The sequence below is a fragment of the Hippopotamus amphibius genome, chromosome 13 (genome assembly GCF_030028045.1).
Source record: "Hippopotamus amphibius kiboko isolate mHipAmp2 chromosome 13, mHipAmp2.hap2, whole genome shotgun sequence".
Taxonomy (NCBI): Eukaryota; Metazoa; Chordata; class Mammalia; order Artiodactyla; family Hippopotamidae; genus Hippopotamus; species Hippopotamus amphibius.
Window position 1 is genome coordinate 37,600,282 of NC_080198.1, and position 136,616 is coordinate 37,736,897.

At 50.1% G+C, this 136,616-nt stretch overlaps 8 protein-coding genes across 26 annotated transcripts in view; 6 read left to right on the top strand and 2 right to left on the bottom strand.

Annotated features, from left to right (window-relative positions):
- The first annotated feature begins 627 nt into the window (after positions 1-627).
- MST1R (macrophage stimulating 1 receptor) lies at positions 628-13,053 on the top strand. 3 transcript variants are annotated; one of them, XM_057704741.1, is made up of 20 exons: positions 628-1,872; positions 4,767-4,955; positions 5,030-5,158; positions 5,332-5,502; positions 5,817-5,977; positions 6,332-6,497; positions 6,611-6,747; positions 7,146-7,307; positions 7,403-7,496; positions 7,630-7,842; positions 7,944-8,090; positions 8,171-8,333; positions 8,499-8,600; positions 8,676-8,882; positions 9,160-9,240; positions 9,392-9,573; positions 9,686-9,795; positions 10,058-10,223; positions 10,611-10,747; positions 12,520-13,053. In XM_057704741.1, the coding sequence occupies exons 1-20, from the start codon at positions 628-630 to the stop codon at positions 12,773-12,775; spliced, it is 4,218 nt and encodes a 1,405-aa protein (XP_057560724.1). In that variant the 3' UTR covers positions 12,776-13,053. The 3 variants fall into 3 exon arrangements, with proteins under 3 accessions (XP_057560724.1, XP_057560723.1, XP_057560721.1); XM_057704740.1 differs by having other exon boundaries at positions 8,679-8,882; XM_057704738.1 differs by having other exon boundaries at positions 7,633-7,842.
- A 143-nt stretch (positions 13,054-13,196) lies between these two features.
- CAMKV (CaM kinase like vesicle associated) lies at positions 13,197-39,810 on the top strand. Of its 3 annotated transcripts, none has more exons than XM_057704742.1 (11): positions 28,214-28,349; positions 35,356-35,464; positions 35,575-35,706; positions 35,900-35,974; positions 36,189-36,327; positions 36,471-36,591; positions 36,747-36,822; positions 36,921-37,057; positions 37,216-37,294; positions 37,522-37,609; positions 37,906-39,810. In XM_057704742.1, exons 2-11 carry the CDS (start codon positions 35,370-35,372, stop codon positions 38,476-38,478), a joined length of 1,515 nt encoding a protein of 504 aa, XP_057560725.1. In that variant the 5' UTR covers positions 28,214-28,349; positions 35,356-35,369; the 3' UTR covers positions 38,479-39,810. The 3 variants fall into 3 exon arrangements, 2 of the variants coding, with proteins under 2 accessions (XP_057560725.1, XP_057560726.1); XM_057704743.1 differs by having other exon boundaries at positions 37,216-37,291; XR_009048686.1 differs by lacking the exons at positions 28,214-28,349; positions 35,900-35,974; positions 36,189-36,327; ... (4 more) ...; positions 37,522-37,609; positions 37,906-39,810 and adding an exon at positions 13,197-24,853 and having other exon boundaries at positions 35,575-35,698.
- Positions 39,811-41,241: 1,431 nt separating this feature from the next.
- TRAIP (TRAF interacting protein) lies at positions 41,242-72,873 on the top strand. Of its 2 annotated transcripts, none has more exons than XM_057706687.1 (15): positions 41,242-41,433; positions 46,984-47,041; positions 47,531-47,614; positions 49,604-49,643; positions 50,245-50,372; positions 51,582-51,676; positions 52,152-52,265; positions 53,026-53,113; positions 53,846-53,935; positions 54,380-54,468; positions 66,526-66,681; positions 68,514-68,562; positions 68,836-68,985; positions 69,097-69,147; positions 69,364-72,873. In XM_057706687.1, exons 1-15 carry the CDS (start codon positions 41,336-41,338, stop codon positions 69,487-69,489), a joined length of 1,416 nt encoding a protein of 471 aa, XP_057562670.1. In that variant the 5' UTR covers positions 41,242-41,335; the 3' UTR covers positions 69,490-72,873. The 2 variants fall into 2 exon arrangements, with proteins under 2 accessions (XP_057562670.1, XP_057562671.1); XM_057706688.1 differs by having other exon boundaries at positions 51,585-51,676.
- LOC130835038 (small nuclear ribonucleoprotein G-like) lies at positions 41,445-42,581 on the bottom strand. The gene is made up of 2 exons (XM_057706260.1): positions 42,285-42,581; positions 41,445-41,531 (listed from the first exon to the last, which is right to left on the bottom strand). Exons 1-2 carry the CDS (start codon positions 42,579-42,581, stop codon positions 41,445-41,447), a joined length of 384 nt encoding a protein of 127 aa, XP_057562243.1.
- A 927-nt stretch (positions 72,874-73,800) lies between the features above and the next one.
- UBA7 (ubiquitin like modifier activating enzyme 7) lies at positions 73,801-82,600 on the top strand. Of its 5 annotated transcripts, none has more exons than XM_057706538.1 (24): positions 73,801-74,026; positions 74,111-74,279; positions 74,374-74,508; positions 74,618-74,724; positions 75,031-75,121; positions 75,208-75,343; positions 75,543-75,640; positions 75,734-75,880; positions 76,301-76,480; positions 76,662-76,769; positions 76,926-77,006; positions 77,084-77,239; positions 77,333-77,498; positions 77,577-77,782; positions 77,878-77,942; positions 78,034-78,208; positions 78,283-78,360; positions 78,610-78,793; positions 79,307-79,389; positions 79,674-79,766; positions 79,858-80,049; positions 81,647-81,739; positions 81,814-81,914; positions 82,388-82,600. In XM_057706538.1, the coding sequence occupies exons 1-24, from the start codon at positions 73,971-73,973 to the stop codon at positions 82,515-82,517; spliced, it is 3,030 nt and encodes a 1,009-aa protein (XP_057562521.1). In that variant the 5' UTR covers positions 73,801-73,970; the 3' UTR covers positions 82,518-82,600. The 5 variants fall into 5 exon arrangements, with proteins under 5 accessions (XP_057562521.1, XP_057562522.1, XP_057562524.1 ...); XM_057706539.1 differs by having other exon boundaries at positions 78,328-78,360; XM_057706541.1 differs by lacking the exon at positions 74,111-74,279 and having other exon boundaries at positions 73,801-74,110; positions 74,374-74,473.
- Positions 82,601-82,776: 176 nt separating this feature from the next.
- On the bottom strand, positions 82,777-85,023 carry INKA1 (inka box actin regulator 1). Its single transcript, XM_057706544.1, has 2 exons — positions 84,360-85,023; positions 82,777-83,618 (listed from the first exon to the last, which is right to left on the bottom strand). The coding sequence occupies exons 1-2, from the start codon at positions 84,564-84,566 to the stop codon at positions 82,818-82,820; spliced, it is 1,008 nt and encodes a 335-aa protein (XP_057562527.1). The 5' UTR covers positions 84,567-85,023; the 3' UTR covers positions 82,777-82,817.
- A 3,062-nt stretch (positions 85,024-88,085) lies between these two features.
- On the top strand, positions 88,086-95,462 carry CDHR4 (cadherin related family member 4). The gene is made up of 19 exons (XM_057706410.1): positions 88,086-88,139; positions 88,494-88,678; positions 88,803-88,965; positions 89,045-89,127; positions 89,768-89,878; positions 90,532-90,635; positions 90,830-90,966; positions 91,247-91,430; positions 91,527-91,680; positions 91,927-92,020; positions 92,330-92,533; positions 92,614-92,753; positions 92,991-93,141; positions 93,228-93,448; positions 93,689-93,831; positions 94,305-94,361; positions 94,463-94,550; positions 94,776-94,806; positions 95,314-95,462. Exons 1-19 carry the CDS (start codon positions 88,094-88,096, stop codon positions 95,367-95,369), a joined length of 2,352 nt encoding a protein of 783 aa, XP_057562393.1. The 5' UTR covers positions 88,086-88,093; the 3' UTR covers positions 95,370-95,462.
- Positions 95,463-97,326: 1,864 nt separating this feature from the next.
- Positions 97,327-136,616, top strand: part of IP6K1 (inositol hexakisphosphate kinase 1) — a 61,256-nt gene continuing 21,966 nt past the window's right edge. The window contains exons 1-3 of one of the 10 annotated variants that reach the window (XM_057704822.1): positions 97,366-97,867; positions 98,503-98,723; positions 99,601-99,753. The gene's annotated coding sequence lies outside the window, so the exon portion shown is untranslated. Of the gene's footprint in view, positions 97,868-97,895; positions 98,724-99,600; positions 99,754-107,508; positions 107,526-125,166; positions 128,610-131,920; positions 131,938-136,616 lie in introns of those variants that run through there. The other 9 variants (XM_057704824.1, XM_057704826.1, XM_057704825.1 and 6 more) reach the window with 9 other exon arrangements.

Genomic DNA, 136,616 nt, shown 5'->3' on the forward strand with positions numbered 1-136,616 from the left:
GAACGTCTGAGGAAGTTGCTGTATCCTGGGGCCAAGAGAAGAAATAGGCCAGGTGGTCCTCAAATAGGCTGGGGGCAACCCCCGCCCCCACTTCCACCCAGTCGGTCGTAGGGGGCGGGACGGTAGGACAGCTCAGATCTACTTAACCTCTCTCCAGGCCTCTCCAAGCACACCCGCCCACAGGCCCCTGAGAAAAAGGGGCCCAAGCGTAGGTGTAGGACCCAGGCATCCGAGGGCGGGGACAGTCGAACAGGCAGAGGGGCCGGGCTAGGCCAGGCACGTCGCAGGCCCGCCCACAGCTCCGCCCCCACACCTTGGCCCCGCCCGCCCCTCCCTAGGCGCTCGGACCGACTTTACTCCCAGCACCGGCTGGGAGCGGCTGCTGGGGCAACAGGTGAGGCGGCCTCTTCACCTGCGTGTGTGCCCGCTCGCGCCAGGTGCTCAGACCAGAGGGCAGGAGAGGGCGCTGGGCATTTCAGGGGTCCCGGTGGGGTCGGCTGCCCCAGGGCTCCCAGGACCAGGGCTCCCAGGACCGGCGCTCGCCGCTGGTCCCGATCCAGACTTCCAGTCGGCTCCCAGCCAGGCCCGGGCCAGCAGGAACCTCCGCGGGGCCCCATCTGGGCCTCGATGGAGCTCCGCCCGCTGCCGTTGCAGCCCTTCCTGTTAGCACTGCTGCTGCTGCCGCCGCTGCCGCCGGCGGTGCCCGAGACGGCTGGATCCTGGCAGTGCCCGCGCATCCCCTATGCTGCGTCCCGCGACTTTGCCGTGGAGTACTTGGTGCCCAGCTTCTCGGCCGGCGGTCCGGTACAGGCCCTGGAAACCTACGAGGGCGTCAGGGAAGGGAGTGCCGTGTTCGTGGCCACACGCAATCGCCTGCATGTGCTTGGGCCTGATCTGCAGCCAGTTGAGAGCCTGGCCACTGGCCCTGCTGGGGCCCCTGGCTGCCAGACGTGTGCAGCCTGTGGCCCAGGACCCCACGGCCCACCGGGAGACACAGATGCGCAGGTTCTGGTGCTGGAGCCAGTGCTGCCCGCACTGATCAGCTGTGGCTCCAGCCTTCATGGCCGCTGCTTCCTGCATGAGCTAGAGCCCCACGGGACAGTCCTGCACCTGGCGCCGCCAGTGTGCCTTTTCTCGGCGCAGGGCAATTGGCCGGAGGACTGTCCCGACTGTGTGGCCAGCCCTCTGGGCACCGTCGTGACCGTGGTTGAGCAGGGCCATGCCTCCTACTTCTATGTGGCATCCTCACTGGACTTGGCGGTGGCCGCCAGCTTCAGCCCACGCTCAGTGTCCATCCGGCGCCTCAAGGCCGATGCCTCAGGATTTGCACCAGGCTTCGCATCGCTGTCAGTGCTGCCTGAGCACCTCGCTTCCTACCGCATCGAATACGTGTACAGTTTCCGCTCAGGAGCCTTTGTCTATTTCCTGACTGTGCAGCCGGCCAAGGTGGCAGACGTTCCTGGCGCCTTACACACGCGCCTGGCACGGCTCAGCGCTGTCGAGACTGACCTGGGCGACTACCGTGAGCTGGTCCTGGACTGCCGTTTTGCGCCTAAACGCCGGCGACGCGGGGCCCATGAGGGTGGGCAGCCCTACCCGGTGCTGCGGGCAGCCCACACTGCTCCAGTGGGCAGCCGACTGGCCACTGAGCTGAGCATCGCCGAGGGCCAGGAAGTGCTGTTTGGGGTCTTCTCGGCTAGCAGGGACAGCGGCCCAGGTGGGGATCCCAACTCTGTTGTCTGTGCCTTCCCCATCGACCTGCTGGACACTCTCATCGAGCAGGGAGTGGAGCGCTGTTGTGAGCCGCCCGTCCACCCCGGCCTCCGGCGAGGCCTTGACTTCTTCCAGTTGCCCAGTTTTTGCCCCCACCTGGTGAGCAGAAAGAAGGGGCCCTCACTTGTGAGCGGTGTGCACATACTTACTTTCCAGCACTGAGAGGGTATGGGAGGGGGAGGGCAGTTGGTGAGAAGTTTTCTCTTCCACTCAGTTTCTTAGGGGGTGGTGTGAAGCAATCAGCTAAACAAAGGCCACACTCGATGCTCGTCTCTGGCCAGGCTATACCCTGTTGCTACACCATTTTGTTCTTTCACCCTCTCACCCATCATGGCCCCTTGCTTTTTTAGGTAATTTCCCTGATTACATGAAAATTGGATTGCATCATAACTGTCTCTCTGCCAGGCATGCTTCCAGATTCTGGCTAGAATGATGGTTGTCCCTTTCTACATGCCCACCCCATATACCCTTAGGGACACACAAAAAAGCAGCCCCCCCCCCCACACACCCACACCCACACAGGCAGATATTCACAAATTCACCAAGACTCACATCTACTCACCAATACAGTTTCGCTTTCCTTGTGGGAATACTTGTTTTGCTCTGCTTTCCCAAGAGGGTGGGGCAGGAGTTGTCAAAGAATGCCCCCCTCCACCCCTGTTCCAGAGAGCCTTCTGGGCCTTGGAAGTTGGGGGCTTGTCAGGGAACCCGCATGCCTTGGGCTTTACTCACCCACTCATCCCTGATTGTCCTCCGTGGGGTAATTGGGGGAGGATTCAGGACATAGGGGAAAGGCGGCTCGGCTCTAGTAGATTCCAGGAGGCTCACCCCAGTCTTGTGCAAGCAACTGTAAACATCTGGGGGTGAGTAAAGGCCTAGGAGGGGCTGGTTGAAAGTGGTTCACCATGCAGGAATCCCAGCCTTTTTTTCACCATAGTTGGGATCCTTCTCATCCCAGGCAGGAGGTCTCCCAGCCCATGCTGAACTAGGTGCTCCTTCTGGCAGACCCTACCAAAGTTCTCTCCAGCCATGGTTTCAGGAAGCTGGAGTAGAGATTAAGAGAGGGTTCCTTAAAATGCTTCCCGGAGGACAAACCCTAAAACTGATCCCTTGAAGCCATTGAAACAGTCCCACCCTACATTACAAGAGATTAAACCTAGGAAATGGGGTGAACAAATTGGACAAGTAGCCTCTCAGGGAGCTAACGCACAGTCACTGCTCTCTGAATCTTTGGCTGCCCTTTGGCTCTGGCCCTGCTGTGGCATTCTTCACTGACTCCTTTCACTCTAATTGATACCCCAAATGTGGGAGGAGAATTTACACACAATGAAGGGTGGGGGATCTTTGGCCTTCCTCTTTCTGCTGACTCCATCAGGGTTGAGGATGCCCTAGGGATTGGAATCCCTAGTCTGGGTCTGGGCAGCCCTGACTGCCCTCCTCTCCTTCTCTCCAGGGAGTCAGAACCTCTCCCTGACTTGGCTAGTAGTCAGGGGATCAGAAGACACCCAGCACAGCTTGGCAGTGCAAGGCTCCAAAAGGACTAATCTCAAGCCCTGCCCAGAGGCTGGCCAGGTCCCCAGGCAGTGTGTGAACCAGCCTGTACAGTGTTTGTGCAGTGGCTGGGCACACAGCCTCCAGGAGGAAAGCCACTGTGTGCTCATCGTGGCTGCCCTCACAAAGCCTGAGGAGCTCAGAGCGGGTACCTGCCCTGCATGGGTTCAGATAGGGTTTGAGTCTGGCAGAGTCACCTTTCTCTATGGGGCATTGGACACTTAAGTGTTTTCAGGAGGCAGGGGCCCCTAGACAAGCCAGGGAACCCAGACGTAAGGCCCTGAAGCCCAGGGGCAAACAGGCAGGGGTGTGGCTCTGACAAGGGTAGGGCCTCTTTTCCACCCCACAGCCCCACCTGTTCCTGAGTCATACTAGAAACACCTGGCTGGCTTCCTGCTAGGGCCAGAACTTTTACTTCCCTCCAGTGAGGACAGAGTTTCAGTCCCCACCCACCCACACTATAGAGGCAGTGTCTGGAGTTTCAGGGCCCAGCTCTACACTGAGGTCTTGCTCCCAAGACTTACAATCAGCGCTGAGCTCTCAGGACTGGGTTTAGCATACTTAGTCTCTTGGGGGCCTCCCATCAGCCTTGAGGAGTAACATTAGGGCTGGCAAGGGAGAGCCCCAAGCTACTAGGGCTACAGAGCCCTGCCTGAACGCTGCACCCAGCTCCAATACGCTGCATCCATACCCTCACTGCCCTCCCAAAAGCTTCCACAGCCCTGCCCTGGGGCACTGAGTATTCTCCAAACACCCTCCTCCTAAGAGCAGGGGAGAAATCAGTGTCTCCTGGCACCCAGGCCTTCAGGCCTTGGTTTATCCCTCCTGTACCCGGAAGGAGGTGCAGGTAGCAGCTGGAGGTGCAGGGAGACCTTTGGCGTCTTGGGGAGAAGGACGATGTTACCAACCCCGTCCTGGCCAATTAACCTCAGAGTTCAGCCCTGTAAGCAAGTGGAGAGACAAGCCTACAGAGGGGACAGGGTTTGTTGAAGTGCAGGACAGGACCAGCAGGGGGCAGGAGAGGACTCTGGTCAGGAACTCAGACTTCTGACCTGGCTCCTCTTCTGACGGGCGATAAGGCCTTTGACAGGTGAGCAAATCTCTCTAAGCCAGTATCCTTATCTGTAAAATGGGGGTGATAAGAGAACCCACTCTACAGCGTTATGAGGACAGAATGGGGTTGCGTTGGTAAGACTCAGTAACTCATTATCAGAATGGCTGTGGCAGGGTAGGGGAGGCCAGCCTTCCAGCCTTGGCCTTCTTCCCTGGCCTTGCTACATCCAAGAGCCCCATTGAGGGGGGTGGGGTAACTGGCAGGACTGGGGCCTTCTCCAACCAGGCCAGGTGAGGGGTGGGAGTTTAGGCTGCTGTGGTCACTGACAGAAGCCCCAAGGGATCAGTGCATGGAGCTGAGCCCTGACTACTTGCCTGACCTTCCCCAGCCTGGACCGGTGGCCCCCAGCCCCAAAACCAGCTGCCGCCACTTCCCTCTGCTGGTCAGCAGCAGCCTCTCACGTGTGGATCTATTCAACGGGCTGTTAGGACCAGTGCAGGTCACTGCACTGCATGTGACACGTCTCGACAATGTCACAGTGGCCCACATGGGCACAGCTGATGGGCGCATCCTGCAGGTAGGTCCCTCATCTCCACGGCCCCTTGTCCCTGGATCCCTGTCCCCAGTTTGCTCACAGCCTACCTGTCCCAGGTGGAGCTGGCCAGGTCTCTCAACTACTTGCTGTACGTGTCCAACTTCTCACTGGGCAGCAATGGGCAGCCCGTGCATCGGGATGTCAGTCGCCTTGGGGACCACCTGATCTTTGCCTCTGGGGACCAGGTAAGGTGGGCAGGGTGGGGCCTGGGCCTGGGCTGTTGGGAGCACAGCCTCCCCATCGAATCCAGGGAGGCATTGACACACAGGTCTCACTACCCTGATTTACAGTGGGACCAGAGGGTCTAATGGGCTTAGTCTCCCCCTTCAGCCACCCCTGAGCCACTTGTCTGTCCAAGGTCTTCCAGGTACCTATCCGGGGCCCTGGCTGCCGCCACTTCCTCACCTGTGGACGTTGCCTGCGGGCACAGCGTTTCATGGGCTGTGGATGGTGTGGGGGCATGTGTGGCCGGCAGAAGGAGTGTCCTGGCTCCTGGCAACAGGACCATTGCCCACCTGAGCTTACTGAGGTATGGCTTTTCTGGCAGGGCACAGGTAAGGGTAGGACAAACTGGGCCTGGGGCAGGGGTCAGCAGGTCTTAACCATAATCATCCTCAGGCCGGGGATGTCCTCAGTACCTACAAGGAGGGCATTCTTGGCAGAGGGGATGGCGCGTGCAAAGACTTAGAGGCAGAAAAGTACTGAGTGAGGACCAGCAAATGGCCTAGAGTGACTGGAGTGTGGGGCGGGCAAAGAGGGTGGCAGAAAACTTAGGGGAAAGCAGACAGGGCTGAGAGTCCCGACCTATAAACGGACTCAAGCTGTCTCCTCCGCCACCTTCAGTTCAGCCCCCGCAGTGGACCCCTAAGGGGCAGGACAAGGCTGACCCTGTGTGGCTCCAACTTCTACCTGCGCCCTCCTGGTCTGGTGCCTGAGGGCACCCATCAGGTCACTGTGGGTCAAAGTCCCTGCCGACTGCTGCCCAAAGGCGACTCAAACCTCAGGTATGACCTGGTTCCTGCCCTTTCTATCCCTGATGGGGGTAACCAAGCAGCGCCTTCCCTGTGAGACCTTGTCCTCTGCTTGTATGGGGCAAGGAGGTATGGGGCAAGCTGCATAGCTCTGGTTCCTTTTGTCTGGGGAGACATCTCCATCTCTTCCTGAGCCTACATATGCCCTACCTGTCTGTTGCGTCATGGCAAAGCTAGTCCCTGCCCCGCCAGATCCTGCCGACCCTGGATGAAGGCGTGGGTAGAGAGATGCTATCTTTAAGCTCAGAGGAGACCTGTGATTTGTGGTGGGCATGCAACCAGGCCTGTGTGACCCCTGGCTGATCTTGAGTTCCCCTGATGTCCCAGCCAAGTGCCCCGGAAGGACTTTGTAGAGGAGCTTGAGTGTGAACTGGAGCCCTTGGGCACGCAGGTAGCCGGGCCTGCCAACATCAGCCTCACTGTGACCCACATGCCACTGGGCAAGCAATTCCGGGTAGATGGCACCTCCATGCTGCAAGGCTTCTCTTTCATGGTGAGGCCACCTTGTGTTGTCTGTGCCCTTGGCTAACTGGGCAGTTCAGAAAGGGAAGGGTTTGGAGTGGAGGGCCTCCTACTTCAAGCTAAGCCACCTCCATGCACTCTTAGGAGCCAGTGCTGACAGCAGTACAACCCCTCTTTGGCCCACGAGCAGGGGGTACCTGCCTCACCCTTGAAGGCCAAGGCCTGTCTATTGGCACCAGCCGGGCTGTGCTGGTCAATGGGACTGAGTGCCTCCTGAAACGGTAAGTGCCAGTGGGAAGGGGGATGGGAAGCCACAGGGTCCCACAGAGGGGAGCCCTCCCCAGGGTGGGGCAGGGGGAGGAGGGCTCAGTCACTCAGTGTAGGGAAGAGGTACAGAAAGAAGGGTCTGTTGCTCCCTCCAGCCCAGAGGTGGTTTGGGATGGCAAGAGAGCCATTACAGAGACCATGGGCTCCAGCCAAGGCTGTGGGGAACCTGTTCCCTCCCTGACTTCTTGGAGGCCTTACTGGGACCACCCCATCTTCAGACAGACCCATGGAGTATGAGCAAGTTGGGGAGATGACCAACAGAGGAACTGGAAGGGGTCAGCAGGCCCCTGCAGGAGTCGGGCCTGGCCGTCACATGGAGGGTGCCCCTGAGCCCAATCCCCCTGTTCTGCAGGGTCAGCGAGGGGCAACTTTTATGTACCACGCCTCCCGGGGCTGCTACTGCCAGCGTTCCCATTCGCCTGCAGGTGGGGGGCGCCGAAGTACCAGGCTCCTGGAACTTCCACTACCAGGAAGACCCCATCATGCTGGGCATCAGCCCCAACTGTGGCTACACGTAAGTGCCACCTCCTTGCCCACTCGGGTCTCCTGAGAATGAGGGATCCAGCCTTGAAGGGCACCCCATGCCCACCACCCTACTCTCCTCCACAGTGGCTCCCGTGTCACCATCCACGGCCAGCATCTGACTTCAGTGTGGCACCTTCTGCTATCATTCCATGATGGGCTCAGGGCAGTGGAGAACAGGGTGAGCGGGCGCTGGCCAGGAGGGAGGAAGACCACACCAGTCCTCTGAGTTCCAGCCCCAGCCGACGCTGGGCTGCGGGGGCTGGGGTGGCCGTAGGTAGGATTCCAAGCTAACCATTCTCACGTGGGCCCAGCAGTGTGAGGGGCAGCTCCCGGAGCAGCACTGGTGCCGCCTGCCTGAATACGTGGTCCGAGGACCCCAGGGGTGGGTGACGGGGAACCTGACTGCCCAGGGGGATGGAGCTGCTGGCTTCACACTGCCTGGCTTTCGCTTCCTGCCTCCACCCCATCCACCCAGCATGGACCTGGTCCCACTGAAGCCTGAGGAGCATGCCATTAAGTTTGAGGTAAGTGTGGGAGATAGGGAGCAGGGACAGTGGAGGGTTAGGGCTGCAGCCTGCCCAAAGGAAATGGAGGCAATGGCCAGCCCTCCTGACTGTCTCTGCAGTACATTGGGCTGGGCGCTGTGGCTGATTGTGTGGATGTGAATGTGACCGTGGGTGGTGAGAGCTGCCAGCATGAGCTGCGGGGGGATGTGATCATCTGCCCCCTGCCTCCCTCCCTGCAACTTGGCAAGGATGGTGCTCCACTGCAGGTAGGCAGCTCAGTTGGCCCTCTACAGGAGACATGGGTTGAGGACCTACAGGCTGGGCCTGAGCTGCCACCTGCCCCCAGGTCTGCGTGGATGGTGGGTGTTACATCCTGGGCAGGGTAGTACGGCCAGGTGCGGAAGGGGTCCCACAGAACACACTCATCGGTATCCTACTGGCCCTGCTCCTGCTTGTGGCTGTACTGGCTGCCATACTGGTCTTCAGTTACCACCGGAGGAAACAGCTAGGTGAGCTCTCCACTCCCATCCTGACCCTCACCCCTAAACTCTGACATCTCCAAGTCCCTGTATCCTCTCTCTGCCCAGGCCTTGGGGGTCTGCCTCCACCTCCTGGGTAGGGGTCAGCCCCTAGGAGCTTGGGGTGGCTGGCTACCAGGAACCATTTTTCCACAGTCCTTTCTCCGAACCTGGGTGACTTGGCATCCCTGGACCAGACCACTGGAGCCATGCCTCTGCCTCTGCTCCGCTCAGGCTCTGACTATAGAGATGGCCTTGGTGAGATGGTTGAGGTGCTGGAAGCGGGGGCCATACTCTCTGCTCCACCAGGCCCTCATTCCCTCTCTTCCTCAGCAGCCCCTGTCATTGATGGCCAGGATTCCACCGCTCGGGTCCACAGAGCATCCTTCTCAGGCAGCGGGGATGGGTCCCACGTCCCACTGCTGCGGAAGGAGTCCATCCAGCTTGGGGACCTGAACGCTGCACTCCTGGCCGAGGTCAAGGATGTACTGGTTCCCCATGAGCGGGTGGTCACCCACAGTGATCGAGTCATTGGCAAAGGTATGGGGGCCAGGCCAGGTGGGGTTGGGGCTCAAGGGACAGTTGGGTAGGACTCCGAGCCTCTTTTTGCTCATCTGTGAAATAGGAATTCTGTCTTCAGTGGAGGCTGGTGCAGATCAAGTGGGCATGGGAGGGCTGCAGCCTCTGCCATCATGAGGCTGCTGCTTGTCTTTCATGTCAGGTTGGCCAGTTGGGGCTCTGAAGTCAGGTTGCCGGTGGGAGGGTGTGGTGTGAGCCTTGGGCCCTGGGACCCCTCTCACCGTCTCTCCCTCATCAGGCCATTTTGGAGTTGTCTACCATGGAGAATACACAGACGAGGCCCAGAATCAGATCCACTGTGCCATCAAGTCACTGAGTCGTAAGTGGAGCAGAGGCTGGGAGGATCCTCGTGCCTGCTGTGCTACCACCTCGCTGAGTGATCCTGAGCGAGAGACCTTTCTTCTCCATTTCCCCATCTGACCCTTGTGAAGGGGCTCCCTGCCCCGGGTCTGACTCCAGCCTCTCTGCAGGCATCACAGAGGTGCAGGAGGTGGAGGCCTTCCTGCGCGAGGGGCTGCTCATGAGCCGTCTGCACCACCCAAATGTGCTGGCTCTCATTGGTATCGTGCTACCACCTGAAGGGCTGCCACGCGTGCTGCTGCCCTATATGCGCCATGGAGACCTGCTTCAATTCATCCGCTCACCCCAGCGGGTCAGTGCTCAGCTGGCCCTGGGTTGGGGGGGAGCGCGGCGCAAGGAGGCTTGGGCAGCAGCTGGGAATGGAGCTGCTCTGCCCTCGCCTACTGACCCATCTGCACCCCCAGAACCCCACAGTGAAAGACCTCATCAGCTTCGGCCTGCAGGTGGCCCGCGGCATGGAGTACCTGGCAGAGCAGAAGTTTGTACACCGGGACCTGGCTGCTCGGAACTGCATGTGAGCGGACAGAGTGAGGTTGGGGTGAAGCCATGGGGCAGAGCACCAGGGCATGCAGCTAAAGGTGCCTCAGGGAAGGCCCACGCTCACGTCCTTGCTGTGAAGCCCTGGGCATGTCCTTCCCTCTCTGGGCCTCAGTTTTCCTGTCTTCCCAGTGCAGGCTTGGGTCAGACACAGTGGCTCAGAAACACTGTGAGGGCCTGAAACAGGTGGGTTCAGGGCCTGGTGAGGGCCAGTCCTGAGTGTGAGTCTCCCCTCCCAGGCTGGATGAGTCGTTCACAGTCAAGGTGGCTGACTTCGGTCTGGCCCGCGATGTCTTGGACAAGGAGTACTACAGTGTCCAGCAGCACCGCCACGCTCGCCTACCTGTCAAGTGGATGGCACTAGAGAGCCTGCAGACCTACAGGTTCACCACCAAGTCTGATGTGGTGAGGCCCCACCTACCCCAGAGCCCACACAGCCTCAGAGAACACTCGGCCTTGCCCATTCAGCTCCGGATGTTGGGCACAGGGATGTGGGCAGTCCCCACAGCCCATTTGCCCACCTCTGGGCAGGTGTCAGAGCAAGAGGAGGCTGTGAACTCATTGGCACCTCACAGACCCTCGGGCCCTGCCCAGCCCCAACTCTGGGCAGGCTCAGGTGGTGCGTGGGGACAGAGGGAAGATATCTATGAGGTATTGAGGAATGGGCTCTGACTGGGGGGTCGAGCCCTTCATTTCCAGCTAGAGGGCTCTGGGAGGTAGAGGACCTGGGGGGCTCACTCATCCCCAAATTTGGGGTGAGAATTGAGTGCCTTCACCTGTCCCCTCCCACAGTGGTCGTTTGGTGTGCTGTTATGGGAGCTGCTGACACGGGGTGCCCCACCGTACCCCCACATTGACCCTTTCGACCTCACTCACTTCCTGGCCCAGGGTCGGCGCCTGCCGCAGCCTGAGTATTGTCCGGATTCTCTGTGAGTATGTAGAGATGGCAATGGGGAGGGAACTGGGCCCCAGACACAAGGAGGGGAGGAGGGGGCCGGAGACAGAGTTCTTGCGTGGCTCTCTGACTGCTTCTCTGGTTAACCTAGAAAGAGACCCTCTCTGGGCCTCAGTTTCCTCATCTGTGCACTGGTTCTACCACCATTCAGGGCTTGGTGCTGGAAGGAGATGACGGTTGCCATGGTAACAGCACTCCCAACTCAGAGTCTGGGTTGAGGCCAGTGATTTGATTTCCCAGCACTCCTCTTCCCCCCACCCCCACCAAGGGGGGCTGTTTTCCATCTCCTCCACTTACTTAACCTCAAGGAACAGTTCCATTAGCTCCCACACTAGCCCCTTCCATGTCTCCAGATCAGATTTCTTTTTTTCATTGGATGTAGTTTCAGATTCCCTGCTCTCAGAGTCATGGCGGCAGCTGTGTTTCATCAGTGCCTGTCGGGTGGTTCAGCTTCATAAGCAGCACGCATGCCTTAGCTGTGCTGAGGTCTTTGAGGTTAGAACAGTAAGAACCAGGTCACAGGTAAAGGTGGTTGATGATTCCTGTCTCACTCAGCTTGTGCCCCAGAAGGGTATGAGTAACCCTTCCTCACAGCCTTGCCTGCCTTGGTTTTGTTTTTTATTATTTATCTCACTAATGCATCTGGTTCAAAGTAAGGGAAGTTAACTTCACTGCCTATCTGCCTCTGGGTCAGGCTCCCTGAAACAGACTCTGAGATGGAGATTTACATGCAGGGGGTTTATTGGTAGGTTGGGGGTGAGGGAAGCAGGGCTAGCTAGGGGGAGAAGTTGGGCTGTGATGCAGATGCAACAGAGGCAGTCCATCCCCTGGGGACCTCTGGAATTGGGATGGCCCTTCAAAGTTTTCTGAAATTGAGACCAAGGGGCCCAGGTCTTTGCACCAGACATCAATCAGTCACTGCTTACAGCTGTCCCTAAGAAAGGAGTGTGAACTTGGAGGAGGCATTTCTTTTCTGCCTGGGGCAATTCCTAGAGGGGGCCTCAGCCAAGAGCCATCAGCAGTCACAGGGACAGTGAAGGCGGGAAACTGTGTGGCATACCACAGCATCCTCTATACCAGGGGAAGTCTCTTCTCTCTGGGCTTCAGTTTCCTCATCTGTAAAGTGGGAATGATAACAGTACCACCCTCAGAGGTCTGAGAATTATAGGCAATTACTGCATGTAGGGCATTTCTAGTATCATTTAAGGCAGGGATGACATTTCCAAGATAAAGAGGCATGTATTAGGACCCACCAGACAAACCCAGAGAAACTCTGCTTGGGATCCATGGTGCCATGAGCTGCCCCACACATCTCATGGGTTTTAATCCCCATTTCACCAGACCTGGGCTTCCTTCCTGGAAGACATGTGATGATAACCATGGTAGCTTATGAGCTGGGCCCTAAGCTGAGAACTTCACAGGGATCCTCTCACTTTATGTCCCAATAGCTCTGTGATCAGAGAAGGATCCAGAGGCACAGAGAGGTTAAGGAGCTTGCTCAAGATCACATAGCCCAGGTCACAGGACACAGGAGTCTAGCCTCTCAACCCCTGAGGCAGTTTGACCTCTGCCAGGGTGGGAAGGCAATCACGAGAAGAGCTTCCCCTAATCGGGTGATGCGAGGCACCAGGCCCTGTCACCTGCTCTCATCCCATGTGGCCTGCCAGGGGGCTATTAGCAGGCGGATAGCCCAGAATCTCTGGGTGGGGGTGTGCCGTGCCCCTGATGTTTTCCTCTACCTGGTAGGTACGTGGTGATGCAGCGCTGCTGGGCTGCGGACCCTGCAGCACGACCCACCTTCGGAGAGCTAGCAGGGGACGTGGAACACTTGGTGGCCGTGCTGCGAGGGGACCACTACGTGCAGCTGCCCGTGGCCTACGTGAACGTGGGCCTTGGTACCTCTGATAAGGCAAACATGCCCTTGGAACAATCACCATCCCCATCAGTGCGCAGGAGCACAGAGCGGCCCCGGCCCCTCTCAGAACCACTGAGGCCCACGTAACCTCAACCCCAGGCAGGCCTCAGGGGTTGGACCTGCATAGTGGTGGAAATTAACCTCAAGCTGCCTCTGGGCTAGGCTCCGCCATCCCTACCCCTTAACCTTCAGGGACACCGGAGGGCTGCAAGGCACATTGGTCTCTCACTCCCCAAGGGGAGCCAGTGCAGGGATCCTTGATGCAGTATTTATGGAGTGTCTGCTGAGTGACTGACTGCTGAGCACAGGAGACTCAGTGGTGACCACTGGCCCTTAAATCAGTAAATGAACAAGTGAATATTTAAGGACGAGTTGTGGTAAACGCTATGGAAGAAAAAGACAGGCTGCTTTGAGGGAATGGAGGACAGCCTTAGATAGATGAATGGAGAGGTAAGGGAAACCACCCCAGGAGGTGACATTTTTGCTGAGACTTTGTCAGTTGGGAACTGTGCAAGAAGCGGTCGGGGGGAAGAAAGTCTTTGGCAAAGTGAACAGCACATGCAAAGACCCTGAGGCTGGAAAGGGGTTTGGTCAGCAAGAAGGCTCCAGAGAACAGGAAGGGGAGGCCAGGCTCAAACCCAGGTTACAGGGTCCTGGGGACTTTTGGATGGAACCAAGAGGGTTGGGTTGAATACCCAGTACCCAGACATGCAGCAGCCAGGATGGCTTCTCCTGTTGCCCAGTCTGCCTGTTTCATACCCCAGGCCCGAGCCCCACTCCAGGGCTCCCTGCTCCCCCTGCAGCCTTCCCCTACCTCCACCTACCCCCCAACTGTTAAGGCATGGAGACTTGCTCCCCTCCCCCCCAACCCTGCCAGCTTTGCTCTTGCAGCCTTGAGAGAGATGAGCCAGCAGCAAGGCCTCAGCTCCACACTTTCAAGGCACCAGCCTCGAGGTGCAGACTGCTCAGGCTATTTATACTCGTCAAGGCCACTGCACAATAGCCACTAGAGGGGCAGGCTTCACCGGAGAAGGAGAACAGCCTTGTGCTACCCCTCCCCCGTGCCCTCAATGCTGGGGGGCAGCTGGATCCTGCTGGTGTAGATAATTGGGTACCAGGGTAACAGGCCCAGGACATGCACTGTGGTGGTTCCTTCTCTTGCTCAGGCCCCCCATGGCCTCTGTCTCATCAGTTGGGAGGCCCTGGCTCACCCTAAGGGGAGTAGGCTCCCTCCCCTTTGAGTCCCCAGCCCTTTGCCCTGTCATGCATGGAATCCTGGGTTTGGGCAAGAGCTCCCTGGTAAGCAGAGTAGGGGTCTCCTTGGGACTGGAGCTGCTTGTTTTCTACCCATCTGCTGCCCACTCTGTCACCTCAGGCCAGAGGGAGGCCCAGATATGGGGACCCAAAGGACTCTGAGGACAGACGGGTAAAGCTTAAAAGGAGACTCTTATGCTCAAGTGCAAGCACCTGAAGATCAGGGCCCTATGAGCTGGAGGGGGAGAGAGATGGACTCGGTCTGCTGTTTAGAACTGCCCTGCCGACGCTCGTGAGTGCAGGCACAGGGGAGGTTGTAGCCTTGCGTGCTCTGCCAGGGACCCCTGGGCTCTCTCCCACTGTGTCACCCCTGAGGCTGGGAGAGAGGTGAGTGGAATGTCCTGGAGCACTCCCACAGCTGTGGTCCCCATACCAGTTGGAAAGGACTGTCTCCATCCCTCCACCTTGTAGTCCTTGTGCCCTAATCTCATCCTTGGAATCTAAGGGTCACCCAGGGCTTGGAGCTGGGTGAGGAGTGAGAAGAAGGCTCAGAGGCTTCCCTGAAGCTGGACTGAGGCTCCTTCCCCACTGGCCTCTGCAGCTTATGGACTGTGAGCTTCTCTGTTCATAAGAGAGGGACTCAGAGAGGAAGGGGGTCTCTGGATGGGAGGGAAGCTTAGCAAGGAGAGGAGTCCCAGAGAAAGGAGACGGAAGAAGCTCAGGGGATGTCCGTTTTCCCGTGCAGCCAGAATGTGGGGCTTTGGGCCTGTTTCTGGGCCAAGGGCCTCCAGGGCCAGAATTCTCCATGGAGGGGACACAGTTCAGCAGGTGCTTGGCGCAGCTGAAGCCCCTCTCCCTGATGCTGCAGGCCCCAAGCTCTGAACTCTTTTTCTCAGAGGCACTTGATAGTCTTAAGTCCATCTGGAGTGCCGGGAGCTGGAACGACTTCAGGGTTTCCAGTTCCTGACTGGGGGCCGCCAGGAAGGAGAGGAAGGCAGGGTTAGTTCTAGGCCCCCTGATGGGCTAGGGGGACCAGGAGTTCTCTGAGTGGTTTCCAGGACTAGCAAAGGCTGCACTGCCTTTCCCTTGGGGGAGGCCCGAATAGTGGCCAGACCAAGGGGATGGTTGCTGGTGGTCCTGGTGAGCCTGGGCCTGCCACTAGGGTGAGATGGCATGAGCACAGGTCTCGCCCAGGGCTTTGGGAGTCCAGCCTTCCCACCATGAGCTGTGGAGAGCAGGTGTCAGCTCCTCTCTTCATCTCCCTCCATCACAGCCCAGTGGGGCTGGGGGCCAGCAGGTGCCAATAAAGGCTGGAGGAAGGCCAGGATGGGAGCTGGGGCTGAAGAAGCAGCAGATGACTCACGCCCTCCTGACTGCCCACTGGTGTCACTGTTGTCTGGCACCCGGAGGGCAGGCATGGGGTAGACCAACCTGCTCTGATGGGGAACCATGACTCTGGTCTGAGATTCCCCTTATGCCAAAGACTCAGCCTTTCAGAGAAGTTCCTCAGGGATCCAAAGGCTCTCTAGGAGTCACACCTGAGGGCTCCAGGCACAGCCCCATTTCAAACCCTGAGACCTATCTGGGACAGTGGCTTCATCAGTCACTCCCTTGGTGCAGCCCATGAGGTCCCAGATCCACCTCTGGTGCCCTTTCATGAATTAACTCCCTACACCTGTAGGAGAGAGCAGGACCCCCCCCAGTGCCAGGTGGGGTTGGGGGACATGGGCCTTGCTAGGAGTGCCTGAGGCTCAGGAAGGCCCAGGATGCATCTCTCACACTTATGGTCTCTGCCTGGAGAGAAGCAGCCTTGGGAATCGGTAGCTGAGTGCTGATCCGGGATCTGCCGGGCCCTGATTAAAAACACATTTTACTCCACACTGGGCTGGAGAACTCTCCTCTGTGAGACCCCAGGAACCAAGCATCGCTTCACCCAGAGCCTCCGCTCTGCCCGTGTGAGGGTCCAACCAGCTCAGAGGTGGAGCTGCTCTGGCCTGGAGGGTGGGGGATGAGTGATGAACCACCCCCAGAATTCCCCATTGGGCCCAGGGAGGCCAGCTGAGCCTCAGTCTCTCCCTCCATTCTTTTGGAGTTTGTTCCAGTCGCGGTTTTTAACTCAATTAGTCTAGATGCCAAGAGAACCTAGGACCAGCTCCTGCCCCTCCACGGCTCCCCATTCCCCCACAGTTTCTGCTCCACCCATCTGGTAGCCCTAATCTTGGAAGGGAAGCAGAGGCACTAGTGGTCCTGACAGCCAACCTTTGCTAGGCAGGTGGCAGGAGGGCCCTCGTAGTTGGCCCTCACCAGTCTCACTGTTGCTCTGTGGGAGCTTGGGAGGCCAGGCCCATGATGGTTCCTATTTTGAGCTTAGGTGGCCAGAGTTGAGGGAGGTTGCCGACTCCCTGGGGCTCAGTATGGGCAGAGGCTGAGGGAGCACGAGGGCCAGGGGCATCCTTGCCGTCTCTCCAGTCTGTTCCCTTTCTTGTTGGTTTAGCCACTTACACACTTGTGGTCAGTCTTGGACTGGGCACTTGGAATCTGGGAATGCATCAGGGAAGGCAGGGGACCCAAAAGCAGCTGGTGGCCAAGATCACAGGATTCCATCAGCTTGGAAGCCAGAGCTCCCTCCCTCATGCCACAAGCCGCACCCCCCTGCCACTCTGTGAAGCCTGGACCATGGAGACTTAGAGGCCCCCAGAGGATCAGCTCCACCCCTGGGCTCCATGGTAGTGACAGCTTCAGCCAGGCATCCGTCCTTCTGACATGTCCCTCCAAGCTGGGGTGCACTCTCTTCAAAGGTGGAAAGGAATTCTTTGGACTGCCCCAGTCATTCTGCCCACATGGGCTCCTGTCCTGTTCTCTCTGACCCACCCATCTGTTCTTAAAGTCGCCCCCACCCTCCACTGGGCCCAGGTTCCTCAGGGACCCTGAGGGAGGGCAGCTCTCCTCACATGCCCTTCGCAGGTGTGGTTGAATGTCTGTTCTTGCCAGGCATGAAGTCCTGCGTGTTTCTGGCAGCAAGGACTCCTTCCCCATCCCCCGAGTCCTCCCCGCTGCTAGCTCCTGGATGAGGCGCTGCTCCCGGGGAGGGTGAGGAGCACAGCACAGCCCGTAAACCAGCTGTGGACAGCAGTCAGGGTGCCTGTGCTGTTGTCCTCCTGGCTGGTGCGGCTGGCCATCTTTCACGCAGAGTTACGTAAGCTTGAGTCAATTGGAGCTCAGAGCCGTTCATTGTGGGCTATTTTTAAGCTATAACACATCACAGCAGAGGGGTCAATGCACCATGGCTTGCAGGGAAGGTTGTTTAAACATCTGTTATTTAAATTTCCCTGTGCCTTAGAGCTCAAAACCACGTCCTCCTGCACTCTTGGGTTCTGCCTTTCACATCCCAGGTGAGGACTGGATTATCACCCCTCACCCTGTCTCAGCTTCCTCTAGGACTGGGGTTTTCTGCACTGTGCCTGCCTTTCTTTGGGGTGAGGCAGCGGGGCAGGGAGAAGGTGCCAGCTCCTCCAAACATGGGGCTGCCTCCATGGGATGGGTGCCCTCTGGCCAGGAGGGACTTCCAGGGAAGCAGGAAGTTAGAGTTCACAGGGAGGAGAGGAAAACACAGAGTGCTAGGTATAGAGCTGAGAGCCGAAGGGTTCGCCTTCCTCCTGGGGGGCTTTGGTTTCCCATCAGAACCCAGAGAGGGTTGATCACAAGGTCTTTTTGGGTCTCTTCAGAAACCTGCCTTTGCCTGGGCTGTGCTCCTACCTGGAGTGCCCACCCTCCACACACCTACGTGCTACCCATGTGCAGCCTCTGGGACAGGGGGCTGGTGTCTGAGCCCCTGGACAGTAGGCAGGGATGAGCCTCTGGGGAAACAGGCATTGCTTTTCACTTCTATGATCAAGTGGTTGGCTGCGCTGGGAGCTCTTTAAGGCTCCTTTTGATCCTAGATTTTTGGACATGTCCAGAGTCTTCCACAGTACAGGGAGGGGAAGGCAGGTAGACTGGAAGAGTGCAGGGCCAGGGACTTGACAGAGCTGACTCCTGAGAACATAACCGAGCCCAAAATACATCTGTGTTGGAGAATCAGGTCTGGGAGACTTGGCTGGTCACAGGGTGGAATCGAGCCCTCTGTGCCTCTCCTCCTGATGGCCTTCCTGCCCACCATCCTCAAGTCCTCCTAGGTAGGAGGATTCCAGCCTGATCCACTGGGCAGGAGGGTTTCTCAGAGTTTCCCATCTCCTGAAGTCTGACCCTCTCCACAGGGTTTGGGGCCTTCACCGGAGCCTGCCTGCCTGAAGGTCAGGTGAAGTGTGAAGGGAGGCAGTGCTGGAACCTGCCCTCACAGAGGAGCCTCTGTATGGCCTTGCCATCAGACTGAGCTCCTTCCTGTTGCTTCTTGGCCCCTCCATCCCAGACAGCCCTCAGCCTGGGGAATGGGCTCAGCCTGGGGGAGGGGCTCTCCAGGTTGCCATGGTAACATGTTGGCCCTCCTCACTTTCCAGAATCAGAAATAGAATTGGATGCCCTTCTTCCTGGTGAGAGACTATTTAAAAACATGTTGGGGGAGGGGTACAGGGGCAATGTCCCTGCCTGATCCCTGGGGGCTGGGTAGAAGGGACCCAGCCTGGGAGCCTCTCTAACTGCCCTGCTGCCCCTCCCTGCAGCTGGATGAAGCGATGGGCTTCAGCCAGCCGAGAATTCTGAGTACAAAGGATTCAGCCTGGTCCCACAGGGTATGTAACTAGCCCCTACTCAGCACTACCAGCTTCTTGGGAGGCACTGGCTTAGTGCCCCCCAGGAAAACACCCCCTCCCAGGCCTGAGCCATCTGCTGTTGGGAGGAGGAACAGGGCCATGTGGGATACAGCTTGGGTGAGGGCTTGGGGCTGCAGCACTCGGAAGGGAGGCATGTTGGCTCCCCTCTAGTCGGGTCCATGCCCACGTGACCCTGGGCCTGGCACCCAGTAGTGGCACCGTAAGCTCCTAAAGTGTGGGTCCAGAGTCTGATGGCCTAGCTTCAGATTCTAGCTCTACAGCACACTAGCTGCAACCTCTGTGAATTCTCTTTCCTCCCTGTGCCTTGATTTCTTCATTTGTAAAATAAGGATGACAGCGCCCGGCTCTCGCTGAATCGCTGTGGGGCTGGAACAGTGCTCAGAACTGCCTGGCACACAGGAAGGGCCCAGCCAGTAAGCAGTCACTGTTCTCATTGCTATCAGCGGGGTTTGCTTCCCACGTGGGAAAAGGCTTCTCCTCTCTCCACACTGCCTTCTTTGGTCTTTCCTCCGTGGGCCGCACCGTTCTCAGGTTGGTTGTTCCTGGGGACTCCAGCCCTGAAAGGGAGGGTTATGCCTCACTTCCGCAGGAGGCAGGGGGATGGCTCAGTGGTCAGACAGGCAGGGACTTTCCGGGCCTCCCTCCATGCCTCTCCAGCCCTCCCGCAAGCACAAGAGGCTGCTACTAGCATCTCTGTCATGGAGAAAAGCAAAACAAAATTAAGAAACAGTTTGCTTGGGGCCAGAGATGAATGAAGTTAATCGTGTTTGGCAGGTCTGTGTGTGCGCGTGCACACGCGCTCAGGCTGCAGACCCTTGAGCTCTGCCCCCTTCCTGGGCCCTACATGTGTGGTGAGCAGCAGGGTCCAGACACATCAGTCCCCGTTCTTCACTGGAGGCAGCGTCTGGGGCAGGGGGAGGGGGCCCGGGGGCCTGAGACATGGCTGAGTCAGGTTGTGCCCGGTGCCGAGTCCGGAAGGCGCAGATGAAGCCCAGCGCTAGCCTTGGTCCCTGGTCGCATCGCTTCACACCCCACGGCCAACCGTAAGCACTCTTTTTAACTTCTGTGAAAACACAGCGCTTCAGAGGACAAGACTACAGCTTCATTCTCCATAAACCTGTTTCCTGGGTAGAAAGACTGAGGCCAGAAAGGATAGTCCTGGAGGACAGAGGGAGGAGGCCCCGAGCTCATAGCTGGGGGAGGGAGGAAGGTCTGACCCTGCCCCAGTCAGAACCTCCACACTCAGGCCTGTGGCCATGGCTGCTTCCCCAAACTAGGCCTGTCCTCTGTGGCTGCAGGGCACATCGGGGCCTGGGCTGCTGGTCCAGGCACATCCTGCTCCTCCCTGACCCTCTGTTTGCCCATCTATGAACTGGAGGGTGCAGCCACCCACCTGGTCAAATAGCTTGCTTTCCTGTGTGCTCTCCAAGTCCAGTCCTTTGTCCAACTTGTCCCCACTGTGTACCCAGTTCTGTACCCACCATACCCCTGCTGGGTAGCCAGCCCTGTGCCCACTGTGAGGACAGACCCCTTAACCACTGTGTCCCTACTGTTCCCCATCCCATAATTGCTACTTGGCTGGCCCAGTGTGCACTGTGGCCTAGCCCTATGCCAGTGTTCTGCCCCTCTTCTGGCCAAGGTGAAGTTGACACAACGTGACAAAAGCTAGAACATTCTGACTTGAGGGTTCTGAGCAGAGGCCCCACCCCTGCCTGTGTCATCCCCATCCCCACCCCCGTGGGATACGGGTCCTGGGCCTCAAGGACGTGTGGCTCTGGGGAGGGGGCTCTGTGTAGAGCAGGCAGAGGAAAACCATCTGGAGCAGAAAGACTGCCAAGGAGCTGCTGTCCCTGGAGCAGGAGCTGGGGAACATGCGGGAGGGGAGTTAGAGCCTGGGCCTGGGCCCCTCACCCACTTCTGCCTCTCAGGACTGAGTGGTGAAGGGGCTCTGGCCCCCACAAAGGCCTCGTGCCACACACTTGGAACTGCATCCCTGGGTCAGGGCTTAAGTCTCAAGTTGCCACGTGGGAAATGGGGAGAAAGAGGCAAGTCTGGCATCTGAGGTAGATTGGGAGCCCAGGGGCTTCCTCCGTATCTCCCCTGCCTACCTTTTCCCCTTGGCCTTATACACGCCCTCGCCTCTAGGAGCACTGCCCTCGCTCAAGGGCTGGCCTGGGCAGAGTGGTCACCTGGCTGGCAAGGAGAGAGGAGGCCAGTCTAGGGATGACTTCACTGGGGCCTTTCTGTCCCCCAAGATTCCCTGGGCAGGCCCCCATTCCTCGGGGGGGTGGGGCCCCTGGTTTCCCACACTCTCTCACCCTCCCCCAGGTCACTGGGGGCTGTGATGTGTGCGGTTGCCATGGCAATGAAGTGGGGGCAGGGCACCTAGGGCATGGAGCAGGACTATGGAAGTCACCAAGAAAGTGGGGGGCCCTGATCCATCGGGCCCTCAGGGCCACCCCTCAGTTGGCAGCCAGCAGGTGGGGGGTGGCCTTAGAGGGTCCCAGGGACCATGGACAAACTCAGGATCTGTATACTCAAGGCAGGGGCTGTCATTGTCCACCAAGGCCATCTCTGAAGGGGCCTATGGCACAGCCTCCCAGGCCCACACCCATGAGCCCAGTCACCAGCAGCTCCGGGACCCTGCTGAGGTTAGCTCCCAGTGTGGCTCTGAGAGGGCCTCCCAGGATTCCCTGAGACTCCCCTCCACTAGCTCGTTTCCAAGCTCTAACGTGGGAGCCCAAACACATCTCGTCATGGAGAACAGGAGCCTGGCCCTACCGGTGTGCAGGCGCAATGACGGCACCAGTGACATGGCCCAGCACAGACTCTGCTGTTCCCGGCTTCAGGTGCAGATGGCGGGGGAGGGCAAGACTCCAGCTAAAGTCCTAGTAGGCTGGGGCAGAGGCCCCTGCAGCCCTGGCCAGATAGCCTCATTGGGCATTAGGAAGAGCCGGTGGCTACCGTATTTTCTTTCAGGGGAGGATGGCTCAGCTGCAGCCCAAAGTCCTCTTCTGGCTCCAACCCAAGATCAGGGCCAGGGCAAGTGCCCCTGTCCAGCTCAAACTCCTCCAACTCCAACTCCAGCTCGGGCAAATACTCCAGCTCTGGATACAATCTCAACATCAGCAGCAGTTGAATCTTACACCTGCAACCTTGACCATGTGACCAACACAAATGCCATCACCAAGGGCCTGTCCCCAGACCTCTTGCCCAGGAAATGTGACAACCAATGGTCAGCCCAGTCCAGTTCTTCCAAAGGGGTCACATCCTGCCAGGACAAAGTGAATTTCCATTCTCAGGATGAGCCTCCCACCCCAGCACTCACTCCAAGAGAGTCCCCAGACCAGGCCCAGGAGCTCAAGTTTGCCCGAAGCCTGGTTTTACCAAGGCAGCCCGAGAACCAAGTGGAGAAGCCCCTGACCTCCAGGTTGGGCAGCCCCAAACCAGACTCAGGGCCCCCTGAAACCCCCAAGCCCCAGAGGGGTAACCAGGAGATCTACAGCGCTCAGCCAGGTCAGCAGCCCTTCAATGTTTGCAACAACACCTGCTCCAACATGCTGCCGTCTGCCCACCAAGTAACTTGCCACAACCCACCCCAAGTACAGCCTCCTAGGGAAACCATGCAGATACCCCCTCCCAGTGCCCCTACCTGCCAGCTCCAGGATGCCGTGGAAGACCGTGTGCTGGTGTTTGATATGGCCACCGGCAACACCAGGATGGGGCTCCTGTGCCATGACCCCATGGGCTCACGGGCAGTGCTGGTGGGCCTCATGCCCAGCCACCCATCCATCTATGCCTCTGAAAATACACTGTCCACCTGGCCGTTGGCCATGCCCATCCTCTCCCCTGACAGCAATCGCTCCAGCTTCTGGTCCACCACGCCCATGGTGTCCAGCCCCGTGCCCTCCAGCCTTTCATCTGGAAGCTATCGAGAAGTGGCCCTGGTTCCCAAAGAGGCCAGGCTCAACCTGGAGTCACAAGGCTCCCCTGGTACTGAGACACCCATCAGGATGGGGATGCTCACTGGGCCTGTTCCACTGGGGATGCCCCTCCAATTTGGAGAGAGGATACTGAGCCATGCCCATGATCCTGGCTGGTCTGACGCTGAAAAAAATGAAGCTAGTCACACCATCTGGATGCTGGATGCCTCTGGGATGCAGGACACCTCTATGGTCCAGGACAAGAAACTGCAGTGGATGAACTCAGAGCAGACCCCAGAGCCTGTACCTCCAGCCAAAAACCAGGAGGTGCTCAGACTCCTGCTCCAGGAGAATACAGGCAGCCACAATCAGAAAGAGGTCGTTATTGCTCACCCTGACAACGCTCAGGTCCAAGGTGCTGGGCAGGCCCCCCTCGGCGGTCAGCCCCCACTAGCTGAGCAGCATCCCCTTTCCAGACAGCGCCCTTCAACTGGTCAGCCTCCCTCTGCAGAGCAGTGTCCCCTTACTGGGCAGACCCACTTTTCCGGACAGCCACCCTTAGCTGAGCAGACCCCCTCCACCAAGCAGCCGCCTCTTCCTGGTCGGGCCCCTCTCACTGGATCCCCTATTGCCAGGCAGCGTTCTCTCACTAGGCAGCCTCCCTTTCCCCAAGAACCCCCCATCGCCAATGAGCCCACTCTCTCAAGAGGTCCCCTGACCACTAGGGAGGCTGGTCAGGCCTCCACCCTGGGCCAGGGAGGTGAGCCATTAGGCCCGCCTACCCATGCGGAGGTACTTCGGGTGACCCCGGCCCCTGAGGAGACCTGTGTCTATGTAAACAGAGAAAAGGTTGGTGTCAGCACTGGTCAAAGCTCCAGCTCGCATGGGCTCTCGTCCTGGCAACCTAGCAGCTCCCCCGGAGGGCAGGAGGAGCAGCTTTCCCTGATCACATTCACCACACCTGGCCCCGGCTGCAAGGTCTTGCCCATGGCCAGAGTGGGCACTGAGGCCCAGGGTCCCCGGTTCGAGCTGACAGCTGAGGACATTACACACTCGCCAGTGGCCGCACACCTTGGCCTTCTTCGAGGGGCCTGCTATGAGCTGGTGCCCACCATGGATGTTCTGTCAGTGCAGTCGCCAGTGCTCTGCCGCCACTTACTGGGCCCCTACCAGGACATGGCAGCCGTGGTGATTGACACAGGCACGGGCTTCACCAAATGTGGACTGGCTGGAGAGGACCATGTCCTCAGTGTGCTGCCCTCACGTGTCCAGCTGCTGCAGCACCCAGTCCAGGGCCAGCCCAGGTATGCGGTGCCTGAGAACCGAGAGGGCTCCTACTCGGTGCTGAATCGAGGCGTGGTCTCCGACTGGGATGCACTGGAGGTGCTGTGGCAGCACCTGTTCTACTGTAGGCTGGGTGTGCAACCCGAGGAGCTGGCTGTGCTTGTGGCGGACTCACCCACCTCACCGCGCACCAACCGAGAAAAGGTGGCTGAAATACTCTTTGAACGTTTCCACGTGCCAGCCATGCAGACAGTGCATCAGGCCCTGCTGGCGCTCTATGCTTACGGGCGCACCACTGGGCTGGTGCTGGGCAGTGGCCATGGCACCTCCTACGTGGCGCCCATCGTCACCGGGGATCTGGCCCCATTTGACACCTACCGGCTGGATGTGGCGGGTGCCGACCTCACTGAATACCTGGCTCAGCTGTTGTTGGCAGGCAGCCAATCACTGCTCAAGGCAGGGCTGGTCAACCAGATTAAAGAGGCCTGCTGCTACGTGGCCAAGGACATGACAGCTGAGATGGCCCGTGCCCAGGCCCGGGTGGACTTTGTGCTTCCAGACAAGCAGGTCATCACACTGGGCTCTGAGCGCTTCCGCTGCCCCGAGGCCCTCTTCCAGCCCAATCTGCTAGGCCTCAATCAGCCGGGCCTTCCACAGCTAGCCCTCCTAAGTATCAGCCGGCTGGAGGCCAAGCAGCAGGAGCAGCTGCTGGCCAATGTGGTGCTGGACGGTGGCAGCACCCTGTTGAGTGGCTTCCCTGAGCGCCTGAGGCAGGAGCTGGGCCCCGGCGCCACCGTGCTGGGCTCTCCGCACCGTGCTGTTGCTGCTTGGCTCGGAGGCTCCATCATGGCGTCCCGGGACTCCTTCCGGAGGCTGTGGCTCAGCCGCCGTGAGTACGAGGAGGAGGGCCCCTGGGCCATCTACAAGTACCACCTGTGAGCACATAAAAGTTCGCTCTGGTTCTGCTTACTTTGACCACTGTGGCATATTTTAGGCACAGGGTGGTGGAGGGAAGGGCTGGGGTCCAGGCATGGGGTCAGGGATGGGGGCCTTGGCACTCCCAAGCCACATCCTACCTCTGCACACTGGAATTCCATGGGCCTTGGCAACCCTGTCCTTTCCAGAGAGCCCCAGAGCCCCTTGGCTGGCATTGGCCCTGGTCTACCCTGACCTTTACTGCACCCCAAGGGCAACCACAGAGAGTGGCTGCTGTGGGTTTTGCCCTGTTGCCCTGACGACAAGCTCAATTACCCTTGATTGCCAGCTGGTTGCCATGACAATTTCAAACATAATGTAATAACCCACACAGCCTGGAGTGAGTCATGAAGGGTGGGGGGACAGCCCCCTCCCCTAGCTCCAGAAGAAAAGACTGCTTGCCTCTCCCCATGTTGGGCCCTCTACGGGGGGGCTGAGGCCAACAATATTGACAACAGCCGAACAGTTCCACAGATGGCTGGGGGGCCTGGAAAATGTGTTGCCCCCAAGGGAGGGTCCCTGTCAGAGTCTGGGCTTCTTGGGGGAGCTGGCCTGATAATGCAGATACCTCCTAAAGTCTGAGCGTTGGCTGGAGCTCTATGCTGGGTTGGCAGGGCTTCTGTCAGCCAGTCAGAATATGGAGGTATAGGAGTGCTGGCCTTTGGGGCCATGGGCAGGAAATCAGGGTAGAGGGGCCGATGAGTCCTGGATCCTGGGCAGGAGATATATTCTGAGTGAGGGCTGAGGCTCTGGCGTGCTTTGTAGTCTGTGGACATGAAGACTCACACCTTATCCTGCCTCTCTGACTATCTAGCTCTGGTGGGAGCCAGAACTGTCAACTTTGGTTTCCCTTCACCTCCTCCCCCTCCCAACTTGTGCAGCCCCCTCCCACAGGGTGGCCAGGATACAGGCCTCGTCAGGAGATCCTCATAGATGCCTCATATGGGGCAATGCCAACGGCAACTGCCCTGCTTTTGTCCCAAACACCACCCTGTGTTAAAGGGCCTCCCTCTGTCCCTCTGGCCAGGAGGGTGGCTAGAAGCCACGGCCCCTGACCTTGTCTGGCTCTGAATCGTGGCGGTAAGAAAAGAGGTCCATGTCTTCCATGGCCTGGAATAGCTGAGAGGAGGCATTCAGCTGGCGTTGCTACTTCCTGACTGGAGGGCAGCTGGAGGTTGAAGCCAAGACATTAAAGCCCTAGCCTGCCTGTGCCCCTCAAGCCATGCCCCTGTCCCAACACTGGGTTCTCGTCTTTAGCTTGCCCTCTCCACAAAGGGCAAAGACCTGGCTATCCCCACACACACCTGAGAGTGAGGGGCTGCCCTTTGTGGAGAGACTAGAAATGGCCAATGATGTAGGGTCATCACAGCCCCCACCCACCCCTGGGCATGGTCCGCCCTCTTCCCGTGTCCAGCTTTCACACCCTGAGTCAGCCCCTACGATCCTGAGGCCTGTTTCAGGCAGGAAGGGGACCAGTGGCTCTAGGGACTAGCTAGCTACAGTGTCCATGTGCACATGCAAGCAAGCACGCCTGGGTGCACACAGAATGCAAACACATGTGCCCCTGGGCACTGCTGCACACACAGTGCTGTTGCCATCTCCCTTGGCGTAAGAGCACACACACAGAGACATAATCACACGTGTGCACATACACCCTGCCACGTGCTCACCCACAGGCACATGGAGTGTGCACGGGACCAAGAAGAAGTGGAGCACTGCCAGCAGCAGGCGGGGCTCTAGTGAGCCACCTCTTCCCCTGCCTCTAAATCCCCCACGTTCCAGCTTCTCCGTGGCCCAGCTTCTCCGTGCCTGGACAGCCATGATCTTCAGGAAAGGCAGCAAATATGTGTGACACATGTGCCATGGATCAGATGCACCATACAGCTCAGAGAACCATTGTTTCAATGACAGTGGGCAGACAGCAGGAAGGACTGAGTGCCAGGCCATTCGTTCATTCTGCAGACATGAACGGAGCATACTGAGATGAGACACAGGCTCTGCCCTGCAGATGCCCAGCTTGCCAGGAGATTCCTACATAGTGGTGGAGTTGGTGCCGTGATTGAGACCACCCAGAGCCCAGGGAGCTCAGAGGTGGCACCCGCCTGGCCTGGAAGCAGTGTCCAAACCAGGGAAGAGATGAAGGGCTCCTCAATACCCCACCCGGAGAAAGATGTTGAGGGGTCCTGTTTGAGCAGTCATCTGCCAGGCTAAATTTCCAGCCCCAGCCCCAGATCCAAGTTCCTCACTTGGGCAGTCACTCCTATCAGCCCCTATGGGGAACCATCCAGGAGAGCCTCATTCAACATGGCCAAGGATTTGGAGATGACCGCACCCAGAATGGGGTCAGAAGGCTCACTGAGAGGGTTCGGGTGGGGTGGAGCCCAGATTCAGGCACAGAGAAGCCTAAGTCTGGCCTTCAGATACTGGCCTCAAGGCTTATGAGGGGGGTGGGGCGCGCATTTATTTAGTCCATATGCCTCAGTGACAAGGGACAGGGAAACGGCCAAGGACTTCCTCCAGAGCCTCTTCCCGGCAATTCTCAGCCTCCTCCAGTCAGGCGCTGGGTCTGGTGGGGCGCCTTTGTGCTGTAGTTCTCCTGGATCCCTATATCCCAGCCCAGGCCACCAGCGGTGATGCTGCTCAGGAAGTGATCAAGGGTGATTAAATCGAAAGAAAGCAGAGTCTACATTCTGTCATAGATAACTTTTAGAGCTTGAGAAATTCAGTGCCACACAGGAGGGGGCAGGCTGGGCCAGCCACCCTGGCTGGACCTTGTAGGAGGGGAGGGTGGGTAGGAGACTCTGCCTTCAAGGTCTGGAGCCCTCACTTGCACAGACACGCCGCCGTGTATTTACTAGCTAGGGGAGGCCAGTCTGTTGCGTGGCTTGCCCTAGGGACTGTACACTTGGTTCTTCTAAGTGGGTTCCGCTCTTTGGGTCAGATTTTGGAAGCTGGGGCAGAGCGGCAGTGCCCTGGGGACCACTACCCTCCAAGACATTCCTGTGTAGCTCCAGGACTCAGGCTTTCCCCACACCTTCTAGTCCGCACCCTCTACAGTGGGCCTAGGAAGGCCCCTACGGTCTCTGTGGCCCGGTCAGTCCAAGGGCCTAAGGGAGCCTTTGAAAGCCTGGCCGGGGCTAGACAGGCCAGTGCTCACCGCCCCTGCTGCCACCCCTCATCAGCCCCGCTTCGAGTGGGATGCTGGGCTCGGGCTCCTCCAGGGTCGGGGCGGAGCCGGTTGACGGAGGCCCCGCCCCCACCCCGCCCCCGGCCCGCGGTGCGAATCCGGTGCCGGCGAGCGGCGGGAGATGCTGGAGGTTCGCGAGCCGAAGTGGCTGCAGCTGGCGCCGCGTCCGCCCCGCGTGCCCGGAGCGGATTCTGCCCGCCGCCCCCGGAGCCCTCGGCGTCCCACTGAATCCGCGATCTCTTTCTGCCTGTGACCGACCAGCGCTGCAGGTGCGGGGTGAGCCGGGAGGGGGTGGCGCCCCCGGAACGCACGCTGTGGGTTCTTAGGGGATTGGGTCTTTGGCTCGAGGTTCGGGTAGCCCAATGCGCGGGGGCGCTGCAAAGGCTTGGGGGCGCTGCAAAGGCTTGGGGTCCCGGCGGGGGCAGAACACACGGGCTCTGCAGATCCAGGGCTCGGCGTGCGGGCTTGGGCTAAAGTTCCCTGTCACCTCAGACGGCTCGGGGGTCCCAAGGGAAGACTGGCCTGGTCCCAAGTCCAGGCCAATCTCCCCTCGTTGTCTCCCATCCCACCCCCATCTCGCTGGGCTCCTAATTGTGAAAACATTAACCCTCCAACATTCGTGGTGCCCCACTGGGGTAGGGGCCGAGGGCTCAAGCCATCCCTCTTGACTCCCAGAGCCGCCTCCAGACCCTCCCAGCTGTCCCTGGGCCCCCTCCCTCCCGCTAAGCAGTCACTAATTTCCATGACAACGAGAGTTCTTTCTGGGCGACAACCTGAAGGGGGCTGGGCGGGGCTGCCTCGGGGTGGGGGAGGAGGCTCAAGCCCCTGGGGGCCAGCAGCCCCCTAGCCAAGATCCAGCGTCCAAAGCCTTAACTCGAAGGCCCGCCGGGGGTCCAAGGCACCAACCCATCGCTGCGCGGTGGGGGTGGGGGACGCACATGTTTCTGCTGGGAGGTGCGGGGCTTGGTGCTCACACGTGTGCCTCCCGCATGTGTGTCGCTGTGCCAGCGGGGGCGAGTCAGCAGCACTGGGGAAGGGGGTCAGGGTGGCAGCACGATGGGGAGCAGGGCCTCGGGCGGGCAGGGTGAACAATGAGCGAGAGAGTTGCTGCCTTCCCCAGCCTGTAGTGTCTGGCGGAGACCCTAGGCGCTCCCAGCCCCCCATAGCTCTGCCAAACTGCTTTTGTCCGCACCCCCTAGGCAGAGCCTGCTTCACCAGGTTCCCTCCTAGGGAGCAGGGCTCTCTGTCCCTCACCAAAAGCTCAGTCTGCAGCAGTCTAGCCCCTGTCCTGTCACCCTCCTCCACGGCCCATGCTTTGAGCTCCCCCAACACCCCCGGAACGCCCGTGGAGACCTGGTGCCCTTCCTGCCTCCCCCCCCCCCCGCCGCCCCCAGTTGATTCCTGCCAGCTTTAGGCACCTGCTGGGCCCCAGTCTCCTCAACTGGGAAATTGGTGTCTCCACTCCCCTCAGTGTCAGGCTGGGCCCTGGGGTGGAGCAGAGGTCTCGCTCCCTTTCTTTTACAGCATTTGGTGTGGGCCCCCAGGGGCCGTAGGCTGCCTTTCCCATATCAGCTGCTGGCCCTGCTCTCCAGCCCTTGTCCTAGCAGGTGGTCAGTCCTTGCCCTGGGAGAACGCCACAGACTCAGTGATCTCCATCTAGGGAAACTGAGGCAGAGTGGGGGGATGCTGTGCAGTTGTTATCCTGTCTCTATCTAGGTTGCTCAGGGTGCTGTTTCTGGCCCTCAGAGAGGATCCATTGTCGGGGAGGGGGACGGCCGTGGCAGGGAATTAGGCTGAGCTGCAAGAGAGGCCCTGGGGACCCAAAGCCTCTAGAGGACAGCAGATGGGGGCGGGGGTGGCTGGGGAGTCTAGGCAGAGCTGGGTCAGCTGAGAGGAGGGGCTGTAAAGGGAAGCAGCCAGGGCTCCAAGCTTCATTTGCATCCCCCACCCCTGTGCCTTCAACATGTTGGACCTGCCTTACCTAAGCTGCCATGATGACAGGGAGAGGGGCTGAGGAACTGTTCTGACTGAGGGCACCACAATAGCTGGCCTCTTCCCCAGAGCTATGGCTGTCCCGCACCAAGTTCAGTGCCTGTCTTGGGGCATACAGGAGGGGTCCGTCTCAAAGGTCCAGGCATCAGGGGCAGCTCCTGATCAAGGTGTGCAGAGCACATGGTCAAGGAGGCCTTAGGGCTCGGCTGGGCATCCATAGGCCCCTTCAAAACCCCCGGCCAGTTTCTCTCCTGTGTCCTTGTGCCTGCATCCTTTTTACTGTGTTGACTCTTCACTCCCCTTTCATCGCAGGTTCTGCCTTTGTCTCTCTGTGTCCCTGCCCCTCTCTTTTCTAAAGTCTCTCAGTTAAGGGGACCAGGGTCACAGAACCCATGGGGAAGGAATCAGGACAACGTCTCAGGGAATTCTTGGAGAAGGGGTTTGAATAACACCTCTCCCCTCCCTTCCCCTCCCCTCCCCTTTTTAAAAAACTTCCGTCACCATAGCAACCCTTTACTCTGGGGCCATCCCTGAATTTCCTCTCATCCACTCACAGGGAAGCAGGGCCCCCAGTGGATTTTCCTAAAGGGGCTCAAAGATTGAGACCCCAGGTGCCTGGAAGGGGCGAGTTGGCTCTTGGCTCTGCCTGCATATTGAAGGCTGAACTTTCTGGAGGCAGCACTGGATTGTATGCCCACCCCTGAGACTGGAGAGCACCCCTGTCCTCTGCATGTGCCCTTATTAGATGGGAGGGAGTCAGCAGCAGGAACTATGGACCATGATTTAGCTAGAGCCTGAGGCGCAGCCAGGGCAGCCCCGTGCCCAGTTACCTAAAGCAGTTGGATGGTGGGCAAGAAACTTGACTCTTCCTCCTGACGTAGACCTGAGAGTGAGGTCTCTATTTCTGCCCATCCTACATCCTATGCGTGAGGTCTCGGCTGTGGGCTGGGCAGAGCTTGGGCCTAGGCATGTCTATTACAGCAGGAAACCCAGCCCCAGTCCCTGAGAGAGGAGAGCAGGGAAGGGGAGGGCGTGCCTGCAGGCTGGTGTTCACAGCTGCCACTAAATCGGGAGGTGTTGCCCACAGTTGTTGGGAGGCAGCTGGAGGCCTCCTGGGCCCTTCCTGGCCGCCCTAGGTTTACTGCAAGGTTTGGAGCCCCACGTGGCAGACGACCAGAGTGGCAGGAAGCTCCTGTTTATGGCTGTGAACGATGGGGCTTGAACAAGGCTGACCCCAGTAGAGGAGGGGCCAGGACTCTCTGTGGGACCCCTGGGCCTCTGGAGCTGACCTCTGTCCCGTTCGAGCTTCCGCTTGGGCCAGACTTGTCTGAGGCTGCAGTAGGGCCCCTAGGGGACCCTTTGTTACTAAGGCACCAACAGGCAGAGGCTCCATCAGGGCTGCCTGAGGGGTCAGACCTGAGGAGCAGACAGTAGTCTGGGAATGCTTGGCCCTCGGGCTCCCTTAGAGGCTCCCCCAGGCTCTGCACTTCCCCCAAGCTCCCTTTGGACCGCCCCCTGTGCGCACCAGTCAGTTTCTCTGCAGAGAATGGAGGCAACCATGTCTCTAGGGAAACGGCAGCTGTGGGACTTCTGTGCCCTCCCATGTCTCAGTGTGGACTTAAGGACGAGCCCAGGTCCTGTGTCTCTGGGAGGGGAGCTCTCTATGTTGGATGTTGCGTCTGGGTTGTCCAGGCCATGGGGGTGAGAAATGCACACACTCTTTCTGCCTGGCCTTCTACTGTTTTTGAAGCTGTCCCTTAGCTGCTCCTCCCAGCTTTGGGGCCAGGGCCCCCCTTGTTGCAAGCAGGTGCCAGGGGCTTGGTATGCATACCGGCAGCCTCCTAGGCAGCAGCAGTGGGTAGCAGATGGTAGAGTGGATGGGGGTGGAGGGGACCAAGATGCTGATCCGGAAGCAGGGCCCCCCCTTTCTCCTCTTTGCCCTGGGGCCAGGTTGGGGGTGGAGGCAAGTGAGTGCAGTTAGATTGGTGAGGAGAGGCAGTGGCTGGCTGAGATCAGGGCAGCCATGGGAGGGGGGAGGCAGATCTGTCTCTGCCCCTGCCACGAGGCTTCAGGACGTGGCTCCAGGCTGATGTCACCGAGCAGAGGCCCGGATTTCTGTGGTAGAGACAGACCCCTGAGACCAGCCCTGGGTTCCTGTGGATATGAGTGCATATGCATGGCCAAAAGCTGGGCCAAGATCAGGGACAGGCATATACAATACCTCCCACGCTGCGAGGCTGAGCAGAGAGCTGTTGGCGTGGGGTGGGGGGAGGCGGAGGTTGTGGAAGTTATCTCAGCGAAGGGCCGTCTTGAGCTTGGAGCTTCAGGATTGTTGCAGACAATCAATGGCACAAATAACCTTATAATGTCAGAAATCACAATGAAAAGAAGAGATTAAGCCCTGGTCTCAGCACCCAGCTCCTGTGGAGGCTGCTCCACAGGGAGGCCAGGGTGGGCAGAGCCCTTGCCAGTGCCCACACTTCCTGCCATTGAGTGGACACAGTTGAGCTGGCGAGTCACCTGTTGTTGGTTGTTTAGGTAGTTGCTGATTTTTTTAATGTTATAAATAACTCTGCCATGACAAATAGGATCCTGATGGCAGCTTTGGGGGAAGGGCATTCCTGCCAGAGGGAATGGTATAAGCAGAGCAGCAGAGCTGGGACACAGGTCCCTCCCGGCCCTCGTGGGAGACCTGTAGGCTGAGGTACCACCCTCCCACCCAGTACATGCCCCTTGGATTGCAGCCTGGGAAGGGAATCGTTGCACGTAAGAGCCATTGAGGGCACTGATGCAAGCCCCCTCCCCCGGATTGTTAGGGCATAGACACGGGTGGCCGGCAGTGGTGGGTGGCCATGCCTCTGCTCTCAGCTGTGAGAGTGGGATTCTAGCCACATGCTCCTTCCCGGCAGATGCAGGAGCAGGGCTGTGACCGTGGCGGTAAAGATACGCAGTCGGGGATGATCTTCAAAGCTTCTCGTTTGCCTCTGCAGTGCCTCACAAGATGGCTTAAGCCCTGGCTTGAATCACGCTGATGAAATGCGTTTGTATTCCCTGAGCCCAAAGAACCTGGATGAGGGAATAAGGGAATTTGTTCCCTAAGGTGGAGGGCAAATTTGAGGGAGAAATTTCAGGACGGGGCACCCTGGGAAGAGCGTAGCCTTCGCCTGGGAGGTAGCGGGCAGCAGCCAGGGCTGGCCAGGGGGCTTGTATGGGTCCTGGCCTTTGACCCTGGCAGCGTCCCTCTGACCAAGCTGCTTCCTCTGGTGGTGGCTTCCCCTCTTCTCCATTGCCCTGTGGCTGAGAGTCACTTCAGGTAGGGAGGCATCTAGGTAGCCAAGGCCCTCTGCACAGCAAGTGCTAACAGAGGTGGAGGGAGACTGTGCCCCATTAGCAGAGGCAGAGCAGCTTGAATGCAGCTTCAGTGTGAAGTATGTCATCACCCCAGTGTCACACCAACCAGGCATGAGGAGGGCCGACTCTGGGTCAGGGCTGGAAGGGTCCAGACATTGTCACCAGTTCCCCTCCTGAAGTTTACCTCTGAGCAAGGGCCATGAGTGCCTTTTCCTTTGGGTGCTGGAGCCAGTCCACTCAGCACCACAGGTGAGGACTGGGCGAACAGGGTTGCAGACCCATGGGGTGCCACGCTCCAGGTGCCAGAGTGCCTGGAATCTATTGCAGTCAGCTGCATGTGGTCATCCTTGTGCCCGGAATAGCCACCCCTAGCCAGGGACCTCTCCCCTGGACCGGATGGCTCCCGTCTCCTGTGGGCCCTGGCAGTGAGGCACTAGGCAGGCCTGTCTTGCTTTTCCGCACCATTACCCCTGCATGCCTCCTGGCAAATCCTTTCCCTCTAAGGCCCAGCCCCAACGCTGCTTGTTCCTCAAAGCCTTTCTTCACTTCTCTACCCAGATGGGGTTTATCCCTCTGAGGAATGCCCCAAGCACTGTGCCTGAAGGCAATATTTATTAAATCAGTAAAAGTAATCACAGTACAAATCTTAACAGAAAATTAATAAACAATAGATATAAATCTGCCCCTCTGACACCCAATTCTTTCCCCCCAAAGAGTTTGTGAGGGTACATAGGTATGTAAACTTTAAAAAATTTACTGCAGTGTAGCACCCTTTACCCACCATTCTATCCCCTGCTTTTTCTCAGAGACTGTCTTATAGCAGCACATTTTGATTCTTTTTAATAGCTAGCAGGTATTCTTCAGTATGGATGGCCATAATTTTTATTAACATTTTTTATTGTGGTATATAAGATCTAGGAATGTGCCCAATACATGCATGTACATTTTTACAAATTATTATAAAGTCGAAAGCCTATTAAATCACCACTCAGGCTCAGAAATAGGTCCTCCAGAATCTCCCCCAATCACAACCTCTCTGTTTCTCTTAGAAAGACTCATGGTGTTTATTTCCTAGAGTTTTTTTTTATAGTTTTACTAGTATGTCTGTATCCTTAAGCAATATAGGTTAGTTCTGCCTGTTTTGAACTTTGTATCAATAGAATCATGCTATATGTATTTGGTGTTTTTTTTCATTCAAAAAAATGTGTTGGTGAAATTGACCATGTGGTAGGGTAGAGCTGTAGCTCCTCATGTCCATTGTTGTGTAACAATATTCCATTGTGTGACTCTACCACAATACATCCTGCTGCTGATGGGTATGTGGGCTGTCTCCAGTTTGGGGCAATTCTGAATATTGCAGCCATGAGCATTCTTGTACAAGTGTCCTGCTGCACAACTGTACATGTTTCTGTAGGGCATATATTTAGCAGTGCAATTGCTGGTTCATAGGGTATGTTCGACTTCAGCAGTTTTATCAAACTATTTTGCAAAGGGGAGCCTTGTCCTTCACCAGCAGTGTTTGTTTCTCCATATCTTTGCCAAACTTGGCATCTTCAGACTTGCAGAGATGACTCTCTGATGGTTGGGTAGTTACAGACCCCTTCATCTGTGAAATAACCGAAATTTAAATAAATCATTTGATAAATCTTCTTTTGATTATTTATAATGCAAAATGATTCCCAGATATGTCGGTTTAATATATTTTTTCATAAGCAGGGGCTTGTTGTAGTTTGGGCAGCCAAGCTGAGTGGCTGGCGGTATGGCCAGAAAAGCAGCGGTTGGATCCAATCCTGACCACCCTCTAGCTCTTTCTGGTGTAGACTCTGCCTCCGGCTTGGTCTGAGCCGGGTTGGGGTCTCCCAAAGGCAGCCTCTATGTTGTGGGGAGAAGGGGGCAGTGTTATAGCTGAACCAGATCCCATCCTGCCCGCAGCTCAGAGCCTGGCGATGCCGTTTGGGTGTGTGACTCTGGGCGACAAGAAGAACTATAACCAGCCATCGGAGGTGACTGACAGATATGATTTGGGACAGGTCATCAAGACGTGAGTGCTGGGTCTGCTGGGCAAGGGTGGGTGGGCAAGGGCTGGGGAAAGGGGAGTGGAGTGCAGCCCACGCTGAGGCCAGGGCTGAGTGGAGTGCCTGATGGCTGCAGTGAGGAGTTCTGTGAGATCTTCCGGGCCAAGGACAAGACAACAGGCAAGCTGCACACCTGCAAGAAATTCCAGAAGCGGGATGGCCGCAAGGTGCGGAAGGCAGCCAAGAACGAGATAGGCATCCTCAAGATGTGAGTATGAGGCCCAGAGGTGGGGTGGGGTGGGGTGGGGGTAGGGGAGGTAGCAGGGAAGGACTTCGAGGGCCAATGGCCTCAAGCAGTACCAGCCTCTGGCCAGTTAGTCTGCTGTGGCCCACAGTGGCAACCAGGGCCTCTCTTAGGGGTTCACCCAGCCCTAACTATTGGCTCTTCTCTCTGCTGCCAGGGTGAAGCATCCCAACATCCTCCAATTGGTGGATGTGTTCGTGACCCGCAAGGAGTACTTTATCTTCCTGGAGCTGTGAGTGTGGGTCTGGGGTTCCAGGATTCCTCATTCCCCCCAGTCTTTATCTGCTCCGCCCTCTGCAGCCAGGGAAAGCCCTCCTTCTGGACCCTTTGGGTCCCACGCCCCTGTGCCTTGCCCAGCCAGCTGCCTGGTGTAGGCAGCCTGCCCACGTGCTCCTGCCCTACCCCCAATCCTGCCCACGCCGGGCTCAGGGGCTGGTGTCCCTCAGGGCCACGGGGAGGGAGGTGTTTGACTGGATCCTGGACCAGGGCTACTACTCGGAGCGAGACACGAGCAACGTGGTGCGGCAGGTCCTGGAGGCGGTGGCCTACCTGCACTCACTCAAGATCGTGCACAGGAACCTCAAGGTGAGGCCAGCAACCAGGTCAAAGGGTCAGTTGGCAGCCGGCCTGGGGCTAGGGTGGGCAGCACCTCAGGGCCATGGTCCAGCCTCTGAGGGTTTCATGGTGTCTTCCTCTGCCCACCCACATGCCATTCCTGGTTGGAGCAGCTGGAGAACCTGGTTTACTACAACCGGCTGAAGAACTCAAAGATCGTCATCAGTGACTTTCACCTGGCTAAGCTAGAGAATGGCCTCATCAAGGAACCCTGTGGGACCCCCGAGTACCTGGGCAAGCAGGGAGTGGGCAGGGCAGGGTGGGACACAGCCTTCAGGGAGTGGCTCTGTGTAGCGGGGGAGGAAGCCCCTATTCGAGCAAATGGATGTGAGTGGTACAAGGCCCGGCCAGGCCTGGTATTGACCAGCAGATGTTGACACTGTTTGCAGCCCCGGAGGTGGTAGGCCGGCAGCGGTATGGACGCCCTGTGGACTGCTGGGCCATCGGAGTCATCATGTACATCCTGTGAGTGGATGAGCTGGCCAACAGGTTGGCAGCCAGGTGGGGTGGTGGTCTGTGTCCATGGCCTTCCTGAGTGACCTTGCCCTTGGGCCCCCATGCAGGCTTTCAGGGAATCCACCTTTCTATGAGGAGGTGGAGGAAGATGACTATGAGAACCACGACAAGAATCTCTTCCGCAAGATCCTGGCTGGCGACTATGAGTTTGACTCTCCATACTGGGATGACATTTCGCAGGCTGGTGAGGAGGCGCTCAGCATGAGGGTAGTAAAGGGTTGATGTGGGGGACTGCTCTCGGCCTTCTCTGCTGGACTCCGATCCTTTCCCTGAGCCCATTCATCACCTCTAGACAGTGAGATGGGGTGCCCATGCCTAGCCTCTCCCTGGCTTTGTCCCCAGCCAAAGACCTGGTCACAAGGCTGATGGAGGTAGAGCAAGACCAGCGGATCACCGCAGAAGAGGCCATCTCTCATGAGTGGTGAGCAGGGCCCAGGGAGGATGGGAGGAGAGGCCAGGGTCCTTTGGCCTCTGTCCTCCTCACACCTAGCAGCCTCCATCCTCGAGGCCTCAAATTGGGGTTCGGGGGGCACCGAGAGCTCAGGCCAGCCCAGAGGGCCTGCCTGGTAATCCCTGGATCTTAAAAGGAAAGGGCTGGGCACAGTCTCTATGAGGCCATACCCGCTCAGATCCAGACTCCCTTTCCAGGATTTCTGGCAATGCTGCTTCTGATAAGAATATTAAGGATGGTGTCTGTGCCCAGATTGAAAAGAACTTTGCCAGGGCTAAGTGGAAGGTAAGGCTTGGATGGCTCCCTTTCCTGGCTTGATTCCAAGTGCTCCTTCTGGCACCACAGTTTCTTGCCTGCATCACACCCCTTCAGCCACACATAAGCTTATCTTCTGCTGTCAGGTGTAGCTGTAGCCACTACTACTGCTTTAGACAGGTGTGCTGAGCAGCTGGGTCCCTAGCCCTGGGGTGGTCAGAGGTAGCCAGGGCACCGTGGAATGGTCTGGGTGTGGCCTTTGTGAAGGAATGGATCCAGCTTCCGAAAGCCTCGCTCTGAGCCTCTTTCCACTGTGCTTCTTTCAGAAGGCTGTCCGAGTGACCACCCTCATGAAACGGCTCAGGGCACCAGAGCAGTCCAGCACGGCTGCAGCCCAGTCTGCCCCAGCCACAGACAATGCCACCCCTGGGGCTGCAGGTGGGGCCACAGCTGTAAGTGGAGCTGCCCCAGCCCTTGGGGGCAGTGCCACCCCAGCCACAGCGGGTGATGCTACAAAGAGCGATAATGGAGCCCCTGCAGACCGTAGTGCCACCCCAGCCACAGACGGCAGTACCACTCCAGCCACTGATGGGAGCGTCACCCCAGCCACTGATGGGAGCATCACCCCAGCCACTGATGGGAGCGTAACTCCAGCCACCGACAGAAGTGTTACTCCAGCCACTGATGGGAGAGCCACACCAGCCGTGGAAGAGAGCACCGTGCCCATGACCCAAAGCAGTGCCACACCGGCCACCAGGGCTGCTGCCACCCCTGAGCCGGCTTTGGCCCAGCCGGACAGCACAGCCCCAGGGGGCGCAACAGGCCAGGCTCCACCCTCTAGTAAAGGGGAAGAGGCTGCTGGCTCTGCCCAGGAGTCTCGGAGGGAGGAGACCAGCTGAGTGGGCAGGCTGTGGCGGGTGGGGGATGGGCAGGAGGGTGGGAGAATGGATGAGGGGCTTCTCACTGTACATAGAGTCACTGGCATGATGCCCTCGCTCCCCCCCCGCCCCTGCCTCCCAGCATGGGGCATGTCTGGGGGCCACAGGAGAGCAGTGTCATCTCCTGTGTGTATGTGCGTGAGTGGTGGGCAGGCCAGAGGCAGGACCAGCCCCAGCCCCTGCATGGATTCCTTGTGGCTTTTCTGTCTTTTGCTAGCTTCATCAGTTTCTGTTTCTTGTGGGATGCTGCTCTAGGGATACTCAGGAGGTCCCTGCTCCCCTTCCCCTTCCCTTTTTGCCTCACAATTCCCCCAGGCAGGCCCTGCAGGTCCCATCCTCTCCCAGGCCCTAAATTGGGTGGCCTTGCCCTGAGAGCTGGTCCTCCAGCGAGGCCCTGTCAGCGGTCTTAGGCTCCTGCACATGAAGGTATGTGCCTGTGGTGTGTGGGCTGCTCTAGGAGTGGAAACAGGCTGGTATAGAGAATGCTATCATCTCGGGCAGTATGCTTTACGACAAGACTGGTCACATGGCTGAGGGCACTGCTTGGTAGCCATGGGGGTCAAGAGAATGAGTTGGAGGGTAGAAACTTCCATCTTTGTCCCTGGGAAGCTTCTCCCAAGACTCTTGTTCTATTTCCTGCCCTCCTGGGTCCTGCAGTGGGTTACCCTGTGCCCTGAACTTCATGAGCCTGTAAGGGGAAGGAGGAGAAATTAGACTGTGGCAATGAGATCTGGGAGGGCAGAGTGTAGGCCCAGCACCTCGTGTACCAGCCTAGCTGGGTCCTTACCCTGGGCCAAACAAGGAGGGCTGCCCCTGGCTCTTCCCAGGTGGGCTCCCTCAGGCTCAGTCCACAGTCCTCTCTATCCCAGGGGGCCTGCTGCATGGCAGTGTCCAATAGTCTGATTTGGGGGTTTGCCCTTCATAGGGGCAAATTTTCTGCTCTCTCAATTCAACAACAAAATAGAGAGGAAACCCCTCTATATCTATGACCCACTTCCCCTTCTATCAAGGCTTAGAGAGAGGCCCAGGTGCCTCTGAGCCATGCTGAGTTGCTTTTGCTGGAATGAGGGAGTGGAATAAAGCTCCCCAGTTTCCTAATGGAGGCTCCTGGCAGGTGCCCTTTGTCAGACCCCACTACAGCCTGGGCAGGCAGCCACACTGGTCCCAGCCCTCGCTTGGCACTTGGGGGTAGTCCTGCCCTTCTCCCTGCATGCCCGTGGGTCTGCTCTGGTGTATGAAGGTCGGTGGGCGGTGTACCTGCTGAACCTGGCAAATAAATGTCACTCTGCCAAAGCCTCTGGCCACCCTCTCGCCTTTGCTTCCTCTATATTACTGGGGAGGGGCCCTGGCAGTGGGGAGGGGAAGGCTGGGAGTAGGTTCACAGGTGGTGGTCTGTGCTCAGTGCCATGTGGATTGCTTGGGCTGAGAGTACAGATCATCTTTGCCACAGGTGTTCCTTGATGGTGGTGGTGGGGTCCTCTGGACTGTAGAAATCCATGTGGGTGGTGGGTCCCCTGCTGGGCTTGTGCCAAGGAATAACCTCTGGGCTCCTGTTGAACAAGGAGCCCTTATCTTGACTTAGGTATAGACCTGGAACCCACAAAGGGCCATCCACCATAAGGAGAGACCTTTTACACATGGCCAAAGTGAACTTCCCTGGATTGGGGAGTGGATGCAGGATGGGCATTACACAAAGATTCTATCCTGCCCTTTGTGTTGATTCCTCTGTCCTGTAAACAACACCTTTGCTTTCCATGTAGGCCCCAAGGACGTCACTCTGGGTCTACTTAAGGTGGAACAGATCAGCTTTATATTAGGGGGCTCTGTATAAGGTTTCTTTCTAGGGAGAGGGGAGTAACACTGCTAAAAATAGTTAATCATGAAAACTCCTAGGAATACTTGTTCCAGCCCAGATTGGCGCAGGTGAACTCACCAGGGATGCTGCCCTTTCCCAGAGAGGACCCCAAAGATTACTTCTCTTATGTGGGAATAAGGAAAAGGTTTGTTAGTCACTCATCTATGAAGCACCTGGGCCTCCAAAATTCCAACCCTACTGCAGTCCCGAAGCAAAACTGATCCTCCTGAGAGCTAGGAGCTAAAGTCACGATACTGGCCCTGCCACCTCTAAACGTAGGGATCATCAAGCCTTGCTTACATAGAGCCAGGGTGAGTGTGAGGTGTCTGGACCTGTGTCCATCTTTCTAGGGCCACTCAGAGCCGAAGGCTGAGAGGGTGGAGCACTCCTATTGGTCTGGGAACTATGGGCTTCCACCATATGGTCGAGCACTGCCAGAGCCCAGGGGACCCGCTATCCATCGGGACCACAGTCCCATTCCCCTACGGCCGCGGTCTTTTCGACTCTCCCGAAGTGCAGAGAAGGCTGCGCTGAGAGAACAAGCTGAGAAGCCCGTGCCCAGCGCACCCAGCACCAGCTCTGGCTTGGGACCTTAACGCCCTGTCTTGCCCCAGAAAGGGGCCCGGCCGGCAGCCCAGCTGCTCTTCCTGCCAATCCAACGCTGCGCTCCCGCGGTACCGGCGGTCTTCCCGCGAGCCGCCTAAGAAATTCCGCCGACAGTTTCAGGCCCGCGCTCCACCCCCAGAATTCTTTACGGCTGCCCGGCCGTTAAGCCCCGCCCCTGAGGATTCGTCCAATCCGGACCCAGCCTTCAGTCCGCGCCTTCACGTCCCGTGTTGCCACTTCCGATCCGCTCCCGGAAGTTGGGCTGTGGAGCCAAATTTGAAGCAGGCAGAGGCACGGCTACGAAGCTGGACCCGTCGCGTTTTCCTTGGCTACCTTGGCCACTTGAGACCAGTCATCATGCCTATCCGTGCTCTGTGTACCATTTGCTCTGACTTCTTCGATCACTCTCGCGACGTGGCCGCCATTCACTGCGGCCACACCTTCCACTTGCAGTGGTGAGTGACAGCTATGTTGGAGTTGGGCTGTCGCCCCTCGTATGGATACAGGACTGTGGGGTGTCGGGCCTCCGGGCGACCCGAACCCGGAGCCCAGACTGGTGATGAGGACGGCATTAGACGGAGTCCCACGAGAGTTCCTGACCTGGGCAGAGGCGGGTTATGGCAGGCTTCTCGGAGGAGGTGACAGCTGAGCTGAGGCCGGGGATACAGTGTTGGTTTAATGAAGGCAGAGTAGGGATTTCTTTGGTCGACTTGCAAAGAGATGTCATTTAAAAATTATTAGCCCTGGTAGAAATGAGCTTTCACCGATTAGCGAGCACTTTTGTTTCTTCGAGACCTGGTAGACTACTGGCTGCCCGACTTGTGGTTTGCTAGATGGTTTGGAATGATTCTGTCCAGAGTCGTCTCGTTGGTCAGACACTCCAATGTATACACTGACCCCAGCAAACCCAAGTTAATATCAAAGGGCAAGGAGGTGCTTTCTAATCAAGTCATTCTGCTGACCCTTAGGACCATTCTGTTGAGTGTTCAGCTGGTGGGGAGATTTCCCTAGCAGCTGTGAACAGGCTGATTCCGAGTTCCTTTTTCAGTTGTGGTGAAATATGTGCAACATAAAATTAACCATTTTTTCATTTTCCTTTTTTTTTTTACTATACACTTGTTAGTAAAAAATATATAACATTTAACGTTTTAACCTTTTTTTAACTTTTGCAAAAGTTTACTTAACAAAAAAGTTCAGTATGGAAATGTACACAACCTGATTTTTATATCATAGTAAAACAGGTCCTTTGGAAGGGGGACATGTGGAAGCAATTGATTTCTCCGGTGAACACAGCCATTGTTTGTACTTGTTCCAAGACTTCTAACATGATAATACTATTTCCCCATATTACCACCATTTCAATATTGCTCTGTTGCCCAGTAGTTGCCATCTCCACACATCTATCTATCACAAGATTCGTAAAAGGATTAAATTCCTGCAGTATTCTTTGGATATGTCTGCCACCGTTTAATTTCAATGATAACTTCATAAAATTTTTAAGTTTATTAGAAGAGTGTTTATTCAGTGAGCGCAAAGATGCCTTCCATTTTACCCATTTTTTAATGGTGGCATTAAGAAGTACATTCACAGCTTGTGTAACCATAACCACTATATATTTCCAAAACATTTCCATCATTCCAAATAGAGCACTGTATCCATTAAACAATAACTTTCCATTCCCCTCTTCCCACAGCCTGTAGAAACCTCTACTTTCTCTCTGCTAGAATTTTTCTATTCTTGGTACCTCATATAAGTGGAATCGTACAACATTTGGTTCTTTCGAGTCTGGCTTATTTCACTAAGTGTAATGTTTTCAAGGTTCACCCATTTTGTAGCATGTTTCAGAATTTCATTCCTTTTTATGACTAGGTAATTAATGGCATTGTATAAAAATACCACATTTTGTTTATCCCTTCATCTGTTAATAGACATTGGGTTGTTTCCGTGTTTTGACTACTCTGGGTAATATTACTATGAACATTGGTATACAAGTGTCTGTTCAAGTTCCTGCTTTTATTTCTTTTGGGTTATCCCCAGAGGTGGAACAGCTGGATCGTATGGTAATTCTATGTTTAATTTTTTGAGAAGCTGCCTTACTGTTTTCCACATCAGCTGCACCATTTTACATTCCCACCATCAATGCACAAAGGTTGTAATTTCTTCACATCCTTACTGAAACTTGTTATTTTCGGTTTTGTTTTGTTTATAATAGCCATTCTAATAGATGTCTTCTCTTTTATTACACAATAAATCAGTTTCCCTCTTAGCACTGCTTTTGCTATATTACACAGTTTGGTATGCCGTTTTCTTTTTCATTAACCTCACAGTATTTTCTAATTTCCCTTGTGATTTCTTCTTTGACCCATTGGTTGTCTGAGTGTGTTGTTTAATTTCCACACATTTGTGAATTTTCCTTTTTTCTTCTGTTATTGATTTTTAGTTTCATTCTATTTTGATCAGAAAAGATCCTTTGTGTGATTTCAGTCTCTTAAGATTTATTAAGCTTGTTTTAGGGCCCAACATATGGCCTATCCTAGAGAATGTTCCACATGCACTTGAGAAAAACGTGTGTTCTGTTGTTGTTGGTGGGAGTATATGTCTGTTAGGTCTAGTTGGTTTAAAGTGTTGTTCAAGTCCTGTATTTCCATATTGATCATCAATCTGATTGTTCTAGCCATTGTTGAAAATGAAAGGGTATTAATATCTCCAACTTTTATTATACAACTTTCAGTTTAAGTCATTCTTTGCCTCCTGTAAACTTTTTTGACTTAAAGTCTATTTTGTCTCACAATAATGTAGTTACCTCAATTCTCTTTTTGTTACTATTTTTATTCTGCTTGAGATTCATTAGGTTTCTTTAACCTGTGGAACAATTTCTTTAATCAGTTCTGGGAGCTTATCAGCCATTATCTCTTCATGTGTTGCCTCTATTCCATTATCTCTTTTCTTTTTATATTAGTTTCTCATTTCTGCTGTAACAAATTACCACTAACTTAGTGGCTTAAAACAACACAAATTTATTATTTTATAATTCTGGAGGTCAGAAGTACACAATTGCTTGGTTGAAATCAAGATGGAAGTGGGGCTGTGCCTTCTTTGGCTCATGGCCCCTTTCTCCATCTTCAGAGTCAACAGTATTACATCTTCAAATCTCTCTGTATGACTCCGATACTCCTGTCTTACTTATAAGGACCCTTGTGATTATATGGGACACACCTGGATAACCTCCCCATCCCCTTACCTTAATCACATATGCAAAATTACTCTTGTCATATAAGGTAACATATTCACAGGTTTTGGAAATTAGGACATAGACTTCTTGAGGGAAGGGCATTATTCTACCTAACACTTTCTTTCTGGAAAGTATATGTATTATATGCATGTTAGACCTTCTAATGTATATGTATTATATATATACATGTAATATCCTAATTGTATGTATGCCAGACCTTCTCACAGTATCTTTTATATCACTTATCATTTCCTGTGTATTTTCCATCTTTCTAATTCTCAGTGTTTCCTCTGACCTATCTTTCAATATACTAATTCTTCAACTGTGTCTAAACATCCACTGAATTCTTAATTTTGGCCGTTTTTTCAGTTTTAGAATTTCTGATTGGTTCTTATTAAATTTTGATATGTCACCTTTTATTTTCGAATGCTCTGCTGATATTTTCAATCTTAATTTTTATTTATTCAGCATAATGTGTTTATTATGGTCTGTGACAATTCCAATATCTTAAGTCTTTGTGGATATGTTCTGGTTTGCACTATGTAGTGCTTTTTTCCTTGTGTAACTGTTTACTTAAAAAAAAATAAATTTATTTACTTGTTTATTTGTTGGCTGTGTTGGGTCTTTGTTGATGTGCGCAGGCTTTCTCTAGTTGTGGTGCGTGGGCTTCTCATTGTGGTGGCTTCTCTTGTGGAGCACAGGTTCTAGGCGCATGGGCTTCAGTAGTTGTGGCGCATGGGCTTAGTTGCTCCGTGGCATGTGGGATCTTCCCACACCAGGGATTGAACCCGTGTCCCCTGCATTGGCAGGCAGATTCTTAATCACTGTGCCACCAGGGAAACCCCTGTTTACTTTAAAATTTTTTTATTGAAATATATTACAGAAAGTACAAATATAAGTGTGTAACTTGAAGAATTTTCACAAACTGAACACACCCATGCAACCAGAATTCAGAACAAGAAACTAGACATCAGCACTCCAGAAATCTCCTCCTGAGACAGGCTGGGACCTGGGACTCTCTTCCAGAGTGCTTGTCATTGCACCTAGACAAAGGGCTCCTCAAGCAACAGAATACAAAGAAACTATAAGGGGCTAAAAATAACTACATGCATGTGCAGCTGGGGCAAATTATGAACAAAAAGATACAAAAAGGCCAAAACCCAGCTGTCACTTCTGAGGCGCTCAGAGCAAAAGCAGGGTCTGCAAAGGAGGGCACTGCGCATGATCCCTGCGCACAGGATCCCTGCGCACAGCGCCACCAAAGGGGTGGACAGGACCACCTAAGCCACCCCTGTGGCTCAGCCTGCCCATCTGTCCCCTACACCACTCACCCCATTCAAGGAACTAGCTCCACCCCCGCCCCCCACCTACCTCCAGCCAGCAAGCAAGGGCACCTGTTGCTTATTTCTGCTCCCTCTTGGTGCAGCACAAGTCCCAATAAAGCCTTCCCCGAATTACCTCTCTGGCCTCATATCAGTTTCTATTGATTAAAGGGATTAAACAGTCCAAGACAGGACTTCCCTGGTGGTCCAGTGGGGTAAGACTGTGCACCCTCAATGCAGGGGGCCTGGGTTCAGTCCCTGGCCAGGGAACTAGATCCCGCATGCATGCTGCAACTATGAGTTTGCATGCCGCAGCTAAAGATCCTGCATGCCTCAACTAAGAGCCGGCACAGCATAGATAGATAGATAGGTAGATAGGTAGATAGATGATAGATAGATAGATAGATAGATAGATAGATAGATAGATAGATAGATATTAAAAAAAAAAAAAAAGAGTCCAAGGGCCCAGGTCAGTGCACTCTTCCAGTTACTCCCACCAGCCTGCCTTTCCCCCATGTGTAAGGATAGCCACCTGTCTTGACTTCCAGCAACATAGATGAGTTTTGCTTACTTTTTTGCTTTATGTAAATGGAGTTATACACAATATACCTCTTCTTGTATCTGGTTTCTCTTCCTCAATGTTATATTTATGTAATTAATCTTAATTTGTTCTCAGTTGTAGATTGATTTGTTCTCAGTGCTATGTAGTATTCCATTGTGCATGGTTAGCTTTGTATTATATGTATTTGAAAAATTATTTATAGAAAAAAAATTGAGGCCTAGGATTATGGTATCGTGTTCTGAAAGGACTCTGTTTCTCCCTAGTCCCTGGGGGTGGGATTGTCTACTAGCAGGAGATTGTTTTTATTTTTGTTTTACGGTGCTGCACAGCTTGTGGGATCTTAGTTCCCTGACCAAGGATTGAACCCGGGCCCTTGGCTAAAGCACGGAGTTCTAACCACTGGACTGCCAGGGAATTCCCTAGTAGGAGACTGTTTTAATGAAAGTTTAAAGCAGATAGATGGTGCCTAGCTGGGCTGTGTTTTGCTTTTACTGCTACTTGCTTTTACCTCTAGTTTACCCTTACTTTGAAAGTGTACCCCTTTGGAGTTCCACCTTATATGGGGGTATTATAATCCCTATTTCTGAGGGACCCTGGCTTTGACTGTTGCCCCCCAGTCAAAACCTAGAAAGCTGAAAAAAGTGCATCTCTGGGGTAGGGAAATCCAAGCCAACAGGGCCAAAAAAAGGGCCAGTTGGTTGGAGTGCTTGTACCAGTCAGGCCTTGTGGGATATACCATCACTGCCTGTGGTGCTGCTCTCCTGGGTAGGCAGGCATTGGGTCGAGGAGGAGCAGGACAGACGCTGTTATGGTCAGGGTGACTACCTGACCTGTATGTCTCTCCTCCAAGCCTGGGCTCACCAGCCTGTTTTTCTGTTTCTCATTCTAGCCTAATTCAGTGGTTCGAGACAGCACCAAGTCGGACCTGCCCGCAGTGCCGAATCCAGGTGAGCGTAGTGGGGTGGAAACACCTCAGCTAAAGACAGCTCCTTGCCAAGGAGCAGGAATGAGGAAAGATCTCTGAAGCTAAGCAATATCTTTGACATATCTGGACCCTCATTGTTTAAGGCTGGTTGAGCTTTACTTGTGCTTTTGAGAAGCTCGGGAGGCCTGCTTATGCCCAAGGGTTGCTGGCGGATGGACTCTTCACCTGGGTAGATTTGGTCTCCTTCCCTGCCTTTTCCCTGCAATGCCCAGCACCTAGAGTTGGGGTGTCTTTTGAGCAGTTACCACTTGAGTTTGCAGTGACATGACTTCAGTAACCACCAAGCTAGTGACACAGGCTTGGGGCACCTACAGGGTTGCAGAGGTCATCTCACTCCAAGGGATGTGTGTGAAAAATTAGACCTCAGATGGGCTTGGGTGCATGTACACCCCTGTCCTCCTTGCCAATGACCCAGCTGTGCAGTCATACTGTATCTTGTTCTCTCATTCAGGTTGGCAAAAGAACCATTATCAATAAGCTCTTCTTTGACTTTGCCCAGGAGGAGGAGAGTGTCTTAGATGCAGAATTCTTAAAGGTACCTAGAATTTATCTCATTCTACTGAACCCCAAGCCCTCTGAGAGTTCACCTTCTGCTCCTACCCAGAGAGGGTACGTAGAGTATGGAGATGGAGTTCTGGAGGTGAGACTTGGTAGAGATTTCAAGGCAGAGGCAGTGAGAGCAGAGGACAAGTGATGATGCTACAGTCATTGGAGAAATATGCTGTTAGGGAGGAAGGCAGCCACTTGACTGTGAGCCCTCCCCTGGGGATTTCAGAGCAATTCTGACCATAGTTCAGAGTGCGTCTCCTGAAGTCCCCTCACCTTGCAAAGGATCTACAACCATCTTTTCCAGTCCTCAGCCAGGGAAGATGTGTAAACCCACTGTTCACAAACCTGCCTGTGCCTGAAAACTGCCTGGAGAACTTGGTATATATCCAGGTGCTTGAGTCTTTCCCAGAGCAGGAATGGAGAACAGAGCTCCAGGAATCAAGATATGCAGTCAGGATAGAAATCCTGCAGGGGAGGATGGGTGGATTCCCTCCTACACTTCTACTGCTTCCCCTCCAAGTCCAAGATTTAGCTTTCTTTGTGCACAAAGGGATTGGATTGGCAGAAACCTCTCAAGGAAGTGGGATTGGGATTCCCAGGTGAACCTGGACTTTGAGGGTTAATTTGCTGGGCATGTGTCACATCAGGATTCATTTGGCCCTGGCCTCAGGGTGCTGTGATGTCCTTGGAAGCTCACTGCTTCAAGAACATGGAGCTTTTGTTCTTAAAGCTAACATGTTCATTGTCATGGTAACTGCTCCCAGTTTTAAGCCATGTCCTCCCTGTGATAAAGGCAACAAAGGCAGCTTCATTACTTTCCGGCTTTCTAAGCCAGATCTAGGAGACAGGGAGGCAAAATCTTGAGTAGTTTAGAGCAAGGGCTTGGAAGGCACCCTGCTTGGGTGTGGAAGGAGCCAGGGGACTAGTGGTAGCTTTGGGCTGGCAGCTGTTCTCAGGCAGCCCGTGTGTGCCCTTCTCTACCCACCGCTTCCACCCTAGATGTCCACCCTATTTGACCAGCTCAGCTACCAACAGCTCTTGCCTCAGAGTCCTGGGTAGAGAGTTTGACAACAAGGGCTTATCCATGCACTGGGGCTAGGCCTTAGTATTGGTCACCCATGATATTCCATGTCTTGGGTTGACCTGGGAAGCATAAACTAGAGGAGGATTTGTCTGGATTGCATCCAGCTACCACCATGGACCGTAGGCCAAGCCTTTCAGGTCTGCTGAGCCTGGTTTTCCTGATTATGGAGTAGGCACGTCTGTCGCCCACAGGGGTGTTGAATGTATGGGACTCCTGAATGGAAGCTGGGCTCAGTTCTGCTCCAGCCTCTCAGTGGTTCTGGAATACATGCACATGCTTTGAGAAGCTCATTTGACCCTCACAACAATCTGGTTAGAGCCTAGTGCAGGTGAGGTTTCATCCAGGAGTGCAAAGTTGTCCCGGCTCACCTACCTATTGGATTCTGGGGCTGGAAGATTCATGGTAGACAGAGCCAGCTTAGAACTTGGAGAGGGGTAGACCATGAAGCAGGCAGGACCCAGGGTGGAAGGAAGCACTGGTGGCCCAAGGTGCTTGGCCATCCCAGTTCTGTGTCCCCAGTGAGCAAAGCTAACGGCAGGGAGGGTAAGGGCCAGCACAGGTCCAAGGAAGCGAAGGAAGCCTCTGCCATGAGACTAATGGCACAGGCCCAGTCTTTTGCCCCACTTATGCCTCTTTTCCTGTCCGGGGCTCTTGTACCTGAGATTATTTTCATCCATTTTACCTATTTTTTAAAAAGGCACACAGAGGTAAAGCAAGATTTCTCTCTTCATTGTTGACGTAGCTTGGCCTTGAGGTGCAGCAGGGTTCATGCATCCCTGGGCCCATAGGCCTCCTTGTCCCCTTCTGGGGCTCCCCACAAGCCTTATGGAAGGCTGAGTGGCAGCCGGCTCTGATGCCTTCTTGCTGCTTATTGTGGGTATTGCCTTGCAGAATGAACTGGATAATACCAGAGCCCTCCTTTCCCAGAAAGGTGAGTTCCCAAGGGGCCCTGGGAAGCCCCTGACTTGGGTGCTGGAGGGGGAGGCCCTGGGAGGAAGGCCTCCAACCTTCTGACAGAGCCAGGGGCTCTCCCTGCTTTGTATGTCCAAGAGTCTTATCAGCCCTTGTGACTGGCAGGAAAGGAAAGAAAAGGAAGGTGACTGAAGCTGTCCACCTAGATCAGGCAAACCTCTTCTCTGTCTGAGGCTGCTTGCCTAGGAGCCAGGCTGGGAAGGGGCTATCTGATAGGACAGAGTATTTGTAGATGAGAGTTCCACTGCCAAATTTGACAGGAACCTGCTTGAGCTCTGGGATGATGAGTTCGCTATACCCACAGGGGCAGGGAGCAGTGAAATCTTTACTCAAGTAGTTCCAAGCAGCAGGAAGAAGGTCTCATCTCCTGATTGAAGAGACTGGCTGGGCGCCCCTGGTTTGGCACCTGCCAGAGAGAGAAGCGGGCCACCCAACTTTCTGGCCTGACACTTGTTCCTCACCTGGCTCTGGGGTGGTGTGCTGGAGCCCAAGGGCCCAGGTTCTCATACTGCAGGGTGGACGAGCCTCTCCTCTCCCTCCATCCCGTACCCTTGCTCCAGAAAAGGAAAAGCGAGACAGCCAGCTCATCATTGACACTCTGCGGGACACGCTAGAAGAGCGCAACGCCACTGTGGAATCCCTGCAGAAGGCCTTAGACAAGGCAGAGATGCTGTGCTGCACCCTCAAGGTGGGTCCCCAGGCCTTGTAGGCACAGATTGGTGGGGAGATACAGTCTTAGACCTGGGCTTACCACTCTGAGCTTGTCTTTTGGTTCTCCCTTGGTCAATACCTTTGTTTGTGCAGTTGTAAAACGGAGGCAAATCCCATCTTCCCCAGGCCTCCCATGCTGTACCTGTCTGGCCCATGAGAAAAGGGTCATATTGCCTGTGCCTATGGATTTTTGTGAGGCCTGCCCAGTGCTTCATGGAGGGGCTGCTCAGCCAAGACCTCAGTGAGGCTGGGCCATGTTTCCAGAAGTGGTTTGTACTCCACCAACGAAGCCAGCCTGAAGAACCTTCCATTAGCACTCTAGTCCTTGGCTGGGCTGCTCTCTGGAGCCAGATCAAATAGCATCCCAGGGAGGAGCAGGGGGCCTTTGAAGTTGGCTGTGCTGAGCTGACCGGGCAGATCAAAGCCTGCAGAGCAAGCGGCTCTAGACCCAAATGAATTTTGTATCAGCCTGGGTTGCTGAGCCTCTTGCTCTCCAAGGGGCATGAGGTGATTCATCTGAATCTACAATTGATATTCTGGCCTCGTAGGAAGGAGCAGTCCTTGCTGGATGCCATTTGAAAGGGAAAGGGAGCCATCCTTGTGAAGAGATAGAGCCCCGGGGTGTTCACTGTTTCTGCCTCTGCTTGGTGGCTGGCCTGGATCATGTGGCCTGGCCAGTGGGAAAGAAGGAGTGAACCAGCACCTGGCTGCAGAGTAGGAGTCCGCTGGCACTCCCAGGCCAGAGATGCAGCGACCAGGCACTGAGGGCGGCCTGGCCACTGCCCCTGGCTCAGCTATCCTACCCTGGCGGCAGTCCATAGATCTAGATGGTAGAGAGCGCAGCCTGTATTTGTGCTTTAGGCTTCTTCAGCCTCCAGCACAGCAGGCCACAGGGCCATGGCAGCCCCCAACAGGCCTGTAGATGCTGAGAATGGGCTGTGCCTATGGTAAGACATATCTCAGCAGGAAGTGCGCAGGGAGGTGAGGAAGCAGCTGGCCTAGAGCCTCTAAGCAGAAAAAGTACAAGCCAGAGTGGGACCCAGGAGCCTTACCTGCTGGGGGTTAGAGTACATGCTCATCAGCATTTTCAGAAGACAGCTCTAGGGTAGAGTTCTCCCAACATCTTTAGCCTTGGCCCCTGGGAACCTCCAAGCAGCAGATATGTAGGGGTACGTTTGCTCTTCAGAAGCAGATGAAGTACTTGGAACAGCAGCAGGATGAAACCAAACAAGCACGGGAGGAGGCCCGCCGACTCCGGAGCAAGATGAAGACCATGGAGCGGTGAGCTGTGAGCTGGGGCCTGCCCTGTGCCCTTGCACCTATGGCCCCTGGGGCCACAGCTCTCAGGACCGCAGCAGGGGTTGGCTCATCTCTGTAGCTCAACTCTCCTCAGGCCAGCTGGTTATGGGCACGGGTCTTACTCAGCCTCTAGAGGCTCCTCTACTTTCCCTGGGAGCTCTTGCCACACTCCTCCCTGTCGCCAGTGGCAGATGACCTGGCAGGGCTTTTATTCTAAGCCTCTCTCTGGGGATCCCTGACCTGAGGCCCTCTGTCAACACCCCTTCTTCCTCAGCAGCATCCCTGCAGCTGTGCTTAGCTCTGCTGTGGGGCCTTGCTTTGGGTAGACCTGCCTGCTAAAGCATCCTAGCAGCTCAGGCTGTCACCATAGCAACGGCAGCAAAGGGAGGCAGAGCTGCACTGGGTCCCTACCCATCAGCCTCCAGATTTTAAATGCCGTGGGCCGGGTGTTTTTCAGGATTGAGCTCCTACTCCAGAGCCAGCGACCTGAGGTGGAGGAGATGATCCGAGACATGGGTGTGGGACAGTCAGCGGTGGAGCAGTTGGCTGTGTACTGCGTGTCCCTCAAGAAGTGTGTACTCTGGCCCCTCTGTCCAAGCCCAGGAGCTAAGCCATGGCACCCCAGCCATGCCTCTCCATCTGTTGCCCATCTCTTGTAAAGCAGAGCAGGTGGAGTTAAGAGGCAGGCTCTGGAGCCATGCTGCTTCAGTTTGAACACTCACCCCACCTCTCACCTTGTGGCCGGGAGCCAGTTTCTTATCTTCTCTGATCATCAGCTTCCTGAACAGAGATAATAGTAACTTGCCTCACAGCGTTATTAAGAGAATTGAGTGTGAATTATAAGCATTATTTCTAAAGCCGTTGGCACAGCTTTCTGAGCTATGAGCCCCATCGTGATGTCTGGAGCTTCTTTCCCATCAGCACCGTTACTGACCCTGCCTGGCTTGCATCAGAAACTCCGCTCAGATGTTCACTACCATGGGTGTGGGCTTGGGGAAAGGGCACCACTTGGCTGACAGGCATGGAGGATCCCAGCTGCCTCGTGTTGGGCCAGGTGGTGTAGGGGGCCTCCTGGTGGGGCCAGGGCTTCCTGCACACCCTGTCAAATTGTCAGTGCCTGCTGTCAGGCAGGGAACAGAGACTCATCAACTCTCCTTGTGTTGGGTGCAGGACCCTCCACAGCACCACTTGGTCCCCGCTGAGCTCAGGTGTCAGAGTAGAAATGAGAAGGGCTGAGGGCTTGGGCTGGGCTTTGTGTTTGGTTGGTGCTGTGGCTCAGTCTGACCAGCAGCTGTCTGGTGCTGACGTCTCTTTCTGTGGCCCCTTTGTAGAGAGTACGAGAATCTAAAAGAGGCATGGAAGGCCTCAGGAGAGCTAGCTGACAGACTGAAGAAAGACTTGTTTTCTTCCAGAAGCAAGGTAACATAGTGGGGAGCCGAGGGTGCGGGGAGAGGTGGTTATCCTTTCGTCATGCTCTTTTGTGTCTCCTAAGCAAAGCCATGGGGCTGCTGGGTGACTCACAGCGACTGGTTTCTGGTCCTTACTGGGCATTGGCTCTGGCCACGTGGCTTGTCCCCTTAGTGGGGCAGATCAGGCAGGTATCCCCCCAGCATCTGCACACTTCTGTTCCCCTCTGCTCTTCTGGGTACCTGTCAGCTGGCTGGAGCACACAGGTCCCAAATGTGACAGCTTCAGGGGCCTGTGTTTTGTTCCAGGCCCAGAGTAGAAGGTCTCTTGTTTTGGGGGTTTTTTTGTTTTGTTTCTGGGCCACATTGCTTGGCTTACGGGATTTCAGTTCTCTGACCAGAGACTGAACCTGGGTCATGGCAGCGAAAGCCTGAAATCCTAAGTACTAGGCCAGCAAGAGACACCCAGTAGAAGACATCTTGGAACCTGATTGAGTCAGCACAGCTGCTTTTATTTCTGGGCATGGTGTGTCCATGGGCAAGGGTATGGGAAGCAGCCCTTGCTCCTGGACAGCTCCAGATGGACATGGCCAGACTAAGGTCCAGCCCCATGGAGCTAAGGTCTCACAGCTGTGTCCCCAGCTCTTCTGGGCCCCGGACTACCACGAGCTGGTGTATCAGCAGGTGGGGGCAGGGTACACGGCCACCCATTGGTTCGTCTTTTTCTCCTTACGTTTTCTTGTAGTTGCAGACAGTCTACTCTGAATTGGACCAGGCCAAGTTGGAGCTGAGGTCGGCCCAGAAGGACTTACAGAGTGCCGACAAGGAAATCGCGGTGAGTGACATCTCTGGCCAGCCGGGAATGAGGGGTAGCTTATGTGCCCTCTAAGAGCAGAGCTGGCCAGTTCTGCCCGCGAACCTTGCACCAGTCAGTGGTGGTGGCCATGGGCTCCCTGCATCCTCCTGGGTCAGGGTGGGTCAGGATATGTACCTTGGCCCTTGGTCTGGAGCCTGGGCCTCCTCAGCAGAAGACAGAGAGCACCTGGGTCTTCCTCACCGTCTGTCCTATACCTACATCCTTGAGATCACCAGAGGAGGGGCGCCACCAGAGAGGGGTCCTGAGGTCGGGTGGTCCTGGCCTCCTGGGCCTGATACTGGGTTTCGGGCTTTGTTTTGTTCCCAGTGGGCTTGCCCTTTGTGTGTGGTGCTCATGTCCTTGGCAGTCGCTCTGGACTTGGTGCCTCGGCATCTCTTTCACACTCCTCTTTCCTTCCCCAAGAGCCTGAGAAAAAAGCTAACGATGCTGCAGGAAACCCTGAACCTGCCACCAGTGGACAGTGAGACTGTCAACCGCCTGGTTTTAGAGAGGTTTGTTGACCCTCTGGGGTGGTACAAGGACTACAAGCTGGAGGAGCTTCCTGCTAAGGGTGTCCTCACTCCTCCTGGCTTTGTGGGGGTGGGTGGCCCATGTGGGCCCGAAGGCTGTGGACCCCCTGCCCTGAGAGACAGCCAAGATTTAGCTGGAAAGCAGCTCTGAGGTAGATTCTGGGCTCTGACAAGGTGAGGCTAGGGGAGGCCAGGAAGGACCTAGGGCTGGTCAGAGAAAGGGCGGGAGCACCAACTCGGGGCATCCTGTTCACGGAATGGCTCGCCTAATGTATCTGTCTGCCCCAGGTTCTGAAACAAACACGAAACCACGCATCAAAATACTGGAACTCTCTGGTCCCAGGAATGTGCACATTAAAGCTGCCAGCAGAGGGAGCCAAGAGGCAGAGGGATGGGTGTCCTGCCTGTATGGACACCCATTCCTCCTCCTGAGTGTTTCACAGAAGCCAGTGGGCACAGAGGGTCCTCAGGGCAATCTCCTGCCTAGCTGCCCTGCTGATGGTCCAGACAGAAAACACAGCCCAGCGGCCCAGCCACTTTTTTTTTTTCCTGCTCCACGTGGCATGTAGGATCTTACTTCCCCAACCAGGAACTGAACCCGTGCCCCCTGCATTGGGAGAGCACAGTCTTAACCACTGGACTGCTGGGGAAGTCCCCGGCCACTTTTATTTGAGCCAGTTTTCTTTTCTATTTTTTTTAAATTTATTTATTTTTAAACTAGTTATTTATTTAGGCTGCACTAGGTCCTTGTTGCAACGTGCAGTATCTTTAGTTGCGGCATGTGGGATCTAGTTCCTTGACCAGGGATCGAACCCAGGCCCCCTGCCTTGGGAACGCGGAGTCTTACCCACCGGACCGCCAGGGAAGTCCCTTTAAGCCACTTTTCAATGTTGGAGTACCATTATGCTCCTTCTTGCCTCCATCTGCTCAGTTGCTAGAGCCTGCCCATCTAACTTCTGTGGTGCCTTCCTACCCTTTCCCTGCTACCACCTCCACATGAGGCTTGTGACCCATCCCCCACTCCTCCCCTGTGTCCGGCATAGCAGCCCCTGGGCGTCATGCCACTCCCTTGTCAAACACCTCCCAGGACCCTTTGCACTGGCCTCAGGCACTCAGGGAGCTGGCCTTGTGGGCCGCGGTGGATCTTCAGGCTTCGGCCAAATCACACTGCCCATTGCAGCAGAGCACCCCTTGCCTTCCTGCTCCTTTGCTCTCCTGTGCTTCTGCTCTTCTCCACACTGAAGGGTCAGCTGCCCTGCAGAGCCTTCTGTAGTCTCCTCAGCAGAAATAAGCTCACTGTCCTCTGAACAAGTAGTGCTTCTTATTCAGATGCTGTCAGGTGCCAGCGCCCACCCTTTTGGAGGCTGGTCCACCCAATGTGTACTCACCCGGCTATGAGTAAATCGGGAGTCGCCTCTTAATCTGTGTCCCTCACCATCAGCTTCCTCACACACACGCTCCTTTCCCCACACCCTAGTACCCGGTCTGTGTCTGCAGGGGGCAGTGAATGCATATAAGCCAGTTCCCTCTCATTCTCCTACCTTTAATTCTTCAATCTTTCTCTTTCCTTTCATACCTCAGGTCTCTTTACAGAGCCAGAGCTGCCTGCCTGCCCCAGTTTAGGTCAGACAGGGAGATGGCTGTGGGAGTGTGATGGGCACATGACTCTGTGAGGTCCAGCCTGTGGCTGATTTTGACAAACTAAGCTCCGTTTCTGGTCACTCCTCTCTACTCTACCCTCAGAGCCCATCGGCCTGGCCACCTGGGAACCCCAGGTAACATGAAGTCTTTGTTGGGAGCTTGGCAGGTATAGTACCCACCCTCAGGGAGCTGTTAGTCTCAGTGACCATCTCATGCGGACAAACCTTTAGAACCCAACCTGGGTCAAGGCAGGAAGTAAAAATCCTTGTTTTAGGATATCATTCAAGGCTGCTGTCTGCACGCTTCCTGTGGTGCTCCCTCCACCTTCCATTCCATGGGCCTTGGTGTTTCCATGCACTTGTCATCTGTGTCTGGCGTCCACAGTAAGGGGAAGCACAAGCACACAGGCTTCCTCTAGGTGCCCGGGGACCTTGCACTCCTGCTTTTGCTTACTTTCTTTACCACTCCAGTCTGCTCGGAAGCCTAGACTCCTACGACAGGTCTTCATTGAGTGCCTGTTGGATACCAGGCCCACCCTGTCCTCTGGGAGCTTATGTTCCAGTGGAATAGACAAGCTTGGTGGTTAGATGGCCAAGCCCTGAGCCCACTATGGGGTTTGGTCTGTGGTTCCCACTTGGGAGTGAGGCCACTTCATCCAAGAAAGTCTTGTGCCAGGGCCTGCAGCCCACCTTGGTATAGGGAGGACTTCTCTGGTCTCCCTTGTCTTTCAAGCCAGCAGAATACCACATCTGTACAAAGCTGGGCTGGGCTTCCCATCAAGTTGCGTGCTGGATGACCTCATTCTCTTTCCTCTCCAATATTTTTCTGGGCGTAAAAATTAGGATGGCAGGTCTGTGCGTTTAGTATTAGCCCTTCTTTTAACTAGGCATAGTCTGTTCTAAATTCAGTGTCCTCTCTTAGGGCCCCAAGCTCTCAAAAATAGCTGTTGAATCCTCAGTAGTAGCTTTGCCCCATCTTCTTTGTGCTCTGATGGCAAGACCCTCAAAATTGCAGGTCCCCTCAGAAACCCTGCCTCTGCCTTTCTCATGGCAGCTGATGGATTGCTGTGTGGCTCTAGAAGAAGTCTTAGGCTTTCTTGATATATTGCAGTGTATAGGCACATCCCTTCAACCAACATTCAGGTCTAAAGGAAGAACATTCCAGGCAGAGAGAATGGCAAGTGTGAAGGCCCTGAGGCAGGACTGAGCTGGGTGTGTTTGGGAGAGTGGGGCCAGTGGCTGGTGGGCCAAATCTCTGCAGGGTTTTACAGGCCAGCCTTGGAGTGCAGATTTTATCTTAAGGACAATGGAAGCTGTTGGGATACTTGAGGAAGATTGATCTGGTGGGATGGGACTAATGCATGCCTCTGACTTTCATCACCTATTGATGGTACCTTGAACCTGCACTCCAGCCTGGGGGGTACCAGCCTGATGGGTGTCCTCTTAGATCGCTCCTCTGCTACAGATGACGATCCCATGAGACAGTCAAAGTTTTGTAGGGGTCAGTTGGGAGTTTGATTTTAGGTGTTTCTTGATACTTTAGTGTCATTGTATAACTTCAAAATATGACTCCCTGGAATGCCTTGGAGATACATCCAGTTTGGCTCACAGAGATCCATGTTATTCCTCCTGCCACCTAGTGTGTGTGAAGCACAGAGGCCATGTTCACTCAGGCATCCCCCTCTCAGTGGATATCCCTGGCGGTTCCAGTTTTCCAAGTTGACAGCACCATAGGGAGCACCCAGGGTTGCAGGGGAGAGGTGAGATGGCAAAGCAGGCACCCTGGGATTTCCCCAGCTCTCTCCTGGGTTGGAGCCACTGTTCCTTACATTTTATGTCTTACTCTTTTCTTTATTTACTTCCTTGCTTTGTTAAAGTTCACCTTGAAATAATTACCAAGGAAAGGAGCTGGGCCGTATGGCAGAATACCTCTATGCTGCTTTTAGCTTAGGTTGCCAAGTTGCATTCCAGATGAAAGTTAGCCTCCCTTAGAACCCTGAAGACCCTACTTTCCAGTTGTCTAAAATCCAGTGTTGCCACTGAGAAATTGATGCCCATCTGATTCTTGGCTCTTTTGTAGTGAACCTCTTGTTCCTCTTGGGACAGTTTTAGGCTGCTTCCTTTGCCCTTGGGCTTCTGTGACTTCCCTCGATGTGTCTAAATGAGAGTCTTTTCCCTTCATCTTAAAGTCTATTTTATGTGATATGAGTATCGCTATTCCAGCTTTCTTTTGATTTCCATTTACATGGAATATCTTTTTCCATCCCCCCTTCATCTTGATGGACCCTTGTTGGGTCCTTTCAGTGTAAACATGTGAGTCTCCCTTCAGCTCTAGGAACTTTTTTTTCTCTCTCTTGCTCCGTTTTTTGTTCTCCTCTCTGATCAGATCTTCATTCAAAATTAGCTGTCCAAAATGGGAACTTTCTTGTGTTATCCTTTTGAGAATCTGCTGCAGTCAAATTTCTCTGGCCTCTCTATGTGGACCACCTGCAGGTCTAATATCTGACCTGGGTTGGTCCTTTGTCTTTTTGTTCTCGTGCTCTACATTCTGCAAGATTTTCTTAAATTTTCTTTAGAATTTAATTTTTATGATTTTTTTACTTCATCCATCTTTTTTTTTTGGGCTGCATTGGTCTTTGTTGCTGTGCACAGGCTTTCTCTAGTTGCAGCAAGTGGTCGCTACTCTTCGTTGAGGTGCATGGGCTTCTCATTGCGGTGGCTTCTCTTGTTGTGGAGCATGGGCTCTAGGCATGCGGGCTTCAGCAGTTGTGGCGCGTGGACTCAGTAGTTATGACTCAGGCTAAGTTGCTCCGCGGCTTCCTCCACAAGAGGGCAGACAGCAGTATCAAGCAGTATCAATAGTATTTTGTCTTGTGGAAGTGAAAACCACAGCCACAGAAAGATAGAGAAAATGAAAAAGCAGAGGACTTTGTACCAGATGAAGGGACAGGATAAAACCCCAGAAAAACAACTAAATGAAGAGGAGGTAGGCACCCTTCCAGAAAAAGAATTAGAATAATGATAGTGAAGATGATCCAAGACTTTGAAAAAAGAATGGATGCAAAGATTGAAAAGTTTACCAAAGACCTAGAAGAATTAAAGAGCAAACAAATATATTTAGAGTGTACAATTTGGTATCCCAGTCTCCCAATTCATTCCCCCCCAACCCTGCCAGCTTTCCCCACTTGGTGTCCATATGTTTGTTCTCTACATCTGTGTCTCTATTTCTGCCTTGCAAACCAGTTGATTTGTACCATTTTTCTATAGTCCACATATATGTGTTAATATACAATATTTGTTTTTCTGACTCACTTCACTCTGTATGACAGTCTCTAGGTCCATCCATGTCTCTACAGATGTCCCAGTTTCATTGCTTTTTACAGCTGAGTAATATTCCATTGTATGTGTGTACCACATCTTCTTTATCCATTCATCTGTTGATAGACATTTAGGCTGCTTCCATGTCTTGGCTATTGTAAATAGTGCTGCAGTGAGCATTGGAGTGCATGTGTCTTTTTGAATTATGGTGTTCTCTGGGTATATGCCCAGGAGTGGGATTGCTGGGTCATGTGGTAGTTCTATTTTTAGTTTTGCAAGGAACCTCCATACTGTTCTCCATAGTGGCTATATCAATTTACATTCCCACCAGCAGTGCAAGAGCGTTCCCTTTTCTCCACACCCTCTCCAGCATTTACTGTTGGTAGATTTTCTGATGATGCCCATTTTGACCGGTGTGAGGTGATACCTCATTGTAGTTTTGATTTGCATTTCTGTAATAATCAGTGATGTTGAGCAGCTTTTCATGTGCCTCTTGGCCATCCATATGTCTTCTTTGGAGAAATGCCTATTTAGGTCTTCTGCCCATTTTTGGATTGGGTTGTTTGTTTTTTTGATATTGAGCTGGATGAACTTTTTATATATTTTGGAGATTAATCCTTTGTCTGTTGATTCGTTTGCAAATATTTTCTCCCATTCTGAGGGTTGTCTTTTCATCTTGCTTATAGTTTCCTTTGCTGTGCAGAAGCTTTGAAGTTTCATTAGGTCCCACTTATTTATTTTTGTTTTTATTTCCATTATTCTAGAGAGTGGATCATAAAAGATCTTGCTGTTATTTACGTCAAAAAGTGTTCTTCCTATGTTTTCCTCCAGGAGTTTTATAGTGTCTGGCCTTACATTTAGGTCTTTAATCCATTTTGAGTTTATTTTTGTGTATGGTGTTAGGAAGTGTTCTGATTTCATTCTTTTACATGTAGCTGACCAATTTTCCCAGCACCACTTACTGAAGAGGCTGCCTTTTCTCCGTTGTATATCCTTGCCTCCTTTGTCATAGGTTAGTTAACCATAATTTATCTCTGGGCTTTCTATCCTGTTCCATTGATCTATATTTCTGTTTTTGTGCCAGTACCATACTGTCTTGATCATTGTAGCCTTGTAGTATAGCTTGAAGTCAGGAAGCCTGATTCCACCAACCTCGTCTTTCTTTCTCAAGATTGCTTTGGCTATTCAGGGTCTTTTGCGTTTCCATACAAATCGTAAAATTTCTTGTTCTAGTTCTGTGAAAAATGCCATTGGTAATTTGATCAAGATTGCATTGAATCTGTAAATTGCTTTGGGTAGTATAGTCATGTTCACAATGTTGATTCTTCCAATCCAAGAACATGGTATGTCCCTCCATCTGTTTGTGTTGTCTTTGATTTCTTTCATTAGTGTCTTATAGTTTTCTGAGTACAGGTCTTTTACCTCCTTGGTTAGGTTTATTCCTAGGTATTTTATTCTTTTTGTTGCAATGGTGAATGGGATTGTTTCCTTAATTTCTCTTTCTGATCTTTCATTGTGTTAGTGTATAGAAATGCAAGAGATTTCTGTGTGCTCATTTTGTATCCTGCAACTTTACCAAATTCATTGATTAGCTCAAGTAGTTTCCTGGTGGCATCTTTAGAATTTTCTATGTATAGTATCATGTCATCTGCAAACAGTGACAGTCTTACTTCTTCTTTTCCAATATGGATTCCTTTCATTTCTTTTTCTTCTCTGATTGCTGTGGCAAGGACTTCCAAAACTGTGTTGAATGGTGGTGGCGAGAGTGGCCATCCTTGTCTTGTTCCTGATCTTAGAGGGAATTCTTCCAGTTTTTCACCATTGAGAATGATGTTTGCTATGGGTTTGTCATATATGGCCTTTATTATGTTGAGGTAGATTCCCTCTCTGCCCACCTTCTGGAGAGTTTTTCTCATAAATGGGTGTTGAATTTTGTCAAAAGCTTTTTCTTCATCTATTGAGATGATCATGTGGTTTTTATCCTTCAGTTTGTTAATATGGTGTATCACATTGATTGATTTGCATATATTGAAGAATCCTTGCATTCCTGTGATAAACCCCACATAATCGTGGTGTATGATCCCTTTAATGTGTTGTTGGATTCTGCTGGCTAGTATTTTGTTGAGGATTTTTGCATCTAAATTCATCAGTGATATTGGTCTGTAATTTTCTTTTTTTGTAGTATCTTTGTGTGGTTTTGGTATCAGGGTGATGGTGGCCTCATAAAATGAGTTTGGGAGTGTTCCTTCCTCTACAATTTTTTGGAAGAATTTGAGAAGGATGGGTGTTAGCTCTTCTCTAAATGTTTGATAAAATTCACCTGTGAATCCATCTGGTCCTGGACTTTTGTTTGTTGGGAGATTTTTTTTTTTTTTTTTTTGGCCCACGGGCTTAGTTGCTCCGTGGCATGTGGGATCTTCCTGGAGCAGGGATCAAACCCATGTCCTCTGCATTGGCAGGCAGATTCTTAACCACTGCGCCACCTAGGAAGCCCTGTTGGGAGATTTTTAATCACAGTTTCAATTTCATTACTTGTGATCAGTCTGTTCATATTTTCTATTTCTTCCTGATTCAGTCTTGGAAGGTTATACCTTTCTAAGAATCTGTCCATTTCATCCAGGTTGTCCATTTTATTGGCATATAGTTGCTTGTAGTAGTCTCTTATGGTGCTTTTTATTTCTGTGGTGTCTGTTGTAACTTCCCCTGTTTTATTTCTGATTTTATTTATTTGAGTCCTCTCCCTCTTTTTCTTGATGAGTCTTGCTAGAGGTTTATCGATTTTATTTATCTTCTCAAAGAACCAGCTTTTAGTTTTATTGATTTTTGCTATTGTTTTCTTTGTCTCTATTTCATTTATTTCTGTTCTGATCTTTATGATTTCTCTGTCTACTAACTTTGGGTGTTGTTTGCTCTTCTTTCTCTAGTTTCTTTAGGTGTAAGGTTAGATTGTTTATTTGGGATTTTTCTTGTTTCTTGAGGTAGGATTGTATTGCTATAAACTTCCCACTTAGAACTGCCTTTGCTGCATCCCATAGGTTTTGGATTGCTGTGTTTTCATTGTCATTTGTCTCTAGGTATTTTTTGATTTCCTCTTTGATTTCTTCAGTGACTTCTTGGTTGTTTAGTAGCGTATTGTTTAGCTTCCATGTGTTTGTGTTTTTTACAGTTTTTTTCCTGTAATTGATTTCTAATCTCATCACATTGTGGTCAGAAAAGATGCTTGATACAATTTCAATTCCTTGAATTTACCAAGGCTTGATTTATGACCCAAAATGTGATCTATCCTGGAGAATGTTCCATGTGCACTTGAGAAGAATGTGGAATCTGCTGTTTTGGGTTGTAATGTCCTATAGATATCTATTAAATCACGCTGATTTATTGTGTCATTTAAAGCTTGTGTTTCCTTATTAATTTTCTGTGTGGATGATCTGTCCATTGGTGTAAGTGGGTTGTTAAAGTCCCCCACTATGATTGTGTTACTGTCAATTTCCTCTTTCATAGTTGTTAGCATTTGCCTTATGTATGGAGGTGCTCCTATATTGGGTGCATATATATTTATAATTGTTATCTCTTCTTCTTGGATTGATCCCTCGATCTTTATGTAGTGTCCTTGTCTCTTGTAACATTTTTTATTTTAAAGTCTATTTTATCTGATATGAGTATCGCTACTCCAGCTTTCTTTTGATTTCCATTTGCATGAAATATCTTTTTCCATCCCCTCACTTCCAGTTTGTGTGTGTCCCTAGGTCTGAAGTGAGTCTTTTGTAGACAGCATATATATGAGTCTTGTTTTTGTATCCATTTAGCCAGTCTGTGTCTTTTGGTTGGTGCATCTAGTCCATTTACATTCAAGGTAATTATCAATATGTATGTTCCTATTACCATTTTCTTAATTGTTTTGTTTATGTTTTTCTTCTCTTATGTTTCCCACTTAGAGAAGTTCCTTTAGCATTTGTTGTAGGGCTGATTTGGTGGTGCTGAATTCTCTTAGCTGTTGCTTGTCTGTAAAGCTTTTGATTTCTCCATTGAATCTGAATGAGATCCTTGCTGGGTAGAGTATTCTTGGTTGTAGGTTCTTCCCTTTCATCGCTTTCAATATATCGTGCCACTCCCTTCTGGCTTGCAGAGTTTCTGCTGAGAAATCAGCCGTTAACCTTATGGGAGTTCCCTTGCATGTTATTTGTTGTTTTTCCCTTGTTGCTTTTAATAACTTTTCTCTGTCTTTAATTTTTGTCAGTTTGACTACTATACGTCTTGGCGTGTTTCTCCTTGGATTTATCCTGCCTGGGACTCTCTGCACTTCCTGGACTTGGGTAGCTATTTCCTTTCGCATGTTAGGGAAGTTTTCAACTATAATCTCTTCCAGTATTTTCTCAGGTCCTTTCTCTCTCTCTTCTCCTTCTGGGACCCCTATAATGCGAATGTTGGTGCATTTCATGTTGTGCCAGAGATCTCTTAGGCTGTCTTCAATTCTTTTCATTCTTTTTTCTTTATTCTTTTCTGCATCAGTGATTATCACCATTCTGTCTTCCAGCTCACTTAATCGCCCTTCTGCCTCAGTTAATCTGCTATTGGTTCCTTCTAGTGTATTTTTCATTTCAGTTATTGTGTTGCATACCTTTGTTTGGTTGTTCTTTAATTCTTCTAGCTCTTTGATAAATTTTTCTTGCAACTTTTCGATCTTTGCATCCAGTCTTTTTTCAAAGTCCTGGATCATCTTCACTATCATTATTCTGAATTCTTTTTCTGGAAGGGTGCCTACCTCCCCTTCATTTAGTTGTTTTTCCAGCATTTTATCTTGTCCCTTCATCTGTTACAAAGCCTTTTGCCTTTTCATTTTATCTGTCTTTCTGTGGCTGTGTTTTTCAGTTCCACAAGATGAAATACTGCTGATACTGCTTGATTCTGCTGTCTGCCCTCTTGTGGAGGAAGCTATCTAGTAGGCTTGTGGGTGCTTCCTGATGGGAGGGACTGATGGTGGGTAGGGCTGGGTTGGCGGAGCTCAGTGAAACTTTAATCTGCTTGCCTGCCAATGGGTGGGGCTGTGTTCCCACCTTGCTGGTGGGTTGGCCTGAGGCTACTCAGCACTGGAGCTTATAGGCTCTTTGGTGGGGCTAATGGTGGACTCTGGGAGGGCTCACACCAATGAGCACTTCCCAGAACCCTTGCCGCCAGTGCCCCCCATCTCCTTGGTGAGCCACAGCTGCCCTCCACTTCCACAGGCACCCCTCCAACACCATCAGGTAGGTCTGGTTCAGTCTCCTATGGGGTCACTGCTCCTTCCCCCTGGGTCCTGGTGAGCACACTTTTTTGTGTGCCCTCCAAGAATGGAGTCTCTTTTTCCCCCAGTCCTGTGGAAGTTCTGCAATCAAATCCCACTGGCTTTCAAAGTCTGATTCTCTGGGGCTTCCTTCTCCCGTTGCTGGACCCTCAGGTTAGGAAGCCTGATGTGAGGCTCAGAACCCTCACTGTAGTGGGTGGACTTCTGCAGTATAACTGTTCTCCAGCTTGTGAGTCACCCACCCAGCATTTATGGGATTTGATTTTAACACGACTGCCGTCTCATTGTGGCTTCTCCTTTGTCTCTGGATGTGGGGTGTTTTTTTTGGTGAGTTCCAGTGTGTTTCTGTTGATGATTGTTCAGCAGTTAGTTGTAATTCCAGTGCTCTTGCAAGAGGGAATGAGCGCATGTCCTCCTACTCCGCCATCTTGATTCTGTCTCCCTCATTGTAGTTTTGATTTGCATTTCCCTAATGATTAATGATACTGGGAGTCTTTTCATGTCTTTAATGGCCATTTATTTGTTTTTTGTTTTTTTTTCTTTTTTCTTTTTTTTTTTCCTCTTTTGGCTATGCTGCACAGCTTGTGGGGATCTCAGTTCCGGGACCAAGGATTGAACCTGGGCCACTGTAGTGAAAGCCCAGAATCCTAACAACTAAGCCATCAGGGAATTCCCCTTTATTGGCCATTTATAAATCATCTTAGGAGGAATGTCTGTTCAAGTGCTTTACCTATTTTCGATTGGGTTATTTGCTTTTTCATTGTTGGCTTTTAGAAGTTCTCTATATATTCTGAATTTTAATTCCTTATCAGATATATGATTTGTAAATATTTTCTCCCATTCCGTGAATTGCCTTTTAATATTTTTTTGTGGGGGGGTGGGGTGCTGCTTTGGGTCTTTGTTGCTCTACATGGGCTTTCTCTAGTTGCAGCGAACGGGGGCTACTCTTCGTTGCAGTGCATGGGCTTCTCATTGCTGTGGCTTCTCTGGTTGCGCAGCACGGGCTCTAGGCGTGCAGGCTTTAGCAGTTGTGGCACGTGGGCTCTAGAGCACAGGGTCAGTAGTTGTGGCGCACAGGCTTAGTTGCTCCTCAGCATGTGGGATCTTCCCAGACCAGGGATCAGACGCATGTCCCCTGTATTGGCAGGCGGATTCTTAACCACTGTGCCACCAGAGAAGTCCCTGGATTCCGTTTTGACTCTGTTGATAGTATCCTTTGATGCACAAAATTTAAAATTATTGTGAAGTCTAATTTTTCTGTTTTTTCTTTTATTGACTATTTATACATAGAGTTTTGTATTACTTTTTAACTTTAACATGTGAGCATTTTCCCATGTTATTAAGTTTACTCTCTAGAAACGCTCCTTTAATGTGTGTATCATATTCAAGCTATGAAAGTGCCAGCGCCCTAGGGGACTCTTTTTAACAGTTTCTAATATTGTGCCATTTGCCATGATACGTAGCACTGGAAGGGACATCCCTCTACCTGAGTCTGCAGTCACCTCTCTGACAGGATCCTTGCACTGCATTCTAAGGAATGAGGCTACATGAACAAAAGGCCTTTTGTTTGTACGTTTGGCTTTTGTATGAGTTTTTGCTTGCTTCCTTCCAGACTTCCACTGTGTGAAGGACTAAGCCAAGTGTTTTTTTCTGTAGAAATTAGGACTTCCTTGTAGGATGGCTCTAAACCAGGTGTGGGCTCCAGGCCCATGGAGCTGAGCCATCTCTGACACTTGAGGGGCTGTTGTCCTTCTGGGCTGCCACTGTGGTCTTGAGTAACCAGGCCATCTCTGCTTATAGCCCAGCTCCTGTGGAGATGCTGAACCTGAAGCTTCGCCGGCCAGCCTCCGGTGATGATATTGACCTCAATGCTACCTTTAATGTGGACACTCCCCCAGCCCAGCCCTCCAGCACCCAGCATGGCCGTGCCAAGAGGCTCTTCTCAGTGAAGGCACAGTAAGTGGTAGTCCCTGGCCCTTCCACAGCCTGGAGGGAGGATGGCTAAGAGATCTCTGCAGGTCCTGCCCTAATAGCTATAAGTGGCTGACAGGGCAGTGAGGGTCACCTGGGCTTGGTCATGGCTTTGGTTCAAGCCACTTTTTCTTCCCTCTCCTGAGTACTCTGTACAAAGCTCTTCTCTTGCTTGTCTCATTAATCTTCACTGTCACCCTTCAAGCAAAGTTTGAGATGTGCATTAGAGAGAACACGTGGGTTCCAGGAAAGGCAGGTCTGGGCTGATGCTGTTGGGAGGCGGGGTACTCCCAGTACCTTGAATGCCTGCTCACTAGAGTCCTGAGTCAGGGACTCTAAACTTCCTCTTACACTGTGTGTCCCACAGGCTTGAGGCAGGACCATATCAGACCATGGAGCCCAGAGCCCTACCACCTAAGGAGGTAGCCCACAGGGGCAGGCATGAAAAGCTGTGAGGAGCTGCAATGGGATGGGTGGACCCTGCACTAGGAGTGCAGTGGGACTGGGAATGGGGAAACTATCTCCTTGGTCAGGCAGGCCAGTGTAGTTCATCATGGAGAAGGAGCTACTCCCATATATCCGTGTAGGTATATGCTGCTCAGGAATGGAGTCAGGAGCTGAGCAAGTTTTTTCTCAGTCAGAGACTTTGGACATGAGAGAAAGAAATTGAGATGTTAACCAGTGGAGGTGGAGGAGGCCCAGGTAGAGGACAAAAGGGAAAGCCAGCTGGATTATCCACCCCTCCCCAGCCTCAGGGGCAGAGGCACCAATGCTATATAGGACCAGGCCTGGTAGCAGTGAGAAACAAACCCAGGGCATGTGGGCTGCAGTCAGGGTGCCTATCAGTGCCTGCTTGACACTCTGGCTTCCATCTTGTTGCCTCTTTAGCTATAAAGGTTGAAAGTGGGCATCTGGGGCCTGCAGGCTGCCACACCTTTTAGAGACATTTCTACCATCTTCAGTGCCTGCGAGGCGGGGTGAAGGAGCCCAGCCTCCCCAGAACCAGACTTGCAAGTGGAGCAAGAGGAGATTCTTCCCATGGTCATCATGTGGCATCACCACAGGCTGTGGGGGCAGGAACAGAGGGGTTCATTGTCAGCAGGCCCTGGTCCTGCTCCTGTCCTTATGGCTTTGAGAATCCACAGTGTCAGCCTTAGGTCACCATTCTCCTATCCATCTGGGAAGATATGAGGAGAGGGTATCCAGCTGCTAGGGTCCCCAGGAGTTAGATGGAGACACTGTGTCCAGCTCTGGAGCTAGGAGTGGGAGGCCAGGGCCTGGGGCCCTGATCTGTTTTGCCCCAGACCCTGCCTGCACAGATTATCTAGGGAGATGGCCTAACCCTGTGTTCTGAGAGCACTTTATGGGCTCTCTAACTTACTGAGGGTCCTGTAGAGGTGGTAGCCCCTCTCTGGGCAGATAGGGCTAGGCCTGAACTCACTGTCAGGGTATGACTGGCCTTCCTTCTGTGGGTAGTGAATCAGTTGGGCTCCCCAGCCCCACATACAGCCCAGGATGTGGTGAGGTGACTGAGAGCCCACCATTCCAGTGGTGAGCATTCCAATAGAATTGATTTGGCCTTGAGTGGAAGCCACAAGATTGGAATATGGCCCAACCTCCCCTGCCTCCACCACTCTGGTGTCTGTGGCTGTCCAGCTGTTCACAGACCTGCTCTTGGGGTGGGGATTACTGAGGTCCCTTGCCCAGCACGCAGCCATGCTACGCGGTGGCTCCCCAAGGGGCATGTGGTGAACATGGTTCACCTTCCTCTTTTGTTTTGCTCACCTGCCTCTTGTCTTCATGTCTCGCTTTTGCAGTTCTCCTGTTCAGGACATACCCAAGAAGATTCCCAAAGGCCCCAAGCAGGTAAGGCTTCTCAGAAGAAGTTCAGGCAATCACCCTGCAACCCTGGCCAGGACTGAGTATGAATCTGGTCTTCTTAGAGGTCAGGGTCTTGCCAGAGCCCTCTCACTCCTGGAGGACTGAAGCACTTTGGAGCCACCCTAGGAACTTTACTCACTGTCCTTCCTGTCCTCTGGTGAGGCATCAGAGATCCTGATCCTATTCAAACACCCCTCCCACCCTCCTCATTTGCTACCATCTGGCTCATCAAGCCCGGCTCTGGGGTCTCCCCTGCAGGAGTCCCAGCTCTCGCTGGGTGGCCAGCGCTGTCTGGGAGAGCTTGATGAGGAGCTAGCTGGTGCCTTCCCTGTCTTCATCCGGAATGCTGTCCTGGGCCAGAAACAGACCAAGAGGGCCAGGGCAGAGCCCTATCGCAGCACAGATGCAGTGAGTGTGGTTTGCCACAGGTGGCAAGTGCCAGCCTTCTCTGGGGTGGGGCTGGGTGGCCAGCCCCCTAGCCCAGTAGCCTGGCCCACTCACCTCTTCCTTCTGCTTTAGGTAAGGACAGGCTTCGATGGACTTGGAGGCCGGACAAAATTCATCCAGCCTGTATCCTTGTTCTGTGGCACTGGGCTGAGCTGAGCTATGGTGCTCATACCATCCCTCACCTGTACCCCCAGACCCCAGCCTACCGGTGGCTGCAGCCCAAGGTGTGCAGAACCAGACCTTGCTCAGTGTAGCAGGGCTGCCCACCGCCAAGTCTGAGCCTTTCCTGCCCTGCATTCCAATCCCCTCTTTAGGCCTCTTCCTTGACATTTCCCTCAGACTGACACGACCATGATCCGCCCACTGCCCGTTAAACCCAAGTCCAAGGCCAGGGCTAAGCAGAGACTGGGGCCCAGGACAGCGCTCCCTCCCTCCCAGGCCAAGCTGGACACCTTCCTGTGGTAGTAAGAACAGTGAGCCTGATCAGTGGCCAGATATATGCCTCTGACTTGTAAGCCGAGGACTGGTGACTGGCTCAGCAGAGGGTTTGGGGGGCATGGCCCCTCTGCTAAGACCAGCCCTAAGGACAATGATAAGCAAGAAGATGGGAGTGAAGGTGAGGCCCAGAAACTGTGCTTTTCCTGCACACACATGCTGCCCTACCCCCATCACACTGGGTCTCCCGTTGGAAGCTGATGTGATCAGCTCACCGTTCCTGCCGTCAGGGCTTGTTCCTTGTTCCAGGCTCCCATTTATAGCCATGATCAGATGTGGCTGGGCTGCTTCTGGTCCTCTAGACCAGGCTCTTTTGTTGACTGTAAGGACCAAAGTGCTTGAGGCTTCTCAAGCAGCCTCAGCCTGCCCAAGCTTCTGTCTGCCTCTGACTTGCTGTTGGCATGGCCTGGACTAAGCACATTGGGGAATGGGGCATGGTGGTAGAGAGAGGAGGCGGTGGGGGGTAAGATTTCTACGTGAAATAAAAAAGATAAGAGTCTTTTCTTCCTGGCTCTGGGAGTGTAAATTTGCACTCACTTTGGAAAACTGTCTGGCATGATTTTCTAAAGTGGGACCCTCACCTAGACCCAGACCCAGAAGTTTTACCCTTAGGCATGTGCTCTCTCATAGGGCACAGGGAGACTCTAACAAGAATGAGATCACTGCGGCAGGCGCCGGCGGCGGCTGGTGGAGTGGGAGGGAGAATGACATCACCTCAGCTTTGTCCATAGTCTCTAACCTGGGCACAGTACAAAGGCCATAAGCAGGAAAGCGAATGGGTGTACTAGGGTCTAGACACACAGGGAACTCACAGCAAGCACAACAAATGACCAGTGACAACCCCCTCTTCTCCACCTTTCAACTCTGCCAGCCAAATTGCTAGCCTCTGTGTCTTAGCTTCAAAAGTACTTTCTCCCAGAAGACTTCCCTTTTAATTCCTAGATAAGGACCCCTAAACTTCCCTGTCTCACTACTGAATGGGAATTCACCTGTTTCTGCAGGTCCCAGCATGGACCTGCCACAGGAGGGAATGCTTCAGGCTGAGAGTACCCAGCTGCTCTCCAGCAGGTGTGGCGGAGCCTGGGGCTTCTTGGGGAGGAAGTGACACTCTTGGTTATGGGAGTTGGACCCCTCTAGTGCTGCCTTGAGCCAAGGACAGTTAGTGAGGGGAAGTGCAGCATCAAGTTGAGGGTGCAGTGGCTGGCTGATAGCTTTCTTATAGATCAGTAATGAACAATTAAAATTAAAAACCCAAATACCATTTACATTAGCACCAAAAAAGAAGAAAAAAGAAAACAAATTTTTTAGGTATAAATCTAACAAAATATGTACAAGATCTCTGTGAGGGAAAACTACAAAACTCTGGGTCTGTACATACAATGGAATATTATTCAGCTTTTAAAAAAAAATCTGAAACATGCTACAACATAGACAAATCTTGAAGACATTAAGCTAAGCAAAATAATCCAGGCACAAATGACAAATACTGTATGATTCCATTTATATGACATAGCTAGAGTAGTCAAATTCATAGAGACAGAAAGTAGAATGGTTGTTGCCAAGGGTGGGAAGGAGGGAATAGGAAGTTACTGTTTAACATGTTGAGAGTTTCAGTTTGGGAAGATGAAGTTCTGGAGATGAATGGTGGTGATAGTGGCATAACAATATGAATGTCTTTAATGCTACTGAACCGTACATTTAAAAATGTTAAAATGGTAAATTTAATCTTATATTTTATCACAATAAAAAAAAAAGGGCTGAAATTCTGATACATGCTACAACCTAGATGAATGTTGAAAAGATATGCTAGGTGAAATAAACCAGACACAAAAGGGCAAATATTTTATGATTCCACCTCCATTAGATACCTGGAGTAGGCAAAGCCATAGAGACAAAGAAGAATAGGAACTCCCAGGAAAGAGGGTATCGGAAGGTTATTGAAGAGTTGTTATTCAATGGACACAGTATTTCTCTTTGGGTGAAAGAAAAAGTTCTGGAAATAGTGGTGATGGTTACACAACATTGTGAATGTATTTACAGCCACCAAACTGTACCTTTAAAAAATGGTTAAAACCACAATTAAAAAAAAATCCATCTACTATTTTAATGAGTGAAAAAAATCAGGAATGGATGTTGAATTTCATCAAATGCCTTTTGGTGTCTTTTGAAGATACCACTTATTTCAGAATCTGGCCCTAGTTTCTGTACCTAGTACACATGACACATCCAATAAATGTTTATTGAATGAAAAAAACCACACACACAATTACCTATCACTTTACACTCACTAGGATGGATATAATTTGAAAAAAAAAAAAAGGAAAAACCAGTTTGGCCATGTTGTGGGGAGATAGAAACTTCTGTACATTGCTAGTGGAAAATAGTTTGTTGGTCTATCAAAAAATTAAATATAGAATTACCATATGACCCAACAATTCTACTCCTAGGGATGTACCCCAAAAAATTGAAAACAAGTACTCAAGTACTTGTTCAAGAATGATCATAGTAGCACTATTCATAATACCTGAAAGGTGTAAACACTCAAAGTTGGGACTTCCCTGGTGGTGCAGGGGTTAAGAATCTGCCTGTCAATGCAAGGGACACAGGTTCGAGCCCTGGTCTGGGAAAATCCCACATGCTGCAGAGCAGCTAAGCCCATGCGCCACAACTGCTGAGCCCACAGGCCACAACTACTGAAGCCTGCGTGCCTAGAGCCCGTGTTCCACCACAAGAGAAGCCACTGCAATGAGAAGCCCGTGCACTACAACGAAGAGTAGCCCCCTCTGCCGCAACTAGAGAAAGCCCGCGCACAGTAACGAAGACCCAACACAGCCAGAAAATAAAAATAAGTAAATAAACAAATAAATTAAAAAACAACCTCAAAGTCAACAGATGACTGGATAACAAATTGTGATATATACCTCTGATGGAATATTATTTGGCCATAAGGAATGATGTACTGATACATGCTACAATTTGGGTTAACCTCAAAAAGCTGTTAAATGAAAGAAAACAGATGCCAAAGGTCACATTTTTGTATGATTCCTTTTATATGAAATATCCAGACTAGGCAAATCGCTAGCAACAGAAAACATATAAGTGTTTGCCAGAGGTGGGATGGGGGAATGGGTAGTGAATGGGTACTTACCATGGTTGTGGTGTTTTTCAGTGGGTGATGAAATTTTGAAATTAGAGATGGTGGTTGCACAACATTGTCAATACATTAAATGTCACTAAATTGTATACTTTAAAATGGCTCTTTTAATGTTGTATGGATTTTACCTCCATTTTTAAAAAAGAATTTATGAATGAATTTATGAATTGGGAGACTGGGATACCAAATTGTATGCTCTAAATATATGCAGTTTATTGGATATTAAAAAATAAATAAAAATGATAAAAAATAAAAATTAAAAAAAATTTACGATAGCATCTGGTTTAGCTATTGCGGAGTTTTGTGGGGAGCTGTGGTCCATCCTCTAGAGAACTGGCCCCAAGTCCCCAAGAAGGCAGGAGACATCTGTGGGTGAAGGGTACACAGGACCTCTCTTTCCTATTTTTGCAATTTCCTCTGAGTCTATAATTATTTCAAAATAAAGTTTAAGTGACAAATAAGGACACTTATCATGGCTGCCCCATGCCTCCCACTCTCAGGGATGGCACTCAGAGACTCACAACCTTTTCTGAGTCCTGGGACTCATCAGTGAGTCACTCATCACCTAGGGCTGCCAACTGTCCTGGCCAAGCAGCTGCGGGCAGAGGGAATCCCTGATCCCTGAGGAGATGGCTCAGGGGCATGCAGGCACTCCCAAAGATACTGGGCTCCATCCCAAATCTGTGGTTCAAGCCCTGGATGTGGGACAGTGTAATCCATAAGCTCTCCCAGCCTCTGGGATGTGACTGGCTCTGCCCTCTAGGGTCTCCAAGTTTCTGTGTGTGGGGACAGGAGGCCAGGTGAGTCCTCAGGACAAGGGAGTTTCCACAGTACTTCGTGGGCAGAAAGCCCATCCAAGCAGGGGTTCCTAAGGGGGATAGGGGTGTGAGGTTCGGAACATCTAGGGAGCTACGTGTGACCACATGGATCCCTCCCATGGCCCTGCCCCCTTCCCCAAGAAAAATATCTGCTCTCCCACAGAGGGAACAGATCCAGGAATTCTGTCCTACCTTGCCAGTGCCCTAGGGCTGCCAGAATTCTGCCAGGCTGGGCTGTGCTGAACAGGCTGGAGGCAGGACCAGGAGCCTGCTCAGTCTAGTTTCACTTTCACTTTTGCTTTCCCCGAAATGACAGAGGAGCCAGGAAGAAGGCTGTGGCCAGCAGCGTCCCTCACTCCTTAGCCTTAGTGCCTGTTTGCACTGGCCACAGCTGGGCACTGGCTTCTGCTGGCACTGCCTCCCACACAGAGACCCTGTCTGTGAGCACTGCAGCCTGTTATCCAGCCCCAGGCCTCAGAATGGATGTTCTGGAGACCTCCAAGTCACTGGATGAAGAGCTGTACTCGCGGCAGCTGTGAGGCCCAAGGTGGGGAGGAGGGCAGGGTGGCCTTCTGACTTCTGATCTCCAATTGCCTGCCCTCTTACATCCTACCCACAGGTATGTGCTGGGCTTATCTGCCATGCAGAGGATTCAGAGAGCCAAGGTGCTGCTGTTAGGCCTGCAGGGCCTGGGGGCTGAGGTGGCCAAAAACCTGGTCCTGATGGGCGTGGGCAGCCTTACTCTTCATGATCCCCACCCTGCTTGCTGGTCTGACCTGTCTGCCCAGGTGAGGGTCCTGGGGGCTATGGGTTTCCAGACCAGGGTGGGGGTAGGGCCCAAGAGAAGACTCCTTGCTAAAGCCAGACTGGGTCCCTCTTCAGTTTTTCCTTTCAGAGCAGGACTTGGGAAGGAGCAGGGCTGAGGCATCTCAAGAACTTCTGGCTAAGATCAATGGAGCTGTTCAAGTGTGCGTCCACACAGGTGACATCACTGAGGACCTGCTGCAGGACTTCCAGGTGCCCTCCCAGCCCTACTCTCCAGGCCAGCCCAGTGTCTCCCTCCAGCCCTTAGCAGTAGGGTGGGCTCGAAGCAGTTCTGGCCCTGCTGATCATGAGGTCCACCCAGGTGGTGGTGCTGACTGCCTCGGAGCTGGAGGAGCAGCTGAAGGTGGGCACCTTCTGCCACAAGCACGGAGTCTGCTTTCTGGTGGCTGACACCCGAGGCCTTGTGGGGTGAGATGGCTTGCCTAGCCTGCCACATCACGGGCAGCATCCGGTCCCAGTGCTGTCCCCAGCTCCCGGCTTGCTCCAGAGCCCCTCTACCCAACCCCAGGCCTGTCCCAGCATCCCCTCTTGATCACAGTCCTCAGTCCCATTCGTCTGCTTCATCCAGTAAATCCTTCAAACTCCAGCTTCCAAGCCTCTTCCAGCATTCTTTGCCCAATTCCTCTGGGCTTGCCCTAGTGTCTGTCACCTTTCACCACAACAGTGGCAGTTAACTACTGAGCCATCTCAGTGACCCCTACCAACCCACCACAGGCAGTTGTTCTGTGACTTTGGTGAGGACTTTACTGTGGAGGACCCTACAGAGGCAGAACCCCTGACGGCTGCCATCCAGCACATCTCCCAGGTGGGTGCTAATGTGGGGGCAGAGGAGCTGCCAGAGCCTGTGGGAAACAGGGGCAGGCAGCCCTGAGCAAGCCACCTCTTATCCAGGGCTCCCCTGGCATCCTCACTCTGAGAGAAGAGGCTGATGCCCAGCACTTCAAGACGGGGGATCTGGTGACTTTCTCAGGCATTGAGGGCATGGTGGAACTCAACGGCTGTGCTCCTCGGCCTCTCCACGTGCAGAGTTAAGTCAACCCCACTCCAACTCCAGGCTCAGTGCCCAGGCCCCCATCGGGGGTAGACACAGCCTGGTCCTTGGAGATAACTTCTGCCTCCTCCTTCCTCAGGATGGCACAATGTTGAGAACATGATGCAAGACAGGATGGGGTGTGGGGAACTACTCAGGTTCAGAGGTCATAATGACTAGGCTCGATCTCCCCCAGGGAACAGGACCTTGGAGATTGGGGACACAACAACTTTCTCTCGTTACTTGCGTGGTGGGGCTATCACTAAGGTCAAGAGACCCAAGACTGTGAGCCATGTGAGTTCGAGTGAATCTGAGGTTGGGGAGCGTGGGCGCCTCAAGGGGCCAGCAGTGTTCTGGACCTGACCCTGAACCAAGTGCCCCCTGCAGGAGCCCCTGGTCTCAGCCCTGCTCCAGCCCCGTGTGGTGGCCCAGAATACCCAGGAAGTTCACCGTGCCCGCTGCCTGCATCAGGCCTTCCGTGCACTGCACAAGTTCCAGCATCTCCATGGCCGCCCTCCTAAGCCCTGGCATCCTGTGAGTGGCCCCGATGCCCCTCCCCCCAGCCTCTGTCTTAATGGGGCCTCCCCCACCAGGAGGCAGCAATGACTATCTTACAGATTCAAGTTTGAATCCAGAAGCAGTTTCCCACGCATATAAATGAGATGATAAACACTATCTCTAGACCAGAGGCTGGGCCCATGAAAGGGCTAAGCACGAAGCCTGGGGACCCACGCTACTCCTAACCCCTAAGATCTGGCCTGGAAGCTGCCCCCAGGTTGGGGAAGCCTCCAGGGCCGTTGTCTGGCACCAGGCATCCTTTAGTGGGGACTTCCCACCCAGGCTGCTGCTTCCTCTTCTGTGAAACAGAAACAGGGTGGATGGCTGCCTGAAGGATTCAAATGGGGAATGGCGCTCAGGCTGGTGCTGCTTTACCCACGGAGTTCTACCTGATAGGTTGATGCAGAGATGGTGGTGGACCTGGCCCAGGCCCTGGAACCACTGAAGGGGACAGAAGGGCCTTTGGAAGAGCAGCTGGATAAGGCTCTGGTGCGGACAGTTGCCCTGAGCAGTGCTGGTGTCTTGAGCCCCATGGCAGCCATGCTGGGTGCAGTGGCTGCCCAGGAAGTGCTGAAGGTAGGCGGAGGCAGAGGCAGGGCGGGGCTGGGAAGGGTGCAGAGGTCAGTGTGGATGCCACAGGGTGCCCAACACCAGACAGTGGCTCTGGGGGCTTCACCAGCCTGGGTGCAGCCCTCAGCCAGGGTCTGAGGGGATTAAAAGGTGGCCAGAGTCCCCAAACTCAAGTGCTGATTTCTAGGCAGTCTCCAAGAAGTTTATGCCCCTGGACCAGTGGCTGTACTTTGATGCCCTTGATTGCCTTCCAGAAGATGGGGAGCCCTTTCCCAATCCTGAGGACTGTGCACTGGTAAGAACCTGGGGTAGGGGTGCAAGCCTTATCCAAACTCAGGACTGAGGGAAAAGAAGAAGAATGATCCCGAGATCCTGACCTGGAAAACTGGGTGCTAGAGGGAGATGCAGCACAGGCCAGTGGCCATCACTGACCCCTGTCTGTGTCCCCTAGACAGACTGCCGCTATGACGGGCAAATCGCAGTGTTTGGGGCCAGTTTTCAGGAGAAGCTGAGGCACCAGCGTTACCTCCTGGTGAGCTATGTGGTGAGGTTGGGGGTGTGTGGAAGGGCAAGGCCTGGCCCTCTGCCTAAGGTTGCTCCTGCCAGCAGGTGGGTGCTGGTGCTATCGGCTGCGAGCTGCTCAAAGGCTTTGCCCTAGTGGGCCTGGGGGCCGGGGGCAGTGGGGGCGTGACTGTTGCTGACATGGACCACGTGGAGCGCTCCAACCTCAGCCGGCAGTTCCTCTTCAGGCCCCAGGACATTGGTGTGAGTGCTGACCCCTCCCCACATCTGTGTCCTGGACTGTCATCCCACCGTGCGCCCCTCCCCCCACCCAACGCCTTCCCGCTTTCTTCTCAGAGGCCAAAGGCAGAGGTGGCTGCAGAGGCCGCTCGCCGCCTGAACTCAGACTTGCAGGTGACCCCGCTCACCCACCAGCTGGATCCCACTACAGAGCACATCTATGGGGACAAATTCTTCTCCAGTGTGGATGGCGTGGCTGCTGCCCTGGACAGTTTCCAGGCCCGTGAGTGCTCAACCCTGGAACTCGCCCCCCGTCCGAGTCTGTGCCAGCTCCACTTCTGACTCTCTGCCCCCTTGCCAGGGAGCTATGTGGCCGCTCGCTGCACCCATTATTTGAAGCCCCTACTGGAGGCGGGCACAGAGGGCACCCGGGGCAGTGCTTCTGTGTTCATACCGCGTGTGACTGAGGGCTACAGAGCCGTCGCCTCTGCTGCGGCTTCTGAGGATGCCTCCTACCCTGTCTGCACCATACGGCACTTCCCCAGCACAGCCGAGCACACCTTGCAGGTGGGAAGAACCCCAGAGACATACCCACCCGGCTCAGTCCTCGGCTGCAGACCTGTTTGCTAACTGGCACCTCATGGTTCCTCCCTCCCCAACAGTGGGCCCGGAATGAGTTTGAAGGACTTTTCTATCTGTCTGCCGAGACCATCAACCGCCACCGACAGTAAGGCCACCAACAAGGATGAATGGGAGTCCCGGCTCCCTAACACCAAGAGGCTTAGGGCCTAGCCTCAAACTTTCTCCTCTGTCCACAGGGCACTCACACCTCAGGCGGGCTTGGATGAGCCACACCTGCTGCAGGTGGTGCTGGGTGTCCTGAGAGAGCGTCCACAGACCTGGCGAGACTGTGTGCTGTGGGCCCTTGGCCAGTGGCAACTGTGCTTCCATGACGGCATCACACAGCTGCTGAGACACTTCCCATCTAACAAAGTGGGTGGCTAGGGGTCAGGAGGTGAAGGGCCCCGGGTGACCCGATTGAGTCCAGCAGCCTCTATTTTCCCTAGTTGCTGGAGGATGGTTCAACTTCTTTCTGGTCGCCTCCCAAACAGTGTCCCCAGCCCTTGGAGTTTGACGCCAGCCAAGTGAGTGTGGTCCCTTGGCGGCACTGAGATGGGAATGTGGCCCCTCAGAGTGGAGGTGGGCACCTCTATATTTTGTAGCGATGCACAGATGCTGAGAGGGAGAGAGCCATGTTTGTGCACAGGTGGGTGTCCACATGGGAGGCAGAGGCAGGCACTCAGATCCACAAGCGGGCGGTGACCCCCGCCCCATGCACCCCCAAAAGCTCACTCAAGCCCACACAGCCACCCCTGCTCTCCATCTCACTACAGGACACGCATCTCCTCTATGTCCTGGCGGCTGCCAACCTGTATGCCCAGATGCATGGGCTGCCTGGCTCACAGGACCAGACTGCACTCAGGGGACTGCTGAAGTTGCTGCCACTGCCTGACCCCCAGGACTTGGCCCCCATTTTTGCTAGCAACCTGGAGCTGGCTTCTGCTTCTGCTGAGCTTGGTGAGGTCCCTGGCCCTGGCCCCCCATGCTGTCACCCAAAGGCCTGACCCGCCTCAGCCTGTGCTACAGAAAGAAGATGGGGTCTGGGGGCCCTGAAGCCAACTCACTACCTCTCAGGCCCTCTGATCTTGCTCCTCTCTAGCCTTGGGTTCATCCTCTGGCCCCCCAGTAGGTCCTTTCCCTGCTGCCTACCCCACCCCCACCTTACCCCCTGGCCCCCGTTCCCATGGCAGACTCTCAGCAAAACAAACAAACAAAACACTGGTCCCTGGGGAGCAACTAGCTGTGGCCCCCAGATGAGGACAGAGTCACATAGGTGTACATGTGTGCATGTGGGCACACACGTGCGTGTGCACACACGCAAGTGAGGGCTGGGGCTGCTGGAGAGGAGCTTGCGCATGCCTGAAAATGGAACGTGATAGGTTTGGCAGGGACCGAGGATAGGCAGCAGGCTCCAGAAGAGTGCAGGACATGGGGGCTAAGGACTGGCCCAACACCCGCTTCCTCCGACAGGCCCTGAGCAGTTGAAGACACTGCATGAAGCCCTGGAAATCTGGAGCGTGGGCCCTCCCCTGGAACCCTTGACGTTTGAGAAGGTAGGGGCCTCAGTAGCGATGAAGACCCGGGCTAGAGAGGTTGTTGGGGAAGGTAGCTTTGAAGAGCTAAGAAGGTAGCTTTGAAGCCCCTTGGCCTGTTTTCCTCCCAGCAGGACCCCAGAAGCTGCTCACCTTCCCCAAGCCTCAGCCTCCTTATCTGTTAAGTGGGAAGATGTGAGCATCCACCCCACAGGATTGTGTGAAGAGCTATGCAGTGGCACAGCCTTGGCCAAGGTGAGGGGCACTGGGACAATGTTAACACTACTGTGCCTTGGGTCTCACAGGACAATGACAGCAATTTCCATGTGGATTTTGTGGCAGCAGCAGCCAGCCTGCGAGCTCAGAACTATGGGATCCCACCAACTGACCGTGCCAAGGTACCCTGCCTCTTGGGACTCAGGCCTGGAGGTGGGGGTCAAATCCTAGCCTTATGCCTTGGGCCCAGACCAAATCTCCTATCCTTGGCAGACCAAGCGAATTGTGGGCCAGATCATCCCAGCCATTGCCACCACTACGGCAGCTGTGGCTGGCCTGGTGGGCCTGGAGCTGTATAAGGTGGTGGGCGGGCCACGGCCCCGCAGTGCTTTTCGCCACAGCTACCTGAAGCTGGCTGAAAACTACTTTACCCGCTGGGTACCTAGCGCCCCAGCCATCCAGGAGGTGAGCCCTTGACACCCCACCCATACCAGACCTGAGTTTTCCCTGCACCTACCCAAACAGGCCCTACTCTAGCTTCAGGCTCTCATCAGGGCCCAAACTCTGGGGGAGTCCTCAAGACTCCCTCCATCCGCCTCCCTGCTACAAAGCCAGGCTGGGACCTGTCAGACACAGGAAGCAGCCGTCAGCCACCCCCACCCCCCAAGCCTCTGGGACTGGGGGAGCTGCAGCTTTAACTCATTAGTGGAGCCAGACATCCCCCACAGTTCCCTCCTTTCCAGGAGTGCCCCTGAGGGGGAAGGGGGACTAGGGTCCTAGCCCCAAACAGAGCCTAACAGCAGCCTGCAAGGCATGGGGATCCTGGCCTGCCCCCTCGACCTGAGTTCCAGGGCACTGAGTTTACCACCACAGGTGTGGGGTGTGCAGCCCTGTAGGGGTGTGTACATTCATGCCACAGGTGTGAGTGCACATGGGTCTGGGCACCCCTGGCCCTGTGGTGTGTGGGCATGGAGGGAGCATGATTGCACATCTGTGTGCCAGACGGGGCTGCAGGGCTCTTTCACAATGTGGGCTTACCTGGGTGTGCATGTGAGTACACAGGTGGGCTTGTGTGCGTGTGTGTTCCTTCAAGTGTAGGGCTATGAATGCCCCTGGCTGTGTGCCTAGGCTCTGCAAGAGTTGGCATTTCCTTAGGGCACAGGAGAGGGTACAGAGAGAATTCCACCAGGGGAGAGGGGAGAGGGCAGAGGTCATGGGCCAGCACTGGGCTTTTGCTGAGCAGCCCTGGGGTCCCTCAGGGCACAGCACACAGAGCCCCTTTGTGAGGGGCCCCTCCTCTAGCTAGAACACAAACTGCCTTTGTCCATGGAGGAGGGGGAGGGGAAGGTCCCCCATCTCACCTCTGGCCTCCTCTCAGCTTGACCCCACTGTGTTTTCTGAGGAGCTGGCAGAACCCTTCCTGTCTTGGTTCCTGGCTGCCTGCCACCCTTATGCCCTCAGCTCTGGGTATCAGAATCCCAAGACTCTAGAAATAAGGAAGGAACAAAGGGACAGAAAGAGGAGTCCTCTGTGGACTCTGTCCCTGCTAGAGTCACTGTGCCCCTTGCCCGTGTGCCCATGAGTAGTCCAAGGCCCCAGTGGTAAAGGATGAGGGGACAGGATGTACCACCCCCCAGCTTCCAGCCTCGCATTTGAGGAACAAGCAGCTTTATCAGAGACTGCAGTGGCCCTGCTCCGGCTTCCTCAGGAAGTATTGCCACCCCCCCAACACACACACACACACACACACACACACACACACACACACACACACACACACACACACACACACACCCCCACCCACCGGCCTGTGTGATGGATCGCCTGTTTCCCTGTGCGGGGGCCCCGTAGCCCCATTTCCTGTGCTAGCCCCGGCATGGGCGGGGAGGATGTTGAGATTCTGGGCCCAGATCCCACCTTCCACCCCCACTCCCTGGCTTCTGCTTCCTGCCTCTAGTCCAGCTCCTCCCCTAGGAAAGGGGCCATAAGCTATTGGTAACTGGGGTAGGGGGAGGGTATGTGTGTAAGAAGCTTCTCACTCCTCCCCACTACCACCCCCCAGTTCCATCACCTGAAGTGGACCTGTTGGGACCGCCTGGAAGTGCCTGCTGGGCAGCCCGAGAGGACCCTGGAGTCACTGCTGGCCCATGTCCAGGTGTGCCCCATTCCTGCCCTGCCCCCAGGCCTAGCCCAGCCTGGCCCAGCTGGCACTGACCTGTCTCCCTCTAGGAACTACAAGAGCTAAGGGTGAGGATGCTGCTACACGAGAATGCCCTGCTCTACTCGGCAGGATGGCCTCCTGAAAAGCAGGCCCAGCACCTGTCCTGCAAGTGAGCCCACACCTGGCTTTAACCAGGCCTCATTCTGTCCCTAGAGGTTGGAGGTGGAGGACAAGTAGCCTTTCCTCTTCCCAACCCCATTTGGACCCTTCACACCTTCCTGAAGTTTTCTTTTGCCAAATGGAGCCAGCAAATGGGCTGGGGGTGGGGTGAGGGCCAAGAGCCTGAGGAGGGGCCTCTTGGAGCTGCCTGCTTGGCCAGCCCCACCAGCTCCTCCACACCCTGGTCAGCTCCCCTTTCACGGCCCACTCCCAGGGGACTCAGAGCTTCCTGCCTCCTGCCCCCCGCCCCGCCAGCCGCTCCTAAAATAGTTTCAGATGTTTCCTGTCTTGGGCTCCTCCTGCTCCTGGCTTGGGCTCCTTACGGCCTGCCAGCACCCTGTAGTCCATGCCAGGACACTCTCTGCCTGCCATTCTCTGCTCACCTACCCAATCTCTCCACCCCTCTCCCCTCCATGCCACCAGGGTGACGGATCTGGTCCTGCAGGTGACAGGCCAGGTACTTAAGCCTGGGCAGCAGGTGCTGGTATTGGAGCTGAGCTACGAGGGTGAGAATGAGGACACTGTCTTCCCACCCTTGCACTACAAGCTGTGACAAGGCAGCAGCCCCACGACTCAGCTCTGTCGAGCCCTGTGTCCCAAGCCCACAGTAGGCGCTTAATAAATGCTTGTTGAAGGAAGGTGTAAGTGGACCGGATGGATGATGGAGCATGGGGCAGACACATGGCGTGTGACATGGACATGATAGGGACCCCTGCAGGGAGGGAAAAGGCTCTTTAGATTCGCCTGCCTGAGTTGTGCCTTGTAGGGCTGAGGCTGCCTCCTAGAGCCTCAGGGGTATGGAACCAGGACAGTCCAAAGAAAGGCCTTTATTGTCCCAGGCTGGAGGGCAGGGTCAGAGGTAGCTGACAACATCATTGCAGATGATGGGCTGGCGACTGCGGCAATTCATGAGGGCTGCAAAGCGTGAGACATCTGCAGGCAGTTCAGGTTCCGGGCGAGGTGGGCATGACAGTCGCTTTCCTGCCACTGCTGCCCTGCGCGCCCTGGCCAGCTGGCGCCGCAGTTGCTCAGAGAGGCCAAGCAGGAACTGGGGGGGCCGAGCACGGGCACGGGGCCCTCCCCCATTGTCCCCCTCACCTGCCGCCTCAGGCAGCTCCATCCAGTTGTGCACCAAGTCAGCAAAGCAGTTGTCCCCCAGCACCAGGGGCTGGCGACTACGACCTCTGCTCAGCAGGGCTGCTGTCCAATCCTCAGCTTCCAGCCCCTGCCAGTGCTCCAGGCAGGCATCTGGGGTGGACTTGGGCCGTGGTCGGTGGGCAGGTGGTACTCTGGCCACAGGAGCTCCACCAGGCAGGGGGATGCTACTGGCTGAGAGGCGCTGTCTACGTGGGGGCCATGCTGAGGGTGGTGGGTGCTGGAGTACGGGCAACTCTTCCTCTCTCCATGTGCTGCCTGACACCTCTGAGAAGCCAGAGTCCCAGTCCAGGGCATGCTCTTTGGGGCCCCCCAAGGCTGCACCCCTGTCTCCTGTCACTACAGCTTCTTCCTCTTCTTCCTCCACACCACAGACTGAGTCCTCTTCCAAGGCATCTGAGGCCCTGAGCCTGTGCTTGAGCCGCATGCCTGGGCCAGGTTTGGGGGGTGGCGGAAGGGGGCCAGGCATCGGGGGTGAGCCTGTGTCCCGGCCACAAAGCTGTGGAAGAAGAGAGGGCAGAAGTCGGGGGGGCAGTGCTTGTCACCCCTGTCTGCCTGGTCAGGCCAATTCCAAAACAGAAGGCCCAGGAGGGCTGAATAGGCCGCAGGCCTAGGCAGCAAGGCCTCTAGTGGGCACAGGGCCGGCGTGGGGCGCTGGCACACGAAACTCGTGTGGCTCCCATCAGCCGACCTGGTGGCAGTCCGGCAGGCTGCAGCACGCAGAGCCGGGCAAGTCGGTACCCGCCACCAGGGCGGGAGGCAGGGTTGCGGGCCTGCATCGGGAAGTAGGTCCTGCTCAGGGCTGGGGGGGCATCCTGTGCCTCTTGAGGGATTCAGCTCCCGAAAGCCCACAGCGTCTTTGAGAGAAGAACAGAGCACCTGCCAGGTGGGGTATAGAGGGGGAGGTACGGGCCAGCCTGGAGTAGGGGCATCCATAGCAGCGCCACCACCTCTTTAGTCCCTCGCAGCCCCCTGTTCCGCCCGACAAGAAGTTTCTCCCACCAACTTCCTCCGCCGCGCCGGCAGCACGGCCAGCTGGGCGGCTGTTACTTGATGCCCAGCACAGCTCCCAACCGTCCGAAACCCGACGCGGGCCATCTGGGCCATCTGCGCCGCCCCGCCCCCATCCTGTCTTGGATGGGCACTCGGGACAGCCCCCCACCCGAGTGCCGTTCGGGCAGGAAGGCAGCCGAGCACCCCACGCGCGTCCTCACGAACCACACCCGCTCCCAAGCCTCACCAGTTCCCAGCGGAGCTGGCCCAGGAAACTGTCAAGCCGAGCGCTGTGCATGCCCGTGCCGGAGCCCCCGCCAGGCCTGCTAGCTCCTCTGCGAACTCCAGCGACAGCGGTGTGGAGAGGGCCCTGCGGGCCGGCCAGCGGCGCCCTTGCCCTCCGCCTGGCTGCGCGGCTCCTCCCTCTCCCTAGCTCCTGCCGCCGCCCCAACATCTGGCAGCCCCGCCCCGCCCCCGGCGCCGCAGCCAATGGGGCTGGGGCGGGGCCGATGTGGCACCGCCCCCAGGGCTCCGCCGGGTGGGCAAGCCTGACGCCCACTACCCACTCCGCAGCAGCTCTGGGGGGAGGGGAGAGACTGTAGCTGGACGCTGGGCGGGGTCCGGCCCCGGACTCCCCAAAGTCCCGGTCTGTTGAGCTGACTCCGGGTTCGCCGCATGGCCCAGGACAAGTCGCTTCCCTGCGGTAGCCTCAGCTTCCCCGCTTTCCCCAGGATAGAGTTGTGGTCCCTCCCGCAGGGGACCCTGGAGGGCGCGGGTTCCCCGGCTGAGCCTTTCCACGGGCAGAGCGTCCCCAATCGTCCGATTCGGCAGTGCTGTGGCCCACTCGCGGTCCAACGCACTGAATCCGCTCCTCGACAGTCCCTGGACGTCACGGGAGGGGTCCGGCTCCTCTAAGGACTCCAGGAGCGCGGAACCTCGTTGCAGCACCGGCGAGGAGCCTCGGCCAAGGCCCAGCCCCCGCCGTCTCTGCCCCTCGTCTCAGCCGAGCTAAGCAGAGCTGCCCTCTAGTGTGCAGCGCGTGGTTAGCTGCGATTCCCGCCGCGATACCCGCATCCCCTCCGCCTGGGACCACATGCAAGCTGCTAGTGAGCGCAGGGGCTTACGGAGGGGCTCTCTGACTCTCTGACCGGAGTCGTCATTGCCCATTCCCCGAGGCCGCTCCATAATCGGAGGATAGGTTCAAGGACACAGACTAACTGGAGACAAACTAGACAAGTCTGTAGATAGAAAGATACTAGAGAATGAGGGCAACGGGCTAACTTGGGAGAGGGGACTCTCAGAGGAGATGGCATCTGTATGAGATCTGGATGAGCCATCGAGGGGAGATCAAGAAGAGGAGCATTCCCGGTGGTGGGATCAACCAGTTAAAGGCCCCGCGAGAACAGGAGCGGGAAAGGGCACAGCATTAAAGAAGGCCCAGATATCTCTGATGGTGGTAGTTGCGGGAGTGAAGAGGTCAGCAAAACCAGGCTCCTAGCAGTCTTAGAAAGGAATAGAGGTTTTGTTCTTGGTGTGATGGGGAGCACTGGGGGATTTTGAGCAGGGAATGACCTGGGCTGGCTCCTGTTTAGATAATTGCTGCTTTGGGAGAACTACTCTGTAATCAGTGTGGAGGCTCCTGCCCTCATCCAGCAAGGGAGGGGATGGCCTGGGTCTGGATAGATCTAGCACAAAGAAGGGGGGGGTCACCTGGGGATATCTTTTGGAGTTAAAAATCAAGCCTTGCTGAATGAAATTGAGCTATATGTGATGAGGTGGGTAGACCTAGAGACTGTTATACAGAGCGAAGTAAGCCAGAAAGAGAAAAACAAATACCGTATGCTAACTCATATATATGGAATCTAAAAAAATGGTACTGATGAACCCAGTAACAGGGCAAGAATAAAGATGCAGAAGTAGAGAATGGACTTGAGGGCACGGGGTTGGGGGAGGGGGCGAAGGGGAAGCTGGGATGAAGTGAGAGAGTAGCATAGGCATATATACACTACCAAATGTAAAATAGATAGCTAGTGGGAAGTTGCTGTATAACAAAGGGCGATCGACTCGATGACAGGTGATGTCTTAGAGGGCCAGGATAGGGAGGGTGGGAGGGAGTCGCAGGAGGGAGGGGATATGGGGATATATGTATAAATACAGCTGATTCACTTTGGTGTACCTCAAAAACTGGTACAAGAGTGTAAAGCAATTATATTCCAATAAAGAGCTTAAAAAAAAAAATCAAGCCTTGCTATTGCATGAGTATCAGAAGAGAAAGAGAAGCATGAGGGACTTCCTAGGTGGCGCAGTGGTAAAGAATCCGCCTGCCAATGCAGGGGACACAGGTTGGAGCCCTGCTCTGGGAAGATTCCACATGCCGCGGAGCAACTAAGCCCGTGCGCCACAACTATTGAGCCTGTGCTCTAGAGCCTGTGAGCCACAACTACTGAGCCCATGTGCTGCAACTATTGAAGCCCATGCGCCTAGGGCCCGTGCTCCACAACAAAAGAAGCCACTACAATGAGAAGCCTGCGCACCACAATGAAGAGTAGCCCCTGCTCGCAGCAACTAGAGAAAGCCTGTGTGCAGCAACAAAGACCCAACGCAGCCAATAAATACATTAAATAAATAAACAAATTTATAAAAAAAAAAAAAGAAAAGAAAGAGAAGTATGAAGCAGGACTCCTAGATTTCTGGCCTGAATAACTGATTGGATGGAATTGCCCTGAATCAATCTAAGCAAGACTGGAGAAGAACGGGTTTGGAGAAGAAAATCAAACGATCATTTGTGGACATGTGACCCTTAAGATGCCTGTTAGACATCCAAGAGGAGATGCAGGGTCAGCCACTGGATGTGTGATTCTGCTGTCTGGGAGAGAGATCAGCACTGAAGCCTTGGATCTGGGAGGCAAGGTGAATGGATGGTATTTAAGGCCATAGGCCTGGATGTGAGGGGGAAGGTGGACAGAGGATAGCAGCAGTCAGGACTGAGCCCTGGAGTGCTCCACTGGGTGGAAGTAGGGAAAATGAAGCAGAACAAGCAAAGGAGCTGAGCAGGAACAGCCAGGGAGGTGGGAGGAAACTGAGAGAGTGTGGGCACTTAGGAGCCAAAGGCAGCAAGCATCAAATGCTGCTGAGGAGGTGACAGTAGAGAATAAACTGCAGTCTGCAGGTCTCTGAGGACCCCGACAAGGGCATTTTGATGGAGAGAGGGACAAGCTTGACTATAGTGGGTAGAAAAGAGAGTGAGAGGTGAAGAACTGGAGAGAACATGTGTAGACAACCTTTTAAAAATTGACATATAATGTAAATAAAATAATGGACAACTCTCAAAGGTACAGCGCTATAAATGTTAAAATCTGTACACTGATGCAACTGTCACCCAAATCAAGATATAGAATATCACCACTCACCCACTCCAAGAGGCCACTTTTGCCCCCTCCAATTAATATCCCCAAAAGTAATCACCATTTTTATTTCTATCACCAATGATACCTTTTGTTTGTTGAATGTAGACAGGTTCTGAGAGATTTTGTTGATGGTTGGGCTCAGATTTCATAGGCAGATAATGTTATAATGGGAGTGGGCAGCTGGAGTTCAGACTGTGTGTGGTAGCAGGTCCTGGTCCCAATTTTCCTGGGTGCTGTGCTTGCTCTGTCTCCAAGGACTGCATGACCAAGACTTCCTTGAGCCTCAGTTTCCCTATCTGAAGCTTGATCCTTCTCCCCTCACATCTCCTTTGAATTATAGTAATAAATAGGGGAAATCATTGGGAGCAGTGAAAAAAATGGAGTTTTCCAGGCCTCTTGATGACTGTAAAGTCTAGAGCTCAGTCACAGGGGCTGGGCGGGGCTAGAATCTTAGAGGCCCAGGAGTCCTGCCTGCCCAGCAATGTTTGAGCAACTGACCTGGCAACGGGGTGGGCCTGACAAAACACTTCTGGCTTTCTGAATTTGCCTCTGCTGTCTGTATCTTCAGGCCGCTATGAAGCTGCTGAGGCCCCTGGCACTTCTTGCTCTGGTTGTCTCTGGTGAGGAGCTGATGGGTGGGGGAGCTCCAGTTCTCACCCCCTGAGCCCACAGTGGAGTCCTGATCCCTCTCAGATAAGCTACTGTGGAGGACAGGGCTGGGAGGAGCCAGGAAAGAGCAAATATCTGAACCCCTGACACTCATTTCTTATCTTGGCTGCTTCCTCGACCAAGTTCTCCCTCCCAGTCTGTGAAATGAGCTGACCAGTAGTTGGATGTGGGGGGACAAGGAAAAACTTTGGCTGCTTGTTTCCAAGATGTGGCCAGGCCCTAAGGCAGAAAGGAAGGACTCTGCTTGTGTGTATGATTCCATGAGCATGGAGGGGCCTCCAGCATGAATCATCCCTTCCTCACAGACCTCCACTGCCTGTCCTGGTTCATAAATGTCTCTGAGAGCCAGGGACCTGGCACCATCCTTCAGTCTTTCTTCTTCAACTGCTCTTCACACACACCCACCCTGAAGTTGCTCCATGTGCAGCCACCCACCACCTTCTTCAATCCACCTAGCCTGACCAGGTGGCAGGGGATCTATGTGGGCAAGGTGGGGTCATGGGCACAGTTGGGGACCATGGGGGAACAAGGGCAGACCCAAAAATTGCAAAGCCAGAGGTGGTGCGGGGGGATGGAGATCCTAGGCCCCACATGGCACTGCTCACCTGTCACAGGTGACCTTGAGCAGCTCAGCCTGGCTGGATGCCCTGACAGTGAACCACTATGAGCTGCAGCTGCGGTTCACATGTGGCAACTATGTGATGGAGGGCCTGCTCTTTGTGGATGTGCAGCGGGACTCTGGCCGTATCCAGTGTGCTGGTCGATTTACCAGCCCAGGTGAGGCCAGGGGCAGCAGGCAGGGGGTGTGGGCAGGGTATGGGCTGAACAGAGCCTCCCTGACCTCCCCTCTGGCCAGCTGGAGAAATCATTCAGGTGCCAGAAACTGTCACACCTGGGGCCCGGCTGTACACTCTGCTGCTCCCAGGCCAGGGAGCCCAGGTGAGCCATGCACATGGGCAGTGGGGGGGTGGCGGTGGGGGGACATGCCTAGGAATGGGTGGCGAGATGGGGAGACCAAGCTCAGACCCTGCCTGGCCAAGCATAGACTTCAGAGGGACTCTGAATTTGATAATTTTTTTTCTTATTAGTAATGTATATATGGCAATCCCAGTCTCCCAATTCATTCCCCCCCACCCCTCGCGTTCCCCACTTGGTGTCCATATGTTTGTTCACAGAGGGACTCTTTACTCTACAGCTGAGCCTCAGCATGATGCATGTTCGTAGAGAGAACCATTGAGGGTTGCCCACCCCCAGTGACGATGGCTGTTCCCACAGGGACATCCCAGGGGCTGAGTTCTCCTTTAAAGTTCTTCTCTGTGTTCTGAATTCCCCATGAAGTTTCTGTATCACTTTTGCAATCTCCAAAAGAAATGTAGTTTAAAAACAAAATAAGTAGTTTAAAATCAGAGAGGATTGAGGATCAGGGCCAGGGGGAGCCCAGGCTAGAGTAAGTGTCAATGGTGGGATATGGGAGAGTTGAGAGTGGGCAGGTACCTACTGGGTTGTTGGGGGACTTTGACAGGGATGCTTGGTGCACTGGGGGTTGGGGAAGGGGCCTCCAGCATTTCTGTCTTGTCAGATGAGCATCACCAGTGCCCAGGACCCTCCATACTTCCCTGGACCTTTCTCCATCAATGGGCAGGGTTGGCTGCAGGCGCCATCCCAGGGCCTCAAAGGCCAGGCTCAAAAGGTGAGCATGAGCATGACTTGGGACCTGGAGATATCCATGAATTGGGCATAAAATGGGCAGAGCCACTACCTCCTGGAGGTTTGTTTGTTCCTGGCCTCCTCAGTCATGCTGCCTTTACCAGACATAGCCCACACGTACACCTGCTGCCCCATGCTGGCTGTCTTCCCACCTTGGCCTGGTTCTGTGCTGGGCTCTGGAGCTCTAGAAAGAAGAGGGATCCCTGGCTCCGGGAGCCCACGGTGCCCCTAATAGAAAGGAGAAAGTTCTGAGCAGTCACACAAGAAGTGAAAGCTCTGATTACAGTGGCTAGTGTAGTCTGGAGGAGGATAGAGAAGTTCCTTCTTTAAAACTTCCATGTCTTAGTGACTGGCTCTTAGCAATTCTATCATGATAATTCACATAGTGAATGCCTCAGATATTACTCCTTTGGGGGCTGTATGCATCCTAAGATAAAGACTTATGACCCAGAAGAGTGAGACACAAAGGAATATCTGTCAGCAGAGTGACAGGTGATGGCGGTGGGGGGGGGGGGTTGAGTTTTGGGGTTCCCTGTGGAAGTCCTGAGGGGGGCTGCCTATTTGAAGGGGAGACTGGGAACAGACATACAGGTAGACACACACTGTGGTTCCCTTCTTATTTTGTGCGCACTACAGGTCTTCCAGCTTCAGATCCTGGTGACCTTTGGACAAGGCCGAAGCTGCCGTGGGATGCTGACAGTGAAAGTTTTGCCTGCTCCCTCCAGCCAGGTCTCCTTCCTGTAAGACTCCCTTATTCTGGGAACAGTGGGGAAGGCAGGACCTAGCCCCAGGGAATTAGGAGTATGGTTAAGGTGTGGGGCTGCTGGAGCATCGCTAGCTGGCTCCTGTACTAGGGAAGACCCAAGGGAGGGGCCTGAAGACCCCGCTGGGGTGGCAGGAGTAGGTAGGAGCCAGTGCCTCCATTTTGGTCTAGGCAGCAAGCCCAGAATATCACCATCCCTGAGAACCTGGTCCCAGGGAGTAAGGTGGTTCAGGTCCAGGCCCGGGGCTTCGATGTGCGCTACGAAATCCTCTCCCCGGTGCCCTGCCGGCTCTTCTCCATTGGACGCGGTGAGGGGCGTGGAGGGCGGGTACGGGGATGTCTCGGTGGCTGGTCTAGAAGTGACCCTCACTGCCTCCTCGCTCTCCTGACAAACGAGCCTGGAGCCGAGGTAGAAACTGGGGCGAGGTCACGTTTGGGGGTCCAAAGTTAGAAGCGAGCCTTGGGGGAGGCGACCAGGTCGTCAGTCTCTGCGCCCTCCCCCACCAGCGGATCCACGGGAGGGTGGGAACGCGACTGAGCTCCGGGCGGGGCCAACGTCTGCGTTCCCCACCCTCCCACCCCGCCCAGTCGACGGCGTGGTCCGGACCACCGCGCCCCTGGAGCTGGCGCAAGCCCCAGACGCCGCGGTCACCAGGCTGCAGGTGAAGGCCTTTGAGCGGCTCCGGCCGTGGGCCAGCGCCGAGCTTGATTTGTGGGTGGACGTACAGTCGGTCAACCGCTGGCCCCCGCGCTGCCTCCCAGCGCTGCTGGTGTGAGTATATGCGAGCCTTACCTTGGCTATTGGGTTAGAGCCGTGATTTGCAGCCCAGCCCCAGCTCCCGCCCTGCTGCCCGCCCTCTGCTCCCAGGACTCAAATCCCCGAGACCACGCCTGTGGGCACCGTGCTGAACACCTTCACTTGCACTGACCCGGACTCTCCTGGCTCCACCCTGGACTACCAGCTGCTATTCCACAGCCCTGCTGGCGCAGCCAGCCTCTGCCTTCGAGACAGAGTTCTGGAGGTGCCCAGTCTCTGCCCTCAGACCCATGTGCAGGGTGCTTGGACAGGAAGGGGGATGGGCCATTGGTCTGTGGCAGCCGAGATCATGAGGGCGAAGGATATGGTGGTGGAGCCAACCTGCTTTACAGTTTGAAAAATGGAGGGTCAGGGTAGGCTATCTGTGAGTAACCTGGCCTGAGGCAACCCAGTGTGGCTCAAGGCTCACCCAGGCTTTGGCTGGGCCTCACTCTCTGGCCCCTCTGACTAGGTGAATGCCACGCTGGACTGTGACGCTCCTGGTGCCTGCTTTCAGCACGCAGCTTCCATCTTGGTGCTTGATAGTGGTCAGCCTCTGATGACCAGTGAGTGACCACGCCCAGGCCTGGACATTCAGGGTTGTTCTGTACCCCTTGTCCTAGCCTTGGGATGGGGTCATCTCTCCTCCCTCAGAAAGCAATAGGGCAGGGTTGTTTCCACTAAAGACCCCTGGGTGAGGCATATTTCTCCTCTCCCTTGGCGGGGGGGGGGGGGGGGGGGAGGATATTGCCCATCCTCCCTCCACAGCCTCTCCCTCCTTAAGTCCCCAGGGCAGGGTCACATCTCCCTCCTGAGACCCCCAGGGCAGGGCTGGGCAACCCAGGCCAGCTCCCTGACTGCCAAATGGCTTCCAGCTGAGGTGCCAGTACTGGTGATGGTGACACCTGTCAACGAGTTCTCCCCAGCCTGTGTCCCACGCACATTCCGGGTTCGTGAGGATGCAGGGCCCCACACTCTGCTGGGCTCTGTGGTGGGCAAGGACACGGATTACCCGCACGACAGCATTGAGTACTCCACCTCTGGCGGGTCTGCCACTTTTGCTGTGGACCGTCTCAGCGGTACTGCCACCCCAGGGCTGGGATGGAGGGGCGGAGCCAGAGTTGACTCTGCAAGCTGAGGCTGTGGCCACCCCTTCTAGGGGAGGTTCACCTCCTAGGGCCTTTGGACTATGAGCTGCAGAAGTTGTACAGGCTCACTGTCCTGCTGACTGACCATAGTCAAGACCAGGACCCCACCTGCCACCGCTCAGGCTCCTGCACCATTACCATCGAGGTTGAGGTAATTGAACCCGGAAGCCTTGGAAAGAATTGGAGCGAGTTCATATCTCCCTCTGGCATTCCACTTTTCCACTCTGCCTCAGTTTCCTCCATTGGTTGGCTAGAGAGGGGTAGGGCTTCGTTGTGGAAAGCTTTGGAACCTGTTGCCTGATACCGAGGTTCTGGCTGTGGTGGGAGGAGGCTGAGGGGTTGGCCTGGGAGTTTGGGAGTGGGTGATCTGACTACCCCCCTCCTGCAGGATGTGAACGACCATGCCCCCGAGTGTGAGCCCCCATTTCAGGAACTCACCATCCACACTCACCTGGGCCGTAGCATGGAGGTGACCAAGGTGTCATGTCGGGTGCCCCAAGAGCCACAGCGCCTGGCTTTCTCCTACAGCATTGTGGGAGGTGAGGGCCTTGGGGGCCACCAGGCTGTGGGGGAGGGGCAGGCCAAGACCAGCAATGGTCCCCTTCTTCTGCCACTCTGTTTTCAGGGAATAGTCAGAGCCGATTCAGCCTGCAAGGAGCCGTCCTGGTGCACAACGACCTCGTGCTGGGGCCCCCCTGGCCAGAGCAGCCCCATACTTATGAGCTATTGATCCGTGTGGCCGATGCAGGTCCCTCCACCCCCCACCTCAGCACCACAGCCACCGTCATCGTGCATCTAGTTCCCTGGAGGGCCAGCACAGTGGCCACCAGCACCCACAGAGCCCCAGTGAGAGGGATCCTCAGGCCCTTGGTGGGTGGGGAGAAATGATCTTGGAGGATGCTGGGACCTAGTTGTCCAGGTGGAACAATGGGGGAAGGCATTTCAGAGGAAACTTCTGAGTGCAAAGAGCCTGGCAATACAGAAGAGAAGTCTGGGGTGTGGGGTGGCCAGTCATTGGAGGGGTTTGAAGGCTGGATGATCAGGGCATTTTGGCAGGGCAGTGGTGACACTATGGGCCCATTTCAGGTGCCTTCAATGATGACACCCCTGCTTGTGACAGACACAGAGGCGTTCTGGCAGCCGGAGCCCTGGTTTGTGGTGGTGCTGACAGTGACCAGTGCCCTTCTCCTTTTGGCTCTGAGCTGGCTCCTCAGAAGGCTCCTGCGGGGGTAGGATTCCTATCTCTGTACTGCCTGCCTCCCCCCAGCCCACTAATGGATAGCATCTGTGATAGCTGGTTTTACCCAAGATTGCCCAAGCTGATGAACAGACAAACTGATATTGAGGACTGCCCTCCCTCCAGTGGTCATCAGATTAGAGGCAGAGACACACTGGGATAAAGTTGTCTCCATCACTGGCAGAACCTGGTCTTGGAATGAGATGAGGCCTAGGGCTTTAAACTCTGAGTCTGTCATGCATTGGGTGACCCTATTCCTGCTCCCTGCCCTCCACTTGAAACCTGATCTTCCCTGAGACTCTTGAGTTTCTTGTGAGCACAGGACTGAACCTAGGGGTAGGTGGGAGTAACCATGTGGGCACTGCATACATAGGCTATCCCCAATAAAAGAGGCAGATGAATGGTGCTGGTACCTGGGGCCAGCAGGTCTGCAGCTCTACTTGGTCTCTCCTCCTGGCATTTTAGGTTGGCCCAGGTGCTACAGACACCAAGCAAACCAACCCAGGCTCTACTGCTAAACAGGTAAACCTCCTTTGCATACCTCTATGCCTGGAAATCCATCTCTTAAACTCAGGCGGGGGCCCAGAGCCCTATCCTGTATTCCAGCTCCTACTTTGCCCCAGTATTCAGGGAACTGAGGGGTCCGTTGACGGGTTCATAGAGGCACCGACGATGGAGACACCCCAGGCACCCAGCAGTGTCGTGAGCCTGGTATGTCAACCTACCATCCTGTGACGTGGGCACTGAGGCTGCTGCAGAGTGCTCCCCTGCCAAGCCTGCCCCCTTTCCCATGGATGGCTGTGCCTGTGGGAGGGCTCATACCAGCACCATAGGATGGAGGAGGCAGGTGGGCTCCTGACCCTTTTGGGGGCAGGCTTCCACCTGCTCCCCATGGGCAGGGTTCAACTCATTGCACCCTCTCATTCTTCGCCTCAGCAGCATTTTGATGGCAGAGCACAGGACTCCCGTGAGTTCCCCTCTTTCCAAACCATTCTCCACTTGGGCCTACTTTCTCTCCATACCCCATCTCAATATCTCTGCCTACTACCAGGCATCCACTATCTACTCTTTCCCTGAATGGGGCCTCTTCTCACCTCCACTCACCTTTCAGCCAGTGTTTGCCAAACACCTGGGGAACGTGGTCTGGTTCCTGCCCATGGGGAAAAGGGGGGAAGGTGGTGAGGGAAGAGGCCCCCAGATGCTCCACTGTCACCATGAATTATGGCAGAGTAATCTGGCACTGGGCTTAGGGGAGTTGCTGTCCAGTTTTAGGGAATCATGAATGCTTCCTGTGTATTTGAGCCAGAGCTCAAAGGATTTGCTGAGAAAGGAGGGAGGGGATAAGCTGGATCAAGCAGAAGGGGGGGGGGGGTCACACCAAGGGTCCTGGAACATCCTTTACTGCCTTTAGGGGAGGGAGGCAGTTCTGCTGAAGCCAGCAGTGTCCTCTCTCCCCCTGACCATCTGAGCTTAGGTACAGGCAGAGATTACCTGTTCAACACGCACACAGGAGCCCGGCGCTGGCTCTGAGGTCAAGAAGCTGCATCATATTCGTGGAATTTCTTCTTCACATGATCATGTGTTTTCAAGTTGATTCAATAATAAACAAAATTACAAACAGAAGAGTCCTAGCCTTGTAACCTACATGTGGGAAAAGCTCTGAGATCTGTGCTTCCTTGTTCTCACTTAGAGAATGCCCTGTCTTGTGGGAACACTCTAGGGAGTAGTAAGGTTATTTTTCTTTTAAGAAGGCCTTGTACAATGCTCTGACTGTGATTAATGTTCTGCAGAGGTAAGAAGCCGTTATCCTTGTCAATGACTGAGGGGGCCTCCAGTTGCCCTGTTCCCTCCGAGGACACCTGCTCTGGCAGATGGGGAGGGCCCAGGAGCTTCCTTTTCCCACTGAAGGAAGGGCATTGTTCATTTCAGAGCCCCACCAACTTCCAGGGCAGTTTGCTGACTATGTGGAGGCTTTCTGGAAAAGGATCTGGTGCTTCCGCATTGAGGCGAGGGTTGGTGCAGACGTGAGCAGCCCGTGGCACAAGTGGCCATGGAGGGATTGAGAGCACCCCCTTTTGAGCAGGTGTTCCCATTTCCTCCTGATCTGTTTCTTCTGGTCTCTGGGCCCTCTGTCGTGCCTGTGCTGAGCTGAGCTGCTGCCCGTGGCCAAGTGGCCTATAGCAGCCTGCAGGAGGGCAGGTTCTGTTGGGTGCGGTGCTAGCCCACTCCCCCATACCCAGCCTGGCATCAGGTCTCAGGTTACTGCCAGCTCTCCCAGAGGACCTGCTGTCTTGGTGGAGGCTACCTTTACTGTGGTGTCCCCAAGTTCTCTCAATCCTCTCCCCTCTGTCAAGTCTGTGGACTTGAACCCTCTCAGGGTACCAGAGGACCTCCCTTACTGAGCCAGTTATGGTGCCCCAGGTGAAGGAAGAACCTGAGTGCCTTCCACGGGAAAAATTTGCTTCAGGGTGCTTCCAATAAGGTGAGGGTGTTAGAGGGCCTCAGGGCCAGCGACTTGACAACAGGCTGTTACTGGAAGCGGTTGTAGGTGGACCTCAGCACTTACCCTGCTCTATGGGCTCATTAAATGTTCACCTCTGAGGAGCCTGATTTTTATCTTCATTCCACAGATGGGGCAACCAAGCCTCAAGTCACATAGCTAGCTAGTCCAGGCACTTGATGTGGGTCAGGCTGTGTGACTGCATCTGATGCCAAACCCAGGACTAGGTTCTCTGCGTGGGGGAGAACGTACTTCCCAAGACTCATAGTTGACCTCGGTGGCAGATCATGACAATCCAGGGCAAAAGATGTTGTTATAAGAACTCAAGACGAGATGCTCTAGGGCAGGAAAAAAGAGTGCTTGCAGTGTGCCACGGCTTGTGCTGGGGACTGAACTCCAAGGCAGAAGGACAAACGTGGGCAACAGGCCAGCGACTGCTGAGGCAGCACAAAAGGCTGATGAGGGGCAAAGCTAGGGAAGCTGCTGGGAAGAGGGCAGTATACACTGGAGCCAGTAAGAGGAGGCACGAAACCCAGTGCTTGCACTTCCAGAGGTGACCTAACCTTGGCCCGGCCTCCCCCTCTGAGCCTCAGTTTCCTCACTAGTGAGGGACAAGTCCTGCCTTCCACGGTGCATGACAAAAAAAAAAGCATGTGGTACACAGCAGACATTCCCCAACTGTGCATGCGTGTGTGTGAAGACTCTGTCGACTCTGCACGGGGGTTGCGCACGCAGGGATGCCAAGGGCGCAACGGACCCGCACAGGCAGCAAGCGCTCTGCAGCCAGCAACTCCGGGAACGGCGCGTCTGCGCTAACCCGTGTCGTCACAGTCACGTGCTGAGGCGTTCGGCAAGGGCCGCGAGAGGCAGGCTCTGACTGACAGGACGGCCGACCTGTCAGCGGGAGGCACTCCCCTCGGCGTCGAGCAAAGAGGTTTTTGATTGGGAATATTCTCAGACGGGGGCGGGTTCCTTGCCGTCCTGGTTACTATGACGCCCGGCCCCCGCCCCCTCGGCTGGCCGCCATCTTGTTGTTGATCCGTACCTAGTGGGCAGTGCCGGGAGCTGGACCGAGCGGCCGGTGCGGGGCCGCTGCTGCGGGGCTTAGCCACCTGCGCTGCCTGCCAGGGGGCGGGCCGAAGCCTGGAGGCCCGGGAGGCCCAGCTCCCGTGGGGAGCCGTGGGCGCCCGCTGCCCGGGCCGGGCCGGTGAGTGACAGGAGCCGGGCGGAAAGACCGGCCTGACGCCGCGGGGCGGGCGGCGGCGGGCGCGGGGTTGGAGCTGGCGCGCGCAGGGAAGGGGCATCGGCTGAGCATCTCTCGAGCGTCCTGACCGGCCGCCCGTGGAGCCTCCTAGATGCTGGTGCCGAGGTCCGAGGACGGCCTCGGGGAGGAGGTCCAAGAGCCCCGCGCCCGAGGGGTAGCGGGAAACTAGTTTCTGTGACTACAGCCCTGGGCTCCGCTGACCCGCAGCGCTGAAACGTGTCCAGTGCCAGCGTGATGCTCTCCGGGCTCTTGTGTTGTCCCCAGGTGAGAAATACACGTGTCATTTTCTTAGATGTCGTTCCTGCGAGTGACTTTCGGACCGCTTGAGACTAAGACTAGACCAAACAGCCGAAAACCCCCGGGAGCCAGGCCGGCCAGTGTGACGGCCCTGTGATTTTGACAGGGCAAAGGCCCTCTGCCCGGCGCCTGCCTTCTGTGCTCCTCAGAGCTCACCGTTTGCTTCTTCCTGAAGGGCCTGGTAAAATGTCCACGATGCCCGAATTTTATTTTGGGACACAATTTCTTTGGTTCTGGACCACCACTCTTTGGAGTTGTGGCGAGGTCTTCCTCTCTTGGCTCTGGGAGAAAGTGAATATTGTGGTGGTGAGTTGATTGATTTTATCTCCTAAAGAGAGAATCTGCCAAGTGTCATAAGGAGACAAAGGAAATGTAGGAGTGTTAGAATCAGAAGAAGAAATGAAACTTCTGTCTTGTGAATGCCAAATTAACTTTTAACAGAGTAAATGGATCTTGCCCAATGAAAACAGACCGTCAGCCCCTCTTCCTGTGAGGGTAGAAGGGTTAGAGACCCCAGGCAAGGTGTGCAGGTCTAGGAAGAGTTCTGAGTGCTCCAAAACACATTTCTCTTTCTCTGTGGGTCCCTTGGCTTCTCAGCACAGGCTCCTGTATATGGTCATACAGCAAGCCTGCCTGAGGCGACTAAGAAGTCAAGCAACAATACTTTGTGCGCTTGTGTCAGGATCTTGGCACCTCAGACTGTTTAATTTTGAAAGAAACCAGCTCTTTTGGTCGGGAGATCTTTTTGGAGAAGATGCTGAAACCAGGGGCAGCTGGCGGCCTGTTGCTGTTTCCCTTACTTGTGAGAAGAGAGAGAAGTTGAGTGAGTAGTCTTTAGATATTTCATTGCCCTCCCTTAGGCCATTTTTTGAATCTTGAATGAGTTTTGATTTTGGAGAGGCCAGTTCCTTGGGCAGTTCTTTACAAGAAGAGAGGGAGGTATGAAAATATTAGGAGCTTCTCAAAATGGCCTCAAGCTAACTTCCCCCGCAGTCCCCTCTGGTTTACACTTCCTTTAGAAAGTTAAGGCTGCCACAGGGTTAAATTCTTGGCTCTTTTCTTTCTTTCTTTTATTTTTTTTTGATATGGACCATTTTTAAAGTCTTTATTGAATTTGTTACAGTATTGCTTCTTTTTATGTTTTGGTTTTTCTGGGGAGAGGCATGTAGGATCTTAGTTCCCAGACCAGGGATCCAACCCTCACCCCCTTCATTGGAAGGTGAAGTCTTAACCACTGAACCTCCAGGGAAGTCCCCAAATTCTCGCTGTTTTCTATTAAAATAACCCTAAGTTAGGCTCCTAGCCTGTTTCGGGTATCTGACCTCTTTGAGATATAGAAGGAGACAGATCTCCTCCTTAGAAAACTTCACTACACTAACTTTTGCGTGCAATTTAATGGGATTCAGTGGTCTATTAAAGTCCATTTGTGGTCTAATCCTATGTTAGAAGCACTGCTGAAAGGAAAATTATAGAATATCTAAGAACTCCTATTGGCTTTGCTTAATGCTTTTCTTACCTCATGACTTCTCATGAGTATTAGATGTTGCTTGCTTGATTCAGCATACGTTGTTACTTAGAGGTAGTTAATAGCAGTACTTCTGTGCTGGGCATTTTTAAGTGCAAATGAATAAGAATGTTAGAATAGCAGACCTTCCCTCTACTTTAACTCTGTATTTACATAATTCACCTGTATATGTCAGCACTTTTAACTGTTAGGAGCAACAGACATAATTCACAACTGTGGAGATTCTACACGAAACTCAAGCTGCTGCAGGCTTATGGAATGAGATCTGATGTCCTAATGTGGCATTTAAGATGCTGCTGCCCAGCTGGCCGCAACCCACCTTTCCAGGGTATGTCCTAACCTCACTAACCAAATGGTTTGGTAAACATTCCATACATGATATTTTCTTACACAAATCCTTTTGACAGCTAATCTGTTGGCTTTTGCTCCTCTTTGGGATACCCTTTGCCTTCAGTTTCACTTCTCTTTTCTCCAGAGTCCAGCTCAGGTCCTTCCTACCTCCTTTATGAAACACTCCCAAAACATTCCAGTTCTTGGGAATACACCACTCCCTCTGAACTGCAGTAGCATTATTGCCCTTATTTTAAAAAAACCCAACAACACAGCATATACTCTTTTAAGAATAATTGTTTTCTCTGATTAGACCTAACCTCTTTCTTACAGAGATTGTATTTTTGTGTCTTCTTGTACCTGCATGTAGTAGATAAGAGCTAAGTGTTTACAAAAATGTGCTAAATTTGTCTGAGTTGGAACACCCTCTAATTAAACAGGGAAATGGAGGGAATGGGCAAGTAGAAATGAGAATTTGGCCATGGATCTCCACCTGCTACCCTGCCTGGAGTGCTTGCACTCTAGCAACTTATGGAGGCCCATCCTCATTCTGCAAGAGGCAGAACTTGCTCAAAGTGCATAACTGAAGCCTGAGAACAAAAAGTAATTCTGCATCTCAGAAGGGGCTATGTGGCTCACCTCCCTGTGTGGCATCAAAATGTGCCACTTTTGGACTTCCTAGGTGGCGCAGTGAGTAAGAATCCACCTGCCAATGCAGGGGACACGGGTTCAATCCCTGCCCCAGGAAGATACCACATACCGCAGAGCAGCCAAGCCCGTGCGCCACAACTATTGAGCCTGCGCTCTAGAGCCCGTGAGCCACAACTACTGAGCCCATGTGCCGCAACTACTGAAGCCCACGCGCCTAGAGCCCGTGCTCTGCAACAAGAGGGGCCACCGCAGTGAGAAGCCCGCGCACCACAAGGAAGAGTAGCCCCCGCTCGCTGCAACTAGAGAAAGCCCGTGTGCAGCAACGAAGACCCAACACAGCCAATAAAATAAACAAACAAACAAACATAAATAAATAAATAAAAATAATTAAAAAAAAAATGGTGCCACTTTTGGCTGTGGGAAAACATGTATTGGGTGAGCAGAGCATTCAGATTCTTAGACTCTCTTCTTGGTTGGGTCTTCTCACTGCCACTGTGGGCTGCTATAAATGTGTCAGTATTTGTTGCTTATCCTCCTCGTGGTGCTGTCCTGAGGCTATAAGGAGCAGTGATGGGTAGAGCTAGGAAAAGGCTGCTGTGTGTTTGTGCTGGTGGATCTGTGCTTTTGTCCCGATTTTAAATCAGATTTAATTTCTCTTCCCATACTACAGCAGGATTTAAGCAATGAGTTCTGAGTGTGAAAACCTAAGACGTCTTGGTTCTTTTACAAAAGGTGATAGATTGAGACTCTCATTCATGTTTGCTGCTCTTATGGTATGAAGCTGGGTTTATGTAAGAGGCATTACAAATGAGTTTTGATGGGAATGTATGTTCACTTCAGTGCTGGATCCCTGTTGGAGACTTTATTTTGTTGAGTGCTTTGAAAAATCTGCTAATCTCTTCTGTAAAAGTTTTATTTGTGGGTAGGGAGTTAGCTCATTTATTCCTGTCTCCTCATTTTCCAGAAGGTGAGCAGGCTTGGAAAGCAAGTGTAGGATTGGACTCTTTTCAAGTCTAAATTTTGATGTCAGGGAATAAGAGCAGTTTGAAGTCCATAAAAATCTGAGCGTGTTATGACTGAACACTTATAAATGACTTATTCTATAATCAAAAAGTTAGATAATGACAAGTGTTGGTGAGGATATGGAGAAATCAGAGTCCTTGTACTCGGTTAGAATGTAAAATGATGCAGTCACTTTGGAAAATAGTATGGCAGTTCTTTAAATGGTTAACGTAGAGTTATCAGCAATTCCACTCCTAGTTATCTATCCAAGAAAAATGAAAACATATGTAGGCAAAAAAACCTGTATATGAATGTTTATAGCAGTATTATTCATAATAACCAAAGGGGGAAATGACCCAAAAAATGTTTATCAACTGATGATAAATAAAATATGATATGTACATGCAATGGAATATCATTTAGCAATGAAAAGGAGTGAAGTACTGTTATATACTTCAACATGGATGAACCTGGGAAACATTATGCTAAGTGAAAGAAGCCAGACACAAAAGATCACAATTATATGATTTCATTTATAGGATATGTCCAGAAGAGGCAAATCTATAGAGAGAGGAAGTAGGTTAGTGATTGCTTAGGGCTTGGGCATAGGTGAGAAGGAGACGTGATGAATATGTTCTACAATTGTAGTGATGCTTGCACATATCTTTTATATACTGAAAACAATTGAGTTGTACACTTCATTTTTTATTTTATTTTTTTTTGGCCTCACCATGTGAAACGTGGGATCTTAGTTCCCTGACCAGCGATGGAACCCATGCCCCCTGCAGTGGAAGTGCAGAAGCCTAACCACTGGACCGCCAGGGAATTCCCATGAATTGTACACTTTAGATGGGTGATTTGTATGATGTGTGAATTATATCTCCAAGCTGTTATAGAAAATAACTTATATAAGTAATGTATATTTACTAGTTTAAAAAAAAGATAATATAAGTAACAAGAAGAAATAAAGGACCATGCATAATTTCACTGTTAGTATTTTATCGTACAAGCAGACTTTTTTCTGTCTCATAAATTTTACAAAAATGAGATTGCAGTACATTCTGATTTGTACCTTTTTGCAGTCAGCAGTATATTATAAATGTCTGGGTTGGTATAGGATGCATATCAGGGGCTAGCTAGCAGTAAATTAGGGAAGCAGGGTGTAAGGGCAGTGGTGAGTGGTGGGGACTTGGGTGAACTAGCAAGCACAGCCCCTATTGAAAAGGTCACTGTTTCTTAGTTCTAGCTAGTTGTTGTATTATCAGATCTTGTGTTTATTTTTTAAATTTTTTTAAGGAAAACCAGAAATCTGGGTTTTCATGTGAAATTTCCTGACTTTAAAATGTGATGATGAATTAAAATTTGAGCCATTCCACTGGTCAAAGGAAACCCCTTTGCAGACCAAAAATGGTGAAAAATTTGAATTGCCTGCTGTACATTCCCAGGTGAGGTGGAACAAGGTGACACTCTGCTGCCTTGTTTCAGCTGTAGTACAGATTTCCCTTGATTTCGGGTGAAAGTAAAGTGCTCCTATGAAACCTTTTGTGAGCCAAAGTGGTGTAAAGTGAAGAGGCAATTACCTTAGGACACACTTTGCTAATGGATGCAGAGTATAAATCAAGATAAAGCACAGATGCTCACAGACGTGATTCAGAGCTGTGGCAGTTTGATGCTGAGGTGCTGAGTGTAGTTCCTGGGGAAGGAGCTTGGCAGTGCCACTCTTGCTGTTCTGGGTGCACACTACCTCTATAATGGACTCCCTGCAAAACAGATACTGAATGCCGTTTTCACTTTCTGCCTTTTCATAAAAGTGAAAATGCTCTTCAGATTTCTTTTGGCTAGTGAAAACAGGTACTAATGTAGGCCTTGCATAAAAGCAAAGTGGCGTAAAGCGAATTTTTGCAAAGGGTTGGGGAGGATATCTGAACTTTAAACAGGTGTCCTTTTCATGGTCTGTTTAGTGCCATGATTTTTCATATTTTGGGGGTTTTTTATTGCTAATTTCACTGATTAAAATGATGCCCAAGTATAGTGCTGACGTGCTAATTTTCCTAAGCACAAGAAGGCTGTGGAGCCCCTTTTGAAGAAAATACGTGTGTTTGTTAGTTTTGTTCAGACGTGAGTTATAGTGCTGTTGGCTGAGAGTGCAGCGTTAATGAGTCAACTATATATTTAATATAGTGTTTTTAAACAGAAACATACAAGGTTATATATTGTGTGTGTGTAGGTCTGGAAGGTTTGGTATTGATTGGTTGATGAAAATCTTGTGACCAGAGGCTTACAGAAATTTAACTCTGTATTTCCCCTAGGAGCAGCGGCTCAGTATTTGCTAATTTGGTGTTTGCAGTGACTTTATAGAACATGACTACTGTGAGTAATGGAAATTGACTATGTAGTCTTTCATATCTGGCTTCCTTTGCTCAGTATGATGTTTTCAAGATTCATCCATTTTGTTGTCTTCCTTTCTTATTGCTGAGTACTGTTCCCTTTTATGACCATATCATTTGCTGATAGGCATTTGGGTTGTTTCTAGTTTTTGGCTATTGTGAATAAAGATTCAGTAAATGTTCTTGTACAAGTCTTTGTGTGTACATGTTTTCATTTCTCTTAGATAAATAACTGTGAGTAGAATTGCTCTGACTCCCAGACTACATCAGAGGGACACTGTTTCAGGAAAAGTTGAACAGTTCTATGGACTCTGGGCCCAGTTTTGTTGTTATTCCTCCCTTGTAGTTCTCAGCTCTCAGCTTCATTTTCTGTTTTTCACCAGATTTCCAGATCTGCCTATACTAAGTCAAAAACTAATGGATATTCCATTGAAGTAGAAGTTGAAATAATCAGGAACTATTACAAGTAGACACAAGCTTCTAGATTGGGGGGTCTCTCTTTGCTTTAGAACTTAAGTTACTTGTCATGTTTCTGGGTTTCTGTTAATTGATGCGGGCTAGGAGGCTTCTTGGTCATCCACAGGGTTCACAAAATTCATCCTTCATCCCTCTGTGGAGCCGTGGCATTGGTGATTTGTGCCTGTGTAAGTATCCATGCCCAGTTACCACAGCTGGCACTGCCTCTTTAGACTTTTGGCGATATGGCAGGTATTTTGCTACCTAAAAAAAAAAGTTACACGTGAATCAATTAATTCACGTGCAACTTTTTTGTTTTTAAAGCTTGAGGCATCCTTGTCTGATGATCTTCCATGTGTGGTATTTGAAAACTAGCACCAACCAGAGGATCTAGTGTTCTAGATTTTAATTTCTGGGAGCAGCAAACAGTGCTTTTGGTGATGAGTATTCATCCCTTAAATCCCCCCTCCCATTAAAGTCATTTCCACACTGCATCTTCATAGCTCTGTTTGACATATTGCATTCTGTTTTACCATTGACTTCTTGTGCCGGTGTTCAGTGACTAGTTTCTCCACAGGCAAGAACTTGATTATCAGCATCCTCTTTTAAAGCTTCTCTAATCTCTTGAAGAATAAAATTGATTCTTAGGGAGTTGCTAAAATGATATTTTTTGGATAGAAGGTAAGGTGGATATTTAAAATGAATGAAACTTTCATGTGGGAGTTGGTTGATGTGAGAAAATTACTCTTTAAATACTGCTTTAAGAGGGCATTTTATTAAGAATTTGAAGTGTCTATTTTATTTTTAGTTTACTGTATTTTTTATAGTTTGTTGGGAGAGAGAACCAATAGCTAATACTACTCTTGCTTGATAGGAATCTTTATTCCCTGGTCTTCATGTTTTTCTTTTGAATAACTAAGTGGATAAGAGAAAGAATTTGGGGGACTTCCCTGGTGGTCCAGTGGCTAAGACTCCATGCTTCCAGTGCAGGGGGCCTGTGTTTGCTCCCTGGACAAGGAACTAGATCCCACATGCCGCAACTGAGAGTTCACATGCCACAACTAAAGATCCTGCATGCTGCAATGAAGATCCTGCATTGCCACAACTAAGACCCAGCACAGCCAAATAAATAAATAAATAAATAAATATTTAAAAAAAGAGAGAGAAGGAATTTCTTTTTTAATAGACTTATGAGACAAGTAGTACAGTCGCTTTACATTTGAGGAAGTGAAGTGAGAATAATGTTTAGGCCATACAACCAGGGAGTAAGAGTGCTCAGACAGTGCCCATGCCTTGTCATGATAAATAGGCTCTGCCTTCTAGTGTTAGCTTAAGCACAGATTTTTCCCACCCCTCAAATGATTGATTTTCCCTGTTAAATTTTTGTTTTCTTTTAAAGTAACTCTTATTGAAGTATAAAATACATATGTAAGTGCACAGAATTTGATGATTTTTACACCTGTATATATCTAACAACCACCCAGATAAAAAATTAGAACATTTAAGTAATTTGGTTTTTGGGGGACTTCCCTGGCAGTCCAGTGGTTGAGACTCTGTGTTTTTACTGTAGGGGCACAAATTCGATCCCTGATTGAGGAAGTAAGATCTCGCATGCCACATAGTGCGGTCCAAAACAAAGCAAAACAAAACAAAAAAAACCAAAATAAAAATAATTTGGCTTTTATAAAAATAGACTTTATTTTTTAAGAGCAGTTTTAGGTTCATAGCAAAGGTGAATGGAGAGTTCCCATATACCCCTTGCCCCCCACTCATACATATCAACATTCCATGCCAGAATGGTACATTTGTTACCGTTGATGAACCTACATTGACACATTATCACCCCAAGTCTGCAGTTAATGTACCTCTGTGGGTTTTTACAAATGTATAATGACATATACCCATTATAGTATCGTACAGAATAGTTTTGCTGTCCTAAAAAAACCTCTGTGCTTCTGTTCATCTCCTTCTCTCCCCAACCTCTGGCAATCACCAATCTTTTTTTTTTTTTTTTTAAATATTTATTTATTTATTTGGCTGCCCTGGGTCTTAGTTGCAGCATGTGGGATCTTTGTTGCAGCATGCAGGATCCTTTCTTTTTTAGTTGAGACATGCAGAATCTTTGGTTGCAGCATACGGGATCTTTGTGGCATTGTGGCATGCAAACTCTTGGTTGTGGCATGTGGGATCTAGTTCCCTGACCAGGGATCAAACCTGGGCCCTCTGCATTGGGAGCTTGGAGTCTTAGCCACTGGACCACCAGGGAAGTCCCACTAATCTTTTTACTGTTCCTTTTCTAGAATGTCATGTAGTGGGAGTCATACAGTATGTGGCCTTTTTAGATTGGCTTCTTTTACTTAGTAATGTACATTAAACATTTCTTCATGCCTTTACAGGGCTTGATCATTTCTTTTTAGTGCTGAATAATATTCCATTGTGTGGATGTACCACAGTTTATCCATTCACCAGTTGAAGGACATCTTGGTTACTTCTAAGCTTTGACAATTATGAGTAAATCTACTATGTAATTTTTTTATACAGAATAGATTTTTTAAAGTTAATTAATTAATTTATTGGCTGTGTTGGGTCTTTGTTGCTCCGAGCGGGCTTTCTCTAGTTGTGGTGAGCGGGAGCTACTTTTCTTTGTGGTGCCCAGGGTTCTCATTGTTATGGCTTCTCTTGTTGCAGAGCATGGGCTTTAGGTACATGGGCTTCAGTAGTTGCAGCGTGTGGGCTCAGTAGTTGTGGCTTGCTGGCTCTAGAGCGCAGGCTCAGTAGTTGTGGCACATGGGCTTAGTTGCTCTGTGGCATGTGGGATCCTCCCAGACCAGGGATTGAACCCATGTCCCCTGCATTGGCCAGCGGATTCTTAACTACTGCGCCACCAGGTAAGTCCCTAAAAAATAAATCTTGATGTTTGTGTTTTTCTAGAATGAAAGCTCGCTTCCTCCCTGCCCCCCACCCCCCTTGGCTGCGCCATGTGGCCCTTGGCCGTGAAGGTACAGAGTGCTAAGTACTAGACAGCCAGGGAATTCACTTGCTCTTTTTAAGGAAGAGTAACATGCATTTCATATTTGTCATGAGCTTAGACGAATGTTTAGATTCAGAATCTATTATAAAGTGGGCCAAATAAAGTTTTCCTTTTTCTACTTTAGCTTTCATCTGATTATTGTCTGTGTGCCTTAGTTTCCTCATCATTTAAATGTAGACAACTTTTCCTTTCCTACTCAACAGCTTTGTACCCTGCTCTGATACCTGGGAAATTGGGCTTTAGGTAGGTAATCATTTTACTTGGGAAACTGTAATCTGTGCTGTGAGCAAGCCTTATTGCTGTATTGTGGTCCTTATTGAAATACTGGCCCTGTGGGAGGGTAAAGGATCTTGGAGCTGTTTGTAAAATTTCTTGATAGTAAAAATCCTTATCAAGAATCTGAGGGTGATTGAGAAAATACTTGTAAAGTATCATGAATTACTTTTAGGTAAAAGCACTTAGAAGTAATAAAAGCAAATGAAAACCAACTTTCTTTTAAGGATTTTATCTTTTCAAGTGTAAGAGTGTAGTTAGGGTCATACCCACTGACAAAGCAGGTTGATGTTCTAGTCCTCGTTTGACCTGAGATTAAGGTAAAATCCTTTGTTAGAAAAAAGTTCAGATAATTGGTTCTGCAGTTCTTCATTTGACTAATAAGCCCTAAAAGCTATGCGGGGGGCTTTGTCTCTCTTTCTGCCTATCTTGGAGCCTTTTGATAACTGTACCCATTGCTCCCTGTATCCAGTCTGAGTGCTGGGTCTGCTGAAGACTATGTGAATGGCTCTGGTACACTGACAGCCTTGTTTGGCCGTACTTCAACATTTACCATACTCTTTTAAAGTTACTTATTTGCCTCTTACCTGCCCTCTATGCTCACTTTCAGTTTTCTGAGAGCAGGAACTGTGTTTGTCTTATTAGTACAGTGTTTGTTCTACAGGGTCTCATTCATTGTGGGTACTCAACATATATTTGATTATATACTTTAAAAAGGTCTTTTGCAGATTTTATTTTAATGGTCCTTGACTGATTTGGAGACTCTATAGTTATGATTTGGACACAGACTTAATTTAGTGGAAGGTATTCTGAAACTTATTTATAAAGACTTCGCTCAACTGGACGATGTTGTGTGGGTCACGGCCAGGTCGAACACCAGATATTTCAAGACAAGCACAGGACATGCCTGGGCTGTTTTGGTTTTTGATATTCTGCATGAAAAATAAAGTGATTTCTTTAGCATAGAAAGTAAAATGAAAGCTAAGAAGTTTCTTCCATGTTTGGGAAGATGTATTATAAAATATGTGGTTGTGTTAGCTGTTTCATGAGTGTCTCCAAAGAAAATGCTGACTTTAGCCTCAGGGAGCCGAATATTAAGCTTGAGTAACTTCCTGAAGCAGAGTATACCAGGCAGGGCTCCTTGGGCCCTTAGACATGTTAATGTGACTGTTTACAGTGTTGTATTGCTTTTCATTGGTAGAATTGTGAATGAAGCAGAGGTACGTGGATTTTATGTAGGTAATAAAAATTCTCATTTTAGGTCTATGCTACTTAGCCTTTTCAAGTAATTGAAACAACTTTCAGGGTCCATTCAGAAACCACACAGTAGGGCTTCCTAGGTGGTGCAGTGGTTGAGAATCCACCTGCCAATGCAGGGGACACGGGTTCGATCCCTGCTCCAGGAAGATCCCACATGCTGTGGAGCAGCTAAGCCCATATGCCGCAACTGTTGAGCCTGCGCTTTAGAGCCAGTGAGCCACAACTGTTGAGCCCATGTGCTGCAACTACTGAAGCCCACGCACCTAGAGCCCGTGCTTCACAACAAGAGAAGCCACGACAATGAGGAGCCCGCGCACCACAACAAAGAGTAGCCCCCACTCACCGCAACTAAAAAGAAAGCCCGTGCACAGCAAAAAAGACCCAACACAACCAATAAAATAAATACATAAATTTATTAAAAGAAAAAAAAAAGAAACCACACGATAATTTGAACAGATAGCAGGAGATTGGCGTAACGATGTGTTGGCTAGTAAGAAGTAGAGTGAACTCTGAATATAGGAGTAACATATGTAGAAATAGCCACTACCTCCAGGGCTGATACAGAGTGCTTAAGGAAGATCCCCTTCCAGGACTGAGATCCCTATGTTGTTGGAGGAAAGGGTGGCCATGCCTAACTGGATGGCAGAGAAAGTCATTGTGGTGCCACACTGTCAGAACATGTTGGAAAGCTACCCTCTAGAACTTGTTGGAAATTTACCCTCTTGGTTGTTGGAGAAAGCCATTTATGGAGGGGTGTCTTGCTGGAACCACTCTGCCACAAAACTGCTTGAGTGAGGTTACAGAGGAAGCTACTGGGTGCTGTTGACCACTATGCATTGTGGGAGTCGGGCACCCAGCAATGACTGGCTGGCAGGGGCCCAGTGATAGGAGCATGCTGGGACCATGTAGAAAGGCTCTTCTTTTTGCAGGGTCCCTCCAGTGTCCTCTACTGATAAAGTTGGCAAAGGAAGATGTTTAATGGGTTCAGCTCATTTTTGCAGAGCAGGCCATGATGTTTGGGTTTGGAGCAAAGAAGTAATATATTGATAACTGGTAAACTGCTATTTGTCAGAGTCTAACAAGTTAGTATTTTTTTTAACAGAATACTCTTGTTACTACCGCCTTATGTTTTAAATTTGTTTTCTTTAATGTAAGTGATTAATTTAAACTACTGTTCTGTTGACAATTTCTCTGACTTTTTCTCATCATAGATTAGTTAGGTCTGCTCTAAAATTTCATGTAAATGGAATAATACTATGTGTACTTTTGTGTAGGGCTTCTTTCACACAGTACACTGTGTGGGAATTTATCCATGCTGTTGTCTGTATCATTGGTTCATTCCTTTTTATTGCTGTGAAGTATTTCATTGCATGAACATTCCAGTTTGTTGATCTTTTCTCCTGTTGATGGACATCTGAGCTGCTTCCAGGGTTTGACTTGTGAATAAAGCTTCTGTGTACATTTTTGTACAAGTGTTTTTGGGGAACATATACTTTCGTTTCTGTTGAGGGGGAAAGAATTGCTGGATCATAGGGTAGATGTATGTCTTGTTTTATAAGAAATGTTAACAGCCTTTTCAAAATGGTTGTGCCATTTTACATTCCCACCAAGAATGTATAAGAGTTGTGATTGTTCCAGTCAGCAATATTTAGTGTGTCAGTGTTTTGAATTTTAGCCATTTTTGTGAAAGTATTGTGGTATCTAATTGTGGCTTTAACTCGCAGTTACCTGGTTAGTAATGATGTTGAGCACCTGTGTACTTAATGGCCATTTATATACTTCCTTCGTGAAGTACAATACTTATTCATATCTTCAGCCCATGTAAAAAAATGGAACTGTTAACTTTTGTTTGTTACTGTGTTTTAGGAGCTCTTTTTTTGTTTGTTTGTTTTGTTTTGTGGCACACGGGCTTAGTTGCTCCGTGGCATGTGGAATCTTCCCAGGGCAGGGCTCGAACCTGTGTCCCCTGCATTGGCAGGCGGATTCTTTACCACTGCGCCACCTAGGAAGTCCTAGGAGCTCTTTTTATATTCCGTATACCAGTCAGATATATGTTTGTGAATATTCTCTGTCAGTCCATGGTGGCTTGCCTATTTATTTCTTGCAAGTATATTTTAAAGGTCAGAAGTTTTCAGTTTTGTTGAAGTCTCATTTATCAGTGTTTTCTTTTATGGGTATTGCTTTCTGTGCCTTTTCCTAAGTGTTGGAGATTTCTCCTGTGTCTTCACCTAGAAGTTTTACAGTTTTAGCTTTTACATCTAGGTCTTTGGTCCTTCTTGAATTAATTTTGTATGCTGTGTAAGATTCGGATTGAGGTTCAAACTCCCCCCACCCCGCCAACATGGATATCTTGTTGTCCCAGTAGCAGCACCATTTGCTGAAAAGATTTGTGTATTTGTTATCTATTTAATGACTCCAAAATTTAGCAGTTTATTTATTTTATTTTATTTTTTTTAAAGATTTTTTTTTTTCATGTGGACCATTTTTAAAGTCTTCATTAAATTTGTTACTATTGCTTCTGTTTTATGTTTTGGTTTTTTGGCTGTGAGGCATGTGGGATCTTAGGTCCCTGACCAGGAATTGAACCTGCACCTCCTGCATTGGAAGGTGAAGTCTTAACCACTGCACCACCAGGGAAGTCCCAAAATTTAGCAGTTTAAAACAGCAAACATTTATTACTTTAGTCTCTGAGGGTCAGAAATTGAAGAGTGGCTTAGTGGGCTGCTTCTGGCTCATAGTCTCTCATGAAGTTGCCATTAAGATGTTTTCTGGGCTGCTTATGCTGAAGGTTTGCTTGAGGCTGGAGGATCTGTTTCTAAGATGGCTTACTTGGCTTTTGGCAGGAGTCCTCAGTTCCTTGACATGTGGGCTCTCTGAGGACCCTCCTGGTATGCAGTTATCTCCTCCAGAGTGAATGATCCAAGACAGTAAGGAAGAAGCTTCTTATGACCTAGTCACATACTGTCACTTCTGTCATATTCTATTTATTAGAATGAAGTCATTAAGTCCATCCCATACTCAAGGGGAGAGAAGAGGGGGGCTCTGCCCTTTGGGGGAAGGAATGTTGAAAAATTTGATGTAGTTTAAAATCACCACAACTTTCTCTCCTATTTTGTTTGCTTTAGCACTTTGGTCAAAAGTTAATTGACTGTATAGGTGTGGGCCTATTTCTGGGATCTCTGATTTGTTCCATTAATCTGTTTGTTTATCTACATGTCAGTATCCCACTGCTGTAGAAAATCTTGAAGTCAGGTATTGTAAGTGGTCAAAGTTTATTCTTTATCAAGATTGATTTGGATTTTTTAGGTTCTTTGTATTTCCATATACACTTAAGAATTAGTTTGTCAATTTCTGTGAAAAAATCTGCCGATATTGTGGTTGGGATTTCATTGAATCTATAGATTCATTTGGAGGGAATTGACAACTTAATATTGAGCCTTCTAATCCATATACAATATATAGATCTCCATTTATTTACAACTTCTTTAATTTCTCTCTGCTTTGTTTTCTTTCTTTATTTCCTTATTTATTGGCTGCATTGGGTTTTCATTGCTGCACACGGGCTTTCTCTAGTTGTGGCGAGCAGGGGCTACTTTTCATTGTGGTGTGTGGGCTCCTCATTGTAGTGGTTTCTCTTGTTGTGCAGCACGGGCTCCAGGCATGTGGGCTTCAGTAGTTGCGGCACATGGGCTCAGTAGTTGTGGCTCATGGGCTCTAGAGCACAGGCTCAGTAGTTGTGGAGCACGGGCTTAGTTGCTCCGTGGCATGTGGGATCTTCCCAGACCAGGGATCGAACCTGTGTCCCCTGCATTGGCAGGTGGACTCTTAACCACTGCGCAACCTAGGAAGTCCCTGTTTGTTTTCAATGTTGAGGTCTTTCACATATTTTGTTAAATTTATTCCCAGATATTTAATGTTCTTGTAAATGGATTTTTTTGGTCAATATTATTCTTTTTTTTAAATTGAGTACAGTTGATTTTGCAGTATTATATATACATACACATACACACACACACACACATACATACATACATACATATACCACATCTTCTTTATCCATTTATCTGTTGATGGGCACTTGGGTTGTTTCCATATCTTGGCTGTTGTAAATAGTGCTGCTCTGAACATTGGGGTGCACATATCTTTTCAAATTAGTGTTTTCATTTTTTCTGGATATATACCCAGAAGCAGAATTGCTGGATCATATGGTAATTCTGCTTTTAGTTTTTAGAGGAAACACCATACTGGTAAATAAATTGTTTTTTAAAAATTGTAGTAAAATATACGTAACATAAAATTTGCCATTTGAACTGTTTTTAAATTTATATCACAGTGGCATTAAGTACATTCATAATGTTGTGTAACCATTATCACTACCTATTTCAAGAACTTTTTTCATTTCAAGTAGATGCTCTGTACCCATTATACAGTAGCACCCCATTCTCCCCTTCCCCCCCTTGCAACCTCTGATCCACTTGTATCTCTATGAACTTGCCTATTCTAGATATTTCATATAAGTGGAGTCATACAATTTTTTTCCTTTGGTACCTGGCTTGTTTACTTAGCATAATGTTTTCAGGGTTCATCCATGTTGTAGCATGTATCAGAATTCCATTCCTTTTTATGAGTGAGTAATGTTCCGTTGTATGAATATACCACATTTTATCTGTGCATTCATCCATTGGTGGATATTGGTTGTATTCACTGTTTGGCTATTGTGAATAATGAACATTGGTGTATAAATATCTGTTTGAGTCCCTGCTTTCAATTCTTTGGGGTAGTAGTGGAATACCTAGGAGTAGAATTGCCAGATCATATGGAAATTCTCTAATTTTTTGAGAAACCACCATATTGTCTTTCACAGTGACTGCATCATTTTACATTCCTACCAGCAGTGCAGTGTTCCAGTTTCTCTGCATCCTTATCAACTTCTGTTAGTTTTTGTTTTTTTTTGATAATAACCATTCTAGTGTGTGTGAAGTGATAGCTTATTGGGGCTTTCTCTAATGACAATGTTGAGCATCTTTTCATGTGCTTATTGGCATTTGCGTATGTTCTTTGGAGAAATGTCTGGTGAAGTCCTTTGCTCATTTTTTAAATTGGGTCATTTATTTTTGTTGTTGTAGGAGTTCTCTTTGTATTCTGGATATTAATCCCTTATCAGATGTGTGATTGCAGATATTTTCTCTCATTCTGTGGGTTGTCTTTTCAGTCTCTTGATAGTGTCTTTGATGCATAGAAGTTTTAAATTTTGATGAAGTCCAGTTTATCCATTTTTTTTGTTTTCTTGCTTGTGCTTTTGTTGTGATATTCAAGAAATCATTATCAAATCTAAGGTCGTGAAGTCCGCGCGCCCCCCCCCCCCATGTATTTCTTCTAAGTATTTTATAGTTTTAACTCGTAAGTTTAGGTCTGTGGTCCCTTCTGTTAATTTTTGTATATAATGTGAAGTAATGGTCCAGCTTCACTCTTTTGCATGTGGCTGTTTTGTTTTCCCAGCACTATTTATTGAAAAGATTGTCGGCACTTCCCTGGTAGTCCAGTAGCTAAGACTCCAAGCTCCCAGTGCAGGGGGCCTGGTTCCATCCCTGGTCAGGGAGCTAGATCCTACATGCTGCAACTAAAACCTGGTGCAGTCAAATAAGTAATAAATATTTAAAAAAAGAAAAGAGTGTCTTTTCCCCATTGAGTGGGATTGGCACCCTTGTCAAAAATCATATATTTGAGGGTTTATTTCTGGACTTTCTATTCTGTTCCATTTGTCTGTATATCTGTCTGCATATCTGTCTGCATGCTAGTACCATACTGTTTTGATTATTGTAGCTTTGCAGTAAGTTTTGAAATCAAGAAATGTGATTCTTCCAGCTTCATTCTTCAAGAATTTTGGCTATTCAGAGTCCCTAGAAATTCAATTTAAACTTCTGGATAGTTTTTTATATTTCTATAAAAACTGCTGTTGGGATTTTGTTAGGAATTACAGTGAGCCTGTAGATCTCTTTGGGTAGTATTTGTCATTTAACAATAGTAAAAGTCTTCCAGTTTATCAGATGGGATGTCTTTCCATTTATTTAGTTCTTTAATTTCTTTCAGCAATATGTTGTAGTTTTCAGAATACAAAATTTTTACCTCCTTGGTTAAATTCATTCCTGAGTATATTTTTTTTCTTTTTGATAGTATTGTAAATGGAATTGTTTTCTTAAATTCTTTTTCAGATTGTTCATTGCTAGTATATAGAAATGCAATTCTTTTTGTGTGTTGATTTTGTATCCTGCAAATTTGCCAAATTAATTTATTAACTCTTAACAGTGGTTTTGTGTGTATGTATGTAGTTTTAGGGTTTTCTACATATAAGACCATGTCATCTGTAGATAGCTCTTACTGTTCCTTTCTAATTTGGATGCTTTGTATTTCTTTTTCTTTCTTAATTGCTCTGGCAAGAACTTCCTTTGTAATTTCTTTGATCCATTGGTTGTTTAAGGTTGTATGTTATTTAATTTCCACATATTTGTGAATTTTCCAGTTTTCCTTTTATTGATTTCTAGTTTAATTCTGTTGTGATTGAAAAAGATATTTTGTATTATTTCAGTCTTTTGAAATTTATTAAGACTTGTCTTCTTGCCTGAGCTTTCCTGGAGAATGTTCCATTTGCACTTGAGAAGATTTATTTTTCTGTTATTGGGTTGAATATCCATATGTCTATTAGGTCTAATTGGTTTACAGTGTTGTTCAAATCCTCTAATTCCTTCTTGATATTTCATCTGGTTTTGATATTGTTCTGTTGATTCCTGAATGTGGGATTTTGAAATCTTCAACTGTTCTTGAAGAACTGTCCTTTTTTCTCCTTCTGTGCTATCAATTTTTACTTCACACATTTTGTGGCTCTGTTATGTCCATATATGTTATAATTGTTGTTTCTTCTTGCTGTAAATAACTTTTTGTCAATATTTAATATCCTTTGTGTCTCGTAATCTTTTATAATTTAAAGTCTATTTTATCTGCTATTGGTATAGCCACCTCAGCTCTCCTTTGATTAAGATCTGCATGGAATATCTTTTTCCATCCTTTTACTTTCAACCTCTTTGTGTCTTTGTATCTAATGTGAATCTGTTATAGGCAGCATATAGATGGATCGATTTTTTTTTTAAGTCCATTCTGCTAATCTCTGCCTTTCAGTAGGAGAGTTTAGCTTGTTTACATTTATTGTGAATTACTTTCATTAGCTTTTTGTTTTGTCTTATGTTTTTTGTTCCTCAATTCTTCCATTACCATCTTTTTTTTAATTTAGTTGATTTTTTTGTAGTGTATCATTTTGATTCTCTTCTTTTTTCTGTATACTTTAAAGTTATTTTATTAGTGGTTACCTTGGGGATTAAAATTTACATCTTAAACTGATAACAACTTAGTTTATACAAACACTCTGCTCCTATAGACCTCTATCCCTCCCTCTTTTTATTTGTACATACATATATATTTATAAGATTATATCTTTACACATTGTATGCCTGTTAACATAGATTTATAAGTTTTATGCATTTGTCTGTTAAATCATTTAGGAAAAAGAGAGAAATTACAAACCATACCAAATGTATAATAATACTGGCTTTTATATTTATCTGTGTAGTCATGTTTACCAGTGTTGTATATTTTTTTCTTGATGCTTTTTTTTTTTGGCTGTGTTGGGTCTTTGTTGCTGCGTGCGGGCTTTTTCTAGTTGTGGCCGAGTGGGGGCTACTCTTTGTTGTGGTGCATGGGCTTCTCACTGTGGTGGTTTCTCTTGTTGTGAAACATGGGCCCTGGAGTGCATGGGTTTCACTAGTTGCAGCATGTGGGCTCAGTAGTTGCAGTGTGTAGGCTCTAGAGCGCAGGCTCAGTAGTTGTGGCACATGGCTTAGTTGCTCTGTGGCATGTGGGATCTTCCTGGACCAGGGATCGAACCTGTGTCCCCTGTATTGGCAGGCGAATTCTCAACCACTGGCCACCAGGAAAGTCCCTCTTAATGGCTGTGAGTTGTTCTTTCATTTTAGCCTGAAGGGCTCCCTTTAACATTTCTTATAGGACAAGTCTACTGGTAATAGTAATATACACCTTCAGTTTTTGTTATTTGGAAATATCTTAATTTTACCTTCATTCCTGAAGGATAGTTTGTCCAGATATAGAATTCTTGATTGACCATTTTTTTCTTCCAGGATTTTAAATACTGCCTCCTGGAGGATTTTGAGGAAAAATCAGCTGTTAATCTTATTGAAGATCTCTTGTACCATTACCGGTTGCTTCTCTCTTGCTGCTTTAAATATTCTCTTTGTATATGGGTTTCAGCAGTTTTATAGTGTGTTTTTGTTTTATGTGTCTTGGTGTGAATGTCTTTGAGTTGATCCCACTTGCACATCATTAGGCTTCTTGCACATATATATTCATGTCTTTCCTCAGATTTAGAAAATTTTTTATCATTATTTCTTCAAATATTTTTTCTGCCCTTTTTTCTTTCTTTTTGGAATTTCTAAAATACATATATTGTTACATTTGGGGGTGTCCCACAGGTCCCTCAGACTCTTTACTTTTCTTTATTTTTTCTTTTTGCCTGTCAGATGTAATAATTTCAGTTGTCTTACCTTCTGGTTCACTGATAACTTAACGTGTGCTCAGATCTGCTGTTGAATCCCTCTAGTGACTTTAAGTTATTGTACTTTTCAGCTGCAGAATTCCTGTTTGGTTCCTTTTTATAATTTTTGTTTCTTTACTGGTATTTTTATTTCGTTCATACATCATTTTCCTGAATTCCTTTGACCGTGATTTCCTTTAGCTCATTAAATGTATTTAAGACAGTTGATTTAACACCTTTGACAAATAATAATTCCAGTGTCCTTGCTTCCTCATGTGTTTTTTTTTTTTTTCTTTTTTCTTTTGTTTTTTTCTTTTTAGGTAAGAAGTAGATTTATTTAGAGAGACACACATTCTGTAGACAGAATGCAGTCCATCTCAAAAGGCGAGTGTAGCCCCAGGGCATGGGGTTGTCTTGGAAAGTGAGAGCAGCAAAGGGAGAAACACTCCACAGAGTGTGGGGCATCTCAGAAGGTGAGAGGCCCTGAAATGTGGAATGGTTAGTTTTTATGGGCTGGGTAATTTCATAGGCTAATGAGTAGAAGGATTATTCCAACTCTTTTGGAGAAGGGGTGGAGATTTCCAGGAATTGGGCCACTTCCCACTTTTTGACCTTTTATGATTGACCTTAGAACTGTCATGGATCTGTCGGATCTGTCATTTAGCATGTGGATGTATTACAGTGAACATATAATAAGACTCAAGGTCTACTGGAAGTCGAATCTTCTGCCATCTTGGACCTAGTTGGTTCTACAGTTTTTGTTGTGTCCTCAATGGCTGTCATTCTTTTAAAGGTTGTGTCCTGCCCCCTTCCCTTCTGTTTCATTGCCCCCTCAGATTTTACTCCCATATTATTTTGGGAAGCAGAGGGGCAGTGGTCAGCCTTCTGTAACTGCTTCAAGGCTGAGTAGAGGCATCAGCCCTGCCTGTCAGGGAGTAAAAAATCTCTGAATGCCTGATATAGGGGCCTCATGGGCAGGACATCTCCTTGTTTTAAGTTGATATGGGGTGGAATCCTCACATAGCCATCATCTTGATGTGGAACTCTTGTAACTGTTTCCATAGCCTTCGAAGATGAAGCACTTTTGTAACAGCATCAGAGTACAACAACTGTCTATAAATGACAGAAGACTTAAAAGGCAGGGTTTAACATCTGATTACAGTGTAATTGATAAAGAAACTTGGTTACAATAACCAGAATTATGACTGATTACATTTAACATACCAAATAATCCTAGTTAAGTATTTCTCTCTGCGATGTCTCAGACAGACTGTCTCAAAAAGTGAGAGCAGCCAAGGGAGAAACACACTCCACAGACAGAGTGTGGGCCACCTCAGAAAGCGAGGGGCCATGGTGTTTTGTTTTTGGTGTTTTTTGTTTTTTGTCAAACTCTCCTTTTCCTGTGAATGGGCATTGATTTTCTGTTTCTTTGTATGTTTTAAAATTTTTTGTTAAAATGAAATGAGTATTATGTTGTGGTAACATCAGAAATCTAATTTTCCCACTCCTTGGGTATTGCTAGTTTTTGCTCACTGAGTTCGAGAGCCTTCCATTTGTGACTTCGCCAGATAAATTTTGGAAATGTGTATTCCTTGTTTTATGTGGTAATTGAAGTTTCTGTTCAGTTATATCTGCAGTTAGACAGTGACCTGATAAATATTTCCTTAAATGTCTGGCTCCCAAAAGGGGGAAAAATAAAAACAAGCACTGTTCTCTTAAATTCCCTGGAAGCTGCTTCAACCTGTGGGTGTTGGAACAATGGTCACCAGTCTCTGCCTGCTCCTCAGTGATCAGAAGCAGTTGTCATCAGTCAGAACACACAACCCCAATATCTGGAGGACAAGATCTTTATTGTGTCCACCCTAGCCTCCAGCAGGCTATATCAAGAATGAAGGCAGCTATGCCACTGTTGTTTGCTGTGGGCCTGGGGGTTGGGTAGCTGCTACACAGAAGGCTGAAATTCACCAACATTCACCAGCCTCTTCATCAAGCTTTACCTTGGAAGTTTCATGTTTTCCAGCTAGACTCTAGAGTCCCAAAAGTTACTTCAGTTTCTGCCAGGTCATTAGTCCTTTGGGTGAAGGGATGGATTCCTGAAGTGTCCTTCTCTGCTGTCTTTCTTCTATGAAGTCAATGCAGTGAATTGTTTTTTTTAATTTTGTTTTCTAATTGTTTGCTGCTAGCATAGAAAAATATAATTGACTTTTGTATGTTGACCTTCTATCCTATGATCTTGTGAAATTCACATATTAGTTTTAGAAGTTGTTTGTAGATAGTTAAGTATTTTGTGTGTATTTTATGTATGTATACAGTATTTCTATTATGTTATCTGTGGATAGAGAAAGTCTTGTTTCTTTTTTTCTGGTCTTTATGCTTTTTAAAAGTTTTTCTTGCTTTATTATACTGGGTGATTAAAAAGTTGAATAGAGGGACTTCCCGGGTGGCACAGTGGTTAAGAATCTGCCTGCCAGTGCAGGGGACACGGATCCAATCCCTGGTCTGGGAAGATTCCACATGCTTTGGAGCAGCTAAGTCCAGTGCTACAGTTACTGAGGCCCTTGCGTCTAGAGCCTGTGCTGTGCAACAAGAGATGCCACCACAGTGAGAAGCCCAAGCACCTCAACGAAGTGTAGCCACCACTATCAGCAACTAGAGGAAGCCCGCGCACAGCAATGAAGACCCAACACAGCCATAAATAAATAAATAAATAAATAAATAAATAAATTCATTTTTAAAAAGTTGAATAGAAATGGTGAGCATGGGCATCTTTGCCTTACTTTGATTATATGAGGGAAATGTTCAAAATTTCAAATTGATTATGATGTCAGCTATTGGTTTTTTGGGTTTTTCATAAATGCTCTTTATCAGGTGAGGAAGTTTTTTTTATATATTTACTTGTGAGTTTTAAATTATGAGTCGGTATTGGGTTTTGTTAAGCATCTTTCTGTGTATATTTAGATGATCATGTGGTTTTATTCTTCTCTTCTGTTAATATGATGGATTATAGTGATTGATTTTACAGATATTTAATCTACCTTGCATCTCACACTGTCATATTATTCCTTCTCTACGTCACTGAATTTATTTTTAAAAAGGATGTTTGTGTCTATGTTCATAAAGGATATTGGTCTATATAAATATTTTCTTTTTCTTTTCCTTCATTCTTTCTTTCTGTAAAGTTCTTTTTTAGATTTTGTCATCAGGGTTACCTGACCTCATAAAACAAGTTGGAAAGTGTTCTTTCTCTCCCCATTTTCTGAAAGAATTTGTGTGAGATTGATGTTATTTCTTCCTTAAATGTTTGATAGAATTCACTGGTAAAATCATCTGTGTCTGGAGTTTTCCTTGTGGAAAGAGTTGTAATAAATTCAGCTTTCTTAATAGACATAGGCCTATTCAGATTTTATATTAATCTCCTGTCAGATTTGGTAAGTTGTATTTTTCAAGGAATTTATCCATTTCGTCTAAGTTGTTGAACTTATCAATATGCAGTTGTTCATAATATTACCTTATTTTTTTTTGAAGATTTATTTTATTATTTATTTATTTTATTTTTGGCTGCATTGGGTCTTTGTTGCTGCGAATGGTCTTTCTCTAGTTGTGGTGAGCAGGGGCTACTCTTTGCTGCGGTGCATGGGTTTCTCATTGTGGTGGTTTCTCTTATTTCGGAGATTGGGCTCTGGGTGCCCGGGCTTCAGTAGTTGCAGCGAGTGGGCTCAGGAGTTGTGGTGCACGGCCCGGTTGCTCCGAGGCATGTGGGATCCTCTCGGACCAGGGCTTGAATCTGACTCCCCCGCAGTGGCAGGGGGATTCTCAATCACTGCACCACCAGGGAAGCCCTGTGTGTTCTCTTTTCATTGATCAGTTTCTTTAGAGATTTTATCAACTTTATTGATTTTTTTTGGGGGGGTGGCTCTGTTATTCATTCTCTCTCCTTCTCTTTCTCTCTTTTATTGCGTTCACCTTATATCTTTATTATTTCCTTCCTTCTACTTACTTTGGTCTTTTTCTAGCTTATTAAGGAGAACCTTAAGTCATTAACTTTATTTTTAAAAATTTATTTATTTGTTTATTGGCTGCATTGGGTCTTTGTTGCAGTGTGTGGGTTTTCTCTAGTTGTGTTGAGCAGGGGCTACTCTCCGTTGTGGTGTGTGGGCTTCTTGTTGCGGTGGCTTCTCTTGTTGTAGAGCATGGTCTCTAGGTGCCTGGGCTTCAGTAGTTGTGGTGTGTGGGCTCAGTAGTTGTGGCTCGTGGGGTATAGAGTTCAGGCTCAGTAGTTGTGGCACACGGGCTTAGTTGCTGCGCAGCGTGTGGGATCTTCCCCAACCAGGGCCTGAACCTGTGTCCCCTGCATTGGCAGGTGGATTCTTAACCACTGCGCCACCAGGGAAGTCCCGGGAGTGCAGAGTCTTAACCACTGGCCACCAGGGAAGTCCCTCTTTTATGATATTTAAAGGTGCTTAAAAGTACCTTTTAAAATTCTGGTGTTTCACTGGAGGGTAGAAGACAGAATCTGTCTTGATAGAAGCAGTTAGACTTTATTGCGTTTTGTGAGGCATTAAAGAGGTCATTTGCCTCTTCTTTTACAGGTTTTCCCCATATTCACTATCATTTTTGCATGTTGCTCATCTGCTTCTGGGTACTTGCTAATAAAATCTTTATCCACAGGATAGATGTTCAGATATGTCATTGTGTGGCCCCTCGTGGTGTGTGGTTCTAAGTGGAGAGACTGCCTGTTGAGTGTGCTCTGAAATCTCCTTGCATTGTTTTCTGAACGTCTGACTGTATAAGGAAATACACCCTGTGGGCCTTGAGGGGAGAGGTCCCACAGGAGGTCAGGAACATAGGATACCAAGAACATAGTCCTTGGAGGAGAGAACCTAAGCTGGTCTCAGCCCCTTTGTGAGAGTAGCAGCAGATTATTCCAAAATAGCAAAACTCAGCAGTGCTATATTTTGTGGTGGACACTTCATTGTATCCCCCAGGTATAGCTGAACAAAATCCAGTGCCCATGATTTTTGATTACATTTTCAGATAATCTGCAGAGTAGTATAGTATCAAGACCTTTAAGTATGTGATTTCACCACCAAAGGTAGTCCTCTGGATTGTAGCCATATTTGATTTTTAGGTGTATGTTGCCTCTTGGTGTGCCTCTTTAAAATAGTACAGAATATGGTGATTTAAATTTCCTTTGGAGGACTTCCCTGGGGCGTTAGTGGTTAAGAATCCGCCTGCCAATGCAGGGGACACGGGTTAGATCCCTGGTCCAGGAAGATTCCACGTGCCGTGGAGCAACTAAGCACGTACAACTGAGCCTGCGCTGTAGAGCCCACGAGCCACAACTACTGAGCCCGCATGCTGCAACTACCAAAGCCTGTGTGCCTAGAGCCCGTGTTCTGCAACAAGAGAAGCCACTGCATTGAGAAGCCCGTTCACCACTACGAGAAGAGTAGCGTCCGTGGAGCAACAAAGACCCAAGACAGCCAAAAATAAATAAATAAAATAATAAATTCCTTTGGAGTTTTAACTGTTTTGTGGTATCATTGAGACGTCACAGAAAAGACAGGAGCTATTCCATGCTTGTATAATTCCTTACTCTGGAGATTTTTCTTGTTTTAAGCTAGTAGTCATCTTTTGGTGTGGGGGGGTGGGGTGGGATCTAAATGAGGCCCCCAAGTAATCTGAATAGCTCAGTGTTGTACCCGGAACTTTGGCTTCACCTTTCGTAGGTGTAGGAGATTTTATTTCCATGTTTTACCTCTTTAATATGTGAATGTCACTAGTATGAGGTAGCAGATTAGTACGTAGAGTGACCTTCCTTTATAAACTCAGAGTTATAGCTAATTAAAATTTGGGTGAGTGACAAAAATTATTGTCCTTTGTTTCTCTTCCAAAATAGAGCTGATTTTATTCAAAAGATATTATGGTGGGGGGAAATCTCAAGTAGGGAGGTGTCTGCATCAGTTTCCCAGTCACCTTAGGGTGTGTTCACTTCTGCCTCAGTCCTGCCAGCTTGCCTCCACTGTGCTCAGCTTCTCCTTTAGTTGAGCTGCAATAGCATAGTAGTGAAGAAAAGGAACTAGAGTTTCCTGTCATGTCAGGAACCTAGATTGCTGGAACAAGCCTGGTACTGTCCTTTTGCATCTTTCAGCTGGGTAGAAGTTTCTCTCTTCAGCTTTGGGTCTTCAGTGGGATCAAGAGTATGAGATAATAAGTCTGGAAAGCTCCCCATTCCACATGTTAGCATTTTAGACAGTCTCATTTTAAGTGTTCTTTGGTTTTGTGTTCCTTTCAGCACCACTTCTCCTGTGCTTGCACATGTTTGCTTTCTAGGAATGATTGTGTTTCTGTTCAGTTGTAACCATGCCAGGCAGAGACTTACCTGATCCAGCAGCTGTGGCTCGCCTGAACTGACTAGTCACAGCACAGGTATTCCCTTGGCTTCTTATTATAGAATGATCCCATACAAATTGTGAACAGACACTGTTTCTAGTGAGAAGGATGAGGCACTTTTGTTTGTCCTTTCTTTTGGTGTTTTCTAGTTTTGATTTCCCTATATCAGTTTGGACCTGTGTTCTTAAAGTTCTGCCCTCAAATCCCCTTACTTACACTCTTTTTAGCACAGTTGAAACAGACATTTTCAAAAGGATTATATATATATCTGGGGAAGCACAAGTTTCTGATCTTTAGAAATCCAATAAAAAAAGGAAAGGTGTTTACTGGATTTTAACTTATCTCTTTGCCCTAAATTACTTCTGTTCTGGCTGTTTCTTGATGGGCTGGCACATCTCAGGCATCCTGCCAAGTTTCCTTTCCTCCTTGCTCCCTGTTTGCTCTCAGCCTGGTGTCCTCAGGAGGATGCCACTGTGTCCCTTGCTCCTGGATAGGATCAAGATGTCTAAACAGTCCTTCCTCTTCTCTGAGGATAAACAAAATAGATACCTTTAAGCCTTTTTCCCCTTCTCCTTATTTCAGACCTCCCAGATTGCTCTAGGCCTTTGCCCATATTTCTGGTTTCTAGGTGAGGGATGTCTCAGTCCCTGGTAGAGTGGAAGTGCAGGCTCAGGTTGGCAGCCATACTTAGCTCAAGAACATTCCCTATATTTCTGTCTTCCTCAAAGGAGAAGTTTGTGAGCATCTGCTTGAAACAGTCCTTGGGGGTGAAGGAAGGAGGATTGTTCTCTTTCACCCTCATAAGTATACCTAATCTGTATCAGCACCTATAGTCTCATATATAAAAGCAAGAATCAGTTTGAATTTCAGAAAGCATTAAGTTCCCGTGATTATATGTTTTAAAGAACAAACATGCTTTCATATTAGTTCTCAGCTATAGTTTGTTGGTTTTTTTGTTTTTTGTTTTGTTTTTGTCCTTGAATTTAAGGGTATTTCAGTATCTTTGCCTGTTAGAGTCCATATCAGCTTATTATTTCTGAAATAGTTAGAATTTAGTTTTCATAAAGTCCAGAGCTGTGCAACCAGAGCTTTATGTGTTGTTCTTTTCTGTTAGAGAGACTTATCAGTCCATTGTGTTCTTCTCAGTTGAGTGATTTTGCTGTTTTTCCCTTGGATTGTATCAGAGAGTAAAAAACCAGATACATTATTGCCAAAATTTTACTTAGCATTCCCACCTTATCAAGTTTAAATTACCTTTTTTTTTTTTTTTTTGGCACACAGGCTTAGTTGCTCTGAGGCATGTGGGATCTTCCTGGAGGAGGGATCGAACCAGTGTCCTCTGTGTTGGCAGGCGGATTCTTAACCACTGCACCACGTAGGAAGCCCTAAGTTACTTTTAAAAGACTAAATAAATTTCATATGCTTTTTTAAGGGCGTGATACTTTGTCATTATGCTTTTAGTGCTTAAGTGGGTATATTTAATTTTAGAAGAGGTAGTAGAAATACTGGATTTCTAAACCAGTTTTAATGAAAAATTTCAGGAAATTTACAAATATACCTGTGCAAAGTGAAGGTACCAAGGATGCTTCTCTTTACAAAAAGATTGCATATCAAACCCAAGTGGGTTATGTGAGGCTATAAAATATAAAAATACATTGGGCACAGAATTTCCAATTCCTTCTCTCTCTTTTTTAAAAATTTGGTTACACTGGGTCTTAGTTGTGGCTCACAGCCTCCTTAGTTGCAGCAAATGGGCTCTTTAGTTGTGGCAGGTGGGCTTCTTAGTTGTGGCATGCATTGGGAGTGCGGAGTCTTAACCACTGCGCCACCAGGGAAGTCCTGGCATGTGGGATCTTAGTTTCCTAACCAGGAGTTGAACCCACACCCCCTGCATTAGAGCATGAAGTCTTAACCACTGGGAAGTCCCAGAATTTCCAGATCTAACCAAGCTGCTTAGAGTGGATGTCTGCTGACTGTATTTTGAGTGTGTGTCTGTGCCTGCCTGATTAACAAATTTGGTGATCAGGTATTGTCTTTCTCCGAATACAGTGTCTTCCTAGCTCTTAAGATAGTTTGGACCTCATTCACCACCATATCTAATTGCAGTTTCTCTTTCTTTGCCAGGGCTTTTATTCATTGCCACTTTCTAGGCTTGCTGTGGGTTTTTTTGTTTGTTTGTTTTAATATTTATTTATTTATTTGGCTGCGCTGGGTCTTAGTTGTGGCACGTGGGATCTTCTTTGCCACATGCGGGATCTTCGTTACAGCGTTGTGGGCTGTTAGTTGCGGCATGCGGGATCCAGTTCCCTGCCTGACCGGTGATTGAACCTGGGTCCTCTGCATTGGGAGCATGGAGTCTTAATCAATGGACCACCAGGGAAGACCCAGGGTTTGCTGTGTTGTTGAATTAAAACAAACTACTTACATCTCCTAAATTTGGTTCAGGTTCTTTGATGTGGTTTATAATCGAGATTATCTGTGTGTTTGCCTGATTTTTCAGCCCTTGTTTCTCTTTTGTATCATTAATAAAAATGACCTAACCCTCCTCCTCATAGGCTATCTTCTTTTTCCTTCCATATCTTGTTTTAGTTTCTGTTGTCGCCATTCTTATCCAGGTACATTTAAACCTCTTTTTCTTCTGTATATCAACTCTTTTTGGAGTCAAAACACAGAATCTTGGGTTCTTTTTATTTCTTTGATTTGGAATTCTGTCCTTTGGTCAGCATACTTTCTTCTCTGTAAAGCCAAGTTAACTCTTTGTTTTGGTTTTGGTAGCCCTAGGTTAGAAGTCTGTAAACTTTTTTGATTTACAATCCTAATAGTAAAAAAAAAAAAAGAGAGAGAGAAAGACCTTGTCCTGTCATAAACATTTTTCATATATTATATGCTTATCCTACTGTACACATCTGTTATATAAATCATATACATACATCCATTTATTCACATGTTTTTATTGTGTGGCTACCACATGCCAGACACTGTTTTAGGCATTTTGGATAACATATAGTGAAAAAAAAAACAAAGAGCCTTTCCTTTGTGGTGCTGACATTATAATAAAAATAATAAACCATAGACATTATCAATAAATAAACTATATAACAAGTCAGAAGAGGATAGGTGCCATGAAAAAAAGAAAAAGCAGAGCAGATTAAGGGGGATGAAATATCCAGGTAGGTTTGCAGTTTAAACTTAGGGAGGTTAGGATAGACCTCACTGAGAGAGACATTTGAGCAAAGACTTTTGAAGGAGGTGAGGGAGTTAGCCACTTTGGATATCTGGGGGAAGAATGGTCCAGACAGAAGGAATGGCTGGTGCAAAGACCCTGAAGTGGGAATGTTCCTGTGTGTCTAGGCAGTATGACTTAGAGTGAGGTAATAAGCAAAGGGGAAAGGGGTAGGAATCAGATTAGAGAGAAAATGGGGGTGGGAAGGAGTGCAGATCTTGTAGGTTACAGCAATGCGTTGGGTGAGATGGGAGCCATTGCAGGATTTTGAACAGAGAAGTCACATGCTCCGACTCTGTTTAACAGAGCCATTGGCTGCTGTGTTGAGAACAGACTGCAGGAAGGCCATGATAGAAGCTGGGATGCCGATTAGGGGGTAACATGTTGGTAATCACACCAGGTGAGATGGTAAGAAGTAGTTGGATCTAGGTATGTTCTGAAGATAGAGTCAGTAGGATTACATGATATCCTACCGATATCATGGGGTTTGAGAGAATGAGAGGAATCAAGAATGACTCTCAGGATTTTTGTGAGAACAGCTGTGAAAAAGGAGCTGAGGATGAATAAGACTGCTGGTGGAGAGATTTTTGAGGGGTGGGGGGAGATGAGTTATGTTTTGGCAGTGTTAAATTTAAACCTCCTAGATCAACTAGGCAGTTGGATACATGAATTTGGTGTTCAAGAAAGAGGACTGAACTGAAAGTGTAGCTAGACAAAAAGAGGACCGAGGACTGAGGCCCAAGGCCTCCAACGTTAAGAGGTTGGGAAGAAGAGAAAGAACCAGCAAAGTAGATTGAGTAACAGAAAGATGAGAGTGTGGTGCTTGAAGGCCAAGGAAAGAAAACAGATCAAGGAATTCTAATATTTTTTTCACATTTCCAGGGGACTGTGATGATATTCATACTCCACTTTGGAACCACTGGTAGTATGTTTTTCTCCTGTTATTTACTGTGTATTGACATTAGGCTTTCGTTACTTTGAAGGCTTTTTGTTTTATTTAATGAAATATAATAAGTTCAGAGAATAATACTAGTGTACTGGGTACGTAGATTAAAAAATGTTAACATTTTACCATATTTGTTCCAGACTTTTTAAAAAATCAGAAATTATTAAAAGAACTGAAGTTCCCTTTTCTTCCTGCATACCACTTCCCTCCTTTCCTCCTGTAAAGTTGATGCCCATTCTTCATTCCATATTATTGTTCTTGTTTATACATATATGTGCCATAAATTCAGGTACAATATTGTTTTATGTATTAAAAACTTACAATGATGGCACACTAGAAATGTTTCCAAACATGCTTTTTCCAGTTTGTTTTGAAATGTATGCATGTTGACATATGTAGATTCTCAATTCAGTACTGTACAATTTATGTGTATACCTATTCATTTATCCATTCCCCCATTGATGGACACTTAAATCGTTTGCCATTTTTCTGTCACAACAGTGCTGCAGTGAACATCCTTGAATCTGTCGTCTTGGGTACATGTTGGGTTGTGGAGGGTACACATCTCTGGTTTTGTGTTGCCCATCATCAGAGTAGGAGAGGAGCCATTTCTCCCTGGTTGGCCAGTGCTTGGTATGTTCACACTTTTTTTTTTGCCAATCTTACAGAATTGAAATGGTTTCCTGTTTGCATTTCTCTGGTATTTGTGAAGGGTGGCATCTTATCACATGTTTATCAGCCATCTGAGCGTCTTCTCTTTTCCATTTTCTTTTTTTCTTCCACTTTTATTTATAGGAGTTCTTCATATATTGTTTACTAATTTTCTTGCTAATTATAAATATTGCAAATACCATTTCTTCATCTGACTTTTATCTTCACTTGTGATTCTCTCATACAAAAAAATAACTTTATTGTGGCTGGTGGTAGGAATGAAGGGATTGCAAATGGGTATGAGGGATCTTTTGGAGTGATAGAAATATTTTAAAATTGGGTTGTGGGGATTGTTGTACAATTCTGTAAATTTACTAAAAATCATTGCATTGTACACTTAAATGAATTTTATGGCCTGTAAATTATACTTCAATAAAAGCTGTTAAAATTTAAAAAAAAATTTTAATGTGATCTTTTCCTATTGCGGTTTGTGTGTTTTATATCTTATGGAATTTTACCTAGTCTGTTGTCAAGAGGCATTTAAATTTTTTCTGAATTGCCTTCAAACTTTATTTTGCACATTTATATGTGGGGAATTTATTTTGGAGTATTGTTGGAGGTGGGGATAGAATTTTATCTGTAGGTAGTCTGTTTATGACATAGATCATCTTTTTCAGTTGATTAAATGGGTATTTAAATACTACAGTCACACACACCCACTCTTCCTAAGATCTCTTTGCCTCTCTTTGCAAATTATCATACTCTGTCTTAATTGCTGTAATTTCATAAAGAGCTTTGCTCTTGGGGAGGGCAAGTCATCTTTCATTACTCTTTGACATTGCTGTCTAGCTACATTATTTGGTCTTTTTTTTTTTTTTTTTAATTTATTTATTGGCTGCGTTAAGTCTTCCATTGCTGTGCACGGGCTTTCTCTAATTGTGGCGATTGGGGGCTACTCTTTGTTGCGGTGCGTGGGCTCCTCATTGCAGTGGCTTTTCTTGTTGTGGAGCACAGGCTCTAGGCACACAGGCTTCAGTAGTTGCAGCATGCGGGATCAATAGTTGTGGCTCGTGGGCTCTAGAGCACAGGTTCAGCAGTTGTGGCGCACGGGCTTAGCTGCTCCGAGGCATGTGGGATCTTCCCAGACCGGGGATCAGACTCATGCCCCCCTGCATTGGGAGGTGGATTCTTAACCATTGCACCACCAGGGAAGTCCCCATTATTTGGTCTTTACTCCTTCATATGAATATAAAGTTAGCTTGTCAAGTTCATCAGAAAACTCTCTTGGAATTTTTATTGAAACTGCATTGCATTTCAATATTGAGCCCCCTCTCACATGAATATGGTGTATTTATGTCTTCTTTTAGGTCCTCCAGTAAAGTTTTATTATTGATTTGTGATAATTTTTAAAGATTTATAGGTACTTTGTATAGTTTTGGTTGCTGCTGTAAATGGGATATATTTAAACAATTTTCATTTTCTAATTTTCTACTTGTATAGGGGACTACTATTGATTTTTTTTCTCCTTTTTATTAAGTCCTGATTTATAGTAAAGTTCACAAATCTAAGCACACAGCTCAGTGGATATGTATAGTACTCATCTTTGTCAGCTCTACTTATGTGCCCCTTCTCAATTAGTATTTTCCTGGAGAAATCACTGTTGTGGCCTTCATCATCATTTTGAATTTCATGTAAATAGAATCGCACCACATGGCCTCTTTTGTATCTAGATTCTTTCTTGCTACATCATACCCGTGAGATTCATCTGTGTTGTGTTTGGCAGTAGTATTCCACTGTATGAATATACCAGAATTCACCATTTTAATGTTTTTATGAAATTAAATATCCCATTTATTAATTTACAAGCCATAAAAACACCTGATAGTCATTTTACCTCACCAACAGTTTTTGCTTTGAAAAAGGAAAACAAATTAATATATAAATTTCAGCAATATCAGAGACTTTATTTTACTTGAATAGAGACATAATCATTTTGGAGGTTAACTATTTTTAACTAATGTCTTTACAGTGCAAGTTTATTTCCATTTGTTGCTGTTCACCAGTGGAAAAAAATTCAACTTCAGAATCTCAGCAAGTTCTTTTTAAAAACAGTCTCCTTCCCATTTTGTGCAGTAAATTGTGGAACCAAAGTTTTTTAAAGAGAATGAAGGACAAACTAATAGAGACTTCTGTAGCTGGTATTATACAAGCTCACAGGCAGAGCAGTGGAACTCTATGACCTCTGGGGGAGCAGTCTGTTCATAAGCTGACAAAATTTTAACCATTTTAATATAAACTTCCAATGATCTAAAATAACTGATTCAAACAATCTATATTATTTCCTCTCTGAATATCAATCACCAGGATATATTGGAGGGAATTGCTGCTACTTAAGCCCCTCTTACTCCACCATTCACATTTGTGAGAACGTCTGCTGCTCCTTTTCTTCAAGTATTAGACCTCAGCCCTGCTTATGAGGCTGGTGACAGTGTTGAAGAAAATGCAGCTATTACTGAAAACCCCATGAGCCAAGCCAGTGGTCCTTTCATTAGGGCACAGTCTTTTTATGATAAGAGAGAAAAGAACTAAAGCTGCGTCTTCTATTTAGGATGTAGGAATTATCTACTGGGTCATATAATTTTAATCACCACACGATTTTGCCAAAACCCAAAACAGGTTTTCTGAAGTATCTGTTTTGGCAAACCAAAGCCTAGCTTGGTGCTATACTTTTCCTGCCTCCCCTAGAACCCGATTCAGACCCCAATGCAAACAACCCAGTAAAAATAGACACGGTAATCAGGACACAGTGGTATTGTCTACTTTAATGCATAATATTAGATACTATTCTTGATTAATTTCCATTCAAGATTGTGTTCATCAGAGAGGAGCTTTTCTACTAAATACTGAAATGTATCATGTTTCCACAGTGGCAATTTTCTTTTTTTTTTTTTTTTTTTTTTGAAGAAGCTAGGTTTTTTTTTTTTTTTTTTTTTTTTATTTTTTTTTTTTTTGTGGCACACGGGCTTAGTTGCTCCGCGGCATGTGGGATCTTCCTGGAGCAGGGATCAAACCTGTGACCTCTGCATTGGCAGGCGGATTCTTAACCACTGCGCCACCTAGGAAGCCCTGGCAATTTTCTTATTTTTAAACATTTTAAAGTAAAATAATTTTCAATCCAATACACATAATGCTACAAACTATTTCCATAGAAAAGGACAGTCTCCTTTTCACAGAAACAAGATTTCCTCACCAAATGTTCTACCAAGTCATGGCAGATATGGTGAAGTCTTATCAGAAAAAGAGCAAACAGGTACTCTGGCACTGATCGTGATTTCTGCTCTAGAGTGAATGTTTGTGTTCCCCCCCTCAAATTCATGTGTTGAAATCTGATTTCCAGTGTGATGGTATTTGAAGGTGGGGCCTTTGGGGATGTTTAGGTCATGAGGGTGGAGCCCTCATGAATGGGATTCGTGCCCTTATAAAAGAGGCCTCAGAGCTTTTAATACCTTCCACCATGTGAGGACAGTTACTCATCAAACATCAAATCTGCCATTGCCTTGATGTTGAACTTCCCAGCCTTTGGAACCATGAGAAACAAATTTCTGTTGTTTATAAGCCACCCAGTCTATGATATTCTGTTACAGCAGCCCAAACAGATTAAGACAATTTCCTAAGGATCCGTCTCAAAACCCAGTAGTCGTCCTTGTAGTTACTCCCTCTCAATACTCCTTAATGCCCCCCAAACGAGAAGTGCCCTATTTCTGCCAAGGACAAAAAGGTGTAGAGAGGAAAGAGAATAGTACGTTTCCCTTCAACTCCGAATCTGGGCAAATGCCACTTCAGACTTTAATGTCAAAGAATTAGGCTGTTAAATTAAATACTAATTGCAGTTGCTTTTCACTTCTGCATTGTCTGTCATAGCAAAGGGCTATCAGGATGACTGGAGAAAGTGGGAGCCTGTTTGCGTCTGGAGATGCTTTTGTTAAATGCCAGCTTTCTGCCAGTCTTCGATAGTGGGATGGTAGCTCATAAGTTCTTCCACACCAGTGGTTCCTGGGTCTGTCTGAGTAGTGGAATTAAAGTGGCTATTTTGTGGGACTTCCCTGGCGGTCCAGTGGTTAAGATACCATGCTACCACTGTTAAGATACCATGAATCCACTGCTCATGGATTCGATCCCTGGTTGGGGAACTAAGATCCTGCATGTTGCGCGGTGTGGCCAAAAAATAGGAAAAAAACAAAAAAAAGTGGCTGTTTTGTAATGATCAAGCACCATCCCTTATTCCTTTCCTTGACACCCAGGAAACCAACGCTTGCCAGCATAGAGGTCTGTATCTATAGGGATTCCACCTTTCCAGAGAAAAATCTTAATGAATGTTACCTGGAAAGCAGACAAGACAGGTAACTTGGAAACACATTTACATAGGAACAAATCTACACAGAAAAGTGAAACTTGGACATGATTTCTGTAGTGATACAGCTCTAAGATGCCACGTAGGGAAAAGAGTACCATTTATAAAGTTTTCCTCAGGGAAAGCCTTTGGAGTTTTGTTTACAAAACAAAACAAAACACATATGCTGGTATGCAGTGTTTTTTTTTGGTTTGTTTTTAGTTTAACCCATGGCAATGAAACCAGAGTCCGTCATGATTTCAGTTATGTGATGTTTTTGATACTTTGTAGCTTTTAAAAAATTCACAAGTTTTTCTTTATGCTAGTAGTTTCTTTTTTTTTAAGATTTATTTTATTTATTATTTATTTTTGGCTGCATTGGGTCTCTGTTGCTGCGCACGGGCTTTCTCTAGTTGCAGAGAGTGGGGGCTACTCTTCGTTGCGGTGTGCAGGTTTCTCATTGCGGTGGCTTCTCTTGTTGGGGAGCACAGGCTCTAGGTGCATGGGCTCTAGAGTGGAGGCTCAGTAGTTGTGGCACACGAGCTCAGTTGCTCCACACCATGTGGGATCCTCCTGGATCAGGGCTTGAACCATGTCCCCTGCGTTGGCAGGCAGATTCTTAACCACTGCCCCACCAGGGAAGCCCTATGCTAGTAATTTCTTAAGTCCAGAAAAGACTGCAGAAGCTGTTAATGTCTTTAATGGCATAAACTGCTTGAAGTCAGGTCAGTGTATTTGCAGAGGACACTCTGCAAAATCTCTCAGAATTAATTATACTCTGGAAAATATGATTTATTGACTATGTTGTATTTAGATCCATTTGTAAAAAATAATGATCAGTAAGGGTCCTGAAGTGGCAAGAGTATAAATTTCTTTTATGGTCTGCCTTCTGCTGAAGCATAGTAGAATCAGTTCTAAGCTATTTATTTGATATTTGGACAGGTTCATTTCTACATATGAGAGAATGAATTTTCTGTTGGTCAGATTCTTTTTTAGTATCTTGGTACCAGCCCTATGAACCAGACATTATTCAGATTTTCTGCCTTCAGGGACACTTTAAAAATTATAGAGCTACATTTTTCATTTTGGGGCTTATGGAGAATATGCCTTTGTCATTAGTGAAAGAGCTTTTTCTTCATTTGTTGTTCATTTCTTCCTTGTCAGCAGAAAACAATTAGTGACCTCTTTATGTGCAAAGTGTATTAAGTGGAAACCTGGGGATTTTGATGCAGCTATTCTGTCCTTTCGTTTATGATGGTTTTGACTACAAGTGACAGAACACCCCAATGTGACTGGCTTAAATCATAAAGGGAAATTTATTTCTGTTACATAACAGGATATGCAGTACTTTAGTGACAGCATCACGGACCCTGATTTTTTTCTTCCTGTTCTGTGTGCTCAGCATGTTCACCTCGTCTTAGGCAAGTATCTTTTAGAGTCACAGGGTGGCTGTAGTAGTCTCAGCTATCACATCCAGAAAGAATAATATCCTGAGGAAGAAGAGGTACGCCTCTCTTGTGTTAAGAGCAAGGTAACTTTTCCCAGAGAATCCCTCGCCAACTTCCCCTCATCTCATTGGGAAAAACAGAGTCACATGCTTTTTCCTGAATCAGCTCATAAGAACTGAGGTACTGTTCAGGATTCTCCCTGAGCTAGAATGGAGTTTCACATTCCCTTGAGGTTTGGCTACCTGAAAAAGATGGGGGCTCTATTAGGAAAGGAATAGTGGAGATAGACACCATCATCCATAGCCCTCTCAGTCCATGGTTTGTACAGTGGGCCCTGGTGGACGCAAGATTTCAGGATCAACCTCTGGTTATTTATCAAAAAAGAGTCAGAGCTTTTGCTATTTCCAGAACTTTCAGGGCTGGGCAGTAGGTGAGGCAAGCCTAAACCCTTCACCTGCATCAACATATCCCACAGGGCTGGTAGTGGGTATGTCTTCATGAGGAAACTTGAAGTTTTTTTATTTCAAGTGACATATATACAAGCCTCCACACCTTGTAGGCCAGGGCTTCACAGAGGTTGAGAGAGTTCTGGGTACTTCCACTTTTTCAGGTTCCCAGTTTATTTAAAAAGAAATACCAAAACAGAGCTATAGAAATGTGGTATATTTTACATGTTTACTTCTAAGAAAATATTTCAGACACAAAAACAGTACCATGACTTTATGTAGACATCATGTAGAAACAAAATATCAAAAGTGTAGACCTGAATGGAGATTGGACTTCTTCCTTTCAGTCCTGTGAAGGCTGTAGAAGATGCCATGAATCTCTCAGAGTCCAGGGAATGGCCCTAATGCCCAGCTCTTCTGGGGCACTTGGCACTGTTGACCCCTCTTCTAAACCAGATAGCCACTGACCCAGGCTAGAAAGTCTAGCACCTTCTTGGTATCCCATCTGTGGTCAGAGGTAATCCCAGGGTGAAGAGGAGCCAGGGCAGGAGCCAAATGACATTGCTAACTAGAATCCACTGCCACAGTGGGCACCCCAGGAACCCTGAGATAAGCCTTCTGGAATTGCTTCCTGCCTCCACTTTCTGCCCTAAACACTACGACTTTGCATTCATATTTTATTTTCATATTGTTGTGCTTTTACTCACTGTGGTCCTCTTCCTGGAATTATTTAATTCATTCTAACAAACCTTTTTTTGAACACTACTGTGTGCCAGGACCTGCCTTGGACCCTAGATGGAAGTTAAGAGAGAATTGTTTGGTGGTGGTGACAGACAGCAAAATAGATGACAGTACAGTGATTTATTGCTGCCTTAGAGTTGGCACAGGGTGTCATAGGAGCTGTAGAGGTGTGCATTGAACTCTTGTTTGAAGAGAATGAAGTCTGAAAAAACTCTCTGGGGCAGGGAGTTGCCTTATCCTGAAGGAGGTCTAAAAAATGAATAGCTTTAAAGTGGTGCTGATCTGTTTCGGGGAGTGGGAATGGAAAATAATTTATTTTTGTTGATAGCAGTGAAATAGAACATAGTTTCCTAGGCAGCTTGAATTAAGAAAATTTTGCAGTTTTGCAACAGTGTCCTTTTTTAATTTTTTTAAGTTTTGTTATTTTTGGCTACGTTGGGTCTTCATTGCTGCATGTGGCCTTTCTCTGATTGTGGTGAGTGGGGGCTATTCTTCGTTGCAGTGCGCGGGCTTCTCAGTGCGGTGTCTTCTCTTGTTGCAGAGCATGGGGCCTAGGAACATGGGCTTCAGTAGTTGCAGCACGTGGGCTCAATAGTTGTGCCACTTGGGCCTTAGTTACAGTGCATGGACTTAGCTGCTCTGCAGAATGTGGGATCTTCCCAGACCAGAGATTGAACCTGTGTGCCCTGTGTTGGCAGGTGGATTCTTTTTTTTTTTTTTGGCTGCATTGGGTCTTTGTTGCTGCACGCAGGGTTTCTCTAGTTGTTGAGAGCAGGGGCTACTCCTCGTTGCGGTGCACAGGCTTCTCAGTGCTGTAGCTTCTCTTGTTGCGGAGCACGGGCTGTAGGTGCTCGGGCTTCAGTAGTTGCAGCACATGGACTTAGTAGCAGTGGCTCGCGGGCTCTAGAGCGCAGGCTCAGTAGTTGTGGCACAGGGACTTAGATGCTCCACAGCATGTGGAATC

What these genes read in the sequence shown, in the direction of transcription:
- INKA1 (XM_057706544.1), bottom strand. Translation starts at nt 84,566, where the DNA reads ATGTTGGGGCGGCGGCAGGAGCTAGGGAGAGGGAGGAGCCGCGCAGCC. An exon ending in GCCAGCTCCGCTGGGAACTG is followed by an intron (nt 83,619 to 84,359) that starts GTGAGGCTTGGG and finishes CTTCTTCCACAG; the next exon opens with CTTTGTGGCCGGGACACAGG.
- UBA7 (XM_057706538.1), top strand. Translation starts at nt 73,971, where the DNA reads ATGGATGTTCTGGAGACCTCCAAGTCACTGGATGAAGAGCTGTACTCG. An exon ending in TGGAGTTTGACGCCAGCCAA is followed by an intron (nt 78,361 to 78,609) that starts GTGAGTGTGGTC and finishes ATCTCACTACAG; the next exon opens with GACACGCATCTCCTCTATGT. An exon ending in TTCTGCTTCTGCTGAGCTTG is followed by an intron (nt 78,794 to 79,306) that starts GTGAGGTCCCTG and finishes TTCCTCCGACAG; the next exon opens with GCCCTGAGCAGTTGAAGACA.
- CAMKV (XM_057704742.1), top strand. Translation starts at nt 35,370, where the DNA reads ATGCCGTTTGGGTGTGTGACTCTGGGCGACAAGAAGAACTATAACCAG. An exon ending in TACTTTATCTTCCTGGAGCT is followed by an intron (nt 35,975 to 36,188) that starts GTGAGTGTGGGT and finishes GGTGTCCCTCAG; the next exon opens with GGCCACGGGGAGGGAGGTGT. An exon ending in TGGGACCCCCGAGTACCTGG is followed by an intron (nt 36,592 to 36,746) that starts GCAAGCAGGGAG and finishes CACTGTTTGCAG; the next exon opens with CCCCGGAGGTGGTAGGCCGG.
- TRAIP (XM_057706687.1), top strand. Translation starts at nt 41,336, where the DNA reads ATGCCTATCCGTGCTCTGTGTACCATTTGCTCTGACTTCTTCGATCAC. An exon ending in GCCCGCAGTGCCGAATCCAG is followed by an intron (nt 47,042 to 47,530) that starts GTGAGCGTAGTG and finishes TCTCTCATTCAG; the next exon opens with GTTGGCAAAAGAACCATTAT. An exon ending in TTCCCAAAGGCCCCAAGCAG is followed by an intron (nt 68,563 to 68,835) that starts GTAAGGCTTCTC and finishes TCTCCCCTGCAG; the next exon opens with GAGTCCCAGCTCTCGCTGGG.
- MST1R (XM_057704741.1), top strand. Translation starts at nt 628, where the DNA reads ATGGAGCTCCGCCCGCTGCCGTTGCAGCCCTTCCTGTTAGCACTGCTG. An exon ending in CTGATGGGCGCATCCTGCAG is followed by an intron (nt 4,956 to 5,029) that starts GTAGGTCCCTCA and finishes TACCTGTCCCAG; the next exon opens with GTGGAGCTGGCCAGGTCTCT. An exon ending in ACTGAGTGCCTCCTGAAACG is followed by an intron (nt 6,748 to 7,145) that starts GTAAGTGCCAGT and finishes CCTGTTCTGCAG; the next exon opens with GGTCAGCGAGGGGCAACTTT.
- CDHR4 (XM_057706410.1), top strand. Translation starts at nt 88,094, where the DNA reads ATGAAGCTGCTGAGGCCCCTGGCACTTCTTGCTCTGGTTGTCTCTG. An exon ending in TTCGAGACAGAGTTCTGGAG is followed by an intron (nt 91,681 to 91,926) that starts GTGCCCAGTCTC and finishes CCCTCTGACTAG; the next exon opens with GTGAATGCCACGCTGGACTG. An exon ending in CTCCTACAGCATTGTGGGAG is followed by an intron (nt 93,142 to 93,227) that starts GTGAGGGCCTTG and finishes CTCTGTTTTCAG; the next exon opens with GGAATAGTCAGAGCCGATTC.
- LOC130835038 (XM_057706260.1), bottom strand. Translation starts at nt 42,581, where the DNA reads ATGGTTACACAAGCTGTGAATGTACTTCTTAATGCCACCATTAAAAAA. An exon ending in TGTTAGAAGTCTTGGAACAA is followed by an intron (nt 41,532 to 42,284) that starts GTACAAACAATG and finishes CCTCATCACCAG; the next exon opens with TCTGGGCTCCGGGTTCGGGT.